The sequence below is a fragment of the Manihot esculenta genome, chromosome 16 (assembly GCF_001659605.2).
Source record: "Manihot esculenta cultivar AM560-2 chromosome 16, M.esculenta_v8, whole genome shotgun sequence".
Lineage (NCBI taxonomy): Eukaryota > Viridiplantae > Streptophyta > Magnoliopsida > Malpighiales > Euphorbiaceae > Manihot > Manihot esculenta.
Window position 1 is genome coordinate 20564704 of NC_035176.2, and position 144179 is coordinate 20708882.

The 144179-nt window shown below is 42.3% G+C and overlaps 2 protein-coding genes across 2 annotated transcripts in view; both read left to right on the top strand.

The window, feature by feature from the left end:
• The window catches only part of LOC110603751 (protein NARROW LEAF 1), a 25011-nt gene extending 1654 nt beyond the window's left edge, over nucleotides 1-23357 (top strand). The window contains exons 2-6 of the mRNA XM_021741642.2: nucleotides 1-474; nucleotides 773-916; nucleotides 11847-12087; nucleotides 21372-21872; nucleotides 22481-23357. The exon at nucleotides 1-474 is cut by the window's left edge and continues 33 nt beyond it. Coding sequence (XP_021597334.1) covers nucleotides 1-474; nucleotides 773-916; nucleotides 11847-12087; nucleotides 21372-21872; nucleotides 22481-22881 — 1761 coding nt within the window. The 3' untranslated portion in view covers nucleotides 22882-23357. The remainder of the gene's footprint in view (nucleotides 475-772; nucleotides 917-11846; nucleotides 12088-21371; nucleotides 21873-22480) is intronic.
• A 6601-nt stretch (nucleotides 23358-29958) lies between these two features.
• LOC110603234 lies at nucleotides 29959-86288 on the top strand. Its single transcript, XM_021740936.2, has 2 exons — nucleotides 29959-29996; nucleotides 85574-86288. Exons 1-2 carry the CDS (start codon nucleotides 29959-29961, stop codon nucleotides 86286-86288), a joined length of 753 nt encoding a protein of 250 aa, XP_021596628.2.
• The last annotated feature ends 57891 nt before the right edge of the window (nucleotides 86289-144179 follow it).

Below are 144179 nucleotides of genomic sequence, written 5' to 3' on the forward strand. Positions count from 1 at the left end.
TTAAGATTGCATCACTCTGGCTCAACACAGTCTGAGGAATCAGCTTTAGATTTGGAAAGAAACTGTTGCAATCATCCTAATCCACGCTGGTCAAGTCCAACTTCACTTCAGCCCTTTGCATCCGGTGGTCAGCACTCTGAAAGTACTGCAGCCTACTTTTCTTGGCCTACTCTGAGTCGATTAAATGATACAGCAGAAGATAGAGCAAACTATTTTGGAAACCTTCAGAAGGGGGTGCTACCAGAAACTCTTGGGAGGTTGCCATCAGGGCAGCGAGCCACCACCTTGCTTGAGTTGATGACCATTAGGGCATTTCATAGCAAGATCTTACGTCGGTTTAGTCTTGGCACTGCAATAGGGTTTAGGATTCGGCGTGGTGCCTTGACAGATATTCCGGCTATTCTTGTCTTTGTTGCTAGGAAAGTTCATAGGCAATGGCTCAACCATGTTCAGTGCCTACCTGCTGCACTTGAGGTTAGAATATTGGTGCTTTCAGATGTAATTGAGTTCTTTTTTTTTCCTTGGATGACCTTTGATATCTTACTTCTTATTTATAAAAAAAAGCTGTGGGGACTACAATCCTATCATATTGATTTTCTGAGCCACTGTTCTGGACTTAGTTCTTTATTGTTGACCTCTCTCTCTCTCATTACTTGGAATTTTGAAGTTTGGGAAAATAGTTATTAACAAATTGAAACACTTCAAATGTAATCTATGGCTGCAATAGTTGTTTATTTGTCAAGTTAAATCGCCTTTTCTCTGTATGAGGCAGGGACCAGGAGGTGTATGGTGTGATGTGGATGTTGTTGAATTCTCATATTATGGAGCACCTGCACCAACTCCAAAGGAACAATTGTACACTGAACTTGTAGATGGGTTAAGGGGAAGTGATCCATGCATTGGTTCTGGTTCCCAGGTATTTTTCTTTGCATGTCTAATATTTCTGTTTTGCCCGCTAGTTAGCTCGTAGGAGTATAACTCATTTATACAGAAAGAATATTTATGTATCATGAATGCATGGGATGGCAGTTAAAATGCTGATCAGGTTGACTTGTTAAAAAAAATGATATGCATCAATGTATGCCTAGTTTTGAAGATTGACTTTCATTTTAAAGCCAACTATTATGTTAGTTATTTTCGTTAATTGAAGACTCAAAGGTACGGATGCTGATTAAGGGTAATGGAAAATGCCTTGGTTAATTTTTCTTAACATATCTCAGTTACAGTTAACCAGGTTTATCGATATAAAAATTTTCTTGCAATGGTGGCAAGTATATTGCATACATCAGAACGAACATTACTAATGGAATATGTGGGACATAGCTGTTCATGTGGTATTTCCATTGATTAACTTATGGAAAAGTTAAGAAGTTCTTCACAAAGTGTGGGATGCACAGACAATAACTGATTATCCTTAAATGAATCTTGTATTTTTATTTGATTTTTATAATTATTTAACTGAATGGAAATGACATGGATCATTTGTGATTTCACTGAGGAAAGCTGGATCCTGCTAGTCTCTACATTTGAAATTGTGCAGTTTTAAATGTTTGTCTGAAACATCTTGTAGCAAAAATAATTTGACACTTATGCAAGTACAAAAAAATAAATTAGGAAGTGCAAAAAGATGAGTGTCACTAATTTTTGGATTGTGTAAGATGACAAGAAACAATTGGGTAATTTCTGTGTGTTTTCTTTGTTCCAGTGTGTCTATATACAGATTACAAGGCAAATAAGGCAACTCCTAAAAATCCTCTATCAATCAATTAGTATCAATTAGCCTATGATTATGTATTCTCCTTTAATTATGTACAGATTATGTTCACACTCTGACACTCCCTCTCAAGTTGTAGCATAGATATTTATCATGCTCAACTTGTTAGAAAGATATTCTATTCGAGGCCTAGATAAAACTTTGGTGAGTAGATCACCCAGTTGCTCTCCTATGTTCACATAACTGGTAGAGATTAAATTTTCTTGAATCTTCTCATGGATGAAATAACAATTAATTTTGATATGCTTATTCTATTCATAGTATATTGAATTAGAAGCAATGTGAAAAGTAGCTTGAGTATCACACCAAAGTTTCGTGAGTGATGCAACATCCATATCAACTTGTTTCAGCAGATGATTTATCCATAGAATCTCACAAGCGGGTTGAGCCATAGCCCTGTATTCTGACTCGGCACTGGATCTGAATATCACATTTTGCTTCTCACTTTTCCAGGATATTAGGTTTCCTCCAACAAACACACAGTAGCCTGTAGTCGACTTTCTATCACTTTTAGATCTCGCTCAATCAGCATCATAAAAACACTCAAGTGCACTATGCCCATGATGACTGTAGAGTATACCGAGTCCAGGGTCCCCTTTAGATAACATAGAATTTGTTCTGGAGTCGCTCAATGTTTCATCGTAGGTGCAGACATGAACTGGCTTACAACGCTTATTGCAAAAACAATATCTGGTCGAGTTATCACCATAAGGTAATTCAACTTTTCAACCAACCTCTTGTACCTCTCTGGATCATCAAAAGAGTCTTCGTCATCCTTTGTGAGATATATATTAGGAATCATTGGTGTGCTACAGGATTTAGCTTCTATCTTTTCAGTTTTTGCAAGTAAGTCAAGGATATACTTTGTTTGAGACAGGTTTCCTTTTTACTCCTCAAGACTTCGACTTCTAAAAAATTCTTAAGTTGACCCAAGTCTTTAGTATGAAAACTCGTATGCAAGTAGTTTTTGAGAGAAGAGATCCTTACACTATCATTCGTAGTAATGACAATATCATCAACATACACAACAAGAAGAATAATACCAGTATATGAATTTCTTTAGAAGACTAAGTGATTACACTTGCTTTTTTTTAATCAAAATTCTTAAACAACTTCACTGAACTTGCCAAATCATGCACGAGGACTCTGTTTCAAACCATACAAAGATTTCTTCAAGCGGAAGACTTTCCCATACTCCCTCTCAGCAACAAACCCTGAGCAACAAACCCTGATGGTTGCTCTATATACACCTTCTCTTGGAGGTCACTATGTAAAAAAAACATTCTTGATATCTAACTGGTGTAAAGGCCAATGCTGAGATGCAGCTAGAGAGATGAACAAGCGAACCTAGGTCATTTTTACCATAGGAGAAACAATGTTAGAATAGTCAACACCATAGGTTTGTGCATAACCTTTGGCGACAAGACGGGCCTTAAACCTCGCTACAGAACCATCTGGATTGACTTTGATGGAAAAAAATCCATTTACAGTCCACAAGCCTCATGGCAGTTTGTGTTGTAACTGTAGAACTTTAACATCCATACTAAATGGAGAACATTGAGTTCTTCATGCACCCACTTAAGATTCATGAAGTAGGCAGTAAGAGGTCTATCCTTTTTTTTTGTTGAATGGTTAAACACTTTGCACACATCATAGATACTAGAAATATTCCCTTTACCAAAGCATAGAAAATCTAGGTAATCTATTAATTGTTTTTACAAATTCAAAATGGTTGAGCAAACTAATAACATTTTATAGAATTCTTGATCTGCATAAATAATTTAGCACCTGTTTCAACATGTTTGCTTTGTGTCATCTTTAGGTGGATCAATATTGAGGTGATCATTTTTATTAATGCTCTGAAGATATAGGAACAATTTTACTCCAGTCTAGGAAATTTGCTCTGCTAAGTTTGTGCTCTGTGGTTTCGTCATCACAAGGATCACATTCACTATTATAGATTTATTTTTTTCATTATAAGATTTCTACTAGCCAACTAACGCCAAAACAAGCCCTGAAAGTACCAGATCAGGCTTAGTAATAGAAAACATAACACTTGATGATTCACTAGCCCACTAAAACATAGGCTAAATACTACAAGTAGAAATCCTAGAACTGCAATAGCCAAAATAATGAGAAAACATACACAACTAGAGATAACAACACCAAAAAGGTTGAAAGCAAGGGTGACTTTACTTGGATTAATATAAAAAAAACCAATAAAGCATTGCCAAATGGGGTTATATCACACCTGGACAAAAGCCCTCTTCAAGTGGACCAAGCAGGAAGAATCTTAATTACAGGGAATGGCTGGTCAATAGTCAGCATGCTGATAGGAGGTGAGATGGACACAACATGCTGATAGGAGGTGAGATGGACAAATCACTCTTTGTGGATGGCCTAGTTTTAATAGAAGCTTGGGCCTTGGGTAGTGGGTACACAATGTTGTCCAAACAACGACTTAGATATTCCCAAAAAAAAACAACACTCCCTTGGTTTTGATATCATGTTGTGAATGTATTTTTTTCATTGGTTCATGTTAGAATGATCACGAATATTTATGTATAACGAATATTTATGTATAAGGAATTCCCAACTAATTAGGAATTCAAATCCAATTCCTAAACATAACTATACATGATTAGGAGTATATGGTTGAATTTCCTTTATTTTTTGTAGAATTTGAGAGGAATTTTTGATTCTATTCTGATTGAATTGATTTTTACAAAGTTTGAGTATTCATACACAAAGAATCAACCTAAATTAGGAATATTTACAATAAGAATAAAATTCCTATGATCAAGCTTAATTAAGATCTCAAAGATCCGAATCCTCCTAATTAGGAACCTTTTATGACTCCCCTTTAAGTTGATGCATAGATATCGCATATGCCCAACTTGCAAACTAAGTTGTGATAGGTCTTGTTGCTGAGCCCTTTGATAAATATATCAGCTAGCTGTTCATTGGAAGTCACATGATCTAATCTCAAGACACCATTTATTAACTCCTCTTTAATAAAGTATCGATCAATCTCTATGTGCTTCGATCAGTCATGTTGAACTGGATTGTGAGCTATATTGATGGTAGCTTTGATGTCACAGTATATGAGGAGTTTGTCCCTCTCTAACAGTTTCAATTCCTCTTACAATCTCTGTAACTATAGGAGTTTACAAACACCTTGTGCCATTGCTTTATATTCCGTCTTAGCACTTGATTGAGCAACAACACTTTGCCTTTTGCTTTTTTAAGTGATAAGGTTCCCTCCCACAAGTGTGCATAACCACTAGTTGATCTCCTATCATCAAGGGATCCAACCCAATCTGCATCTATGAATGCGTGTATGTAGAGGTGTATGTAGAGATGACTGTGTTTAGAGAATAAGAGACCTTTTCCCGGAGCAGACTTCAAGTATCACAAAATGCGAAAAACAGTTTCCATATGGGACTCACGAGGATCATGCATAAACTGATTGACTAAGCTGACTGCATATGTTATGTCTGGTCGAGTATAGAAAAGATAAATCAGTTTGCCTACCAACCTCTGATGTCTGCTAATATCTACGGATTCACTAATTTCTGCTTGTAGCTTGTGATTGCTCTCAATGAGAGTTTTTACTGGTTTGCAATCTAACATACCAGTTTCTTCCAAAAGATCAAAAGTTTATTTTTCTGAGAAATAAAGATTTCCTTTTTTGACCTGACAACCTCGGTTCCCAGTAAATATTGCAGTTTTTCTAGATTTTTAATTTCAAACTCCTGAACTAAAAACTTTTTCAGTTGAGTCATCTCTTCATTATCATCCCAAATCATTACTATGTCATCAACATAGACTATGAGAAGAATAATTTTACTCTTGTGATGTCTGATAAATAGGGTATGGTCAGTATTGCTCTGTTGATAGCCAAAGGGAATCATAGCTTTGCTGAATCAATCAAACCAAGCTCTGGGTGATTGCTTCAACCCATACAAAGCCTTCTGTTGACTTATTTAACTAATCCTAGCTGATTCTAGAGATTTGATTTGATCTGATTAGGATCCTTAATTATCTCTGTAATTATTATTTGATTATTTGCTTCCTGTTTAGATATTATTCTCTGTGTATAAATAGTCATGTAGACCAATTGTAAAGATCAAGAGTGAAATACAAAAATACTCAAAATTTTTCCAAAATTCTTCACCTTCTTTAGCCTGCACACTTTTCCTTGTGTTTTTTCATCAGCAAATCCAGAGGGGATTTTCATATACACTTCCTCTTCTAAGTCTCCATGGAGGAATGCATTTTTCACATCAAATTGCTATAGGTCTCAGTCAAGGTTGACAGTGCAAGATAGCAACACTCTAATTGAGTTCATTTTGGCAACAGGGACAACCGTTTCTTTGTAATCCACTCCATAAGTTTGAGGGTATCCCTTGGCAACTAGTTTGGCCTTAAATCTTTCAATTGATCTATCTGCTTTGTGTTTCACAGTGAGCTCCCATTTGTAGCCAACTGGTTTTTTTCAAGGTGGAAGAGACATAAACTCTCAGGTCTCATTTTTAGCCAAGACTTTCATTTCTTCAATCACTGCCTCCTTCCAATTAGAATTTTTGAGAGCTTCCTTTCAATCCTGTGAGATAGACACAGAGGAAATAGGCAAGGCAAAAGTTCTATAGGATAGAGACAAAGAATCATAAGAGAGAAAGTTAGAAATAGAGTGCTTTGTGCAAGACTTAACTCTTTTTTTTTGAGCAATTGATTTATTTAGATCATCAATGGGTTCAAAGTTTAGGGATGACTCACCATATGGAGAAGAGGAAGATTCATGACACTGAGTAGGTGCATAATGACTTTTTCTGCTTCTGTTTTGTCTCTTCTTGAGTATCTTCTTAAATTTGGTTTATCCAAATGCCCAATTTGATCACCTATAGTCTCTTGATCACCAATAGTCTCCCCTATATAGTAGTCTCCTCTAGAGTAAAATGTTACAGAGTTATAGGACTAGGCATCATTTCTTCTCTCTCATTGTCCTCCCTCTCAAGAGGTGATGGGGTAGTACTGAAATAAGGTTCAGTCTCTCTAAATGTAACATTCATACTAACAAAATATTTTCTAAATAGGGGGTGGTAACATTCTGTGTGGGAGAGTATCCAACAAATACATATTTAAGAGCCCTCGGATCAAGCTTCCCACCTGTCTTAGTATGAACAAAACACGTGCATCCAAACACCTTTGGTGGAACAATATAAGCATTTTTTCCTTGCAGTACCTCTAAAGGGCTTTTAAAGGTGAGAACTTTGAGAGACATTCTATTAATGAGATAAGTTGCGGCTAAAACTGCATTTCCCTAATAAATTTTTGGAAGATTCACGTGAAAAGGAGAGATCTGGCTACTTTCAACAGATGCCTATTTTTCCTTCAGCAACACCATTTTGAGTACTAGTGTAAGGACAACTAGTTTGATGTAGTATTCCCTTAGACTCCAGATAAGCAGAAAAACGTCTATCCATGTACTATGTGCCATTATCAATTCTCAAAACTTTTATTTTAGTATCAAATTGAGTACAAATCATCTTATGAAAAGATTGAAAGCAAAAAAGTTCGTCACTCTTTGCCTTTATCAAATACACCTAAGTCATATGAATGTAACAATCAATAAAAGTAATAAACCAAAGATTAATAAAAGTAATAAACCAAAGATTATCAGATAGTGAGACCGTTTGAGTAGGTCCTTGTAAAAAGATAATATTTGTTGTTGTATTTCATAATAGAGATTACAACATATTTATACATGAGATATGATACCTAAACAGGAAAGAAAATCAAGTCTATGATTATACAATTCTAAGATTAAGTAACTGATCCATCTATCAATATTTACTTTCTATATTAACATATTTACTTCTTATAACTTATAACACTCCCCCTCAAATTGGAGCATAAATGTTAATCATACCCAACTTGTTACATATATAATCAATTTTAGCCATAAGAACGACCAACCCAAAACGATCAAAATAAACAAAGGATCAGAAAAACAGAACCTGTGAACAGTAACTCATGAACAGTAACCGATGAATAGTAGCCGTGAACAATACCCAATGAACAGTGCTCGATGTCTCCAAATGTTACCCTTTATGGGTAATCCAAATGCACAGAACCCTAAGTCTCTAAATATTACCTTTTATAAGTAATCCCGATGAATAGAGTCCTAAGTATCCAAATGTTACTCTTTATGGGTAACCCCGATGAACAAAGTTCTAAGTCTCCAAATGTTACCCTTTATGGGTAACCTCGATGAACAGAGCCCTAAGTCTCCAAATGTTACCCTTTATGGGTAACCCCGATGAACAGAGCCCTAAGTCTTCAAATGTCACCCTTTATGGGTAACTCCGATAAACAGAGCCTTAAATCTCTAAATGTTATTCTTTATGGGTAACCTAAAATGAACAGAGCCCTAAGTCTCCAAATGTTACCCTGGGTAACCTAAAATGAACAGAGCCCTAAGTCTCCAAATGTTACCCTTTATGGATAACCCAAATGAACAGAGTCCTAAGTTTCCAGATGTTACCCTTTATGGGTAACCCGAATGAATAGAGCCTTAAGTCTCCAAATGTTACCCTTTATGGGTAATCCAAAATGAACAGAGCCCTAAGTCTCCAAATGTTACTCTTTATGGGTAACCCAAAATCACGTTTTACCTATCTCAGCCGCTATTGAAAACGTTGGGATAATTTTAATAACATGGGTTTTACTGTCAAAAACCATTTCAACCAAAATTCTATACTCCTTTACCTTCAAACGAATTAAAAGAAGATAACTCAACACTCAAACGGCAAACGAATCACAGATCTGACAAGCGGGTTGCAAGGCAACTAAATGCCTCCACCCAACATCCAAACGGCAAACGAACCATAGATCTGATAAGCGGGTTGCAAGGAAACTTCGGCGTCCTCTCTATGTGGACGATGAGAGACAAATATTATCCTAGATAGATAACACAAAAGTAAAACCCATCTATTGTTATTGTTTTTCACAATAGAGATTACTACATATTTATACATGAGATATGGTATCTAAACAGGAAGGAAAATCAAGTCTATGATTATACAATCTTAAGATTAAGTAACTGATCCATCTATCAATATTTACTTTCTATATTAACATATTTACTTCCTATAACTTATAACAGTCCTCAAACATCAGAATGGATGGTCACAAAAGGGATCATACTCCTATTGTTACCTGAGAGATAAGAGGTTCCTGTATGCTTAGCATACTCATAAGCATCACAAATTAAAGAGTCACACTGAGCCTTAAAAAATAAATCAGGATAAAGTTTCTCTAAAACAAAGAAGGATGGATGTCTTAACCGTCGATGCCACTATATAATTTCGTGGTTGACATCTCGATTTCTTCCAAAGAGAGCCCAAGGTGAATTCAAGTTCAGATTCCCTTCCAACATATATAAGCTATCATGCGGTCTACCATTGCCAATCTTCTTCCCAGTTTGAGAGTCCTACACAATGGTCAGGAAAACATTTCAATTTTACAGTTAAATGCTTTGGTGAGAGTACTAACAGATAAAAGATTAACAGGGAAATGAGGAACATGAAGAATAGAGGTAGCTTGATATTTGGAGTACAAACAATAGAACCGGTTCCAGAGATAGGAGTGGAAAAACCATCTGCGATTCTGACAGTGTTTTTGTGTAGATATGGAAGATAATTTAGGAAGCTTTCAGAGGAGTCCGTCATGTGTCTATTTACATCAGAATCAATAATCCATGAAGCAAAACCAAGGGACGAAACAAAAGCATTATCAGAAGTCCTTACTTTACCAACACAAGTCACTGCCATTTCAAAAAAAAAAAAAAAAAAACACTTTTTTTGTCAAAAACATTAAAAAATTAGGTAGATCGAAGGCGCGACTTGAAGACAAGTCTGCCGGAAAGAATCACTGCTAGAAAAAACCACTGGAACAATTTAAAAGACCAACAAAAATCACCAATGGAATTAGTAGATCAAGAGACAGAATTTCAAAGTGGCAAAATACCCAAACAGTAGCCGCCCAATCCAAATCCAAAGCTACTAAGGCTAATCACCTTAAACGGAGTACCAAACTTCAAAACATTACCCAAGGCTGCAATACCCAAGCTAAATCGACGCCAGAAGAAGAGACGGAGCCGCCGGATCTCATCGGCAAAGGACACACGCGCCGGCGCATGGCGTTGGATCAAAGAGAGGGGAAGGCGCGTGTGGGCTACACACGCTTCGTCAAGTCGCCAGAATTGAACAGGAGGCCGATCTTGGGCTGCGATTTTGATTGGTAGGGGTGGTGACACAAACAACTCACCCTAAACAGGTGATTTAGAGACGACAGATTTGAGACCCAAAAACTGTCAAAAAATTTTAAACCAACAGACTCAAGGATCGAGCGCGTACCACCATGCCAAAAGCTTAAGTTATTAGACAAAGGCGCAACTCCAATTCCTTATAGCGTAGCAAGTTCAAGCGCCATTGGTTCGAAGGAATCTAAGCAGGATGCTGGCCCACCTGGCCAATGATCCCCTCCCTAGCACCTAGTAGAATTCAAACCCATCACCTTGGCTCTGATACTATGTAGAATTTGAGAGGAATTTTTTATTCTATTCTGATTGAATTGATCTTTACTTGGTTTGAGTATTTATACACAAAGAATCAACCTAAATTAGGAATATTTACAATAAAAATAAAATTCCTATAATCAAACCTAATTAAGATTCCAAAGATTCGAATCTTTTTAATTAGGAACTTTTTATGTTGGTCAATAGTTTTTCTGATCCATGAATTGTAAGCTTTTATTTTGTATACGATGATTTTGAAGGGCCTTTGTCTTACAAGATGTTATATATCATGAGAGCAAACACTATGTGAGTTCATTAATTATACAGGAAAGGCCTTGTCATCATTGGGAAATATGTATTTACATTTACCGTGTATTGACTAATCAAGCATGTCTTGGGCACTTCATTTTCATGCTCAATTTCAACCGGCAAAATAAGCCAAGCACTTCATGCTTTTCAAAACGTTGATGACCTAAAGTTGGCTTGGCTATCGATCAACTATGAACTTCACGGGAATAACTAAACAAATGCAAATGAATTATAATTGAATTTGCTATGAACAACCAAGTTAAGTCATTTATTTTCATGTTGGGTTAATCAACTAAGACTTGAATTTTTTCGTTTTATAATTTTCTTTTTATGAATTCATGTGAACTTAGAAAAGCTTTTATTGAACTCGTTTATGAGCTGACTAGCAGATGTAATAATTCTCAAGAGAACTTGTTTAGGAACAACAAAACTTTGCAAGTTTTTTTGAATTTGCTAAAGTTACCTTCGCACTTCACAGGGTATAGAAGGAAAATTGGTGGGTTTAGTTATTTCGTTGTTCTTTTATTCCTATTAGTCAGTACTTGGAATTTCCACTTGCATGTATATGAGTGCATGCACCTAGTAATTGCACCAATACTGAACTCTTGGTGATCATTGTATGCCGTTGGGTTTTCACACTGTTTACTGCAACTGTCGCTCTTGGTTATTCCTGACTAAAGGTTAAGAATTAATAAGTATGTTTGATGGTGTCATTTTATATAGCATTGTTATTCCAAAAGGTTGAGTAGGCTAGTTGACATCATTTTTTCTTTTGGCTTCAGTTTTTGGAGTGCAATTCCTTAATATTTGTAAAGTTGGTTTCTCTGTACTAATTGTAAATGTAGGGTAAAATAATGTCTGGATTGATTCTCTTGCATTCAGTTGGAAACACAAGCTTTTCAGCATGGTCAAGCTTTGATATATTTCTGTTTCTAAAACTGTTTTGTTTACTGCTAAACGATGTCATTTTAACATATGGAAGAGAATTTCTAGTAGTTATAGTGGAAATCTAGATGAACACTTTTGTGGGACCTATAGTTGTAATTTTCTATCTAGTTAGGTCTACATAAATATTGTTATATTTTAGTTTTTTACTTGTCAGATTTATATCCACTTGTATGTGCTTGATTGCTGGTTCCTTTGTTTATTAGGTTTTAGTTACTAAATTGCTACATATTGTAGGTTGCTAACCAGGAGACATATGGAACACTAGGGGCCATTGTGAAAAGCCGAACAGGAAATCGACAGGTTGGTTTCCTTACAAATCGGCATGTCGCAGTTGATCTGGATTACCCAAATCAGAAAATGTTCCATCCGTTGCCACCCTGCCTTGGACCTGGAGTGTATTTGGGTGCTGTGGAGAGAGCAACCTCATTTATCACAGATGAGCTTTGGTATGGTATTTTTGCCGGAATAAACCCAGGTAATGTAGTTCCATATTTTAGCTCATCAGGGTATTAACTATTAACTGCATCAATTTTGGTTTGCCATAAGTACATATATCTACAATCTTCATCCAAAGACCACAAGTACATATATCTACAATCTTCATCTAAAGAGATTATGTTCAAGACAAGCTATTTTCCATGATATTTATGAGAAAATTATTGGAGATGAATGGGGATTTACTCTTCAAGAAAGTAATTTTGGGAACGGGGAAGGGTGAGAGCTTAGAAGGTAAAGGAGCTTGGAGTTTTCACCTCTTCAGGAAATTAGTATTATGCTCCAGCTGGAGGATAATGGCATTCAATATTTTGAAGTACAAGGCTGATCCTTTTCTAATGTCTCGGCAATGATTGGTGGCAATACGATTGTGTTGGAAGTTGATGAATATATAATTGAGAAATCGCTCTGTGCTTTGTGGTTGCACAACCATAGATTACTAAAAGTTTATAGAAATAACCATTTATATTTATATTTGACTTAATACATATCATTCCATTGATCTTATACGGTTTCTGGTGAATTTTAATGCCATATTTTTTACTTAATGCATGTCTTCCAGTGATTTGTATTATGCATTTTAATGCAATATATTTGATGGAAGAAGTGTTTGCAAATTTACTTCCTTGGTTGTAATCAATCTAATTTGGTTTATAGAATTCTAAAGCAAACAACAAACTTATGGATCTTTTAAGGCAGTAGCTCAAACAAGAATTTATCTAGGAAGAGTATATTATGCGATAACCATCTCTTATGTTTCGAGGTTACAGATTGTGTCATGGGACGATGGATAAGGGAGAAGCTTAATATATTATGCGACAACCATCTCTTATGTTCCCAAGTCACAGATTGTGTGATGGGACAATGGGTAAGGGAGAAGCTCACGAGGGGTTTCTCTTTATTCAATAAAACAAGTAGATTAATTACAATCATAGTATTTCTAATTAAATTAGAAGTTTAATACAAGCAATATTATATAAAAAACTCCTAAGATAAGATAATAGAAATCTAATAGGAAATTGCTAGATAAAAAGCATTCTATTTGTTGCTGATGAAATTTAATCTAGCATAGCTAATAGACTTCTTCAATATTTATACTCTTTTAAGAATGGATTTGGCATGTTCGGCACATATAAAATATCTTCCCTCCTTGAGAAAGAGCTTGTCCTCGAGCACAAATTCTAGAAAAGCTTGGCAAAGTGATGCGGTGGGTTACTTTTTGGGGTATCATCTTCTATCATCACCCTTTGATCTTTTTGCTCCTCTACTTCCAACTTAAACAATTTATTGCATTGATAACTGTTGAGATACTTTCTGTAAATAGCTTAGATATGTAGTGATCGTGTACATAATTAGGGATATAATTATGTGATATGATTGGAATATGTGAAGAATTTTGGGAGAAATTTTTTATTCTATTCTAATTGAATTGATCTTTATAAGGTTTGAGTTTTTATACACAAAGAATCAACCTAAATTAGAAATATTTACAATAAGAATAAAATCCCTTAAATCAAGCCTAATTAGAATCTCAAAGATTTGAATCCTCCTAATTAGGAACCTTTTATGTTGGTCAACACTCCTCCTCAAGTTGGTGTATAGATATCACACATGCTCAACTTGCAAACCAAGGTATAATAGGTCTTCTTGCTGAGTCTTTTGGTAAACACATCAGCTAGTTTTTTATCGGAAGTCACATGATCTAATCTCAAGACATCATTCATTAATTTCTCTTTAATGAAGTGTCGATTAATCTCTATGTGCTTCGTTCGGTCATGTTGAACCGGATTGTAAGCTATACTGATGGCAGCTTTGTTGTCACGGTACAAGGGGAGTTTGCCCCTCTCCAATAGTTTTAATTCCTCCAACAATCTCTATAACCATAAGAGTTCACAAACACCTTGTGTCATCACTTTATATTTCGCCTCAGCACTTGATCGAGCAACAACACTTTGCTTTTTGCTTCTCCAAGTGATAAGGTTTTCTTCCACAAGTGTACAGTAACCAGTAGTCGACCTTCTATCATCAAGAGATCCAGCCTAATCTGCATATATGAATAAATGTATGCGGAGATGACCGTATTTAGAGAATAGAAGATCTTTTTCAGGAGCAGACTTCAAGTATCGCAAAATGCAAAAAATGGCTTGCATGTGAGACTCACGAGGATCATGTATAAACTGATTGACTAAGCTGGTTGCATACTATGTCTGGTTGAGTATGCTGCGAAAGATAAATCCATCTGTCTACCAATCTCTGATATTTGTCCATATTCACTGATTCACCAATCCCTGTTTGTAGCTTGTGATTGCTCTCAATGGGAGTTTTTGCTGGTTTACAACCTAACATACCAGTTTCTTTTAAAAGATCCAGAATGTATTTTCTCTGAGAAATAAAAATTTCCTTTTTTGACCTGACAACCTCGATTTTTAGAAAATATTGCAATTCTCTTAGATCTTTAATTTCGAACTCCTGAGTCAAAAATTTTTTCAACCGAGTCATCTCTTCAGTGTCATCCCCTGTCATTACTATGTCATCAACATAGACTCAACATAGACTATAAAAACAGTAATTTTACCCTTGTGATGTCTGATAAATAGGGTATGGTCAGCATTGCTTTGTTGATAGCCAAAGGAAATCATAGCTCTATTGAATTGATCAAACCAAGCTTTGGGTGACTGCTTCAACCCCATACAAAGCCTTCTTTAGCTTACATACCTTTCCTTGTGTTTTTTCATCAGCAAATCTATTAGGGATTTCCATATACACTTCTTCCTTCAAGTCTTTGTGGAGGAATGCATTTTTGACATCAAATTGTTGTAGATCCCGGTCAAGGTTGACAGCGCAAGATAGCAATACTCTGATTGAGTTCATTTTGACAATAGGGACAAATGTCTCCTCCTAATCCACTTTATAGGTTTGAGTATATCCCTTGGCCATTAGTCTAGCCTTGAATCTTTTAATTGATTCATCTGCTTTGTGTTTCACAGTGAATAGCCATTTGCAGCGAACAAGTTTCTTTCCAGGTGGGAGAGTGACAAGCTCCCAGGTCTCATTTTTAGCTAGTGCTTTCATCTACTCAATAATTGCTCCCTTCCATTTAGGATCTGCAAGGGCTTCCTTCCAATTCTGTGGAATAGAAAGAGGCAAAGGTTCTATAGGATGGAGACAAAAAATCATAAGAGAGAAAGTTAGAAATAGAGTGCTTTGTGCAAGGTCTAACTCTTTTTCTATGAGCAATTGGTTTATTTAAATAATCAAAGGGCTCAAGGTTTAGGGATGACATACCAGATGGAGAAGAGGGAGTTTCATGACACTGAGTAGGCTACACAATGACTTTTTTTACTTCTGTTTTGTCTCTTTAAATCTGGTTTATCCAAAGGTCAAATTTGGTCACCAATAGTCTCCCCCTGTATAATAGTCTCCTGATCACCAATAGTCTCTCCTTGTATAGTAGTCTCCTCTATAGTAAAACGTTCTAGATTTATAGGACTAGGAATCATTTCTTCTCTCTCATTGTCCTCCCCCTGAAGAGGTGATGGAGTAGTGCTGAAGTAAGGTTCAGTCTCTCTAAATGTAACATCCATTATGACAAAGTATTTCATAGATGGAGAGTGGTCACACTTGTAACCCTTCTGTGTGGGAGAGTATCCAACAAACACACATTTAATAGCTCTCTGATCAAGCTTTCCCCCTATCTTAGTATGAACAGAACACGTGCATCCAAATACCTTTGGTGGAATAATATAAACATGTTTCCCTTGTAGCACCTCTAAAAGGCTTTTAAAGGCAAAAGTTTTGAGATGCATTCTATTAATGAAATAAGTTGCGGCTAAGACCGCATCTCCTCAATAGGTTTTTGGAAGATTCATAGTGAAAAGGAGAGATCGGGCTACTTCCAACACTATTTTTTCTTTCACCAGCACTATTTTCGGCACTAGTGTAAGGACAACTAGTTTGATACAGTATTCCATTAGACTCCAGATAAGTAGAAAAACGACTATCCATATACTCTGTACCATTATCAGTTCTCAAAACTTTTATCTTAGCATCAAATTGAGTACAAATCATCGTGTCAAAAGATTGAAAGCAAGAAACCACATCACTCTTTGCCTTTATCAAATAAACCCAAGTCATGCGAGTGCAACAATAATCAATAAAAGTAACAAACCAACAATTACTAGATAGTGAGATCGTTTGAGTAGGTTCCCAAACGTTAGAATGGATGGTCGCAAAAGGGATTGTACTCCTATTGTTATTGGAGGGATAAGAGGTTCTTGTATACTTAGCATATTCACAAGCATCACAAACTAAAGAACCACATTGAGCCTTGGAAAATAAATCAGGATAAAGTCTCTAAAACAAAAAAGGATGGGTGTTCTAACTGTCAATGCCATTGTATGATTTCCTAGTTGACATCCTGTTTTCTTTCAAAAAGAGTCCGAGGTAAATTCAAACCCAGATTCCCTTCCAACATATATAAGCCATTGTGCAGTCTACCATTGCCAATCCTCTTCCTAATTTGAAGGTTAATGGTCAGGAAAAATTTCAATTCTACAGTTGGGTGCTTTGGTGAGAGTAGTAACAGATAAAGATTAGCAGGGAGACAAGGAACATAAAGAACAGGTGATAGCTTGATATTTAGAGTACAAATAATAGAACCGGTTCCAGATATAGGAGTGGAAGAACAATCTGTGATTTTGACAGTGTCTTTTTGTAAACATGGAAGATAATTAAGGAAGTCTTCAGAGGAGCCCGTTATATGTCTATTTGCACCAAAATCAATAATTTATGGAGCGGAATCAAGAGACGAAACAAAAGCATTATCAGAATTGATAACTTTTGAATTCACAGAATTTGATGAAAATGGCTTACCTGCTTCAGCCATGATTCCATTGAATAAATAGATGAATTTACAACAATTAAATGGCTAATTTCTAACAAGATCTAAGGCTAATTTCTAGCGATTGCTGATTTCTAGCAATTGTAACGGTACAAAGTATTTATAGAAAGATACAGATACGATAGCTGTATAAATCTATACAAATCAAATAAATCTATTTATGGCAACATCCCCCCTCAAATTGATGCTGATTGATCAAGAAGCATCAATTTGCCAACAAGAAATTGATGACGTTGTCGAGTAAGTGTTTTGGTAAACACATCAACAATTTGTAAAGCTGTTGAAACATGTGGAAGAGAAATGATACCAGTATTGACAGCATCTTTGATATAATGACAGTCCACTTCAATGTGTTTGGAGTGCTCGTGGTAGACTAGATTAGTTGCAATTTGAATAGCACTTGTATTATCGGCATGTTAAAGTTGAACCACATTGAGGAAAGCCAAGCTCATGTAACAACCCTCTAAACCATATAATCTCCCAACATGCAGCAGACATTGCATGATATTCAAATTCAGTGAAAGCCTTGGAGACCCGATCTTGTTTCTTACTTTTCCAAAATAGCATAGAAGGGCCAAAAAACTTGCACCATCCTGTGATGGAGTGGCAAGTATTTGGGCATCTTGCCCAATCAGCATTTCTATAGGCACTAAGTTGGAGAGAGGACCACGATGGGAAGAATAAACCTTGAGATGGAGTACCTAACAGATATCTGATAATGCGACGAACAGTAGCTAAATGAAGATGATGTGGGGAGTGATGGAACTGACTTACTTGCTGAACAGCAAAAGAGATGTCAGGTCTAGTGATCGTCAAGTAGTTTAAGCTTCTTACTATTTGTTGATACAAAGATGGATCAGAAAGTAGTTATCCCTCCTCTATGTGATACTTAACATTCATTTTTAGTGGAGTATCAACCAAAGAAGAGTCTTGAAGACCAGCCAACCAAATTAAGTCTTGGGTATATTCATGTTTATGTAAAAAATACTAGAAGTGGTGGAGTGAACCTCCAACCCCAAGAAGTATGTGAGTTGGCCAATATGAAATGAATCATGAAGCTGTTGCTGCAGGTGAGAAATCAATAATGAATCTGTCCTCGTGATTACAATATCATCAACATAGATCAAAAGAATAACAATCTTCTGAGATGTTTTATGGAGAAATAGAGAAGAATCATATTGACTTTGTACAGACTGAAATTGAAGCGAGGTAGTTCGAAGCTTCTCAAACCATGCATGGGGAGCCTGATTTAACCCATACAGTGAGCGATTCAGTTTACAAACTTCAGTTGTAGAAGAAGAGAACAAACCAGGAAGAGCTGTCATATAAATATCTTCTTTTAAGATCACCATGAAGAAATGCATTTTTGACATCCATTTGCTTAAGTGCCCAGCCTTGCGAAGCAGCAATAGCAAGAAGTGTGTGTACAGTAGTCATCTTAGTAACCGGAGCATATATCTCATAATTCACTCCATACTCTTGCCGATTACCAAGCACAACCAACCGAGCCTTATAACGTTCAAGAGTCCCATAAGAGCGATGTTTGAGAGAGTTAACCCACTTACATCCAATAGGTTTGATAGTAGGTGGACATGGAACAATATCCCACGTATGATTCTCTTGAAGAGCCCAAAGCTCCTCTTGCATTGCTTGCTGCCAACACTCATGTTTAACTGCCTGTGAGTATGAAGATGGAACCATAATAGAAGATAAAGCAGTACTGAATGAGGTTTGATAAGCACCATATCAATCTGGAGGACGTGAGACTCTGCTAGAACGTCTCAAGGCAAGAGGTTCAGGATCATATGGCAGATCTGGATTCGGAAGAGGCGGTGCTGTCGATTGATGTGCATATACAAGTGTAGGCTTAGAATGATTAGGTGAGGAAGACGGGCAATCAAAACTCAGAAGAACAATGGCATCAGAAGATGGCTGATCACAAGTGGGAAAGAAATACTTTTAAGAAAAACAACATTTCGAGAGACTCGTAACCTTTTTGAAGAAGAACCATAGCAAACAAACCCTTTGTGATTGGTACTATATCCCATGAATGCACATTTAATTGATTGAGCAGACAATTTATGAGGCTCATGAGATGGCAAATGAACAAAACAAATATATCCAAATGTATGTAGATGCCCATAATGAGGTGTTTGTTGATAAAGACGAAAATAAGGAGACTCAAGATTAAGTGTTTGAGATGACAATCTATTAATAAGATAAACTGCAGTAGATAAGGCTTCTACCCAAAATCGAGACAGAACTGAAGACTCAAGTAATAAGGTACGAGTAACCTCAAGAAGATGACGATTTTTCCACTCTGCCACACCATTTTGCTGAGGTGTGTGTGGACAAGAGTGTTGTGAGAGAATCCCTTTGTCTTTCAAAAAATCATGAAATACAGTGGACATATATTCCCCACCAGAATCAGAGGGAAGAACCTTAATAACACTGGAAAATTGAGTTTCAATATAAGCAATATTACTTGAAGACGGAAAAGACCTCAAATTTAGAACGAAGGAAATAAATCCAAGTGAATCGACTATAGTTGTCAATAAATGTCACAAAATACTTATAATGTGCATGAAAAATAACAGGTAAAATGCTCCACACATCACTATGAATTATATCAAAACATTTATTTGAATGATGGCTAGCAAGAGAAAAAGGAAGAATGGTACTTTTTCCTAATTTACAAGTTTCACAAGTAAAAGAAAGACTTGAGAAATTATCTTTATTGCCCAATAAACCAGAATTCAACAAACAAGACAATATTGTCGAGTTGGGATGTCCCAAACGTTTGTGCCACACCTCACTTTTATTGACAACAGCAGAACAAGCTAATGAAACATTACTAAGAATGGAAAGATGTAAAGGAAACAATCGACCGACATTAGGCTCCTTCGCGATCACCTTCCCCGATACCTGATCCTGCACAGCACAACCATCACGAGAGAAATGTACATCAAAGTTATTATCCATTAATTGACCAACTGAAAGAAAATTATTAGAAAGTCTAGGTGCTAAATAAGCATTATTGAAAGGAGGAATATCACCACCAGCAGTAATGGACAAATGATTCCCATTAGCAACCCAAATACGATCTGAACCATGATAGTGATGCACATTTTTCAGCAAATCAGCTGAACCAGTCATGTGATTTGACGCAGCAGAATCAATAAGCCAAGATTGAGATAGAGATTGGCTAGTACCTTGAAGACCCAAGGCTGAAAAAGCAGAAACTATCATTTGTTGGACCATTTCAAGAGTCAGAATAGTTGAGGTGCTGGGTTGAGGCAGAGCTCAGGTGCCAAGGTGAGACTGATCGGTGGATGAACTGTCGGTAATGGCTTGAAAAGCAATGGTTTGGCGATTTTGAGGACGAATAGTACATTCTTTAATGATATGCCCAGGCCTTTTGCAATAACTGCAAAATTTCTTTGTACGATTTGCAGCTATATGACCATAATTCTTGGAGCTGAAACATTGGGTCTTGCTCATATCTCGACCCTTGCCTTTGCCTTGTGCCGAATATGCCAAGTACGTATTTCCCATGTTCCTTTGTTCAAGAGTACGGCCTGATCGTAAGTACGGACGTATTGTGTCATTTCCCATCGTAAGTACGGACGTATTGTGTCATTTCCCATCGTCAAGCAGCCATTTATATCCCTCCGGCGCTATGTTCATACAATCCCGGATGTTTAGGGGTCTGTTGCTCCGCGAATCGATCAAGTCGATTGGGCTAGACCTCCTTCAATTAGGCCTGATCCCTGCCCTGTCCGGCCTGTCCAAGCAAGGCCTGGGCTGCATATTGGTGGACAGACCTGTGTATTAAGTTTTGTTGGGGTTACGGCCCACCCTTCCAACGTGGGTTCAATCATAGCCTGGTATCCAAGGACCAGTAATCATCAAACGTATATAGGCTAGTGAGTGAAACACTGAACTAGGTTTATTACTGGCTTGGATTTAAGGTTGTTCAAGTCAAACTCGGGGATGTAAGGATGTAAAAATGAATATTTCTAGTTAGTTTGTAACAGGGAAAGAAGAACAAATAAGAGAAGAAGGTAAAAGGATAAATGCAATGAATCCTCCTTCACTTGGGAAATTGAGGTCCATGCACATTTTTACATATGTAGCTACATATGTTCAGATGCTCCTAACTTTTTAAATGCTTACATACTTTTGCCCTCTTACCACTGCACTATACGTGCTTGGTTTAAATATTATTATCTATTAGTTGGATTTGCACTATTCTGTGTTTGGATGCGGTGAACTGCATTTATCCATGAAACAAGCTTGTGCTAATTGTATTACATGGTTTCCTGATTCTCACACATGCCCATTATGATCTTGTCCTCTTGCAGAAACATTTGTGCGAGCAGATGGGGCTTTCATTCCCTTTGCAGAAGATTTTAACATGAACAATGTAACTACATCTGTCAAAGGTGTAGGTGAGATCGGTGATGTTCATATTATCGACTTGCAGTCTCCAATTAACAGTCTTATTGGAAGACAGGTGGTCAAAGTTGGAAGAAGCTCTGGCTTGACTACTGGAACTATAATGGCATATGCTCTAGAATATAATGATGAAAAAGGAATTTGTTTCTTTACTGATTTTCTTGTTGTTGGAGAGAACCAGCAGCCATTTGATCTTGAAGGTGATAGTGGAAGCCTCATTCTCTTGACAGGTCAGGATGGTGATAGACCGCAGCCAGTTGGGATCATTTGGGGTGGGACAGCTAATCGAGGTAGGTTGAAGCTTAAAGTTGGCCAACCACCAGAAAATTGGACTAGTGGAGTTGATCTCGGCCGCCTTCTTGATCTCCTTGAACTTGATCTCATCACAACAAAAGAAGGGCTTCAAGGTTTGTGTACTAGAACTAGTTGCTTTTTCTTGTTATACAGAAAGCATTGGGAAAGTAGCTTTGCTTTATGAGTATACAAGAAAACTGAGGAAAAGCAATTTATAAGACAAATTTTTCTTTTCCTTTTTTATTTTTATTATTATATTTGTGCTGAAAAATTAACTAAAAAAAAAATAAGAATAAAAAGGCAATCTACAAAGTTTTGTTGCCTTGAAAATAAACAAATTTATATTTTCTGTTACTCGGGCACTTTGTTCTGAAAAGAGGTTATTTTAGCCAGATCCTTAAGAGTTTTCTTTGCAAAAGATAATAAGTGAAAAGGCAGAAGTAAGTTTGTTATTGATAGATGCCTGCTCTATTCATTTTATGCAAAGGAAAACTAAACCAAATGGAGTTGGTCTATTTGATCAATGTCGGTTGATATTATATTCATCAAAATAACATGTTATTTCTACTCTGAGAGATGACATTCTGTGAAATTTTAGAAAAATGTAATGGGAATGAGTAGCAACTTAATAATATATATATATGCATACATTTTCTGTAATAACTCAAGTGTGTTTCTCTTACTTGCATCGATTTCTCATTGCTTTTGTTATTTAATATAGCTGCAGTGCGAGATCAAAAATATGCATCTGTAGCAGGATTAGATTCTACAGTGGGGGAGTCGTCACCTGATCGGGTGCCATCAAAAGATAGAGTTGAAGAAAACTTTGAGCCTCTAAATTTAAATATTCGACAAGTTTTAGTTGAAGGAGAATCCCAACAAGGACTGACTGGACCTTCTTTTCACACCGAGTTTCACATAGAAGATGGGGTAGAAGCAGTTCCTAATGTAGAACACCAGTTCATTCCAAGTTTTGCAGGGAGGTCTCCGGTTCATGATAAGAGCCAACAGGAAAATGTTGAATTCAAAAACCTCTTAACATTAAAGAATGGGTCGGATGAGGATCTATATGTATCATTGCAGCTGGGTGAACCTGAACCAAAGAGAAGAAAATCAGATTAGTATTTTAGTCATTGAAGAATCCAAATCAAGAAACAAGGGGATATTCCTATGTGGCTTGGAGAAACTCCTTTCAAAGATGAGCTTGCAAGGCTATCCCTTGTTCTGGCTTGGACTTTAAAATTCTAATTTGTAAGTATCCTGAAGTGTTAAATTGCAGAAAAGAAATTTTAAGGTTCATGCCTTAAAGGCTTAAGCTAGGTTCAGTATGTGGAAAAAAAACTAGGTTCAGTATCATTCTTTTTTTCTTTACTTTTCTTGTTTTGTTCAAGGTTACAACCTTAGGTTACATATGTGGGTCATACAGCATCTAGCAGAAACCAAAAAAGAAAAAAAAAGAAAAAAAAAATGTTAGGCAGTACCTTTTATTTAAATGTCTTCCATTTACCTTTTTGTATCATAGGCACTCCTAAAGGGGGGTGTAAACAGCAGGTTAAACATATATATTATTTCTGCAAGCAACCTGGTTTGAACTTTTATCGGCAGCATCAGAAGAGTGCTTTTTTTTTTTTTTTTTTTTTTTCCTTTTATTTTTTTTCTTTTTAAATACCAAGTGTTGGGTGTATTTTGATCCATGTCAGAGTAAACAATTTAAGTATTAAATTATGGTTTAAAAATTTTCCTCAGTTTTAACCTGTGTCAGTTTCGTGTTTGTTTGTATATTTTGTTGTTTAAATTTTACTTGATAATTTTGAAATTCATAACATGGTATCTTGAATTTATTTACTTGGCATTGATAATTTGAAATAAATTAATTAAAATAATTAATTATTTATTAAATTAGTAATTCAATCCTTTTTTTATATTTGTTGGTAATGGCCCTAGAGCATACTTATGTGTTTTGTGAACCACAATAATTTCCATTTAATTTAACCAAATTAGATGAAAATGACATAGTCCATTAGTTGTTTGGTGGATGATTCATTTTCAAGGAGTAATGAAACTATCCAATACAAATGTGATAAAACTGTTCACAGTTGAGTATATTTCCTTGGGCCTAATTTGGACCTAATCCCCTACATTGAACTCCCTTTTACTCCTCTTATCTACTTGTTATTTCATCTTATGTTGAGCCAGTTGCGTGTTGAATGCAAGTAGATTGCTTAACCATTGCCTTTCTTGTGAAATGTCCTTTTATTCCCAACTATTGGTTCATTTAATGAAGCCAAGGGCTAGAGAGGAAGAGAGTACCCATAGAGCCTAGAAGGGAGTCAGAGAAAGCATCTACAACTTTGTCTCCAACATCTTTCCTACATAAATTTTTTTAATCTGGACCTAAATAGCTTGCTTATACCTGTCTGTGCAAATTAGTTTGCATTATTTGCTCTAGCAAATACTTATGGTCAGTTTTGATTAAAAAAAAAAGCATTTGCTCTAAGTAATGGCCTACTAATGATGCAATAATTCCTAATAGATTTTCTATAATTTCTTGCAAGTCCTTGAAAGCGCTTGAGTTTCATGATAGAACTTGGGGTTGGTCATGACAGCATCATTCCCATTTTCTTAAGGTCAGTAAACACTCCTACCCCTAATAGAATGTGCCCCAGGAATATATTTCACTTCTGCTTGGGCAAAAGAACACTTGGATAATTGGCATATAAATGTTTTCCGTTGGATTTTAATACCTACTCTAGGAGTTTCAATTATTAGTCATAATAAAAACTATAAATTAAGATATCATCAAAGAAGAGCAAAATAAATTTCTTCAAATAGGACTTAAAAACATGATTCATTAATGTTTGAAAAGTGGCATAAGAATAAGTAAGCTCAAAGGGCATCATTATAAATTCAAGAATGTCCATGATGAGTCTTGAAGGCAGCTTTAAGAATGTCATGAGTTTTCATTCTAATTTGACGGTATCGGCCCTAACATCCAATTTAGAGAAGACTTTAGCCTCATGTAATTCATCCAAAAGATCGATAATTGAAATACAAAATTTGTCCCTCATACTTTGATAGTTTAGCTCTGTAATCAACACAAAATCTCCAAAATCCTTTTCTTTTTTCTTGACCAATAAATCAATGGAAGAGTAGGGAATGGTGTTGTGAATGATTGAAGACTAACATTTTAGAAATAAACTTTTCTATCTCAGCTTTTTAATGTAAGGGTATCTACAGAGCTTATATTTATGGGGTTAACTGAAGGCAGTAGATAACATGATTGTGACTTCTAAAAGGAGGCAAACCTTGGGGTTCCTAAAAATATTGTGGTATTTCTCTAACAAGAGGTTCAATCTCTTAGTTTTTCTCCACAGACACAATATTAATTGTCCCTTAACTCTAATTAGTCATCTAACATACATAGAATAATGGAGTTTGAAAGTCCATGGGCAAGCTCTCAAAGTTGGTCCTTTGGATGACTCTCCCAATCCTTTTAATAGCAACTGCTTTTGCTTCCTAGTGAGAGACCCGTGATGCTGTGAAGTCAATAGGACTAGATTGATGGTCTTAAGCCAATCTACTCCCAAGATTATATCAAATCCACCCAATTCTAAGATCCTTATATCAAAATTGAAGGTTTAAAATTACATTACTCATGTAAACTTTTGACATTTATGCCCACAGTTAATTTTCCTTCCATCACCGACAATCATGATAGATTTGAGCATGTTTTCTAATGCCAACTTTAATTGTTCAGCCACTCTTTTATCCAGGAAGCTATTAGTGCTTCCTGTGTTAATCAATAGCATTAATTGCCTATCCTTGTGTCTCCCAATGAACTTGATTGTTTCAGCTTCTTGTCTACCTTCCACTGCATGGATTGATAGTAACAATTTCTCAGAAACTCCACCTATTTTAGGTGATCAAGATATTGCATACAAGTCTTCCTCCATTGGCCTATCCTCTTGCACATTTTGCTCATCCAATTGTATTGCCAATAGTGTTTTAGGCGTCCATTGGTAAACAAGCATAAACCTCTCCCCACACTTAAAATATAGTTTGTGGTTACTTATGATAATGGATTGGGTTGAATTGGTTCATGTTGCAAGTTTATTAGTGAAGGCATTAGATGTGTGGGTTACAGTAGAGTTGTTGCTAACTTTGCTGATGGGGTTATATTTGGTGGAGCTATTTGTATTTAGTGGTTTAGGAGGATAGGAGTATGTTTGGAAAGGTTTATAATATAGAAGAGTTTTTGTTAGGCTTTAAATTAGAGGTATTTGAGTAAACTCTGGTAGAAGGTTGGATTCTTTTGGTTTGACCAATCAACTTTTCTTATAACTTAGCAATCAAAACCAACTTTTTCTTATAATTAGCTTTTCATCATCCTCACTATTAACCTTATCTCGTCTTTTAAATCCCTGTGAAAGTTGAGAGAAAGTAAGATTCTCATAGATCTATCATGATTCTTTCCATTCTGATCCTCAATTCTTCAAATTCATCCTAATATTCATCCACCCTTGCTTCTTGTCTCATTTTCATAATTCTTCCACAGTACCTTTTAACCTATCATCCCCAAATCTACTACATAATTTATTCTCAAATTCATCCCATTTATGTATCTTACACTTGTTTCAATTGTGGAACCAAATCAAGAATAGTCTAGCAATGGCAACTCTTTGATCCATTGGCACTTTGTAAACATGAAAGTATTTCATGTATTTCCTAATCCAAGATCTTGGTTCCTTTCCATCACAAGTAATCAACTGAATCTATGGTAACATGTCAGTATTGTAGAAAGTCAAGAGCAAGATGAGGCAAAGCTCTTTGTTGCAACTTGTTGTGCAGCTGGAACCAGCAGTGATTCTTGGCTCATTGATAGTGGCTGCACTCATCATATGACATCTGAGATTGTGATGTTCAAGAAGCTTGACAAGTCCTACAATTCTAGAGTAAAGATAGGAAGTGGAGAATTTCTAGAAGTCAAGGGCAAAGGTGAAATCTTAGTTGAAACTCCAACAGGTACAAAACTAATTTCTAAAGTCTTGTATGTACCTAATATAGACCAAAATTTATTGAGTGTTGGTCATATGCTTGAGAAACAATATTCCTTATTGTTCAAAAATAAGACATGCACAATCATGGATCCTACTGGAAATCAATTGATGCGAGTTAAAATGAAAGATAGAAACTTTTGCTTAAGGTGGAATAAGTTAAATGTACATGCATTCTCTCGTTCTATTGATGAGTCTGCACTTTGGCATAGAAGATTTGGACACTTCAACTTTCATACACTTAAACACATGTATGACAAGTGTTTAGTTCAAAACATGCCTGTTGTGCTTTCCACAATTGAAGTGTGTGATGTGTGTCAATTTGAAAAGCAAACCAGAATTCCTTTTCCTATTAATGAATCATGGAGGGCAATAGAGAAGTTGCAGCTTGTTCATAGTGATATTTGTGGTCCCATGAGTTCTCCTTCACTCAATGGGAGCAAGTACTTTGTCCTTTTCATTGATGATTTTTCCAAGTTCTGTTGGGTGTATTTCTTGCAACAAAAATCAGAAATGCTACGAATGTTTCAAAAGTTCAAAGCTGTAGCTAAGAATCAATGGAACTCAAAAATCAAAATACTCAGAATTGATAATGGAACTGAGTATGCTAACAAGAATTTCAGTAAGTGATAGAGTATATTTTAGACTATTTTATCATGATATTATTGATATTTATTTACATCTTTTCTGCCTAATTTTGTGGTTTGATCTTATTTTACAGATATTAGGTGTAAAGAGAAAATCTGGTGAAAATGCTCTTAAAACTACCAAAAAGTGCTAAATATGGAAAGTGCCAAATAAGGAAAGTTTTCAAATAAGGAAAGTTTTCAGACAAGGAAAGTTTTCAAATAAGGAAAGTGCAGAAGCAAAAGCAAATAAGGAAAGCTCAGTCAGAAGATTATTTGAAATTCAAATCGCAGATCTTTCTTTCCTTGTTCAAAGATGTGCACACACTGTAGCAGTCAGATCTTCCTATTTAGGCAGCAAGATTTCAAGAAGACGCACTTGCCTCTTCTGCATTCAGCATTCAAAATTCAAACGAAGGCTCCACCTAAAAAGGAAAGACTGGATAGAATTTCTTTCCCTTCTGCACATCCATCCGCGCGCACAACTTCCCTCTAAAGAGCATGCCGCACGCTACCTTCCTTCTGAAGAGCTTGCAATGCGATTCTTTTCTTTTCAGACACAACTTGGACAGAAAGCACCTCTTGGGCAGCAAGGTCAGCATCTAATCCTATTTAAGAAGCACATAAGGCCAGCCGAATAGCTTCTTCTCTCCTTCTCTTCGGATTCAAGGCTGCCGCACCACATCTTCTCCAAGCAAGCTTCGACTCTTCTCTTCTTCTACCTTTCTCCTTTATTTTTGGTTTTGTTTCAGCCATGAGTGGCTGAAACCTTTTAATCTAGTTGAAGATTGGTTGAAACTTAAGTTGTTTAATGGATTGTGAGATCTAAACATAAACTGTTTGTCTTTGATTTGTTCAATATTCATACAATTTCATGTTTGAATATATTATTGCTTTGTGTTTTGATCAAATTAGCCACTTGATTATTGATTGCAAGGTAATATATTGTTAGTTTGAATAATTTTACATCCGTAATTGCTTGGATTATTCAAACATAAGGACACTTGGTGTAAAAACTAAGGAAATTGTATGATCTAGCAACATCTCATGCGTTTGAGTAGCTAGGATTGGATCTCTCTATCTCTTCATGCAATTAACAATTGTTTTGATGCCTAAAGCCCAAGGACATTCCTTGGCAATTTGTTAATTAGTAATTAATTAGAGAACGTTCTCTAATTGGTTTAATTTTAAGGAGAGACATGGTGGTGAGAAGCATTTTCCATCTCCATAACTAATCTATTGAATCAATCAAAAGAACATAAGTTTCAATGATCAATCTAAACAACTGAAGTGGATCCAACTCTTCGACTAGACCTTTCTCATATTTGATTTCCATTTTATTTTTATTATTCGCTTATTTAATTACTTTCAGTAGTTGCTTAATCAAATCAATTTAAAAACCCCCCCATTTTAATTTTATTGCACTTTATTTTTATTCTGCTTTCAGTTACTTGCTTTCAGTTTCTCATTCGGTCAATTCCCTTGGTCTTGTTGAGAAAAATAGAGAAGTTTTCGATTCTCTGTGGATACGATCCTTTGCCACTATCTAGAGTAGTAATATTGTTGATAACCGGAAAGGTTATTTTTGACCGGCTTCGACAACCGCGTATCAAAAATTGGCGCCGTTGCCGGGGAATTGATTTAACCAATCTTTTTTTTCTTTCATGACCAGATCTCCATTAGGAGACTAGATAAGCAAGCATCTCGGTTGTGGGAGACAACACAAGCCGAGACCACTCCTGAAGAAGCTCCAATCGCAGACCACACATCTGAAACCACCGAACTTCACCAACAAGCCACACAAATGGCCGAACATCATGCACAACCTGCTGCCCATAATGGACATGCTGTCCAAGACCAAATAATTCAAGAAAATCCAGCCATGAGAGCCCCAGTGCAAAGAGAAAGGACCATGAGAGAGTTGGTAGCACCCATAGGTGATCAAGCACCTCTTTGCATCACCTATCCACCTCTGACAGTTCCCTTTGAACTGAAAACAGGTTTGATTCATCTTCTGCCTAAATTTAGAGGTCTCGAGAATGAAAATCCACACAAGCACTTAAAGGAATTTAACATTGTCTATTCAACCATGAGGCCGCAAGGCATAACTGAAGATTATGTTAAGTTAAGAGCTTTTCCTTTTTCACTTGATGATTATGCTAAGGATTGGTTATTTTATTTGCCACCTGGATCTTTTACTTCTTGGGATGACATGGTAGTAGCTTTTTTGAATAAATACTTCCCAACTTCTAAAGCCATTGGCATAAGAAGAGAGATAAGTAGCATAAGACAAAAGCCATCTGAGGATTTATATGACTATTGGGAAAGGTTTAAAAGATTGTGTACAGGATGTCCTCAACATGATATTTCAGATAAGACACTCATAGAATTATTCTATGGAGGATTGCTTTCATCAGAAAGGAGATTTATTGATGTAGCCTGTGGAGGATCCATTACAGACAAGACACCTAGGGAGATGAGAGAACTGATCTCCACCCTTGCAGCCTCATCAAGGCAATATGGAGAAGAAAAGCAACTACAGAGAGAAGCCCATGAGGTAAGTACATCTAATCTTTCCTCTCAGATTTCTACACTAACCTCTGCCATGATAAATTTCTTCACAGGCCAGCCTCAATAAGCCCAGCCAACTAGGCCATGTGGGATTTGTGCATATGTAGGATACCCAACTGATCAATGTCCTACACTGCAAGAGGATAGCCAGTAAGTGAATGCCATTGGAGGATACAACAACCAGCCTAGACATGATCCATACTCCAACACATACAACCCAGGCTGGAGAGACCATCCCAATTTCAGCTATGGAAGGGCTAACAATTATCAGAACTACCAAAGGAATCAAGCCCAACCAGCACCTTCAAGTTCCAACCAGCACCTTGAAAAGATGATGGAGACACTTGCAAACAGTGTGCAGACTCTCCAACAACAGGTGGGACAGATAGCCACATCAACAAGCAAGTTTGAATCATAAGGTAAGCTCTCTTCTCAAACTGAAACTAACCCTAGACAGAATGTTAGTGCCATTTCATTGAGAAGTGGGAAAGAGCTTCAAGATGCCAAATATGAGGAAGAAAAGCAAGTTGCGCAAGAGCCAGGGGTTTCAACTGAAACCATTCTTGCGCAAGCTGAAACCATTCCTGCGCACCACCTCCCTGAGCCAGCCGACTGAACTCCATCTGACACCACTCCTGCGCAAAAGGCTGATCACCAGGTACATTTTCAGATTCCAGCTCCTTTTCTAAAGAGATTCGAAAGAACGCAAAAAGAAAAAGAAGAAAAGGAGATCCTTGAGACTTTCAGAAAGGTGAAAATCAACATACCTCTGCTAGATGCTGTTAAGCAGATTTCCAGGTACGCAAAATTTTTGAAAGAACTTTGCACTAATAGGAGGGAGCTTGCTGAAAGAGAAAAAGTTAGTGTAGGTGAGGTTGTTACTGCTGTGATAAAAAGAGAACTCCCCACCAAGTGCAAAGACAAAGGCATGTTTACTATAGCTTGCAAAATAGGGAATGTTGGGATTAAGAAAGCAATGTGTGATCTTGGTGCATCTATTAATGTTATGCCCCTTGCCATTTATAATTCTTTGAATGCAGGTGCACTAAAAGACACAAGAGTAGTCATTCAGTTGGCTGACAGATCTGTGGTACACCCCATAGGTGTTTTAGAAGATGTTCTAGTTCAAGTAGATGAACTTGTCTTTCCTGCAGACTTTTATGTAATTGATACCAAGGAAGACAGTTGCAACACTACTTCTGACATCCTTCTTGGACGTCCTTTGTTGAGTACTGTTAGGACTAAGATTGATGTGCATGATGGCACATTAACTATGGAGTTTGAAAGGGAAGTCATTAAATTTAATGTTTATGATGCTATGAAATATCCACATGATATGTCCCCTGTTTATGGTCTTGATATTATTGATTGCTTGAGCCAGAAAATTTTTTATAAGAATCAAGATGACATTCTGAACATTAATCTTTGCAGGGAAACTGACCAGGTAAAGGTAGAGAGCCAGAAAGAGCCAAAACTGAAGGAAACAGTCTACAATATCCAACAAGTGAACTGCAGACAACCGCAGGAAGAATAGAAACCATAAGAAGAGAGATCAGTAGCATTAGGCAAAAATAATCTGAGGATTTATATGACTATTGGGAAAGGTTCAAAAAATTGTGTACAGGTTGTCCTCAACATGATATCTCAGACAAGTCACTCATAGAATTCTTCTATGGAGGTTTGTTACCATCTGAAAGGAGATTTATTGATGTGGCATGTGGAGGTTCCATTGCAGATAAGACACTTAGGGAGATGAGAGAGTTGATCTCAACACTTGCAGCCTCATCTAGGCAATATGGAAAAGAAAAGCAACTGCAGAGAGAAGCAAATGAGGTAAGTACATCTACTCTTTCCTCTCAGATTTCTGAACTAACCTCTATTATGAAAAATTTTGTCATAGGTCAAGCTCAGCAGGCTAAAACACTTTAGCCACCTAAGCCATATGGGATTTGTGCATATGTAGGACACCCAACTGATCAATGTCCTACTCTCTAAGAAGATAGCCAGCAAGTGAATGCCATTGGAGGATACAATAGCCAGGTGAGACATGATCCCTATTCTAACACCTACAATCCAGGTTGGAGAGATCACCCTAATTTCAGCTATGGAAGGGCTAACAACAACTAGAGCTATCAGAATTATCAAAGAAATCAAGCCCAACCAGCACCTCCATGTTCCAACCAGCACCTTAAGAAGATGATAGAGACTTTGGCAAACTCTGTGCAAACTCTCCAACAACAGGTGGGACAGATGGCCAAATCTATGAGCAAGTCTGAATCCCAAGGTAAGCTACCTTCCCAAACTGAAACTAATCCTAGACAGAATGTGAGTGCTATCACATTAAGAAGTGGGAAAGAGCTCCAAGATTCCAAATCTAATGAAGAAGAGCCAAGGGCGCAAGAACAAAGTGTTCCAGAAGACCAACCGGCGCACCACCTCTCGAAGCCAAAAGAGTAGTCCAAACCGGTTCAACAGCCAAATGCAAATCAATAGGTAAGTTTCAAAATTCCACCTCTTTTCCCAAAAAGATTTGAAAGGACACAAAAAGAAAAAGAAGAAAAGGAGATCCTTGAGACCTTCAAAAGTGGAAATCAATATACCTCTATTAGATGCTGTAATACCCGGCTAGATTCAGACATCGGAATTCCTACCATCCGGGGGAGTTCGAGGATGTCAGAGGTCTCTGGAAGGGTAAGAGAAAGTTTTCTAAAATATGTGCAAGTGTTTTAAAGGTTTAGCGTAGAAAAGGATTGAGTTTTGAAGAGATATGGCCAAGGAGGCATTTTGCCATGTTCGGCCCCCTAAGGTTAAGTTCGGCCGCCTAAAGTGCCCAATGTTCGGCCCCCGAAGGTTATGTTCGGCCCCCGAAAGTTGCATAATTTTGCATGCGATTCGGCAGCCGAACCTGAGGCGGTTGCTCATCTATAAGGGCACCGAGTGGCAGAAAAAGGAGGAGGTTTCTTCTCTCCTTCTGACCTAGGTGAGGTCTTGATCTCCTTAAAGTATTTTCATGGTTTTTCTTCACATCTTTCACGGTTTTAATGAGTTTTACCCTTGTTTTGAAGAGTTGTGAGCTTGAAACAAGGTTTTGGAGTTTGAAGCTTTTGAAGCTTGGTTTCTCCATATCTTTGAGTTTGGATCATCTCAGCCTTTGTTCTTCAAGAGGTAAGTGTTGATCCATGGTTCTTATGATGTTTTTATGAGTTTTGTAAAGGGAAAAGGGAGCTAGGCATGAGTTTGCATGAGATGTGCATAATAGGGTTATGAATCCTTTATGTTTGATGTGTGTCTTGTGAGCTTGTTTGTTGGAGTTTAAAGTTATTTGAAGCTCCCTTAGGCTTGTTGAAGTGTTTATGCATGTTTTAGAAGGGTTAAATGCATGTGTTGAGGTCTGAACAGGTGATGGAGGGACTGGCAGGCGTCCTTGTGCACGAAACTGAGTTTTGGCTAAACTCAGGTTCGGCCCCCGAAAGTCCAAGTTAGGCCGCCGAACATGCCTGACTTTCGTCTCTGGAGGAGACATTCGGCCGCCGAAGGTGCTGCCGAAGGTGGCCTGTCCAGCCTTCCTTTGCTTGTTTTGCATGCATGTTTTGTGATGTTTTAGAGGGTTTTTAGAGAGATGTTCATAGTTATGTTAGAGTATATTTGGTACCTCATTTAAGTCCATCTGTGTAGGATTGGACCGAGGAACCGAGGAGGCTCCAGAGTTAGAGTTGGCCCAGAGTTAGCCAGCATTGGCTAGAGGTGAGTGGAATTAACCTTCATATTTTGCTTGAGAAATGACACGATTCTAGCATGATCCATGCATCATAAACTACCATGTTATGTATTAGGTTGTATTGCATTAGACTTCACGACGATGATACATTGCATATACGTTGTTGGTTATGTGGATGAATGTTGGATGATCCTTAGCCCTTGACAGAGAGCAGATACAGATTTGTGGCATGAGATAGCCATACCAGGTCGCCCCTGGATAGTCCAGGTCGCTCCTGGTACTATGAGTGAGACAGCTGGGCTGTCAAAGCAGAGATAAGAGTAGACCAGGTGATGACATCGTCTCCCTGGCACAGTTGGTCATGTTATGATATCAGAGCAGAGATAAGAGTAGACCAGGTGATGACATCGTCTCCCTGGCACAGTTGGTCAGATTATCACATGTAGTTGAGGGCTATTGGTGACAAGTTCATCCTTGAGATGATATGTTTGTGATGTGATGCATTTCATGACAGCATGTAATGAATGAACTGTTTTTCTTGTTCCTCCTCACTGGGCTGTAGTAGCTCATCCCACTCCCTTAACCCCAGTTTTGCAGGTTCTGAGATAGCTATGGGAAGTTAAAGTCAGCAAGAGTACAGAGGGAAGATATGCATGAATGTATGGTTGTAATACAGTAGTGGACATGATGTAACTCAAAGATTAGTGGTAATGTAATGTGTATAGATATGTACTGTCGTATACTGGATAAACTTGTGCTTTTCCTAGTATCATTGCTATAGTGTGATGTATGATTAATCCCTTGTACATGAATCCTGTTTTACGTTTCTTGATGAGAAATGTGTGAGTTAGGCTTAATGTATGGCTTTGATGTGATACCAGTGGATTGTGTTACAGAGAAAAAAAAGGGTTTAAACCCCTTGATCCACAGCAGATAGTAGTCCCTGGTATAGGCCCTGAGGGCCATTTCAGATTGATATATCTGAGTAGCAGTAGTTAAGCCTACAGAGTTTACAGGATTGGTGAGTATCTTTGTATCATGTATGGGATTTATCAGGTACACAGAGAGTATAGTCGGCTTGCTACGGGTCCCGGCGGCCTTAAGCCGATCTGGATCCTAGTGCCAGTGATGGTTCGGACCGTTACTGAGTGGTACCGGTTTCCGGGTCGTTACAGATTGGTATCAGAGCATAGGGCCTCAAGAGTACGGTGTGTTGGGATATCCCACATCGGAAAGAGGTGTTGTCTTGTATAGGAAGGAAAGCACAATAAGTTAAAATTATGTCCACTAGGATAGGATATGGAGTCCTGTCTTGCATGCTGATGTGAAATGCCATGATGAGTTGCATGTGCATTATTAATATGTTTGATATGTGTTAAGGATTCATGTGTTTTCACATGGATCAGTTGATGATATTGTGTGTGCTGTTGTGCTTTTTCAGAGGCAGGATGAGAGGAACTCGTCGATCTGCTAGATTGACAGGAGCTCCGCCGGAGGATGAGGACATGGATGCTCATCTCCCCGTTCTGCAAAGGGCAACATCAGATAGTTTAAGCAGAGAAGGTACTTCAAGGGACCCTAGACGGTCTGTTGATGAGAGTAGAAGGGGAGTTGTTCAGAGTAGTATGTCAGGGTATCGGAGAGAAGGAGAGGAGGATGAGCAGAGTAGAGATGATAGCTTTAGTAGAGGTAGGTTGGGAGGAGATATGGGTGAGTCCCAAGGAGGCACTCAGGCCTCGAGGTTTGTTCCACCTCAGTATCCACCCTATCAGTGGGAGGCAGAGTACCCGATGAGAGGTACATCAGAGTTTCCTAGATATAACCCATATCCCACCTTTATGCCTTATCCTTCCTTTTACCCGTCATATCCACAGTATACCATGTTTCCACCCTTCTTTTGTTACCCAGGGTCAGTAAACCCTAACCTAGGGCATGTTGCATCTCCTCCACCACCAGGAGAACCAGTAGCCCCAATTGTCCAAACACCCAAGCCTAGTTCACCTGGGGAAAGTATGGTGCAGATGACAGCTTATTTGAGGTTGGATGTTCCCAAATTTGAGACTGGTGATGACCCTGTTGAGTATCTTAGAATGGTTAAGCTGATACCCGATGAGTTGGGAGCTAATGAGAGTAGAGCCATACAGATGGCAGGGGTTACATTGAAATGTGAGAAGGCAAGGGAATGGTTCACCCAGCATGTGGACCCGAGGGTAGAACGCTTATCCTGGGAGCAGTTTGCTTCAGAGTTTACAGGATGGGTTTGTCCAGAGAGCCCAAGGGAGTGTCAGAAGAGTGACTTTGCGCAGCTAGAGCAGACAGAAAACATGAGTGTAGAAACTTACCCAGAGAACATTGATCGTTTCCCTTTGGGTGAGGCTGCTGCAAAGAATAAAAAGAAAGTGAGAGGCCTGAAAGGGTCAAAGAAAAGAGAGTTCTGGAATAGGGTACAGTTTGGCATGGGTTTTCGCGAGGGTTCGAGTTCTGGTTGGGATAGTTCTAGCTGTGTGAAGTGCGGTAGGAGGCACAAAGGCGTATGTCGGGCTGGGACAACAACATGTTTCAGGTGCGGACAGGAGGGGCACATGGCACGAGAGTGTCCCATTACGGTCATGTCAGCACAGTTCCCACAGACATCCGCAGACAATAGAATTCCACCAGAAGCTCCAGCCTCGGTGCAGGGCAGAGGTAGAGAAAGAGGGGTAGTCCCTTCTTCAGGAGGTTCCTTCAGTGGACGTCCGTTAGTTCCGGCTCGGATTTTCACCCAGGATCAGCCAGAGACAGACACACGGAACACAGTGGTGCCAGGTAAACTCACTTTTGAGTGTTCTGATGTGTATAGACTATTAGTTGATGTGAATATAGTAAAGTGTAATAGAGTTAGATGGTCAGAGATGAGTGAGTCGTTAAAGGTTAGTGCGCCGGGAAAAAGCTCGAGAGCTATAGCCGTGGCTTTGAAATCCAGGTAGAGAGAGAGTGATCTCTCATCTCTGAGTGTAGACCTCAAGTAAAGAAATAAGGCAGAGAATAGCGTAAGAAAGTGTAGAGTAAGAAAAAGAATAAAAGTAAGTAAGAGAAAAGTAAGCAAAGAAAAGAGTAAATGAGATAAGATAGAGCAGAGAAAGAACAGAATAGAATAAAGGTAAAGTACGAAAGTGTAGAAGGAGATTTCAGTTTAGTCTGGGATTAGATGGCAATGAGCTCTGGTTCAGATAGTTCTGGATGCGTGAGGTGTGGGGTTTACACGAAAGTGGTCTGTTAGTATGGGACTACGGCATGTATAGATGCGAGCAGGAAGGACTCATGTTATGTGAGTGTCCTACTGCGGCCCTGATTGGCACAGTCCCAGCAGATGACTTCTAGTAGTGTAACTCAGCCTGTAGCTCTAGCCATGTTTTCGGACAGGGGTTGAGGCAAGAGAAGAGAGTTCTCCTTTTCTTTGGTCGGTTCCCGAAGGAAGATTCATTAGCTTTAGCTTGGATCTTCATCCTGACTCAGTAGGCGGTTAACACATTGAACACGGTGACGTCAAATACGTTCACTTGCGGGTGTTCAGATGTGTAGATTATAGTGGACCCTGATGTTTCTTTCCCTGTTGTTTTGAGAGCCATAACTAGAGGAGGGGTTGATAACTTCTGGCGTAGAGTGTTCTCTTTGGGTCAGAGGGCCCAAGAGTGTGATCCATCTATGGCAGAGTCAGTCTGTCGGTTCAGTTCAGAGTTTGTTGAGAGTAGTAGATGCCGTCCAGCTGACCTGATGGTTCTAGGGGTGACTGATGATGTCAACCTAGGGCGGATTGGCTAGCTACTTGAGGTACTACCTAAGTCTGCAAAGACAAGGTAGGACAGTTCAGAGTTCAGAGGCTCGGATGGGTCAGAGTTAGTCCTTAGAGGGGGACAGTTTAGCATACCCAGCAGTTTGATATCAACCCTACAGGCTCGTACATTCGTTAGGGAAGTTAGTCAGGAGTTTTCTTGCTCTTGTTTGAGCGCATAGCCAGGTCAGGGAACCAGCCTCAGTAGTCATAGACAGGAAAAGAGAAAGAGTGTTAGATGTTATCCCAGACGAGTTAGCAGGTTTACCAGTAGTAAACCCAGTGGAGTTGCAAGTAAGTGAGAATGGAGACTAAATGCATCTTCACCTTTTCCTTTGAAAGGATACCTGTAGCATGTAAGAGTTGAAACCTATAAGAGCTAGTAAAGCAGTTACAGACTGACGAGCGATAGTAGAACTTGGTAGTAAAGGCTTCTATCCGACTTAGTACCACACACCCTGGAATGTTCCAGTATCGTTGTGAGAAACGGAGGATGAAACCTTGAGATTTTATCACAACTGTGAAGAGTTGCACAAACTCACTACCAAGGATAGGTGTTCCATAGGAACAGCTAGTAGAAGCCGGTTGTTTTCTATAATCGACGATCTGTCGAAAGATAGAGAAAAGCCAGTTAACAGTTGCGTAGAGATGAGAGTTTGATTATAATGAAGAGTGTAAACCAGAGGGAAGGGGTAAAACTGCTCAGCGACTCTGAGTATACAAGACAGGATTTACTGGGTAAGGCTTAGCTGCCCTCAGTCAGATGTCGCTTATCAGTTTATCCTATAGAAACAGATAGCTAGAGAGCTAGAGAGCTAGAGCGCTAGAGATAGTCCAGTGTAGTTAAAAAGGGATCAAAAGAGTAAAGAAGAAGAAAAGCGGGCAAGGATCAGAGTGCGCAGCAAAATCGTAGAATAGTTTAGAGAAACAGAGAAGCATGCCCGTTATCTACGAAATGTTGTAGATTTTCAGAGAACATGGCATAGAGGTCAGGTTCTGTAAGCTGAGTGCAATTGCAGGGCATGTCTGTTTCATTGTGATGTGTCACAATATAACATTGAAAGTAAGTAGAGAGAGAGAACGTGATAGCCAAGTCATCTAGCATTTCCGTAGAGTTATAAAGCCGAGAAGCAGCAAAGAGAAAGGAAGCTCCGTAGTCAGATGAAAGATTCAAGTCAGTTGTTGTGTACTGCCAGACGTGATAAGTAAAGAGAAGTAAAGGTTAGTATAACCAGAGGAGTGTGAATAAGCTGAGAAAAGGCAAAGAAAAGAAAAGTTAGTAGTCATATGAAAGAGTCAGGTCGATTGTGTACAAGCAAGAGTGGTAAATAATTAGTGTAAACACAGCTTAAGCAGTGAAGGGTCAGCAAAGTCAGACAGTATAGCTAACCCGGGAGTTTTACTTCAGGGGTATCTGTGTCTCTTCGTAGAGACCGATGGTAGGCTTTCTTCTTGTTTCCCTGTATGTTTATTGTTGTTGTTTTAACATTCGAGGACGAATGTTTTTAAAGGAGGGAAGAATGTAATACCCGGCTAGATTCAGACATCGGAATTCCTACCATCCGGGGGAGTTCGAGGATGTCAGAGGTCTCTGGAAGGGTAAGAGAAAGTTTTCTAAAATATGTGCAAGTGTTTTAAAGGTTTAGCGTAGAAAAGGATTGAGTTTTGAAGAGATATGGCCAAGGAGGCATTTTGCCATGTTCGGCCCCCTAAGGTTAAGTTCGGCCGCCTAAAGTGCCCAATGTTCGGCCCCCGAAGGTTATGTTCGGCCCCCGAAAGTTGCATAATTTTGCATGCGATTCGGCAGCCGAACCTGAGGCGGTTGCTCATCTATAAGGGCACCGAGTGGCAGAAAAAGGAGGAGGTTTCTTCTCTCCTTCTGACCTAGGTGAGGTCTTGATCTCCTTAAAGTATTTTCATGGTTTTTCTTCACATCTTTCACGGTTTTAATGAGTTTTACCCTTGTTTTGAAGAGTTGTGAGCTTGAAACAAGGTTTTGGAGTTTGAAGCTTTTGAAGCTTGGTTTCTCCATATCTTTGAGTTTGGATCATCTCAGCCTTTGTTCTTCAAGAGGTAAGTGTTGATCCATGGTTCTTATGATGTTTTTATGAGTTTTGTAAAGGGAAAAGGGAGCTAGGCATGAGTTTGCATGAGATGTGCATAATAGGGTTATGAATCCTTTATGTTTGATGTGTGTCTTGTGAGCTTGTTTGTTGGAGTTTAAAGTTATTTGAAGCTCCCTTAGGCTTGTTGAAGTGTTTATGCATGTTTTAGAAGGGTTAAATGCATGTGTTGAGGTCTGAACAGGTGATGGAGGGACTGGCAGGCGTCCTTGTGCACGAAACTGAGTTTTGGCTAAACTCAGGTTCGGCCCCCGAAAGTCCAAGTTAGGCCGCCGAACATGCCTGACTTTCGTCTCTGGAGGAGACATTCGGCCGCCGAAGGTGCTGCCGAAGGTGGCCTGTCCAGCCTTCCTTTGCTTGTTTTGCATGCATGTTTTGTGATGTTTTAGAGGGTTTAGGATTGGACCGAGGAACCGAGGAGGCTCCAGAGTTAGAGTTGGCCCAGAGTTAGCCAGCATTGGCTAGAGGTGAGTGGAACTAAACTTCATATTTTGCTTGAGAAATGACACGATTCTAGCATGATCCATGCATCATAAACTACCATGTTATGTATTAGGTTGTATTGCATTAGACTTCACGACGATGATACATTGCATATACGTTGTTGGTTATGTGGATGAATGTTGGATGATCCTTAGCCCTTGACAGAGAGCAGATACAGATTTGTGGCATGAGATAGCCATACCAGGTCGCCCCTGGATAGTCCAGGTCGCTCCTGGTACTATGAGTGAGACAGCTGGGCTGTCAAAGCAGAGATAAGAGTAGACCAGGTGATGACATCGTCTCCCTGGCACAGTTGGTCATGTTATGATATCAGAGCAGAGATAAGAGTAGACCAGGTGATGACATCGTCTCCCTGGCACAGTTGGTCAGATTATCACATGTAGTTGAGGGCTATTGGTGACAAGTTCATCCTTGAGATGATATGTTTGTGATGTGATGCATTTCATGACAGCATGTAATGAATGAACTGTTTTTCTTGTTCCTCCTCACTGGGCTGTAGTAGCTCATCCCACTCCCTTAACCCCAGTTTTGCAGGTTCTGAGATAGCTATGGGAAGTTAAAGTCAGCAAGAGTACAGAGGGAAGATATGCATGAATGTATGGTTGTAATACAGTAGTGGACATGATGTAACTCAAAGATTAGTGGTAATGTAATGTGTATAGATATGTACTGTCGTATACTGGATAAACTTGTGCTTTTCCTAGTATCATTGCTATAGTGTGATGTATGATTAATCCCTTGTACATGAATCCTGTTTTACGTTTCTTGATGAGAAATGTGTGAGTTAGGCTTAATGTATGGCTTTGATGTGATACCAGTGGATTGTGTTACAGAGAAAAAAAAGGGTTTAAATCCCTTGATCCACAGCAGATAGTAGTCCCTGGTATAGGCCCTGAGGGCCATTTCAGATTGATATATCTGAGTAGCAGTAGTTAAGCCTACAGAGTTTACAGGATTGGTGAGTATCTTTGTATCATGTATGGGATTTATCAGGTACACAGAGAGTATAGTCGGCTTGCTACGGGTCCCGGCGGCCTTAAGCCGATCTGGATCCTAGTGCCAGTGATGGTTCGGACCGTTACTGAGTGGTACCGGTTTCCGGGTCGTTACAGATGCTGTGAAACAGATTCTCAGGTACGCAAAATTTCTAAAAGAACTGTGTACAAACAGAAGGAAGCTTGCTGAGAGAGAAAAAGTAAGTGTAGGTGAGGTTGTTATTGTTGTGATAAAAAGAGAACTTCCAACCAAATGCAAAGATAAAGGAATGTTTGCTATTTCTTGCAAAATTGGCAATGTTGGGATAAAGAAAGCTATGTGTGATCTAGGTGCATCCATTAATGTTATGCCTCTTGCTATTTATAATTCTTTGAATGCAGGTGCACTAAAAGACATAGGAGTAATGATTCAATTGGCTAACAAATCTGTGGTGTATCCAAAAGGAGTTCTAGAAGATGTTCTAGTGCAAGTAGATGAACTTGTCTTTCCAGCAGACTTTTATATGATTGATACAAAGGAAGACAATGGTAACACTACTTCAGACGTCCTACTTGGACGTCCTTTCTTAAGCATAGCCAGGACTAAGATAGATGTGCATGATGGAACTCTCACCATGGAATTTGAAGGGGAAGTGATTAAGTTTAATGTTTATGATGCTATGAAATATCCCCATGACATGTCCCCTGTTTATGGTTTAGATATCATTGATTGTTTGAGCCAGGAAATTTTTGATATGAATCAAGATAATATACTAAACAATGACCTTTGCAGAAATGAGAGCTAGAAAGAGCCAGAACTAAAAGAAACAGTCTGCAGCATCCAGCAGATGAGCTGCAGACAACCGCAGGAAGAACAGAAACCAATTGCACCTCTTCAGATCAGTTCGCAAAAGAACCTTACGCAGACAGAGGGCATTCCAAGCGTGCCTCTTTAGTTTGAACCGTAGTATAGTCATGCGATACACTCCTTTCAGATAGGTCCTACGCAAATGGAAAAGGGAGAATCCAGTTCAGCCAGACAGCCAACGCAAACAGCCTATGCGCACAAGGAATAAATGGAATTCCAATCGCCCAAAGCAAAGGAGTATGAGAAACACTTTCTGCCTAAGCCACTAGATAAAGCAGAATCTCGTTTGCCCAAACAGAAGCTCTCAATGTGGCAACCTCCTGAATGTGTAGAAAGCAACTTTCCCTTTGATAGACCTAAGCGCACAAAAGATAAAATCAAGAAGAATGCAAAACATGATGTTTGGGAGGAACCATATCTGAAACCATACTATGAAGGGTTCACAACGCAAGTGGTGGAAGAAATTCCACTACACCATCTCTCTCAGTCAGTCTAGATGATCGCACCACACAAACCACACCAGGGGAGTACTCAGTTTCCTTTGAACTTTTATATTTCCTATACATTGAGGACAATGCATGATTTAGGTATAGGGGTGCATATCTCTGAGTTTATTTTTAGTCATTTTTCTGCTTTCAGTTTTAGTTTGAATAGCCATAGTTTGACTTTTTTCATTTTTGTTATTTTTGCTTTCATTGCACACACATTTAGCCACAGTTTTTTTTTTCTTTTTTGTGTTTTGATTTGCTTTACTTGAACTGATAGACTATGTTGGATGAGCTTTCTTTCCATGACCCCATTGATGTGATTACTCTTTAAACTTAAGTTGAATCAATTGCAGTGAGTTGTATTCATGTTTGGAAATTGCCTTTTAAATTGAATCTTTGAACTTGCTATGGTGAAAAATATATATTACTCATTAGAGAGAATGAATTGAAAGATGTGTGAATGAATTTAACATGACTTGTTTTAGCAATTGGTGTTGATTTGCCCAATACATTGATTAAAGAAATTCGGCAAAGGCTTAGACTTCATGAGCACAAATTTAAAACTGTTCCAATAGTTGAAAGACTATGAACAGAGCTAGTAGCCACTTGGACAGGTGACCAACTGAAAATATATACTTTCACATCAAAAGGTTGGTGACTTTTTCAAGCAAAATTTAAGTGCGAAAGGCTGAACATAGTACTTCAAGGTAAGGGCAAATCACTCTGAAAGCTAGAAAGAGTCTTAATTGAACAAATAATATGTGCATGTGTAATCTCTCTCTTGAGAAAAATAAATACTAGCCATGGTAGGTTAAGGGAGACAAGGAAAGAAGGTGAATATCCTTGATGCATACATTCTTCACGGCAATGATTCAAAGTAAGTATCTAGAGTAAGAGCTTAAGTGGAAATAAATGATCAAGTAGCAAAGAGAGCTTGTTTGACTATGTTTATTTGCTTGAGGATAAGCAAAAGGCTAGGTGTGGGGATATTTAATAGAGCATAATTTAGACCATATGATCATGATATTATTGATGTTAATTTACACTTTCTCTGCCTAATTTTGTGAATTTAATCTTATTCTGCAGAAAATGGTGTAAAGAGACAATTTGGTGAAAATGCCCCTAAAACTGCCTAAAATGGAGCAAAGGAGAGCAAGCATGCCAAATGCAACTTGAAAGGAGCCAAATAAGGAAAGTAATTTGAAATTCAAATTTCAAATCCTTAAGAGAATTCAAAATTCAAATTCAAGATTCAGCTCATTAAGGAAAGTGCTAAATAAGGAAAATGCCAAATAAGGAAAGTGCAGTCCGCAGAGCAATTTGAAATTCAAGATCTTCAAGAATTGTAACGACCCGAAAATCGAACCGCTACCGGCGCTAGGATCCAGATCGACTTAAGGCCGCCGGGACCCGTAGCAAGCCTAACATACATCTTATCACCTGATCAAATCCCATATATGAACAAAACATAACATGGTGTCCGGCCCCCGAAGGAGCTCACACAGGACTTTCTACATAGTGCCCGGCCCCCGAAGGAGCTCACATAGGACTTTCAATCATGACAGACTTATGGGCTATTGAGGTCGCCTTGGTCCATCCACATCAACAGTAAAGAATGCAATGCGTCATATTTGTGAAACTAGTGCAATCAACCTATTACATATACATGGCATTCATGATGCTTGAAACATGCTTAAAACATTTTAGTAGTTAGTTCTACTCACCTCTGGCAGACGCTGGACTGACTTTGTAACTGCTAACACTGATGGCCTCCTTGGTCCTTCGGGTCCGATCCTACACAGGTGGACTCGAGTGAGGTGCCAAACACACTCTAAACAACTCATAAATAACTCCCCAAAAACCCCCTCAAACATCACCAAAGCATGCATAGAAAACAACCATCAAAGGGCTGGACAGGGCACTTTCGGCGGCACTTTCGGTGGCCGAATGTCCCTTCCAGAACCGAAAGTCATGCAGGTTCGGCAGCAGGTTCGGCGGCCGAAGCCTCTCTCCAGATCCGAAAGTCAAGCACCTTCGGCGGCCGAACATCACCTTCGGAGGCCGAAAGTCTGCTCCAGATCCGAAACACAACTTTCGGAGGCAAGGTTAGGCGGCCAAACCATGCATCCACAGGCAGGTTCGGCGGCCGAAACTACCTTCGGCGGCCAAACCTGAGTTCATCAAGAACTCAGCCTCTTATGCATACAAGCCTCCCAAGCCTTCCAAACACCCAAAACAAGCACCCAACCTCACAAAAACATGCTTAAACCCTTAACCATGCACAAAGGAGCTTAAACAAGCTTAAACTCCAACAAAGAACATCATAAAGCATACATAAATAGCTTATGACCCACATAAGCCAAAACCATCAAAACTACTCAAAACCTCACTTGCTCTCTCCCAATCATGCATACACTCTCCCACATGCATAAAGGAGCATAAACTAACATAAACTCCTAACACAACCATCACATAAACATACATTGGGCATAAAATCCACATAAACCTAAACATGCATATCTACCCATACTCAACCATCAAAACATCTTTAAACTTACTTAAAACTTTATTAAAACACAAGGAAAGCAAGGATCTACACTTACCTCTTGAAGATCGAGGGGTGGTGCGATCCCTAACTCGGAGGTGTGGAGGGTCCAAGCTCCAAAAGCCTCCAAGCTCCCAAAACTTGAACTTTAAGCTCAAAACTTCAAAACCCAAACTAAAACTCATAAAAACCTGAAGGATTTGAAGAAATAACTTAAAATGAACCAAATGAGGACATGAACTCACCTGAGCTCGAGAATGGGGAGAAAACTTGCCCATTTTCAGTCTGAGGGCACTTTATAGGTGGCCTGGTCAACCACCTTCGGCAGCCTAACGTGCCCGCTAAACTCATGCATGTTCGGCGGCCGAACTTGAGGTTTGGCGGCCGAACCTTGGTTCGTACAAACAAAGCTTTCGGAGGCCAAAAGCACTCCCGAAACCTTCCCATGTTCGGCGGCCGAACTTCACTTTCGGCGGCCGAACTTCACTTTCGGCGGCCGAACCTGGCAAATGCCTCATTGGTCTTTTCTTTTCAAAACTCAATTCTTTTCCATTTAAAACCATAAAATCATGTGAAAACATTTTAGAAACACATTTTACCCCTCTAGAAGACTGGCATCATCAAAATTCTAGATTCCAATGGAGATTCTGCCGGAAGGTAGGGATTCCGATGCCGGAATCTAGCCGGGTATTACAAGAATCTTTTTCCTTATTAAAGAAGCCAAATCTTTAGAAGATGCACATTCAAATTTAAAATTCAAATTCAGCTTGTCAAAGAAGCCAAAGAAGTCACACATGCCACCTCAAGTCTTGCACATTCAAAATTTAAAATTCAAAAGAGAGGCTCCACCTCATCAATGCAAGATATAGGCGGCAAGGGTAGCCTCTTGGGCAGCAAATTAACTGTAATACCCGGCTAGACCCCGGCATTGAAATTCCTATATTCCGGTGGAATCTCGGATGTCGAAAACCTCTAGAAGGGTAAAATATGTTTTTCTAAAATGTTTTCATGTGTTTTAAGGTTTTAAGTAAGAAAGAAATTGAGTTTTTGAAAGAAAAGCACCAAAGAAGAAAAGTCAGGTTCGGCCGCCGAACCTCATGTTCGGCCGCCGAACATGGTGGAGTTTTGGGAGCACCTTTGGCCCCCGAAGGTGGTCTGGCCAGCCACCTATAAAAGGCCCCATGTCCAAAAATGGGCGAGTTTTCTTCTCTATTTTTGGGCAAAGGTGAGTCCATACCCTTCCATGGTTAGTTTTGATATTTTCCTTCAAATCGTTCATTTTTTTGATGAGTTTTAACTTGGTTTTTGAAGATTTTGAGCAAAGAACGAAGTTTTGAAGCTTGGAGACCCCGGAGCTCGATTTCTCCCATCTCCGAGTTTGAATCGCCTCTCCTCTCGATTTTCAAGAGGTAAGAGTAGATCCTCACCTCCTTTTATGTTTTGAGTAAGTTTTGAGAAGTTTTAAGGGGGTTTTATGCATGATTTGAGTGGTTGTAAATGTTAGGGTTTATGTGAGTTAAATGATGTAATGTGTGTTTAATGTATGTTGCTATGTTGATTTTGTTGGGGTATAGGATAGTTTGAGACCCTTTTATGCTTGAGAATGTGTTTATGCATGCTTTAGCATGAGTTGATTTGAGTTTGAAGGGTTTGGGAGGCAAAATATGCATGAGAGGCTTGAGTTCTCCCATTCTGGAAGAACTCAGGTTCGGCTGCCGAACCTGCCTGGGGAGGCAGTTCTGGCTGCCGAACCCTGCCCCTGAAAGTTTGAACTTTTGGCTCTGGAGGGGAGTTTCGGCCGCCGAACCTGCCCCCCAAGGTTGGTGAGTTTCGGCTCTTGAACCATTTTTGGCCGCCGAACCTGCTGCCGAAAGTGGTTGAGTTTCGGCTTTGGAGGGACTTTCGGTCGCCGAACCTGCCGCCGAAAGTGCCCTGTTCAGTCTTCCTTTGCATGTTTTCTATGATTGTTTTAAGGTGTTTTAGGGGGTTTTTGGGGAAATGTTTAGAGTTATGATGGTATATGTTGGTCCCTCATTTGAGTCCACCTGTGTAGGTTCGGACCCGAGGAACCAAGTACCCCAGCAGTGATCTGCTGCTTCAGAGTCTGTTCAGAGTCAGCCTGAGGTGAGTAGAATGGATCTTTATGTTTCAAAGTAAATAAATTTTGAGCATGATCATGCATCATGAAATGCCATGATATATACTAGGTTGTTTGCATTAGAAATCACGAATATGTTGCATTGCATATTATGATGTTGATGTGGATGGATGTTGGATGACCCATTAGTCCTTGATATGATATGATGACGATGATATGGTACGGAAGTCCAGTGAGGCCCATTCTATGCCCCTGGCACAAAGTAAGAGAAAGACCAGTGAGGCCCATTCTACGCCCCTGGCACCATTGGAATATGTAGAGGGCTATTGGTGACAAGTCCATCCTTGATGTGATTTGTTTGTGCTGTGATGCATTTCATGAAAGCATAGATTTTAATATATTATTTTACTATTCTGCTCAGTGGGCTCTAGTAGCTCACCCCTTTCCCTTAACCCCCAGGTTTGCAGGTTCGGGATAGACCAGGAAGTCAGCAAGAGTAAAAGTTTATGTATGTAATAGTTAGTTATGGACATGAGAAATAATGTAATGTAAGGTTGCGTACATAATTGTATTGAGGATTAGTATTGTGCTTGGCCCTAGAGTGTTTGATTAATCCCTTTGGATACATGATCTTCATGTAATGTTTTTTTTATGTGTTGTAAATGTTGAGATATGTAAACCAAGCTTGATTTATGTAATGTTGACCCAACTAGAGCATTTGATGAGGGCTCTAGTGTGGGGTTTTTATGTATTCAGTTTCAGTGCATGCACAGTTCAAGCTTGATAGATGAAAAGTTTAAAATTTTTATGTAAATGTTTGATCATGTATGGAATTTATCAGGTATGTCAGGTTGTATGTTAGGCTTGCTACGGGTCCCGGATACCTTAAGTCGATTTAGATCCTAGCGCCGGTAGCGGTTCGATTTCGGGTCGTTACAGATTGGTATTAGAGCCCTAGGTTCATATGGTCGGACCTAGAGAGTGTCGGGCTCATTGAGGTTCTAGAAGGGCAAGTACAATAGGAAAAATCATGTCCACTAGGATAGGATGTGGAGTCCTGTCTTGAATGATGATATGAAATGCCATGATTTTATGCATGTGCATTAATGATATGTGATCTATGTAATGCGGGTTCATGTGTTTCCACATGAACCATTTGATGCTGATGTTTTGTGCATGTGTTGTTTTCCAGTAAGCAGGATGAGAGGCACTCGTCGATCTGCACGATTGACTGGAGTCCCACCAGAGAATAAGGGCATGGATGCCCGTCCTCCTGCATTGCCAAGGGCAATGTCCTGTAGATCTAGTAGGGAGAGAGTGTCAAGGGACCCTAGAAGGTCTTTTGATTCAAGTAGAAGGGGAGCAGTTCAGGGAGGAGTGTCAGCTTAGGGGGATGAAATGGATGTTGATTAGAGAAGGGATGGAAGTCTGGGTGTAAGCATGTCTGAAGAGGGCATGGGAGAATCTCAAGGAGGCACTCAGGCCTCGGGGTTTGCTCAACCACCCCAATATCAACCCTTTCCACAGGGCCCCGGGTATTCGATGGGAGATACATCGGATTACCCCAGCTTTAACCCTTATCCCTCTTTCATGCCTTACCCTCCTTTCTATCCACCATACCCCTAATACCCAATGTATCCACCCTCACCTTTCTATCCAAATGTAACAAACCCTAATCAAGGGAATGTTGCACCTCCTCCACCACCCCCTGAATCTGTAGCTCCTGAAGTCCATGTACCTAAGCCTAGCTCATCTGGAGGGAGCAGAGTTAAGATGACTGATTACTTGAAGCTGGATGCTCCCAAGTTCAAAATGGGAGATGATCCATTTGAGTACCTGAAGACAGTAAAAATGATTACAGATGAGTTAGGGGCAGATGATTGTAGAGCCATTCAGATGGTGGGGTTCACACTTAAGTGCAAAAAGGCCCTTGAGTGGTTCAAAAACTATGTGGACCCAAGATTGGACAGTTTAACCTGGGAGGAGTTTGCTAATAAATTTGCAGGATGGGCTTTCCCTGATAGCTCAAGGGAATTGAAGATAATTGAGTTTGAGCAGTTAAGGTAGACTGAGGAGATGAGTGTGGATGAGTTCACAGATAGGTTCTTGGAGCTGTTGCTGTTTGTGGAGTAAACTTATGATACAGATCAGAAGAAGGCCAAGAGGTATACCATGAGGCTCCACTCTAGGTATTCCTCCTTGATTCTTGCAGCGAAGAGGGAGAGCTTCCACACTATAGTGGATGCAGCACGGAAGATGGAGGCTAGTGCCATCATTCAGGGAACAGTTAAGCAGTCTGTGGCACAGCCTTCGGGTTCCAAGACCCTAGGTGGGGAAAAGTTGGGTCCCTCTTCTCTGAGTGCAGCAGCTTCAGGCAGTAAGAGGTGGAGTAGCACCACCAAAAAGCCAAAGAAGAATAAGTTCTGGAATCGCTTGAAGTCAGGTCTGGGACTCGGTGGTGGCTCGAGCTCGGGTTCAGATGGTGCAGAGTGTGTGAGGTGTGGCAAGCTACACAAAGGAGTATGTCGGTATGGGACTACAGCCTGCTTCAGATGTGGGCAGGAGGGACACATGGCACGGGAGTGTCCTAGGGCACATTTTATGGCTTAGTCCCAGCAGACGGCTTCTGGTAGTGTGGCTCAGCCAGTAGCTCCAGCCGCGACCCAGGGCAGTGGCAGAGGTAGAGGGAGAGGGGTAGCCTCTTCTTCAGCAGGTTCCTGAGGTGAAGGTCCATCAGCTCCAGCTCGGATCTTCACTATGACACAGCAGGAGGCGAACACATCTAACACCGTGGTGTCAGGTAATCTCATCATTGGTTGTACAGATGTGTATGCTTTAATGGACCCTGGTGCATCTCATTCTTTTATTGCTCCGAGAGCCGTTGAGAGGTTGGGTTTGATAGTCTCTGGGTTAGAGTGTCCCCTCTGGGTCAGTGGACCCAAGTGTGATCCATTAGTGGCAGAGTCAGTCTGTCGGTATAGTCCAGTGTTTGTGGAGAGTAGATGCCTTCCAGCAGACCTTGTGGTTCTAGACTTGACGGATTTTGATGTCATTCTAGGGATGGATTGGCTATCTGCTCATGGTGCTACCTTAGACTGCAGAGACAAGGTAGTCAGGTTCAGAGATCAGGATGGGTCAGAGGTTGTCTTCAGAGGAGACAGGAGGGGTACGCCTAGAGGTCTGATATCAGCCCTACAGGCTCGTAGGTTGCTCAGGAGAGGTTGTCAGGGGTTTCTAGCTCATGTGAGAGAGCTTGATAGTCAGGTTAGGGAGCCCGCCTCAGTGCCCGTGGTCAGAGAGTTTCCAGATGTCTTCCCAGATGAGCTTCCAAGACTACCACCTGCTAGGGAGATAGAGTTTGAAATAGAATTGATGCCTAGAACCAGACCAATCTCTATCCCTCCCTACAGGATGGCACCAGCAGAGTTGAAGGAGCGAAAGGAGCAGTTGCAAGAGTTGGTAGAAAAGGGTTTCATCCGACCAAGTACCTCACCTTGGGGTGGTCCAGTGCTGTTTATAAGGAAGAAGGATGGATCCTTGAGACTTTATATCGACTATAGGCAGTTGAACAAAGTCACTACCAAGAATAAGTATCCGTTACCTAGGATTGACGATCTATTTGACCAGCTAGCAGGAGCAGGTTGTTTCTCCAAGATAGATCTGAGATCCGGGTACCATCAGCTAAGAATCAGAGAAGAGGATGTGCCGAAGACGGCTTTCAGAACCAGATATGGGCATTATGAGTTCCTAGTAATGCCGTTTGGGCTAACCAATTCCCCTGTAGCATTCATGAACCTCATGAACAGAGTGTTTAGCCAGTATCTGGATCACTTTGTTATTGTCTTCATAGATGATATCTTAGTATATTCCAGAAATGCAGAGGAGCATGCCCATCATCTGAGGTTAGTTTTGCAGACCCTGAGGGAGCATGGCTTGTATGCCAAGTTTTCCAAGTGTGAATTCTCGTTGAGGAGCATCTCATTCTTGGGGCATGTTATGTTAGAAAATGGAATTGAAGTGGACCCCAAGAAGGTAGAAGCTGTAGCTAACTGGCCCAGACCCACTACAGTAACAGAGATCAAGAGCTTTTTGGGTTTGGCAGGTTACTACAGGAGATTTGTTCAGGACTTCTCTAAAATTGCCGCCCCTATGACCAGATTAACCAAGAAGAATCAGAGGTTTGTGTGGTCTGATCAGTGCGAAGAAAGCTTTGAAGAGCTGAAGAGAAGGTTGATGTCAGCACCGGTGTTAGCTCTGCCTACCAGTAATGAAGACTTCACAGTGTTTTGTGATGCGTCCCGTGTGGGACTGGGTTGTGTTTTAATGCAAAATGAGAGGGTAATTGCTTATGCTTCTAGGCAGTTGAAGAAGCACGAGTTGAATTACCCTACACATGACCTTTAAATGGCAGCTGTGATCTTTGCATTCAAGATATGGAGGCATTACCTTTATGGGGTAAAATGTGAGATCTTCATAGATCATAAAAGCTTGCAGTACATCTTGAGTCAGAGAGAGTTGAACCTGAGGCAGAGAAGATGGGTAGAACTGCTCAGTGACTATGATTGTAAGATTCAGTACCATCCGGGTAAGGCAAATGTTGTGGCAGATGCCCTAAGCCGGAAGTCACTTGGCAGTCTATCCCATATTGCAGCAGAGAGGAGACCGGTGGTGAGGGAGTTCTAAAAGCTCATCGACGAAGGGCTGCAGTTGGAGTTATCTGGTACAGGTGCTTTGATAGCTCAGATGAGAGTGCCACCCGTGTTTCTGGAGCAGGTGGCTCAGAAATAGCATGAGGACCCAGAGTTAGTGAAGATTGCCAGGACTGTTTAGTCAGGCAAGAGTGAAGAGTTTAGATTTGACAGCAAGGGGATCCTCCACTATGGGAGTAGACTATGTGTACCAGATGATGTGAGTCTGAAAGGTGACATTATGAGGGAAGCTCATAATGCCAGATACAGTGTTCACCCTGGAGCCACCAAGATGTATCATGATCTGAAGAGAGTTTATTGGTGGCCCGCTATGAAGAGAGAAGTGGCAGAGTTCGTGTCTGCCTGCGAAGTATGTCAGAGGGTGAAGCTGGAACATCACAAGCCGGCTGGAATGCTTAACCCACTGCCGATTCCAGAGTGGAAATGGGAGAATATAGCTATGGATTTTGTGGTGGGGTTACCGGCAACGTCCAACAGATTGGACTCCATATGGGTGATTGTAGAAAGACTGATCAAATCTGCTCACTTCATCCCTATTAGGAGTGGCTATTATGTGGACAAATTGGCACAGGTGTTTGTTGATGAAGTGGTCAGGCTGCATGGGGCTCCTGTTTCAATTGTGTCTGATAGGGGACCCCAGTTCACCTCCTGGTTTTGGCGGAGTCTGCAGAATGCTATGGGTACCAGGCTGGATTTTAGTACTGCTTTCCATCCACAGACTGATGGACAGTCAGAAAGGACCATCCAGACAATTGAAGATATGCTCAGAATGTGTGCTAGATTTTGGCGGTTCTTGGAGGCAGCATCTACCCTTGGTGGAGTTTTCCTACAATAACAGCTATCATGCTAGCATAGGGATGGCTCCATATGAAGCTTTGTATGGAAGGAAGTGCAGGTCACCTGTCTGCTGGGAAGAAATGGGAGAACGGTCCTTAGCAGGACCTGAGCTAGTAGAGATCACCAGCAGAGTAGTACCAATTATCAGAGAAAGGATCAGAACTGCTGTGAGCAGGTAAAAGAGTTATGCAGATGTCCGCAGGAAGCATGTAGAGTTTCAGGAGGGAGATTTGGTGTTGCTCAAGGTGTCTCCTATGAAAGGGGTGATTCGTTTTGAGAAGAAAGGTAAGCTAGCTCCACGGTACATCGGACCCTTTGAAATCTTGCAGAAGATTGGGAATGTATCGTACAAGCTGGATTTACCTGCTTTAATAGAAAAAATCCATCCGGTTTACCATGTTTCCATGTTACGAAAGTTCATGTCAGATCCGGGCAAGGTTCTTAGTGAGCTTGATATGGAGATCCTAGGAGATCTCACCTATGTTGAGAAGCCAGTTCGGATTCTAGACATGCAGATTAGAAAGTTGAGGAACAAGGAAATCCCGATGGTGAAAGTCCTTTGGAATCACTATAATTTAACGACCCGAAAACCGGACCGCTACCGGTGCTAGGATCCAAATCGACTTAAGGTCGCCGGGACCCGTAGCAAGCCTATCATACATCCTGTACCTGTGAAATCCCATACATGATCATACATATACATAAAACTTTAAACTTTTTCTTTCATTCACCAAGCTTAATCTGTGCATGCACAAAACTCATAATCATAAAACCCCACACTGGAGCCCTCATCAAATGCTCCAATGGGGTAACATATCTTACATTAAGCTTGGTTTACATAAATATCATTAAAACATTACATAGATCATGTACAAAAGGGATTAACTATAACTCTAGGGTCAAGCACAATACTAATCCTCATAAACATAACTGTACAACATCTTACATCACAATATTAAAATACATTGTCTTTCATGTCCACTTCTAACTATTACATACAAAAATTCCTTTACTGTTGCTAACCTTCTAGTCTATTCCGAACCTGCAAACCTGGGGGGTTAAGGGAAATGGGGTGAGCTACAAGAGCCCAGTGAGCAGAATAGTAAAATATTATATTAAAATTCATGCTTTCATGAAATACATCACATCACAAACAAATCACGTTAAGGATGAACTTGTCACCAATAGCCCTCTACATATCCAATAGTGCCAGAACGTAGAATGGGTCCTGGTCTTTCCCTTACATAACATATCATAACATTCCAATGTGCCAGGGACGTAGAATGGGACTTCCTGGACTTTCTCTTACATAGTGCCAGGTACGTAGAATGGGTCTTCCTGGACTTCCATACCGTATCATCATCATATCATATCATACCATAAGAGGGCTAATGGATCATCCAATGTTCATCCACATCAACATCATATTATGCAATGCAACATATTCATGAATTCTAATGCAAACAACCTAATATATCTCATAGCATTCGTGATGCATGAACATGCTCAAAATTTATTTATTTACTTTGCAATATAAAGAGTCATTCTACTCACCTCAGGTTGGCTCTAAAAAGACTCTGAAGCAGCTATCTCACTGCTGGGGTCCTTGGTTCCTCGGGTCCGAACCTATACAGGTGGACTCAAATGAGGGACCAACATACACTAACATGACTCTAAACAACTCCCCAAAAACCCCCCAAAACATCATAAAACAATCATAAAAATCATGCAAAGGAAGGCTGAACAGGGCACTTTCGGCGGCAGGTTCGGCGGCCGAAAGTCCTTCCAGAGCCGAAACTCAGCCACTTTCGGCGGCACCTTCGGTGGCTGAAAGTGGTTCCAGAGCCGAAACTCATACATGTTCGGCGGTATTTTCATCGGCCGAAACTCCCCTCCAGAGCCGAAAGTCCAACTTTCAGGGGCAGGGTTCGGCAGCCAAAGCATGCTACCACAGGCAGGTTCGGCGGCCGAAAGTGCCTTCGGATGCCGAACCTGAGTTCTTCCAAAGTGGCAGAACTCAGCCTCCTCATGCACATTTTGCCTCCCAAACCTTTTAAACATGCATTTAGCTATTCTACAACATGCAACCAAGCATATAGGGGTCTCAAACTATCCTAAACCCCAACAACAACACAAAGTATATACACATTACACATATTTTCAACAAAACTCACATTAACCCTAACATTATGCATTTACTCTAAAACATGCATCAACCCTCTTAAAACCCCTCAAAACTTTTATAAAACATACAAGGAGGGTAGGATCTAAGCTTACCTCTTGAAGATCGAGAGGAGATGCAATCCTTAACTTGGAGATGGGAGAAATCTAGCTCCTTGGGTCTCCAAGCTCCAAAACTTGATCTTTAGCTCAAAAACTTCAAAAACCAAGTTAAAACTTGTTAAAACTTGAAAGATTTGAAGAAAATCATCAAAACTAACTATGGGAGGGCATGGACTCATCTTTGACTGAAAATGGGGAAGAAAACTCGCCCATTTTCGGACATGAGGCCTTTTATAGGTGGCTGGCCAGACCACCTTCGGAGGCCAAAGGTGACTCCAAAACTCTAGCATGTTCGGCGGCCGAACCTGGATTTCTTCCCTTGGTCTTTTTCATTCAAAACTCATTTTCCTTCTTACTTAAACCATAAAATACATGAAAACATTTTATAAAAACATGGTTTTACCCTTCTAGAGGTTTCCAACATCTGAGATTCCATCGGACGGTAGGAATTCCGATACTGGGGTCTATCTGGGTATTACATTCTCCCCCCTTAAGAACATTCGTCCCCGAATGTTCACCAAACAAGCATAACATAGCATAAAACATAAACATACATACAAAACACATAACACTCACCTTAGAAGAGATGAGGATATTGCTGGAGCATAGACTCCCGTGTCTCCCAAGTACATTCCTCGATGTTGTGGTGATTCCAAAGGACTTTCACCATCGGGATTTTCTTGTTCCTCAATTTTCTGATCTGCGTGTCTAGGATCCGCACTGGCTGCTCAACATAGGTGAGATCTTCTAGGATCTCCACATCAGGCTCACTAAGAACCTTGCCTGGATCTGACACGAATTTCCTTAACATGGAAACATAGAAAACCGGATGGATTCTCTCCATTGAAGCAGGTAAGTCCAACTTGTACGATACATTCCCAATTTTCTGCAAGATTTCAAAGGGTCCAATGTATCGTGGAGCTAACTTACCTTTCTTTCCAAACCGAATCACCCCTTTCATAGGAGACACCTTGAGGAACACCAAATCCCCCTCCTGAAACTCTACTTGCTTCCTGCGGACATCTGCATAACTCTTCTGCTGACTCACAGCAGTTCTGATTCTTTCTCTGATAATGGGCACTACTCTGCTGGTAACCTCTACTAACTCAGGCCCTGCTAAGGACCTCTTTCCAACTTTTTCCCAACAGACATGTAACGACCCCAAAATGGACCATCACCGGCGCTAGGAGTCAGGTCGGCTTAAGGCCGCCAGAACCCGTAGCAAGCCTGCTATACTCTCTGTGTACCTGTAAAACTCATACATGATCATACATTTTCTGTGAAAATAAAAACTCTTTTCTGAACCAAGGCTTAACCTGTGCATGCACTATCTCTGTACTCTGTACTTTGTACTCTGTACTCTGTATCCCTGACTAGAGCTTACTCTAGATGGGTTAACTCATACCTGTTAAGCCTGGTTTTCACATACAGGAAAATATATATACATATACAGATCATGTACAAAACATACATCACTAAGTCAAGCACATTTCTAACTTTATACACAACTATTACATCTCTTTAATCTTACATGTCCACTCTAAGCTATTACAGATCTCTTTACTCTTTCTGTACTCTGCTGGACTGTCCCTGTACACTGTACACTAAACCTGCAAAACTGGGATTAAGGGAGTGGGATGAGCTCTATAGCCCAGTGAGTAGAATAGTAAAACATTTCAGTAAAAGATGATCTCATGGAATGCACCATATCACAGACAAGCCACATCAAGAGTAAACCTGTCACCACATAGTCCCAGTAACTCTGTGCCAGGGCGTAGAATCGAGCACCTGGTCTTCCTGTCATATATGTATATGTGTATATAACACCTCTGTACTTACCATTGCCAGGGCGTAGTCAAAGGCTCCTGGACTTTGCTATACCTGCCAGGGCGTAGTCAAAGGCTCCTGGACTTCTCTATACCTGCCAGGGCGTAGTCAAAGGCTCCTGGACTTCTTGTCTGAGACTATTGGATCATTCAGCATTCACTCACATCACCAAATAACAATGCAATGCAACATATTCGTGGGTACTAATGCACTCAACCTATGGCATAATCATGATGCATGAGACATGCTAAAACATTCCATTGTGCAAGTAAAAGCATTAAGTTTAGTTCCACTCACCTCTGGCTAACTGGACTGACGCTGCAGGCTCTGAAACCTCTGGAGCAGAACTCACTGCTGCTCTCTCTGGTTCCTCTGGTCTGTACCTATACAGATAGACTGAAATGAGGGACCAAACTAGCTTATGACCAACTTTAGTAAACTCCCCAAGAATCCCCTTAAACTCACTCTACCATCCATGCAAAACATGCAAAGGAAAGCTGGACAGAACACTTTCGGCGGCAGGTTCGGCGGCCGAAAGTCCTCTCCAGAGACGAAACTGAAGCACCTTCGGCGGCCAAACTTCCACTTTCGGCTGCCGAACCCTTTCGGGGGCAAATTTCGGAGGCCACAAGGCACTCTAGAGATGAAAGTCTCTAACCTTCGGCGGCCGAATCCCCCAAACAAAGCCGAACATCAAAACTCTCGGGGGCAAGCTGTGGCAGCCAAAGCCACTATGCAAGAGGTTCGGCGGCCGAATGCACCTTCGGCTGCCGAACCTGAGTTCATCCAGAACTCAGCCCCGATGGCAAACAAGCTCCTCCATCCCTTCACCCTCTCAAAACATGCATACTTCAACTCCTCTACACACATATACTCACGTATATGGCCAAAGGGGTCCCAAAACTACCTAAAACCCCAAAAACACATCAAACAGAACACACAATCATGCTGTCATGCATAAAACCATCAAAACATCCCCTTTTTCCCCTAAGCATGCATCATCTCTAACCAAACCTCTCTAAAGCTTCCATAAACCAGTAAAACAAAGTCAAGATCTTCACTTACCTCCTGTAAACCAGAAGATGAACGATCTGAACACAGAAAATAGATCAACTCTTCTTCAAACTCACTAAACTCAAACACTTAACTTTTTACCTTCCCAACCGTCAAAACCTTCAACCCTCTGCATGAGCTACTAAAAAGCTTGCAGATGAGTCATAGGGAACATGGCCAAACTTCTGGCAACAAGTTTGAGCTAACACCTGTCCAAAATGCTGACTCAGGATGACACAATAGCTGGCTGAGCAACTCAGCTTCGGCTGCCGAATCGCATGCAAAACCATGCAACATTCGGGGGCCGAACCTGAACTGCGGAAGCCGAACATTGGGCACTTTCGGCGGCCGAACTTACCTTCAGCGGTCGAACGTGGCAAAAGTCCCCATAGACTTTTCTCTTCAAAACTCAACTCAATTTAACTTAAAAACCTTAAAACATATCACATACTATAGCATTCCAACACCCCGGATTCCACCGAACGATAGGAATTCCGGTGTCGGATTCTAACCGGGTATTACATTCTCCCCCCCTTAAGAACATTCGTCCTCGGATGTTCCTATACCATAAACATACGAAAAGGAGGAAACTAACCTCAAAACAGATATGGATACTGCTGGAGCATAGACTCCCACGTCTCCCAGGTGCACTCTTCTAGATTATGGTGGTTCCACAGGACTTTCACCATCGGAATCTCCTTGTTCCTTAGCTGTCTGATCTGTGTGTCCAGAATCCGCACTGGCTGCTCTATATAGGTGAGATCTGTATGAATCTCCACCTCAGGCTCACTCAGAACCTGATTCGGATCTGACACAAACTGCCGTAGCATAGAAACATGAAATACCGGGTGAATTCTCTCCATAGAAGCAGGTAAATCCAGCTTATACGACACATTTCCGATCCTCTGCAACACCTCAAAGGGTCCAATGTATCGTGGGGCTAATTTACCCTTCTTTCCAAACCGAACCACTCCTTTCATTGGAGACACTTTTAGCAATACCCAATTACCCTCCTGGAACTCTAACTGCTTTCTGCGAACGTCTGCATAACTTTTCTGTCTGCTCTGAGCTGTTCTGATTCTATCTCTGATCACGGGCACCACTCGACTAGTGATCTCTACTAACTCTGGCCCTGCAAGAGCCTTCTCTCCTATCTCTTCCCAGCAAACAGGGGATCTGCACTTCCTCCCATACAAAGCTTCATAAGGAGCCATCCCTATACTAGCATGATGGCTGTTATTGTAGGCAAACTCCACCAAAGGTAGATGCTGCTTCCAAGAACCGCCAAAGTCTAACACACATAGTCGAAGCATATCCTCTATGGTCTGGATGGTCCTCTCTGACTGTCCGTCAGTTTGTGGGTGGAAAGCAGTACTAAAATCCAATCGCGTGCCCATCACACTCTGCATACTCCGCCAAAAGCGGGAGGTAAACTGAGGTCCTCTGTCTGAAACTATAGACACTGGAACTCCATGTAATCTCACGATCTCATCCAGATAATCCTGTGCCAACTTATCCACAGAATAGTTACTCTGTACTGGAAGAAAATGAGCAGATTTCGTGAGTCTGTCCACAATCACCCATATAGAGTCTATCCTGTTGGACGTAGCTGGTAAACCCACTACAAAATCCATGGCTATGTTCTCCCATTTCCACTCTGGAATCGGTAATGGGTTAAGCATTCCTGCTGGTTTCTGATGCTCTAGTTTCACCCGTTGACACACCTCACAGGCTGTCACAAACTGCGCCACTTCTTTCTTCATGGCTGGCCACCAATAAACCTTTTTTAGATCCTGATACATCTTGGTGGCTCCTGGGTGAACACTATACCTCGCATTATGAGCTTCCCTCATAATGTCTTCCTTCACACTGCCCCTATCTGGTACACAAAGTCGACTCCCATAGCGGAGGATCCCTTTGCTATCAAATCTGAATTCTGCACTGTTGCCTGACTGAACAGTCCTGGCAATTTTCATCAACTCAGGGTCCTCATGCTGTCTCTGTGCGATCTGCTCCAGAAACACAGGTGTCACTCTCATCTGTGCGATCAACGCACCTGTACCAGATAACTCTAACTGTAACCCCTCATCTACGAGCTTGTAAAGCTCCATCACGACTGGTCTCCGCTCTGCTGCGATATGGGATAAACTGCCTAGTGACTTCCGGCTTAGGGCGTCTGCCACAACATTCGCCTTACCCGGATGATACTGGATCTTACAATCATAATCACTGATCAATTCGACCCATCTTCTCTGCCTCAAATTGAGCTCTCTCTGACTCAAGATGTACTGTAAACTCTTGTGATCGGTGAAGATCTCGCATTTAACCCCGTAGAGGTAATGCCGCCACATCTTAAGTGCAAAGATAACTGCTGCCATCTCTAGGTCATGGGTGGGTTAATTCAACTCGTGCTTCTTCAACTGTCTAGAAGCCTAAGCTATCACCCTATCACTCTGCATCAAAACACAACCCAATCCCACTCGAGATGCATCACAGAACACTGTGAAGTCCTCATGACTCACAGGCAGAGCTAACACTGGTGCTGTGGTCAATCTCCTCTTGAGCTCCTCAAAGCTCTCTTCACACTGGTCTGACCAGACAAACTTCTGGTTCTTCTGAGTCAGTTTGGTCATAGGAGCCGCTATCTTTGAGAAGTTCTGAACGAATCTCCTGTAATAACCTGCCAGTCCCAGAAAGCTTTTAATCTCAGTCACTGTAGTGGGTCTGGGCCAGTTAGCTACAGCCTCTATCTTCTTGGGATCTACCTCAATACCCTCTGCTGATACCACATGTCCCAAGAAGGCAATGCTCCGCAACCAAAACTCGCACTTCGAGAACTTGGCATACAAACCATGTTCTCTCAGTGTCTGCAAAACTATCCTCAGATGCTGGGCATGCTCCTCTGCATCTCTGGAATACACTAAAATATCATCGATGAAAACAATGACAAAGTGATCCAGAAACTCACTGAATACCCTGTTCATGAGATCCATGAATGCTGCAGGGGCGTTAGTCAACCCGAACGGCATCACTAAGAACTCATAATGCCCATATCTGGTCCTGAAGCTGTCTTTGATACATCTGCCTCTCTAACTCTCAACTGATGATACCCAGATCTCAGATTTATTTTAGAAAAACAACCTGCTCCAGCTAGCTGGTCAAATAGATCATCAATCCGAGGTAAAGGATACCTATTCTTGGTAGTGACCTTGTTCAACTGTCTATAGTCGATACAAAGTCTGAGGGATCCATCCTTCTTTCTGACAAAGAGCACTGGAGCACCCCAAGGTGAGGTATTGGGGCGGATGAAACCCTTATCTACCAAGTCCTGCAACTGCTCTTTTAACTCTTTTAACTTTGCTGGCGCCATCCTGTAGGGAGGAATAGAGATAGGTCTGGTATCAGGCAGCAATTCGGTTTCAAACTCTATCTCCCTACCAGGTGGTAGTCCTGGAAGTTCGTCTGGAAAAACATCGAGAAACTCTCGGACCACTGGTACTGTAGCTGGTTCCCTCACCTGACTATCTAGCTCTCTCACATGAGCTAGAAACCCCTGACAACCCCTCTTAAGCAAACGACGAGCCTGAAGGGCTGAAATCAAACCTCTGGGTGTACCTCTCCTGTCTCCTCTAAAGACACACTCTGACCCATCCTGGTCTCTGAGACTCACTATCTTCTCTCTACAGTCCAAAGTAGCACTATATGCAGATAACCAATCCATCCCTAGAATGACATCAAAATCTGTCAAGTCTAGAACCACAAGGTCAGCTGGAAGGCATCTACCCTCTATGAACACTAGACTGAAACGACAGACTGACACTGCCACTGATGGGTCACATCTAGGTCCACTGACCCAGAGAGGATACTCTAACTCAGAACTGATCAAACCCAATCTCTCTATGGCTCTCGAAGCAATAAAGGAATGAGAAGCACCGGGGTCCATCAAAGCATACACATCTGAACACCCAATGATGAGATTACCTGACACCACTGTGTTCGACGTGTTAGCCTCCTCCTGTGTCACAGTGAAAATCCGTGCTGGGGCTACCGGATTTCCACCTCGGGAACCTGCTACTGAAGTAGAGGCTGCCCCTCTCCCTCTACCTCTGCCACTACTCTGAGGCATGACTGGAGCTACTGGCTGACCAACTGGCTGTACCACACTGCCTGAACTCATCTGCTGGGATGGTGCAAAAGTCATCTGCGGACAATCCCGAGCAATATGCCCTTCCTGTCCACATCGAAAACAAGCTGTAGATCCCAACCGACAAACTCCTCCATGTGGTTTTCCGCATCGTCTGCATACTGGAGCTGTGCCAGAGCTTGCGCCACTACCTATTCCCAGACCTGACTTGACTTTACTCCAGAACTTACTCTTTGTTCCTTTTGCTCTATCCCATCTCTTACCGCCTGAAGTGGGGGCTTTAGACCCCGAAGCCTGTGCCTTTGACTGTTTCTGAATATTGGCACTAGCTTCCATTTTCCTGGCTGCGTCTACTATCGTGTGGAAACTCTCCCTTTCTGCTGGAAGAATCAAGGAAGAATACCTGGGATGCAGTCTCATAGTATATCTCCTTGCCTTCTTCTGATCAGTATCATAGGCTTGACCCACATACTGAAGCAAATCTAAGAACTTATCTGTAAATTCATCAATACTCATCTCATCTGTTTGTCGCAACTGTTCAAACTCTATAACTTTCATCTCCCTGGAACTATCAGGAAAAGCCCACCCTGCAAACTCATTGGCGAACTCTCCCCAAGACATACTGGTCATCCTGGGTTCCATATAATTCTTGAACCATTCTCTGGCCTTTTTGCATTTAAGTGTAAACCCTGCCATCTCAATGGCTCTACTATCATCAGCTCCCAATTCACTGGTTATCATCCTAACTGATCTGAGGTAGTCAAATGGATCATCTCCCGTGTTATATTTCGGAGCATCCAATTTCAAGTACTCCGTCATTTGGACTTTACCTCCAGATGAGCTAGGTTGATGTCTGTCAACAACAGGGGCTACTGGTTCTGGTGGTGGTACTGGTTCATTTGGCTCTGGGTGTGCTGCACTTAGATGGGTAGGGGAAGATGGATACATAGGATATGGGGGATAGTAAGGAGGATAAGGCATATATGGCATGTAAGGGGGATATGGGACAAAACTAGAGTACTCCGACATACCTCCCATCGGATACTCTGGGTCCTACGGAAAGGCTGGATAGCCAAAACCTGAGGCCTGAGCGCCTCCCTGCGACTCTCCCATACCTTCCTCAAATCTGCCTATACCCATGCTATCATCTCTAGACTGATCAATCTCCATAGCCTCCCTCTTTTCCTCTGGTCTTCCTCCCCTAGCTGTACCTCTTCTGCTCTCGTCTACAGACCTTCTAGGGTCTATGGACGTACCTTCCCTGCTAGATCTCTGAGACCTTGCTCTGGGCAATGCAGGAGGACGAGCAGCTGGTCTCTCACTCTCTGGTGGGACTCCAGTCAATCGAACTTATCGACGAGTTCCTCTCATCTTTCCTCTGGAAAAAAAACATATAATACAGCACTTTAGCACATAAACATCACATATCAATAAGGCACATGCATAATGGCATATCATAGCAGATAGGACTCAATACCCTATCATAGTGGACATGATTTCCTATTGTGCTTGACCACTTGTAACCTGTATGAGCCCAACACTGTCTCTATAGGTCCGATCATGTGAACCTAGGGCTCTGATACCAATCTATAACGACCCCAAAATGGACCGTCACCGGCGCTAGGAGTCAGGTCGGCTTAAGGCCGCCAGAACCCGTAGCAAGCCTGCCATACTCTCTGTGTACCTGTAAAACTCATACATGATCATACATTTTCTGTGAAAATAAAAACTCTTTTCTGAACCAAGGCTTAACCTGTGCATGCACTATCTCTGTACTCTGTACTTTGTACTCTGTACTCTGTATCCCTGACTAGAGCTTACTCTAGATGGGTTAACTCATACCTGTTAAGCCTGGTTTTCACATACAGGAAAACATATATACATATACAGATCATGTACAAAACATACATCACTAAGTCAAGCACATTTCTAACTTTATACACAACTATTACATCTCTTTAATCTTACATGTCCACTCTAAGCTATTACAGATCTCTTTACTCTTTCTGTACTCTGCTGGACTGTCCCTGTACACTGTACACTGAACCTGCAAAACTGGGATTAAGGAAGTGGGATGAGCTCTATAGCCCAGTGAGTAGAACAGTAAAACATTTCAGTAAAAGATGATCTCATGGAATGCACCATATCACAGACAAGCCACATCAAGAGTAAACCTGTCACCACATAGTCCCAGTAACTCTGTGCCAGGGCGTAGAATCGAGCACCTGGTCTTCCTGTCATATATGTATATGTGTATATAACACCTCTGTACTTACCATTGCCAGGGCGTAGTCAAAGGCTCCTGGACTTTGCTATACCTGCCAGGGCGTAGTCAAAGGCTCCTGGACTTCCTGTCTGAGACTATTGGATCATTCAGCATTCACTCACATCACCAAATAACGATGCAATGCAACATATTCGTGGGTACTAATGCACTCAACCTATGGCATAATCATGATGCATGAGACATGCTAAGACATTCCATTGTGCAAGTAAAAGCATTAAGTTTAGTTTCACTCACCTCTGGCTAACTGGACTGATGCTGCAGGCTCTGAAACCTCTGGAGCAGAACTCACTGCTGCTCTCTATGGTTCCTCTGGTCTGTACCTATATAGATAGACTGAAATGAGGGACCAAACTAGCTTATGACCAACTCTAGTAAACTCCCCAAGAATCCCCTTAAACTCACTCTACCATCCATGCAAAACATGCAAAGGAAAGCTGGACAGAACACTTTCGGCGGCAGGTTCGGCGGCCGAAAGTCCTCTCCAGAGACGAAACTCAAGCACCTTCAGCGGCCGAACTTCCACTTTCGGCTGCCGAACCCTTTCGAGGGCAAATTTCGGAGGCGACAAGGCACTCCAGAGACGAAAGTCTCTAACCTTCGGCAGCCGAATCCCCCAAACAAAGCCGAACATCAAAACTCTCGGGGGCAAGCTGTGGCAGCCAAAGCCACCATGCAAGAGGTTCGGCGGCCGAATGCACCTTCGGCGGCCGAACCTGAGTTCATCTAGAACTCAGCCCCGATGGCAAACAAGCTCCTCCATCCCTTCACCCTCTCAAAACATGCATACTTCAACTCCTCTACACACATATACTCACGTATATGGCCAAAGGGGTCCCAAAACTACCTAAAACCCCAAAAACACATCAAACAGAACACACAATCATGCTGTCATGCATAAAACCATCAAAACATCCCCTTTTTCACCTAAGCATGCATCATCTCTAACCAAACCTCTCTAAACCTTCCATAAACCAGTAAAACAAAGTCAAGATCTTCACTTACCTCCTGTAAACCAGAAGATGAACGATCTGAACACAGAAAATAGATCAACTCTTCTTCAAACTCACTAAACTCAAACACTTAACTTTTTACCTTCCCAACCGTCAAAACCTTCAACCCTCTGCATGAGCTACTAAAAAGCTTGCAGATGAGTCATGGGAAACATGGCCAAACTTCTGGCAACAAGTTGGAGCTAACACCTGTCCAAAATGCTGACTCAGGATGACACAATAGCTGGCTGAGCAACTCAGCTTCGGCTGCCGAATCGCATGCAAAACCATGCAACATTCGGGGGCCAAACCTGAACTGCGGAAGCCGAACATTGGGCACTTTCGGCGGTCGAACTTACCTTCGGCGGCCGAACGTGGCAAAAGTCCCCATAGACTTTTCTCTTCAAAACTCAACTCAATTTAACTTAAAAACCTGAAAACATATCACATAGTATAGCATTCCAACACCCCGGATTCCACCGAACGATAGGAATTCCGGTGTCGGATTCTAGCCGGGTATTACAAGACAGGTGACCTGCACTTCCTCCCATATAAAGCTTCATATGGAGCCATCCCTATGCTAGCATGATAGCTGTTATTGTAGGCAAACTCCACCAAGGGTAGATGCTGCCTCCAAGAACCGCCAAAATCTAGCACACACATTCTGAGCATATCTTCTATAGTCTAGATGGTCCTCTCCGACTGTCCATCAGTCTGAGGATGGAAAGCAGTGCTGAAGTCTAGCCTGGTGCCCATAGCATTTTGCAGACTCCGCCAAAACCTGGAGGTGAACTGGGGTCCTCTATCTGACACTATTGAAACAGGAGCCCCATGCAACCTGACCACTTCATCAACAAACACTTGTGCCAATTTGTCCACAGAGTAGCTACTCTTGACAGGGATGAAGTGAGCAGATTTGATCAGTCTGTCCACAATATCCCATATGGAGTCTAATCTGTTGGACGTCGCCGTAACCCCACCACGAAGTCCATAGCGATATTCTCCCATTTCCACTTTGGAATCGGTAGTGGGTTAAGCATTCCAGCCGGCTTCTGATGTTCCAACTTCACCCTCTGACATACTTCACAGGCTGACACAAACTGTGCCACTTCTCTTTTCATAGTTGGCCACCAATAGACTCTCTTCAGATCTTGGTACATTTTGGTGGCTCCAAGGTGAACACTATACCTGGCATTATGAGCTTCCCTCATAATGTCTCCCTTCAGACTCACGTCATCTGGTACACACAATCTATTCCCATAGCGGAGGATCCCCTTGCTGTCAAATCTGAACTCTTCGTTCTTGCCTGACTGAACAGTCCTGGCAATCTTCATTAACTCTAGGTCCTCATGCTATTTTTGAGCCACCTGCTTCAGAAGCACAAGTGTTACTCTCATCTGAGCTACCAAAGCACCTGTACCAGACAACTCTAACTGTAGACCTTCATTAATGAGCTTATAAAACTCTTTCACCACCGGTCTCCTTTCTGCTGTGATATGGGATAGACTGCCAAGTGATTTCCAGCTTAAGGCGTCTGCCACAACATTCGCCTTACCCGGATGGTACTAAATCTTGCAATCATAGTCACTAAGCAGTTCTACCCATCTCCTTTGCCTCAGATTGAACTCTCTCTGACTCAAAATGTACTGCAGGCTCTTATGATTTGTGAAGATCTCACATTTTACCCCATAAAGGTAGTGCCTCCACATCTTGAGTGCAAAAATCACAGCTGCCATCTCTAGGTCATGTGTAGGATAATTCAACTCATGCTTCTTCAACTGCCTAGAAGCATAAGCAATCACCCTTTCATTCTGCATCAACACACTACCCAGTCCCACACGGGACGTGTGACAATATACTATGAAATCCTCATTACTATTAGGCAGAGCTAACACTGGTGCCGACGTCAACCTTTTCTTCAGCTCTTCGAAGCTCTCTTCACACTGATCAGACCACATAAACCTCTGATTCTTCTTGGTTAATCTGGTCATAGGAGCGGCAATTTTAGAGAAGTCTTATACGAACCTCCTGTAGTAACCTGCCAAACCCAAGAAGCTTTTGATCTCTGACACTGTAGTGGGTCTAGGCCAGTTAGCTACCGCTTCCACCTTCTTCGGGTCTACTTCAATCCCTTGTTCTGACACTACATGCCCCAAGAATGAAATGCTCCTCAACCAGAATTCACATTTGGAGAACTTGGCATACAAGCCATGTTCTCTCAAGGTCTGCAAAACTGTCCTCAGATGATGGGCATGCTCTTCTGTGTTTCTGGAATACATTAGGATATCATCTATGAAGACAATAACTGTAACGACCCCAAAATGGACCGTCACCGGCGCTAGGATTCAGGTCGGCTTAAGGCCGCCAGAACCCGTAGCAAGCCTGCTATACTCTCTGTGTACCTGTAAATCTCATACATGATCATACATTTTCTGTGAAAATAAAAACTCTTTTCTGACCCAAGGCTTAACATGTGCATACACTATCTCTGTACTCTGTACTCTGTACTCTGTACTCTGTACCCCTGACTAGAGCTTGCTCTAGATGGGTTAACTCATACCTGTTAAGCCTGGTTTTTCACATACTCTGTATAACATATATATATATACAGATCATGTACATAACAAAAGATTTACAATACAAACATCACTAAGTCAAGCACATTTCTAACTTTATACACAACTATTACATCTCTTGAATATTACATGTCCACTATATCTATTACAAAACTCTTTTCTCTTCCTGTACTTTGCTGGACTTTCCCTGTACACTGTACACTAAACTTGCAAAACTGGGGTTAAGGGAGTGGGATGAGCTCTATAGCCCAGTGAGTAGAACAGTAAAACAAGTCATTAACACATGCTCTGATGGAATGCATCAAACCACAGACAAGCCACATCAAGGGTAAACCTGTCACCACATAATCTGGTAACTCTGCCGTGCCAGGGTGTAGAATCGAGCACCTGGTCTTCCTGTCATATATGTATATGTGTATATGACACCTCTGTACTTACTATTGCCAGGGCGTAGTCAAAGGCTCCTGGACTTTACTATACCTGCCAGGGCGTAGTCAAAGGCTCCTGGACTTCTCTATACCTGCCAGGGCGTAGTCAAAGGCTCATGGACTTCTCTCAGAGACTATTGGATCATTCAGCATTCACCCACATCAATAAATAACGATGCAATGCAACATATTCGTGGAGTCTAATGCAAACAACCTACTGTATACTTATGATGCGTGAACTATGCTAAAAGCATTTCATTTCTCAATTAAAAAAATTCAGTTTAGTTCCACTCACCTCTGGCTATCTGACTTTGCAGGCTCTGAACACTCTGGCGCAGTACTCACTGCTGCTCTCTCTGGTTCCTCTGGTCTGTACCTATACAGATGGACTCAAATGAGGGACCAAACTAGCTTATGAACAACTCTAAGAAACTCCCCAAGAATCCCCTTAAACTCACTCTAACATCCATGCAAAGCATGCAAAGGAAAGCTCGACAGGACACTTTCGGCGGTAGGTTCGGCGGCCGAAAGTCCTCTCCAGAGACGAAACTCATGCACCTTCGGCGGCCGAATCACTACTTTCGGCAGCCGAACCCCTACTTTCGGCAGCCGAACCCTTTCGGGGGCAAGTTTCGGAGGCTGAAAGGCACTCCAGAGACGAAAGTCTCTAACCTTCGGCGGCACCTTCAGCGGCCGAACTCCCCTCCAGAGCCGAAAGTCCAAAAGCTCGGGGGCAAGCTTGGGCAGCCGAAGCCACCTCCTCATGGGTTCGGCGGCCGAATGTACCTTCGGCGGCCGAACCTGAGTTCATCCGCAAGGCAGAAACTTGCTCTGCTTCTCGCCAAAAGCACAAAACATCTCCCAATCTCAAACACCTCAATCCCTCAACTTGCATATACCCAAGTATATGCTCAAAGGGGTCATAAACTACCTAAAAACCCCAACAACACAATCACATAATACATAAACAAGCTTTTCTCACAAAAATATCAAAAAACTCTCCTTTAACCCTATTCATGCAACTCTCCCCCAAAACCTCAAAAATCTGTCATAAATTATGAAAACAAGCTCAGGATCTTCACTTACCTCTTGAAACCAAGAAGATGAACGATCCTAACGTGGAATTTTGGAGCAACTCTCTTTCAAACTCTCCAAACTTCAAAATTCAAGTTTCTAACTCAAAACCTTCAAATAAACACAAAAATCAATCAAATCTTTGCATGATTTACTGAAAACATGAAGAAAACTCTCAAAAGGACAGGGTCTCACCTCAGCAGGTCAAGGAAACGGTGATCTTATCGTTTCAACCGACTGAGGGCCTTTTATAGGTGGCTGGCCAGACCACCTTCGGCGGCCACACGTGAAACCGAAAGCCATGCATGTTCGGCGGCCGAACCTCAACTTCGGCGGCCGAACCTGGCTTTTCTGTCTTGGTTTATTTCACTCAAAAACTCATTTACTTATGCTTTACAACTATGAAACATACCAAAACATGTTAGAAAAACATAAATCTAACCCTTCTAGAGACTTCCGGCATCCGAAACTCCATCGGAAAGTAGAATTTCGATGCCGGACTCTAGCCGGGTATTACATTCTCCCCCCCTTAAGACCATTCGTCCTCGAATGTTCCTAAAACAAACAACTAACACATAAAAAGGAGGAAACTAACCTCAAAACAAATATGGATATTGCTGAAGCATAGACTCCCGCGTCTCCCAGGTGCATTCTTCTAGATTATGGTGGTTCCACAGAACTTTCACCATCGAAATTTCCTTGTTCCTTAGCTGCCTGATATGCGTGTCGAGAATCCGTACTGGCTGCTCTATATAGGTGAGATCTCTAAGAATCTCCACATCAGGCTCACTCAGAACCTGACTCGGATCTGACACAAACTGCCGTAGCATAGAAACATGAAATACCGGGTGAATTCTCTCCATAGAAGCAGGTAAATCCAGCTTATACGACACATTCCCGATCCTCTGCAAGATCTCAAAGGGTCCAATGTATCGTGGAGCTAACTTACCTTTTCTTCCAAAACAAACCACTCCTTTCATTGGAGACACCTTCAGCAATACCATATTACCCTCCTGAAACTCTAACTGCTTTCTGCGAACGTCTGCATAACTTTTCTGTCTGCTCTGAGCTATTCTGATTCTCTCTCTGATCATGGGCACCACTCTACTGGTAATCTCTACTAACTCTGGCCCTGCAAGAGCCTTCTCTTCTATTTCTTCCCAGCAAACAGGGGATCTGCACTTCCTCCCATACAAAGCTTCATAAGGAGCCATTCCTATGCTAGCATGATGGCTGTTATTATAGGCACACTCCACCAAAGGTAGATGCTGCCTCCAAGAACCGCCAAAGTCTAACACACACAAGTGAAGCATATCCTTTATGGTCTGGATGGTCCTCTCTGACTGTCCATCAGTCTATGGATGGAAAGCAGTGCTAAAATCCAACCTCGTGCCCATCGTACTCTGCAGACTTCGCCAAAATCTGGAGGTAAACTGAGGTCCTCTGTCTGAGACTATAGACACTGGAACTCCATGTAATCTCACGATCTCATCCAGATAAACCTGTGCCAACTTATCCACAGAATAGTTACTCCGAACTGGAAGAAAATGAGCAGATTTTGTGAGTCTGTCCACAATCACCCATATAGAGTCTATCCTGTTGGACGCTGCTGGTAAACCCACTACAAAATCCATAGCTATGTTCTCCCATTTCCACTCTGGAATCGGCAGTGGGTTAAGCATTCCAGCTGGTTTCTGATGCTCTAGTTTCACCCTCTGGCAAACCTCACAGGCTATCACAAACTGCGCCACTTCTTTCTTCATGGCTGGCCACCAATAGACCCTTTTAAGATCCTAGTACATCTTGGTGGCTCCTGGGTGAACACTATACCTCGCATTATGAGCTTTCCTCATAATGTCTTCCTTCACACTGCTCCTATCTGGTACACAAAGTCGACTCCCATAACGGAGGATCCCTTTGCTGTCAAATCTGAACTTTGCACTGTTGCCTGACTGAACAGTCCTGGCAATTTTCATCAATTCAGGGTCCTCATGCTGTTTCTGCGCTATCTGCCCCAGAAACACATGTGTCACTCTCATCTGTGCTATCAACGCACCTGTACCAGACAACTCTAGCTGTAACCCCTCTTCTAAGAGCTTATACAGCTCCATCATGATTGGTCTCCGCTCTGCTGCTATATGGGCTAAACTGCCTAGTGACTTCCGGCTTAGGGCGTCTGCCACAACATTCGCCTTACCCGGATGATACTGGATTTTACAATCATAATCACTGAGCAATTCTACCCATCTTCTCTGCCTCAAATTCAGCTCTCTCTGACTCAAGATGTACTGTAAACTCTTATGATCGGTGAAGATCTCGCATTGAACCCCATAGAGGTAATGCCGCCACATCTTGAGTGCAAAAATAACTGCTGCCATCTCTAGGTCATGGGTGGGGTAATTCAACTCATGCTTCTTCAACTGTCTAGAAGCATAAGCAATCACCCTATCCTGCTGCATCAAAACACAACCCAATCCCACTTGAGACGCATCACAGAACACTGTGAAATCCTCATTACTGACAGGCAGAGCTAACACTGGTGCTGTTGTCAATCTCCTCTTGAGCTCCTCAAAGCTCTCTTCACACTGGTCTGACCAGACAAACTTCTGATTCTTCTGCGTCAGTTTGGTCATAGGAGCCGCTATCTTGGAGAAGTCCTGAACGAACCTCCTGTAGTAACCTGCCAGTCCCAGAAAGCTTTTAATCTCAGTCACTGTCGTGGGTCTGGGCCAGTTAGCTACAGCCTCTATCTTCTTGGGATCTACCTCAATACCCTCTGCTGACACTACATGTCCTAAGAAGGAAATGCTCCTTAACCAAAACTCACACTTAGAGAACTTGGCATACAAACCATGCTCTCTCAGTGTCTGCAGAACTATCCTCAAATGCTGGGCATGCTCCTCTGCATCTCTGGAATACACTAAGATATCATCAATGAAAACAATGACAAAGTGATCCAGAAACTCACTGAAAACTCTGTTCATGAGATCCATGAATGCTGCAGGGGCGTTAGTCAACCCGAACGGCATCACTAAGAACTCATAATGCCCATATCTGGTCCTGAAAGCTGCCTTTGGCACATCTGCCTCTCTGAGTCTCAACTGATGATACCCGGATCTCAGATCTATTTTAGAGAAACAACCTGCTCCAGCTAGCTGGTCGAATAGATCATCAATCCTAGGTAAAGGATACCTATTCTTGGTAGTGACCTTGTTCAACTGTCGATAGTCAATACAAAGTCTGAGGGATCCATCCTTCTTTCTGACGAAAAGCACTGGAGCACCCCAAGGTGAGGTACTGGGACGGATGAAACCCTTATCTACCAAATCCTGCAACTGCTCTTTCAACTCCTTTAACTCTGCTGGCGCCATCCTGTAGGGAGGAATAGAGATAGGTCTGGTATCAGGCAGCAATTCTATTTCAAATTCTATCTCCCTACCAGGTGGTAGTCCTGGAAGTTTGTCTGGAAAAACATCTGAAAACTCTCGGACTACTGGTAGCGAAGCTGGTTCCCTAACCTGTCTGTCTAGCTCTCTCACATGAGCTAGAAACCCCTGACAACCCCTCCTAAGCAAACGACGAGCCTGAAGGGCTGAAATCAAACCTCTGGTTGTACCTCTCCTGTCTCCTCTGAAGACACACTCTGACCCATCCTGGTCTCTGAGGCTAACTATCTTCTCTCTACAGTCCAAAGTAGCACTATATGCAGATAGCCAATCCATCCCTAGAATGACATCAAAATCTGTCAAGTCTAGAACCACAAGGTCAGCTGGAAGGCATCTACCCTCTATGAACACTGGATTGAAACGACAGACTGACACTGCCACTGATGGGTCACATTGGGTCCACTGACCCAGAGAGGATACTCTAACTCAGAACTGATCAAACCCAATCTCTCTATGGCTCTCGAAGCAATAAAGGAATGAGAAGCACCGGGGTCCATCAAAGCATACACATCTGAACACCCAATGATGAGATTACCTGACACCACTGTGTTCGACATGTTAGCCTCCTCCTGTGTCACAGTGAAAATCCATGCTGGGGCTACCGGATTTTCACCTCGGGAACCTGCAGCTGAAGTAGAGGCTGCCCCTCTCCCTCTACCTCTGCCACTACTCTGAGGCACGGCTGGAGCTGCTGGCTGTACTACACTGCCTGAACTCATCTGCTGGGATGGTGCAAAAGTCACCTGAGGACAATCCCGAGCAAAATGCCCTTCCTGTCCACACCTAAAACAGGCTGAAGATCCCAACTGACAAGCTCCCTTGTGTGGTCTCCCACATCGTCTACATATTGGACTGCTTGCGCCAGAGCTTGAGCCACTACCCATTCCCAGACTAGACTTGACTTTACTCCAGAACTTACTCTTTGTTCCTTTTGCTCTATCCCATCTCTTGCTGCCTGAAGTTCCTGAACTGGGGGCCTTAGCACCCGAAGCCTGTGCTTTTGACTGTCTCTGAATATTGGCACTTGCTTCCATTTTCCTGGCTGCGTCCACTATAGTGTGGAAACTCTCCTTCTCTGCTGGAAGAATCAAGGAAGAATACTTGGGATGCAGTCTCATAGTATATCTCCTTGCCTTCTTCTGATCAGTATCATAGGCTTGACCCACATACTGAAGCAAATCCAGGAACTTATCTGTAAACTCATCAACACTCATTTCGTCTGTCTGTCTCAACTGTTCAAACTCTATTACTTTCATCTCCCTGGAACTATCAGGAAAAGCCCACCGTGCAAATTCATTGGCGAACTCTCCCCATGACATACTGTTCATCCTGGGTTCCATATAATTCTTGAACCATTCTCTCGCTTTCTTGCATTTGAGTGTAAACCCTGCCATCTCAATGGCTCTACTATCATCAGCTCCCAATTCACTGGTTATCATCCTAACTGATCTGAGGTATTCAAATGGATCATCACTCGTGTTGTATTTAGGAGCATCCAATTTTAAGTACTCTGTCATTTGCACCTTACCTCCAGATGAGCTAGGTTGATGTCTGTCAACAACAGGGGCTACTGGTTCTGGTGGTGGTACTGGGTCATTTAGCTCTGAGTGTGCTGCACTTGGATGGGTAGGGGAAGGTGGATACATAGGATATGGTGGGTAATAAGGAGGATAAGGCATATATAGCATGTAAGTAGGATATGGGACAAAACTAGAGTACTCCGACATACCTCCCATCGGATACTCTCGGTCCTGCGGAAAGGCTGGATAGTCAAAACCTGAGGCCTGAGCACCTCCCTGCGACTCTCCCATACCTTCCTCAAAACTGCCTACACCCATGCTGTCATCTCTAGACTGGTCAATCTCCATAGCCTCCCTCCTTTCCTCTGATCTTCCTCCCCTAGCTGTTCCCCTTCTGCTCTCGTCGACAGACCTTCTAGGGTCTATTGACGTACCTTCCCTGCTAGATCTCTGAGACCTTGCCCTCGGCAATGCAGGAGGACGAGCAGCTGTTCTCTCACTATCTGGTGGGACTCCAGTCAATCGAGCTGATCGACGAGTTCCTCTCATCTTAACTCTGGAAAACAACACATAACATAGCACTTTAGCACATAAACATCACATATCACTAATGCACATGCAAATCATGGCATTTCATAGCATTAAATAGATAGGACTCAACACCCTATCCTAGTGGACATGAGTTCCTATTGTGCTTGACTTCCTCTAACCTCTATGAGCCCGACACTCTCTCTATAGGTCCGATCATGTGAACCTAGGGCTCTGATACCAATCTGTAACGACCCCAAAATGGACCGTCACCGGCGCTAGGATTCAGGTCGGCTTAAGGCCGCCAGAACCCGTAGCAAGCCTGCTATACTCTCTGTGTACCTGTAAATCTCATATATGATCATACATATTCTGTGAAAATAAAAACTCTTTTCTGACCCAAGGCTTAACCTGTGCATGCACTATCTCTGTACTCTGTACCCCTGACTAGAGCTTGCTCTAGATGGGTTAACTCATACCTGTTAAGCCTGGTTTTTCACATACTCTGTATAACATATATATATACAGATCATGTACATAACAAAAGATTTACAATACAAACATCACTAAGTCAAGCACATTTCTAACTTTATACACAACTATTACATCTCTTGAATATTACATGTCCACTATATTCTATTACAAAACTCTTCTCTCTTCCTGTACTTTGCTGGACTTTCCCTGTACACTGTACACTGAACCTGCAAAACTGGGGTTAAGGGAGTGGGATGAGCTCTATAGCCCAGTGAGTAGAACAGTAAAACAAGTCATTAACACATGCTCTGATGGAATTCATCAAACCACAGACAAGCCACATCAAGGGTAAACCTGTCACCATATAGTCCCGGTAACTCTGCCGTGCCAGGGCATAGAATCGAGCACCTGGTCTTCCTGTCATATATGTATATGTGTATATAACACCTCTGTACTTACCATTGCCAGGGCGTAGTCAAAGGCTCCTGGACTTTACTATACCTGCCAGGGCGTAGTCAAAGGCTCCTGGACTTCTCTATACCTGCCAGGGCGTAGTCAAAGGCTCCTGGACTTCTCTCAGAGACTATTGGATCATTCAGCATTCACCCACATCAATAAATAACGATGCAATGCAACATATTCGTGGAGTCTAATGCAAACAACCTACTGTATACTTATGATGCATGAACTATGCTAAAAGCATTTCATTTCTCAATTAAAAACATTCAGTTTAGTTCCACTCACCTCTGGCTATCTGACTTTGCAGGCTCTGAACACTATGGCGCAGTACTCACTGCTGCTCTCTCTGGTTCCTCTGGTCTGTACCTATACAGATGGACTCAAATGAGGGACCAAACTAGCTTACGAACAACTCTAACAAACTCCCCAAGAATCCCCTTAAACTCACTCTAACATCCATGCAAAGCATGCAAAGGAAAGCTGGACAGGACACTTTCGGTGGCAGGTTCGGCGGCCGAAAGTCCTCTCCAGAGACGAAACTCATGTACCTTCGGCGGCCGAATCTCTACTTTCGGCAGCCGAACCCTTTCGGGGGCAAGTTTCGGAGGCTGAAAGGCACTCCAGAGATGAAAGTCTCTAACCTTCGGCGGCACCTTCGGCGGCCGAACTCCGCTCCAGAGCCGAAAGTCCAAAAGATCGGGGGCAAGCTTGGGCAGCCGAAGCCACGTCCTCATGGGTTCGGCAGCCGAATGTACCTTTGGCGGCCGAACCTGAGTTTATCCGCAAGGCAGAAACTTGCTCTGCTTCTTGCCAAAAGCACAAAACATCTCCCAATCTCAAACACCTCAATCCCTCAACTTGCATATACCCAAGTATATGCTCAAAGGGGTCATAAACTACCTAAAAACCCCAACAACACAATCACATAATACATAAACAAGCTTTTCTCACAAAAATATCAAAAAACTCTCCTTTAACCCTATTCATGCAACTCTCCCCCAAAACCTCAAAAATCTGTCATAAATCATGAAAACAAGCTCAGGATCTTCACTTACCTCTTGAAACCAAGAAGATGAACGATCCTAACGTGGAGTTTTGGAGCAACTCTCCTTCAAACTCTCCAAACTTCAAAATTCAAGTTTCTAACTCAAAACCTTTAAATAAACACAAAAATCAATCAAATCTTTGCATGATTTACTGAAAACATGAAGAAAACTCTCAAAAGGACAGGGTCTCACCTCAGCAGGTCAAGGAAACGGTGACCTTATCGTTTCAACCGACTGAGGGCCTTTTATAGGTGGCTGGCCAGACCACCTTCGGCGGCCACACGTTAAACCGAAAGCCATTCATGTTCGGCGGCCGAACCTCAACTTCGGCGGCCGAACCTGGCTTTTCTGCCTTGGTTCATTTCACTCAAAAACTCATTTCGTTATGCTTTACAACTATGAAACATACCAAAACATGTTAGAAAAACATAAATCTAACCCTTCTAGAGACTTTCGGCATCGGAAACTCCATCGGAAAGTAGAATTCCGATGCCGAACTCTAGCCGGGTATTACAATAACAAAGTGATCCAGATACTGACTGAAAACTCTATTCATGAGGTCCATGAATGCTGCAGGGGCATTAGTTAGCCCGAACGGCATTACTAGGAATTCATAATGTCCATATCTGGTCCTGAACGCCGTCTTCGGCACATCTTCTTCTCTTATCCTCAACTGGTGATACTCGGATCTCAGATCTATTTTGGAGAAACAACCCACTCCTGCTAGCTGGTCGAATAGATCGACGATTCTAGGTAATGGATACTTGTTCTTGGTAGTGACTTTGTTCAACTGCCTGTAGTCGATACAAAGTCTAAGGGATCCATCCTTCTTTTTCACAAACAGGACTCGAGCAACCCCAAGGTGAGGTACTCGGTCGGATGAAGCCCTTATCTACCAGCTCTTACAACTGTTCCTTCAGTTCTTTCAACTCTGCTGGCGCCATCCTGTAGGGAGGGATATAGATTGGTCTAGTTCCAAGCATCAACTCTATTTCGAACTCTATGTCCCTAGCAGGTGGTAAACCTGACAGCTCGTCTGGAAAAACATCTAAAAACTCCTTGACCACGGGCACTGAGACGGGTTCTCTAACATGACTATCCAGCTCTCTCACATGAGCTAGAAAACCCTGACAACCCCTCCTGAGAAACCTACGAGCCTGAAGGGCTGATATCAAACCTCTAGGTGTACCCCTCCTGTCTCCTCTAAAGACAACCTCTGACCCATCCTGACCTCTGAACCTGACTACCTTGTCTCTGCAGTCCAAGGTAGCACTATGGGTAGATAGCCAATCCATCCCTAGAATGACATCAAAATCCATTAAATCTAGAACCACATGGTCGGCTGGAAGGTATCTACTCTCCACAAATACTGGACTAAACCGGCAGACTAACTCTGCCACTGACGGGTCACACTTGGGTCCACTGACCCATAGGGGACACTCTAACCCAGAGACCATAAAACCCAACCTCTCAACGGCTCTCGGAGCAACAAAAGAATGAGATGCACCAGGGTCCATTAAGGCATACACATCTGAACAACCAATGATGAGATTACCTGACACCACGGTGTTTGATGCATTAGCCTCCTGCTGTGTCATAGTGAAGATCCGCGCTGGAGCTGATGGATCTTCACCCCTGAAACCCGCTGAAGAAGAGGCTGCCCCTCTCCCTCTGCCTCTGCCACTGGCCTGAGTCGCGGCTGGAGCTACTGGCTGAGCCATACTACCAGAAGCTGTCTGCTGGGACTGCGCCATATAAGCTGCTCTAGGACATTCTCGTGCCATGTGTCCCTCCTGCCACATCTGAAGCAGGCTGTCGTCCCAAATCGACATACTCCCTTGTGCGGCTTCCCATACTTCATACATATTGCACTGTCTGCACCTGAGCTCGAGCCACCTCCTAATCCCAGACCTGACTTGATCTTGTTCCAGAACTTATTCTTCTTTGGCTTCTTAGTGGTATTAGCCCACCTTTTACTACCTGAAGCTGCTGTACTCAAAGAAGAAGGGTCTAACTTCCCCCACTTGGGGTCTTGGAACCCGAAGACTGTGCCACAGACTGCTTAACCTTCCCTTCGATTATCGCACTAGCCTCCATCCTCCGGCCCATATCCACTATGGCATGGAAGCTCTCCCTTTTTGCTGATTGGATCAAGGAGGAATACCTGGAATGAAGCTTCATAATATACCTCCTAGCCTTCTTCTGGTCTGTGTCAAGAGTTTGCCCTGCAAACGGCAACAGCTCCAAGAACTTATCAGTGTATTCATCTACACTCATCTTGTAACGACCCGAAAATCGAACCGCTACCGGCGCTAGGATCCAGGTCGGCTTAAGGCCGCCGGGACCCGTAGCAAGCCTGACATGCAACCTGAAAACCTGTTTAATCCCATACATGATCAACAACATACACAAAAAAAAAATTAAAACTTTTCTTTCATACATTCTATCATACACCAAACTCAACCTGAGCATGCACTGTACATAATCATAATCATGACCCCCTCTGAGGGATCTCATCAATGCCCCAATGGGCGATACAACATATGTTGAGTTGGTTTACATAAACATCATAAAACATCTAAGATCATGTATTAAAGGGATAACAACATTCTATGGTCAAGCACACCTCTATCATCCATAAGCCTCATTACATTACAGGTCTAAACTGTACTTTTACATAACATCAAATACATTTATCATGTCCACACTATCTATTACATAAACAAGACTTCAATACTCTTGCTGACCTTCTGGTCTACCCTGTGCCTGCAAACCTGGGGGATTAGGGAGAGGGGTGAGCTACTAGAGCCCAGTGAGCAGAATAATAAAAATATTATATTAACCTTTCATGCTTTCATGGAATGCATCACATCACAACTAATCACATCAAGGATGAAGTTGTCACCAATAGTCCTCTACATAGTCCAACTGTGCCAGAACGTAGAATGGGTCCTGGTCTTTCTCTTACATAGCATAACATAACATTCCAATGTGCCAGAATGTAGAATGGGTCCTGGTCTTTCTCTTACATAGTGCCAACGAACGTAGAATGGGTCCCACTGGTCTTACATTTCGTACCGTACATATCACATCATCACATCATAGATCGAGGGCTATGGATCATCCAACATTCATCCACAACAACAATAGTAGAGTATGCAATGCAACATATTTGTGAATTCTAATGCAACAACCTAGTATATCTCATGGCATTAATGATGTGTGAATCATGCTAAAATGTCCATTGATTTGCTTTAAAAACGTAATGAGTTATTCCACTCACCTCTGGATAGCTCTGACCAGACACTGGAGTAGCTGACTCACTGCTGGGGTCCTCGGTTCCTCTGGTCCGAACCTACACAAGTGGACTCAAATGAGGGACCAAACATCTAGAACATAACTCTAAAAACATCCCCCAAAAACCCCCCTAAAACATCATGAAATAATCATAGAAAAACATGCAAAGGAAGGCTGGACAGGGTACTTTCGGCGGCAGGTTCGGCGGCCGAAAGTCCCTCTAGAGCCGAAAGTCAGGCAGGTTCGGCGGCACCTTCGGCGGCCGAAACTCCCAGACAGAGACGAAACTCATGCATGTTCGGCGGCACTTTCGGCGGCCGAAACTGCCCTCCAGAGATGAAAGTCCTCTTTCAGGGGCAGGCTTCGACAGCCGAAGGCTGCCTCCACAAGCGGGTTCGGCGGCCGAACCTGAGTTTCTCCAAAGAGGCAGAAACTCAGCTCCAACATGCACAAACGCCTCCCAAACTTTTCAAACATGCATAAACCTATTCTACAACACTCCCAATTATACACAAACAAGCATACAAACTCCTAGGGGCTTCAAACCATCAAAAACCCCAACTACAACACATCAAACAACTCACATTGTTCATAAACATACATAAACCCATAAACCTAACAATAACCTAAACATGCATTTCTACCCCATAGATCAACTTAAAACTTGTTTAAAACATATAGTGAGCTCAAGATCGGCCCTTACCTCTTAAAGATCGAGAGGAAAACGACCCTAGCTCGGAGATGGGAGAGATTGAGCTTATTGAACCTCAAAGCTCCAAAACTTGCTTTATACTCGAAAATCTTCAAAACAAAGATGAAAACTTGTGAAAATCGTGAAAGATTTGAAGGAAAGAACTCAAGATCGGTGAGGGGCGGCGGAGAGCTCACCTTGGCCGAAAATGGGGAAAAAGCTCGCCCGTTTTCGACTAAGGGACCCCTTTATAGGTGGCTGGCCAGGCCACGTTCGGGAACCGAAAGTGCCTCCGCATGCATGCCATGTTCGGCGGCCGAACCTGTATTTCTCTCACATATGCTTTCGGGGGCCTAAAGCACTCCCCGAAGTGCATGCATGTTCGGCGGCCGAACCTGAGTTTTCCTCCAAGGTTGTTTTCATGCAAAAACTCATTTCCTTTTTAATTAAAACCATGAAATACATTAAAACATTTTATGAAAACATGTTTCTACCCTACTAGAGGCTCCGACATCCGAGATTCCACCGGACGGTGGGAATTCCGATACCGGAGTCTAGCCGGGTATTACATTCTCTCCCCCTTAAGAACATTCATCCCCGAATGTTCACCAACTAACACATAGCATGGCATAAACAAAACATACATACAAGCACAAGGACTCACAAGGAATTAACCTTAGAAAAGATAAGGGTATTGCTGGAGCATGGACTCCCGTGTCTCCCAAGTGCATTCATCCAAGTTGTGGTGGCTCCACAGGACTTTCACCATTGGGATTTCCTTGTTTCTCAGCTTCCTGATCTGGGTGTCTATGATCCGTACTGGCTGCTCAACATAAGTGAGATCCTCTTGGATCTCCATATCAGGCTCACTAAGAACCTTGCCCGGATCTGACACAAACTTCCTTAACATGGAAACATGGAAAACCAGATGGATTCTCTCCATTGAAGCAGGTAAATCCAGCTTGTACGACACATTCCCAATCTTTTGTAAGATTTCAAAGGGTCCGATGTATCGTGGGGCTAGTTTACCTTTCTTCCCAAAGCGAACCACTCCTTTCATAGGAGACACCTTGAGCAATACCAGATCCCCCTCCTGAAACTCTACTTGCCTCCTGCGGATATCTGCATAACTTTTCTGCCTGCTTGTAGCAGTCTTGATCCTTTCTCTGATGATGGGTACCACCCTGCTGGTGATCTCTACTAGCTCAGGCCCTGCCAAGGCCTTTTCTCCAACCTCTTCCCAGCAAACAGGTGATCTGCACTTCCTCCCATACAAAGCTTCATATGGAGCCATCTCGATGCTAGCATGATGGCTGTTATTGTAGGCAAACTCCACCAAAGGTAGATGTTGCCTCCAAGAACCGCCAAAGTCCAGCACACACATTCTAAGCATATCCTCTATCATCTGGATGGTCCTCTTTGATTGTCCGTCCGTCTGTGGATGGAAAGCAGTGCTGAAATTCAACCTGGTACCCATGGCATTCTGCAGACTCCGCCAAAATCTGGAGGTGAACTGAGGTCCTCTATCGGACACTATTGAAACAGGAACCCCATGCAGCCTGACGATCTCATCAACATACACCTGCGCCAACTTGTCCACAGAATAGCCACTCCTGACAGGGATGAAGTGAGCAGATTTGGTGAGTCTGTCCACAATCACCCATATGGAGTCCAATCTATTGGACGCCGCCTGTAACCCCACTACGAAGTCCATAGCTATATTTTCCCATTTTCACTCTGGAATAGGTAGCGGGTTAAGCATTCCAGTCGGCTTTTGATGTTCCAGCTTCACCCTCTGACACACTTCGCAGGTTGACACAAAACTGTGCCACTTCTTTCTTCATAGCTGGCCACCAATAAACCTTCTTCAGATCTTGGTACATCTTGGTGGCTCCGGGGTGAATGCTGTATCTTGCATTATGAGCCTCTCTCATAATGTCTCCTTTTAGCCCTATGTCATCTGGTACACATAGTCTGCTCCCATAGCAGAGGATCCCTTTGCTGTCGAATCTGAACTCACTATCTTTGCCTGACTGAACAGTCCTGGCAATCTTCACTAACTCTGGGTCCTCATGCTGTTTCTGAGCCACCTGCTCCAGAAACACGGGTGCCACTCTCATCTGGGCTACCAAAGTACCTGTACCAGACAACTCCAACTGTAGACCTTCCTCAATGAGCTTGTAAAACTCCTTCACCACTGGCCTCCTCTCTGCTGATATATGGGATAAACTGCCGAGTGATTTCCGGCTTAAGGCGTCTGCCACAACATTCGCCTTACCCGGATGGTACTGAATCTTGCAATCATAGTCACTCAGCAGCTCCACCCATCTTCTCTGTCTCAAGTTCAAATCTCTTTGACTCAGGATGTACTGCAGGCTCTTATGATCTATAAAGATCTCACATTTAACCCCATAGAGGTAGTGCCTCCACATCTTGAGTGCAAAGATTACTGCTGCCATCTCTAGGTCATGTGTGGGGTAATTCAACTCATGCTTCTTCAGCTGCCTAGAAGCATAAGCAATCACCTTTTCATTCTGCATTAACACACAACCCAAACCCACTTGGGATGCATCACAGAAAACTGTGAAATCCTCACTGCTAGCTGGCAAAGCTAACACTGGTGCCGATGTTAATCTCTTTTTAAGCTCTTCAAAACTCTCTTCGCACTGGTCGGTCCACACAAACTTTTGATTCTTCCTGGTTAACCTGGTTAGAGGAGCTGCAATCTTTGAGAAGTCCTGTACAAACCTCCTGTAGTAACCCACCAAACCCAAGAAACTCCTGATTTCTGTCACTGAAGTGGGTCTAGGCCAGTTAGCCACAGCTTCTACCTTCTTGGGGTCCACCTCTATTCCATTTTCTGACACTACATGCCTCAAGAATGAAATGCTCCTCAGCCAGAACTCTCACTTAGAGAACTTGGCATACAAGTCATGTTCCCTTAAGGTCTGCAGAACCAACCTCAGATGATGGGCATGCTCCTCTGCGTCCCTGGAATACACTAAGATATCATCTATGAAGATAATAACAAAGTGATCCAGGTATTGGCTAAACACTCTGCTCATGAGATCCATGAATGCTGCAGGGGCGTTTGTCAACCTGTAATACCCGGCTCGTTCAGGCATCGGAATTCCTACCGTCCGGTGGAATCTCGGATGTCGGATTCGTTTTGGAGGGGTATTGCAAGGGTAAACTGAAGGTTTCTACAAGGTTTTCTAGCATGTTTTTACGTGTTTTATGGTTTTGAAAGGAAGGAAATGACTTTTGAAGAGAAAAGACTAAGGAGGCAAAATGCAGGTTCGGCCGCCGAAGGTAATGCTCGGCCGCCGAAAGTGCTATAGGTTTGGCTTCCGAAACTTCACGTTAGGCCGCCGAATGTTGCATGGTTTTGCATGCAGTTTCGGCAGCCGAAGGAAAGGCGGTTGGCCACCTATTTAAGCCCCTTTGACCGGCCATGGAGGGTGTTGGAAGCTCTCTTGGTAGTCAAAGGTGAGGTTATGCTCTCCTTGGATGTTTGCATGGTGTTTTCCTCAAATCTTGTAAGGTTTTCATGAGTTTTCACTTGGTGTTGAAGGTTTTGAGTAAAAAGAGGAAGTTGTGGAGCTTGAAGTTCTTGAAGCTTGTTTTGAAGCTAGGATCACACCAGCCTTTGTTCTAGAAGAGGTAAGTGTTGATCCTTGTGTTTTCTAGTGTTTTAAGCAAGTTTTATGGAGGGAAAGGGTAGAGTTGCATGGTGAGGTGTAAAAGGATGTTTTTGAGGGTTTTTATGCATGAGTATGTTTATGTGTTATGGGTGTTGTTTGTTGGGGTGTTTAGGTAGTTTTGGACCCCTTTGTGCATATATTTGAGTATATGTTTGCTATGTGTGTTGGGATGCATGTTGAGTGAGGTTTGGGGGAAGTTGTGCATGAGGTGAGCTAGGTTCTGCCTAACTGGAGAACCCAGCTTCGGCCGCCGAAGAAGGGTTCGGCCGCCGAAGAAGGGTTCGGCCGCCGAACGTGTTGAGGAGGTGGTTTCGGCTGCCTCAACCTGCCCCCGAAGGATTGGACTTTCGTCTCTGGAGGGGAGGTTCGGCCGCCGAAGGTGCCGCCGAAGGTTAGAGACTTTCGTCTCTTGAGTGTGTTTTGGCCCCCGAACCTTGCCCCCGAAGGCTTCGGCCGCCGAAAGAGGAGATTCGGCCGCCGAAAGTAGGCGAGTTTCGTCTCTGGAGAGGACATTCGGCCGCCGAACTGTTACAGATGGTATCGGTTTCCGGGCTGTTACAGATGGTATCAGAGCATAGGGCCTCTTGAGTACGGTGTTGAGTACGGTGTCATGAGCAAAGATTCTCAGGGATTAGAGGTATCTCACATCGGAAGGAGGTTTTTGTCTTTAGGAGGGCAAGCACAATAAGAAAGATTGAGAGAAAGATCATGTCCACTAGGATAGGCTGAGGAGTCATGTCTTGCTTGATGATGTGTAATTCCATGTTTGATGCATTTGCATTTCTGTTGGTATGATGGATGTTGACTGATCCCTTAGTCCTCGATATGCTATGTTATGATATAAGATGAGTTGAGAGACCAGGTATGGCCTTTGGCACAGTTGGTCATGGCATGTTATGCTAGATTGAGGGCTTTTGGTGACAGGATCATCCATGATATCTATGTGTTTTAGAGTTCATGTGTTTGCTACATGGACCCTATGTTAGGCTGCTTTTCATGTGTTTTGTGTTTTGTTCACATGATGTGAAGCTGATGTGTGCCTGTGTGCCTGTTGTGTTTCAGAAGAGTGATGATGCAAGGTGCGAGTCAGTTTGTGGAGTCAGATCCATCTGAGTGGGAAGGTACGGACACCTTTTCTCCCGTTCTGCCAAGAGTGCAGTCAGGAGGAGTTGGCAGTAAGGAATCATCAAGGAACCCTGAGATGTCGCGAGAGGGAAACAAAGAAGGAATGGAGCAAGGAAGAGTGTCCGGAGACAGCATGCGAGAAGAGAGGATGGATGTGCGAAGGAGGGATGTAGGTGTGCAAGTGAATATGGATGAAGAAAGGATGGGCAACTCGGAAGATGATGTGCAGACGAAGGATTCTCAGACCTCAAGTTCAGGAGAAGTTGAGCCCTCCCTTCTGAGCACAGCTGCTAAAAGAGAGCAAAAGAGGGTTAGAGGCCTTAAGGGGTCAAAGAAGCGAGAGTTGTGGAATAGGAAAAAGGCTAGTCTGGGGTATGGTGTTGGTTCAAGTTCTGGTAGAGGGAGAGTAAAATGTGTGAGCTGTGGAAGGCTGCATAAGGGAGTGTGTCTTGCACGGACAACGGCATGTTTCAAGTGTGGACAAGAAGGGCACTTTGCGCGTGACTGTCCTACTTCGCCCAGGGTGGTACAAGCCCAGCGGTTAGCTACTAGGAATGTAGGTCAGACCCGTCACCAAGGACGGAGAGGAGCAGACACATCGGACACAGTGATGCCAGGTATGCTCACTTGTTCCTGTTCTGTTGTTTTGTGAGCCCTGGTGTTTCTTTTTCGTTAGTTGCTCTAGGAGCTTTGAGCGGTTGAGTTGATAGCTTCTAGGCTTAGCATGTCCTCTTTGGGTTAGTTAGACCCGGGTAGGATTCATCTCTGGCAAAGGTTCAGTCCAGTGTCCTTGAGAGTAGATGCCTTCCACTTGACTTGACGGTCTGAGACTTGAGTGTCTGGATGTCATTCGGGGGATGGCTTGGTTTTCTCTTTATGATGCTGGGGTTACCTGCGTCTGCAGCGCACGGTAGTCAGGAGCGGAGTTCAGGATGGATCTGAGGTAGGTGTCAGAGGGGACCCAGTAGAATGCCTAGAAGTTTGATGTCAGCTATCAGGCTCGTAGGGTGTGTAGGAGGGGTTGTTAAAGTGAGTTCTTGTTCAGGTTTGAGCGGTTAGCAGGCAGGTCTGGGAACCAGCCTTAATATCGTAGTGTGAGAGTGGTTAGACGTGTTTGTAGGCTAGTGTCAGGTTTCCCATCAGGCAGGGAGGTCGAGTTGGTATCGAAGTGGTACGCCGTACCAGTACCATTTCTATCTTTCCTCACAAGATGGCACCTGCAGAGTTGTGAGAGTGCGTAAGGGAGCGTAGGGAGACAAGGATGAATGGTCCAGTGTGCTGTGAGAAAGAAGGATGAATCCGTGAGTCTAGTAGAGTACAGAGGCAGAAGAAAGCAACGAAGAGTAAGAGCAGAGAAGGAGGAAGAGAAGGATCAGAGTAGCGCAGCAGAAGCCTGTTGCGAGTGACAGACGAAGCCAGTGTAGGACAGATGAAGAGAGAAGGGCAAGGATCAGAGTGCGCAGTGGAAGCTTGGGCAGTTCGAGAGCGACGTTAAGTTTCGTTTGCTAGTTTGCTTGTTTTGTTTGTTGTGTTAACATTCGGGGATGAATGTTTTTATAAGGGGGGTAGATTGTAATACCCGGCTCATTCAGGCATCGGAATTCCTACCGTCCGGTGGAATCTCGGATGTCAGATTCGTTTTGGAGGGGTATTGCAAGGGTAAACTGAAGGTTTCTACAAGGTTTTCTAGCATGTTTTTACGTGTTTTACGGTTTAGAAAGGAAGGAAATGACTTTTGAAGAGAAAAGACTAAGGAGGCAAAATGCAGGTTCGGCCGCCGAAGGTAATGTTCGGCCGCCGAAAGTGCTATAGGTTCGGCTTCCAAAACTTCACGTTAGGCCGCCGAATGTTGCATGGTTTTGCATGCAGTTTCGGCAGCATAAGGAAAGGCGGTTGGCCACCTATTTAAGCCCCTTTGACCGGCCATGGAGGGTGTTGGAAGCTCTCTTGGTAGTCAAAGGTGAGGTTATGCTCTCCTTGGATGTTTTCATGGTGTTTTCCTCAAATCTTGTAAGGTTTTCATGAGTTTTCACTTGGTGTTGAAGGTTTTGAGTAAAACGAGGAAGTTGTGGAGCTTGAAGTTCTTGAAGCTTGTTTTGAAGCTAGGATCACACCAGCCTTTGTTCTAGAAGAGGTAAGTGTTGATCCTTGTGTTTTCTAGTGTTTTAAGCAAGTTTTATGGAGGGAAAGGGTAGAGTTGCATGGTGAGGTGTAAAAGGATGTTTTTGAGGGTTTTTATGCATGAGTATGTTTATGTGTTATGGGTGTTGTTTGTTGGGGTTTTTAGGTAGTTTTGGACCCCTTTGTGCATATATTTGAGTATATGTTTGCTATGTGTGTTGGGATGCATGTTGAGTGAGGTTTGGGGGAAGTTGTGCATGAGGTGAGCTAGGTTCTGCCTAACTGGAGAACCCAGCTTTGGCCGCCGAAGAAGGGTTCGGCCGCCGAACGTGTTGAGGAGGTGGTTTCGGCTGCCTCAACCTGCCCCCGAAGGATTGGACTTTCGTCTCTGGAGGGGAGGTTCGGCCGCCGAAGGTGCCGCCGAAGTTTAGAGACTTTCGTCTCTGGAGTGTGTTTTGGCCCCCGAACCTTGCCCCCGAAGGCTTCGGCCGCCGAAAGAGGAGATTCGGCCGCCGAAAGTAGGCGAGTTTCGTCTCTGGAGAGGACATTCGGCCGCCGAACCTGCCGACGAACGTGTCCTGCCCAGCCTTCTTTTGCATGCTTTGCATGATTGTTCTAGGATCTTTTAGGGGGTTTTTGGGAAGGTGTTTAAGCGTTGTTTTAGAGTTATGTTCGAGTTGTTTGGCACCTCATGTGAGTCCACTTGTGTAGGATCGAACCTGAGGCGAGTTGGTTAGCTCCAGTGTGAGAGTTGGCCCAGAGTTAGCCACAGCTTGGCTTCAGGTGAGTAGAACTAACTATGCATGTGTTAAAGCTAATGGGTAAAGATAGTTACAGTATGAGCATGAGACACGCATCATGGATGCCATGTGATAATAGGTTGTATTGCATTAGAGATCACGAATATGTTGCATTGCATTATTATTGTTGATGGGATGGACTAAGGCGATCTCAGTAGCCCGCTACCTGTTATGGCTAGATAAGACCTTTAGGAGCTCCGTAGTTAGGGGCCGGGCTCTAGTACATGTAGTGACCTGGGAGTCCGTAGGGACCGGGCACCGACAGAGGGAGTTCTGGGATCATGTCTAATCCGAGATGTGAGATGTTTGTGTTGTGACACATTCCATGAAAGCATGTAATGAATGAACTGTTTTATGGTTTCTACTCACTGGGCTCTTGTAGCTCACCCCATTCCCTTAACCCCAGTTTTGCAGGGCCAGAGTTCAGCAGAGTGAGCTATGGGAAAAGCAGAGGTTAAGCATGGGTTGCCGTGTTTGGCTGTATAGCATAGCTAGGTTGTGATAGAGTAGCATGTATATGTATGCAAGAAACTTAATGTATTTGTTGCTGCAAGATATGTAAATATTAAAGGATGTTATGTTATGTTATGTATGTTTGTATAGTATAGTTGGGGACATGATGTACAGACATGATGTGTATACAGGTTATGCATGGAAAGAGCTTGTGGTAAAGAGATAGAGTAGAATGAGATAATGTCTAGAGTTGTGCTTTGCCCAGTGTGTGCTGAATCCCTAGTGTATGCATGTGTCCTGTTTTCCGTTTCTTGATGAGAAATGTGTCAAGCTAGGCTTAACATATGATGTGTTTCGAAAACTCCAGTGATCAGGGAAGAAAGGGTATAAAATCCCTTGACCCATCTGAGAGGGAAGAAAGGGTATAAAATCCCTTGACCCATAAAGGGAAGTCAGGCTAGCCTGTTATATGTTGACCCTAAGAGAGTGGGGTCTATGTTTTCAGTTTAGTAGTAGATCACCGGTGTAGGCCTTGACGGCTGTGATTTAAGGTTAAGCCTGGGAGTTTTACAGAAAAGGTTTTCAAAGCTAGTGTTTAGTTGGCTCATGTATGGGATTGAGCAGGTACCCAGAGTTCAGTAGCAGGCTTGCTACGAGTCTAGGCAGCCTTAAGCCGATCTGGATCCTAGCGCCGAGCAGTTTGGAGCCGTGACAGAGGGGTATCTGTTTCCGGGCTGTTACACAACCCGAACGGCATTACAAGGAATTCAAAATGCCCATATCTGGTCCTGAAAGCTGTCTTTGGCACGTCTTCCTCCTTTATCCTTAGCTGATGGTACCCCGATCTCATATCTATTTTGGAGAAACAACCGGCTCCTGCTAGCTGGTCGAATAGATCGTCGATCCTTGGCAGAGGGTACCTGTTCTTGGTAGTGACTTTATTCAACTGCCTGTAGTCGATACAAAGTCTGAGGGATCCATCCTTCTTCTTCACAAACAAGACTGGAGCACTCCAAGGTGAGGTACTCGGTCGGATGAAGCCCTTTTCTACCAGCTCTTGTAACTGCTCTTTCAACTCCTTCAACTCGGCTGGAGCCATCCTGTAGGGAGGGATAGAGATCGGTCTAGTTCCAGGCATCAACTCTATCTCGAACTCTATCTCCCTAGCAGGTGGTAAACCTGGAAGCTCGTCTGAAAAAACATCCTGAAATTCTCTGACAACTGGCACCGAGGGTGGCTCCCTAACCTGACTGTAATACCCGGCTAGAGTCCGGCGTCGGCATTCCTGTTTACCGGCGGAATCCAGGATGTCGAAGTGTGTTATGTGTTCCTAAGTGTTATTCTGTGTTTTATGTGTGTTGTTAGTTGAATTGAGTTGAGTTGGGTTAAGATTGGAAGAGAAAAGTCTATGGAGATGTTTGCCAAGTTCGGCCGCCGAAGGTAAGTTCGGCCGCCGAAAGTGCCCAATGTTTGGCTTCCGAAGTTCAGGTTCGGCCCCCGAATGTTGCATGGTTTTGCATGCGATGCGGCAGCCGAAGCTGAGTTGGCCAGCCAGCTTTTGGGCATCCTTAGTCAGCATTGTGGACAGGTGTCATGTCCAACTTGTTGCCAGAAGCTTGGCCACGTCTCCTATGCTTTATTTGCTAAGTTGGAGCAGCTCATGCAGGAGTTTGCTAGAGTTCAGAGCTTTTGAGAATTTTAGCAAAAAGTGAGTTTTGGAGAGTTAGTGAGGGTGAAGACGAGTTGATCCGTTTTCCCTTTGTTCCGGTCACTCATCTTCTTGTTCCAGGAGGTAAGTGATGTTCTTGAATATGTTGTTAAGTGTTCTGAAGTTTTGAGGGGATTTGTGGAAGGAGATGTATGCTTCGGTTGTTAATGAGAGGTGTAGTAGTTTATGCATGTATACATGTTTCTGTGTTATGTTTGATTTGTTGTTTGGGGTTATTAGATAGTTTTGGACCCCTGTGATCATATACGTGAGTATATGTGTGTTGAGGAGTTGGAGTATATATGGTTTGAGTGGTTGAAGGGAAGGAGAAGATGGTTTGCCGTTGAAGCTGAGTTCTGGATGAACTCAGGTTCGGCAGCCGAAGGTTCATTCGGCCGCCGAACCTCTTGCATGGTGGCTTAGGCTGCCACAGCTTGCCCCCGCGAGTTTTGCATGTTCGGCTCTGATTGGGGGATTCGGCCGCCGAAGGTGCTTGAGTTTCGTCTCTGGAGAGGACTTTCGGCCGCCGAACCTGCCGCCGAAAGTGTCCTGTCCAGCTTTCTTTTGCCTGCTTTGCATGGATATTTGAGTGAGTTTAGGGGGATTCTTGGGGACGTTTAAGAGAGTTATTTCTACGTTTGTTTGGTCCCTCATTTGAGTCCATCTGTATAGGTACAGACCAGAGGAACCAGAGAGAGCAGCAGTGAGTACTGCTCCAGAGGTTCAGAGCCTGCAGAGTCAGTCAGTCCAGATAGCCAGAGGTGAGTGGTTTACTGTTCTATTCACTGGGCTATAGAGCTCATCCCACTCCCTTAACCCCAGTTTTGCAGGTTCAGTGTACAGTGTACAGGGACAGTCCAGCAGAGTACAGGAAAAGTAAAGAGATCTGTAATAGCTTAGAGTGGACATGTAATAGTAAAGAGATGTAATAGTTGTTGCTTGACCTAGTAATGTATGTTTTGTACATGATCTGTATATGTATATATGTTTTCCTGTATGTGAAAACCAGGCTTAACAGGTATGAGTTAACCCATCTAGAGCAAGCTCTAGTCAGGGATACAGAGTACAGAGTACATGAGTACAGAGTACAGAGATAGTGCATGCACAGGTTAAGCCTTGGTTCAGAAAAGAGTTTTATTTTCACAGAAAATGTATGATCATGTATGAGGTTTACAGGTACACAGAGAGTATAGCAGGCTTGCTATGGGTTCTGGCGGCCTTAAGCCGACCTGAATTCTAGCGCCGGTGACGGTCCATTTTGGGGTCGTTACACTGACTATCTAGCTCTCTCACATGAGCTGACTCGCGGTTGTCGAGACCGGTCAAAAATAACCTTCTTGGTTACCTACAATTTACAACTGCAGATAGTGGTGAAGGATCGAATCCACAGAGAATCGATTACCTATTTATTTATCTCAATCAAGACCAAGAAAACTAATTGGAAACACAATAGAAAGCAAGTAATTGCAAATAGAACAAAAGTAAAATGCAAGGAAAGTAAAAAGGGGGATTTTGAGATGATTTGATTAACAACTATTGAAAGCAATTAAAACAGCAAATAATCAAAATAAAACAAGAAATCAATATGAGAAAAGTCTAGTTGAAGATATGAATCCACTTTGGTTGTTTGGGTTGATCATTGAAACATGGTTATCTTGATTGATTCAATAGGTTGGTTATGGGGGTGGAAGACGCTTCTCACCACCATGTCTTTCCTTATGAACAAACTGATTAGGGAACGTCCTCTAACCAATTACTAATCAACAAATTGCCAAGGAACATCCTTGGGCCAAAGGCATCAAAACAATTGCCAATTGCATGAAGAACAAGAAAGATCCAAACCCTAACTACTCAAACGCATGAGATGATGTTAGATCATACAATTCCTTGGGTTTTTACTCCAAGTGTTCTTAGATCAGAATATTTCCAGCAATTACGGACTAACAAATATCCTAATCAACAATCAATTAACTTTGCAATCAAGAATCAAGTGGCCAATTTGATCAAAACAACAAAGCAATCTTAGAATTAAGCATCAATTGCATGATTATTGAATAAAATCAAAGACAATAGTTTCTGTTCAGATCTCACAACCCATTAAACAACCTTAGTTTCAACCAATCCTCAACTAGAAAAAGGGTTTCATCCACTCATGGCTGAACCAAAACAGAAAATAGAAGAGAAGAAAGCAAAAGATGAACAAAAGTGTGGAGAGAGCCTTGGAGAGGCCTTGCCGATTTTGGGAGGATGAAAAGCTGTCTTCTTGTCTTCTTGAAGCCTTTAAATAGATCTTGAGAGGCTGCCTAGGGTTTCATGGAAGTCCAGGAGACTTTTAGAGGCTGTCCAAAGTGTCCTTGGTGTTGCATGTGCCTTGTTTGTGCATGTATGAAGGCAAAAACGAGTTGCATGTGATGGAAGGCAAGTGGGGGCACTTTGGCCTTTTTACTTGCTGCCCTAGGTCTTCAAGATGTTACCTTAAGAGTTAAGAGGCTGCCCATGCACTAATAAGGAAGGGGGAGACTCCTTTTGAATTTTGAATGTGCATGGCAGTAAGTAGGAAGCATGTGATCTTTGGATCTTCTTTCCTTAATAAGGGGGATCTTGAAATCCAATAATTGAATGTGAATATTGAAGATTTGGATCTCAAGATATTTTCCTTATTTGGCTCCTCAAATATGGCAACTTGGGATATGGCTTCTTGAACAAGGAAATAGTGCAATAGAGTGCATTTTCGGTTGCCTAAGTTGAGTTTCGGAGGTTGGACTTGCGTCTGTGTTCTAAAGGTTCGGCGGCCGAAGGTAGAGATTCGGCGGCCGAAGGTAGTGGACTTTCGTCTCTGCCTGCATGGTTTGGCGGCCGAAGGTGCCGCCGAAGGTGGTCCACTTTCGTCTCTGGAGTCCTCTTTCGGCCGCCGAAGGTTGCCGCCGAAGGTTGCTTCTCTAATTTTGGCTTCTTTTGGCATTTTTAAGAGCATTTTCTCCAAATTGTTTCTTCACACCTAATACTTGCAAAACATGATTAAAACCACAAAATTAGGTAGAATAGGTGCAAATAAACATCAATAAGATCATGAAAATATGGGCTAAAATATGCTCTACCAAATACCCCCACACTTAAGCTTTTGCTTGTCCTCAAGCAAATAAACGTAGTCAAATAAGCTTCCCTTGCTTTAGATCCTTATTTCCACTTAAGCTCATACTCAAGACACCTATTTTGAATCATTGTAGTGAAGAATATATGCATGAAGATTACTTACCTTCTTTCCTTGTTTCCCTTGGCTTACCATGGCTAGGATTTGTTTTCCTCAAGAGAGACATGCACATTATGTTAAGACCTTTTCTAGCTTTTGGATTGACTTGCCCTCACCTTGAAGTACTTTATTCAGGCTTCTTGCACTTTGATTTTGCTTGAAAAGATCACCAACCTTTTGACGTGAAGGTACATATTTGTGATACCCACCCCCAGTTACTCAGTTGATCACCTTTCCAAGTGGCTACTAGCTCTTTTCATAGTCTTTTTGACCATTGGAATATTTTCTTGTTTTGTGCTTTTGAGGGCTTTGCCTTTGCTGAATTTTCTTTCTCTCAATGATTTGGGCAAATCAACACCAATTGCTAAATCAAGTCATATTAAGTTCATTCACACAATTTTAATTTATTCTCAATCAATTGAGGGTCATCAATACATTTTTCACCATGGCAAACTCAAAGATTCAATTCAAAAGGCAATTCTCAAACATGAATACAACTCACTGCAATTGATTCAACATAAGTTTAAAGAGTTTTTACATCAATGGGGTCATGGAAAGGAAGACTCATCTAACATAGTTCATCAGTTTGAGTAGAGCAAAACAAAAAAGAAGAAGAAGAAGGTTGTGTGTGTTTTATTGAAAGCATAAACAAATTAAAATTTAACTGTGGCTAATTAACTTAAGACTGAAAGGAAAAAGAAAAAAAATTTTGCAATCTGAAAGCATGGAAAATCGCAGAAGAGAAGAAAGAAGAAGAAGGAAAAGGGAGAAGAAGAAGAAAAGAGAAGAGATATGCCCCCCCACACTTAAATCATGCATTGTCCTCAATGTAAAAGAAGAGAGAAGAGAGAGGAGAAGAAGAGAAGAAGAGAACAAAAGAAACTGAGTACTTCCCTGGGGTGTGGTGTGCATGACATGATCCTCTAGGCAGAATGAGTGACGAACAGATGTTCGTCTGGGAACTCTTCTTTGACTGGGCATGGTGCAGAGTTGGAGGGAAGTCGGCTGAGGGGGTCTGCCACAAGGTTTTCTTTGCCTTCCTTGTCTCTTATCTCAAGATCAAATTCTTGTAGAAGTAGAATCCACCTAATGAGCCTTGGTTTTGCTTCTTTTTTCTTGATCAAATATCGTAAGGCTGCATGGTCAGAATAGACAATGACTTTGGTTCCCAAAAGATATGGTCTGAATTTTTCCAAAGCAAATACAACTGCCAAGAGTTCTTTTTCAGTTGTTGTGTAGTTGCTTTGTGCAGAATCCAATGTGCGAGAGGCATAGTGAATGACATGGGGGGAGTTTCCCACACGTTGCCCCAAGACTGCTCCTACTGCATAGTTGCTTGCATCACACATGATTTCAAATGGCAGGTTCCAATCAGGCCCTTGAATTATTGGGGCAGTCACAAGCAACTCTTTAATCAAATCAAACGCCTTTTTGCAATCTGCATCAAAATCAAATGTTACATCTTGTTGGAGTAATATGTATAATGGCAAAGTAATTTTTGAGAAGTCTTTGATGAATCTTCTATAGAATCCTGCGTGGCCAAGGAATGATCGAATGTCTTTAACGTTTGTGGGGTAAGGTAGATTTTTGATGGTATCCACCTTAGCTTTGTCCACTTCAATGCCCTTAACTGAAACAACATGTCCTAAGACCATACCTTGATTAACCATAAAATGACATTTTTCATAATTAAGCACAAAGTTAGTCTCAATGCATCTTTATAAGATCTTTTCTAAATTGGTAAGGCATTCATCAAAAGAATTTCCATGAACAGTGAAGTCATCCATAAATACCTCAATTGTCTTACCCACATAGTTAGAAAATATGCTCATCATGCATCGTTGAAAAGTGGCAGGTGCATTGCATAGTCCAAATGGCATTCTTCTAAAGGCAAAAGTGCCAAAAGGACAAGTGAAGGTAGTCTTCTCTTGGTCCTCTGGGGCAACTGGGATTTGGTAAAAACCTGAATAACCATCAAGACAACAATAGTGAGATTTACCTGCAAGCCTTTCTAGCATCTGATCAATGAAAGGTAGTGGGAAGTGGTCCTTCCTTGTTGTAGCATTAAGCTTCCTATAGTCCATGCATACCCTCCATCCATTCTGGACTCTAGTGGGGACAAGTTCCCCTTCAGCATTTGGAACAATGGTAATTCCAGTTTTCTTTGAAACTACATGTACAGGGCTCACCCATTTGCTATCAAAGATTGGGTATATGATGCCTGCATCAAGGAGCTTGACTATCTCTTTTTTCACTACCTCCATCATAGGTGGGTTTAGTCTTCTTTGAGCATCTCTGACTGGCTTGCACTCATCCTCCATGTGAATTCTATGCATGCAGGTGGAGGGAGAAATACCCTTGATGTCATCAATAGTCCATCCTATGGCTCCTTTGTGTTTCTGTAGTACTTTCAAGAGGCTTGCTTCTTCTTGTTGGCTTAATTCATTGGACACTATTACTGGTAGTGTCTTATTTACTCCCAAGTACATGTATTTCAGATGGTCTGGGAGAGGCTTCAGTTCAGAAGGTTGTTACAGAGGAGTTTCAGAGGAGCTTGCTTGTGATGAAGGCTGCTGGGAGAGGTTCGACGGCCGAAAAGTGTTTGAGTTCGGCGGCTGAATTTCTTCAGTTTACGGAATGAGCTTTGGCGATGGATTCGGCTTCCGCAAGTCAGTCAGGTTCAGCGGCCGAAGAATGTCTTCTTTCCGCGCAATGTCTTGCTCAAGTGGTGCGACAGAAGGTGGTGTCTGAATGGCAGTGGTGTTCGGCGGCCGAAAGTGGGCTAAGTTCGGCGGCCGAAGATCTTCTGTCTGCTTGATCTCAACTTGCTGAATGCTGCAGATTGTTTCTTTTAGTTTCAGGTTTTCAATCCTGCAAAGATCATCATCTAAAACAGAATCTTGATTTTCATTAAACACATCTTGGCTCAAACAATCAATAATATCAAGACCATAAACAGGGGACATATCATGAGGATATTTCATGGCATCATAAACATTGTACTTGATTACCTCTCCCTCAAATTCCATGGTAAGAGTACCATCATGCACATCAATTTTAGTTCTAGTAGTACTCAAGAAGGGACGTCCAAGAAGAATGTCAGAACTAGTGTTGCAACTATCTTCCTTAGTATCAATCACATAAAAATCAGCAGGAAAGACAAGTTCATCTACTTGGACTAAAACATCTTCAAGAACACCTATGGGATATACCACAGATCTATCAGCCAATTGTATCACAACTCTTGTTTCTTTTAGTTCACATGCATTGAGAGATTTATAGATGGAGAGAGGCATGACATTAATAGATGCACCAAGGTCACACATGGCTTTCTTGATACCAACATTCCCAATTTTGCAAGAGATAGCAAACATACCTTTGTCCTTGCATTTGGTGGGGAGTTCCCTTTTAATAACAGCAGTCACTACCTCACCTACACTTACTTTTTCTCTTTCTGCAAGCTTCCTTCTATTAGTGCAAAGTTCTTTCAGAAATTTAGCGTACCTGAGAATCTGCTTAACAGCATCTAGCAGAGGTATATTGATTTGCACTTTTCTGAAGGTGTTAAGAATCTCCTTTTCTTCTTTTTCTTTTTGTGTTCTTTCAAATCTCTTGGGAAAAGGAGGTGGAATGTGGAAACTTACTTTCGGATCAGCTCTTTGCGCAGGGGGGACTTCAGTTTGCGCAGGAGTGGCTTCCGGGATGGGTCTTCGCGCAATGTGCTCTTCTGCAGTTGGTTTTTGCGTATAGATCTCCCTTTCAGATTGTGTAGGAGGTGTTTTTTCATCAATCATGGCCTCTTGAAGCTCTTTTCCACTTCTCAAAGTAATGGCACTGATATTTTGTCTGGGATTAGTTTCAGTTTGAGAAGGGAGCTTACCTTGAGATTCAGATCTGCCGATGGATGCAGCCAGTTGGCCTATCTCTTGTCGCACGTCTTGCATGGTATTGACCATTGTCTCCATGATTGTTTGCATGATCTTCTCAAGGTTCTGATTTGGATTTGAAGGTGCTGGTTGAGCTTGATTTCTTTGGAGAATTTGGTAATTCTGACTATTGTTGGCCCTTCCATAGCTGAAATTGGGATGGTCTCTCCAACCTGGATTGTATGTATTGGAGTATGGATCATGCCTAGGCTGGTTGTGGTACCCTCCAATAGCGTTGACTTGGTAGTGATCTTCTTGGAGTGTGGGACATTGATCAGTTGGGTGTCCTACATGAGCACAGATCTCACATGGCCTAGGTGGTGGAATTGCTTGCATTTGTTGGACCTGGCTAAGGGCGATCTTTTCCACAAGAGAAGTTAGTTTTGAAATTTGAGATTCAATAGAGGATGTACTTACCTCATAGATTCCTCTTTGCGTTTGCTCTTCTTCTTCATATTGCTTGGATGAAGCCGCAGGATTGGATATTAATTCCTTCATCTCCCTAGGTGTCTTGTCTAGGATAGATCCTCCACAGGCTACATTTATGAGTTTCCTTTCTGATGGAATCAATCCTCCATAGAAGAACTGAATGAGGGTTTTGTCTGACATATCATGTTGTGGACAACCTGTACATAGTCTTTCAAACCTTTCCCAATAATCATATAAGTCCTCAGTTGGTCTTTGCCTTATGCTAGTGATTTCTCTTATTATGCCAATTGATTTAGATGGTGGGAAGTATTTGTCCAAAAAGGCTTGGACCACATCATCCCAAGAAGTTATAGATCCAGGTGGCAAATAAAATAACCAATCCTTAGCATGGTCATTTAATGAAAAAGGGAAAGCTCTTAGTTTAACATGATCTTCAGAGATTCCTTGAGGTCTCATGGATGAGCAAATAATTTTAAATTCTTTTAAGTGCTTATGTGGATTTTCATTTTTCAAACCTCTAAATTTAGGGAGATGATGAATCAAACCTGATTTCAGTTCAAAGGGAACTGTAAGAGGTGGATAGGTGATGCAAAGTGGAGCATAATCACCTATAGGAGTTGCTAACTCCCTCATGGTTCTTTCCCTTTGTGCTTGTGGCCTATTTACTGGATTTTCTTGAATTATCTAGCCTTGGACAACATGTCCATCATGGGCAGCGGCTGGTGCTTGAGGTTCTGCCATTGGTCGCAACTTGATTGCTGGAGTGCAGGACTTTCGGCGGCCGAATGTTGATGTGGTTCGGCGGCCGAAGGTTGGGCAGGATGTTCTTCAGGTGCAGAAACTTGCTTTCCAAGCCTTCTGAGAGTGCGTTCAATTTCTGGATCAAAGGGCAGAGTGTCCCTACTTTCAGATCTGGTCATGAAAGAAAAATAAACAAACAAGTGAAATCGATTCCCCGGCAACGGCGCCAATTTTTGACTCGCGGTTGTCAAGACCGGTCAAAAATAACCTTCTTGGTTACCTACAATTTACAACTGCAGATAGTGGTGAAGGATCGAATCCACAGAGAATCGATTACCTATTTATTTATCTCAATCAAGACCAAGAAAACTAATTGGAAACACAATAGAAAGCAAGTAATTGCAAATAGAACAAAAGTAAAATGCAAGGAAAGTAAAAAGGGGGGTTTTGAGATGATTTGATTAACAACTATTGAAAGCAATTAAAACAGCAAATAATCAAAATAAAACAAGAAATCAATATGAGAAAAGTCTAGTTGAAGATATGGATCCACTTTGGTTGTTTGGGTTGATCATTGAAACATGGTTATCTTGATTGATTCAATAGGTTGGTTATGGGGGTGGAAGATGCTTCTCACCACCATGTCTTTCCTTATGAACAAACTGATTAGGGAACGTCCTCTAACCAATTACTAATCAACAAATTGCCAAGGAACGTCCTTGGACCAAAGGCATCAAAACAATTGCCAATTGCATGAAGAACAAGAAAGATCCAAACCCTAACTACTCAAACGCATGAGATGATGTTAGATCATACAATTCCTTGGGTTTTTACTCCAAGTGTTCTTAGATCAGAATATTTCCAACAATTACGGACTAACAAATATCCTAATCAACAATCAATTAACTTTGCAATCAAGAATCAAGCGGCCAATTTGATCAAAACAACAAAGCAATCTTAGAATTAAGCATCAATTGCATGATTATTGAATAAAATCAAAGACAATAGTTTCTGTTCAGATCTCACAACCCATTAAACAACCTTAGTTTCAACCAATCCTCAACTAGAAAAAGGGTTTCAGCCACTCATGGCTGAACCAAAACAGAAAATAGAAGAGAAGAAAGCAAAAGATGAACAAAAGTGTGGAGAGAGCCTTGGAGAGGCCTTGCCGATTTTGGGGGGATGAAAAGCTGTCTTCTTGTCTTCTTGAAGCCTTTAAATAGATCTTGAGAGGCTGCCTAGGGTTTCATGGAAGTCCAGGAGACTTTTAGAGGCTGTCCAAAGTGTCCTTGGTGTTGCATGTTGTAACGACCCGGAAATCCGACCCGTTACCGGCGCTAGGATCCAGATCGGCTTAAGGCCGCCGGGACCCGTAGCAAGCCTACATACCTCCTGTAAACCTGTGGAATCCCATACATAACAACATATACATGATCTGTAAAAATTTTTCTTTTCTCTTATCCAAGCAAAACCTGTGCATGCACAAAATCATACATAAACCCCACACTGGAGTCCTCATCAAATACTCCAATGGGGTATCATCATCATACATATCAGCTTGGATAATCATGGTCATTAACATCATTACTCATTAAACACTCTGTACATAATGGGGATTCACACACCTCTAGGTCAAGCACTACTATAATCCTCAATACATCATCAAGTCATTCATTACATTACATGGTCATAAATACTCATTACATCATGTTCATGTCCACTACTATCTATTACAACATACATGACTTAACTTCACTCTAGCCGTCTTCTTGATCTACCCTGTACCTGCAACTCTGGGGATAAAGGGAGTGGGGTGAGCTACTAGAGCCCAGTGAGCAGAAACTAAAAACATTTATTTTAATTCCTCCATTTTTAAGTATATTATTATTCATTTAACTTTTTCTTTCTTTCTCTTGTTCATGCTTTCATGTATGCGCCATAACACAAACATTTCACAACAAGGATGAACTTGTCACCATTTAGCCCCTAACTTTCTTACTTATACATGCCGGGGGCGTAGAGCCGTAGCAGGCACACCCGGACTTCCATAATCTGTCATAGTGCCAGGGGCGTAGAGCCGTAGCAGGCACACCTGGACTCACATAGGCTATCATGACATACAATGGCTAATGGATCATTCAACATTCATCCACATCAACAACAAAGTATGCAATGCAACATATTCGTGAATTCTAATGTAAACAACCTAATATATCTCATGGCATAATGATGCATGGGCAATGCTTTATGATTCAATCATTTATTCATTTACTTTAAAGCTTAAGGGGTTGTTCCACTCACCAGGTAACTGAAGCTTTAACAACGAACTCAGAACGACTATCTCACAACCGGGGGTCTCGGTCCCTCGGGTCCGAACCTACACAGGTGGACTCAAATGAGGCACCAAACATACATGAACATGACTCACAGATACTCCCCAAAAACCCCCTAAAACATCATGAAAACATCACATGAAAACATGCAAGAAATGGCTGAACAGGGCACTTTCGGCGGCAGGTTCGGCGGCCGAAAGTCCCTCTGCAGCCGAAAGTCATGCAGGTTCGGCGGCACTTTCGGCGGCCGAACCTCCCAGACAGAGACGAAACTTGAGTTTCGGGGGCAGGCTTCGGCAGCCGAAACTGCCTCCACAAGGGGGTTCGGCGGCCGAAAGTCACTTCGGCGGCCGAACCTGAGTTTCTGCCGAAGGGCAGAAACTTGGTTCCCTTGTGTCCACAGCCTCCAAAACGCCTCAAAACATGCATAAACTTGTTTATACACATGCATACACATCATACTACACACCTAGGGGTCTCAAACTATAATATACCCCAACTACAACACTTCAAACAACACATTTCCAACATACATTGATCAAATTACAACATAAACCCATAAACCTAACAACAAGCCTAAACATGCATTCTACCCCATCAACTTGCATAAAACTTTCATAAAACATAAAAGAAGCATAGATCGGAGCTTACCTCTTGAAGATCTAGAGGAAGAACGATCCTAGCTCGGAAAATGGAGGGATTTAGCTCCAAGACTTCCAAGCTCCCAACTTGCTTGAAAACACTCAAAAACTTCTGTGGAACCTTAAAACTCAAAGAAAATGGTGGGGATTGAAGGAAAAACACAAGATTTGGGAGAGGGAGGTCGGAAGCTTGCTAAGGTCGAAAATGGGAGAAAACTCTCCCATTTCGGCTAAGTGCCCCTTTTATAGGTGGCTGGCCAGGCCACGTTCGGGGGCCGAAGGTGCCTCCGCATGCATGCAAGGTTCGGCGGCCGAACTTGGAGTTCGGCGGCCGAACCTGCATTTCCCTCACTCAAAACTTTCGGGCGCCTAAAGTCCCTCCGAAAGCATGCATGTTCGGCGGCCGAACTTCGGAGTTCGGCGGCCGAACCTGGGTTTTCCTCCAAAGATTTTTCATGTAAAAACTCATTAAATTTCTTACTTAAAAACATGAAATACATGAAAACATTTCATAAAATCATAGTTTTACCCTTCTAGAGGTTTCCGACATCCGAGGTCCCACCGGACGGTAGGGATTCCGATACCGGAGTCTAGCCGGGTATTACACATGTGCCTTCTTTGTGCATGTATGAAGGCAAAAACGAGTTGCATGTGATGGAAGGCAAGTGGGGGCACTTTGGTCTTTTTACTTGCTGCCCTAGGTCTTCAAGATGTTACCTTAAGAGTTAAGAGGCTGCCCATGCACTAATAAGGAAGGGGGAGACTCCTTTTGAATTTTGAATGTGCATGGCATTAAGTAGGAAGCATGTGATCTTTGGATCTTCTTTTCTTAATAAGGGGGATCTTGAAATCCAATAATTGAATGTGAATATTGAAGATTTGAATCTCAAGATATTTCCCTTATTTGGCTCCTCAAATATGGCAACTTGAGATATGGCTTCTTGAACAAGGAAATAGTGCAATAGAGCGCATTTTCGGCTGCCTAAGTTGAGTTTCGGAGGCTGGACTTGCGTCTGTGTTCTGAAGGTTCGGCGGCCGAAGGTAGAGATTCGGCGGCCGAAGGTAGTGGACTTTCGTCTCTGCCTGCATGGTTCGGCGGCCGAAGGTGCCGCCGAAGGTGGTCCACTTTTGTCTCTGGAGTCCTCTTTCGGACGCCGAAGGTTGCTTCTCTAATTTTAGCTTCTTTTGGCATTTTTAAGAGCATTTTCTCCAAATTGTTTCTTCACACCTAATACTTGCAAAACATGATTAAAACCACAAAATTAGGTAGAATAGGTGCAAATAAACATCAATAAGATCATGAAAATATGGGCTAAAATATGCTTTATCATGAGCCAAATACCCCTGACATCCCTTCCTAAGCAACCTACGAGCCTGAAGGGCTGATATCAGACCTCTAGGTGTACCCCTCTTGTCTCCTCTGAAGACGACCTCTGACCCGTTCTGATCTCTGAACCTGACTACCTTGTCTCTGCAGTCCAAGGTAGCACCATGGGTAGATAGCCAATCCATCCCTAGAATGACGTCAAAGTCTGTCAAATCTAGAACCACAAGGTCGGCAGAGAGGCATCTTCCCTCAACAAAAACCGGACTGTACTGGCAGACTGACTCTGCCACTGACGGGTCACATTTGGGTCCACTGACCCATAGGGGACACTCTAACCCAGAGACTATCAGACCCAACCTCTCAACGGCTCTCGGAGCAATAAAAGAATGAGATGCACCCGGGTCCATTAATGCATACACATCAGAACACCCAATGATGAGATTACCTGACACCACGGTGTTGGATGTGTTAGCCTCCTGCTGTGTCATGGTGAAGATCCTGGTTGGAGTTGATGGACCTTCACCTCGGGAACCAGAAGAAGAGGCTGCCCCTCTCCCTCTACCTCTGCCACTGCCCTGAGTTGTGGCTGGAGCTGCTGGCTGTGCCACACTACCAGAAGCTGTCTGCTGGGGCTGGCCCATAAAAGGTGCTCTAAGACACTCCCGAGCCATGTGTCCCTCCTGTCCACGTCTGAAACATGCATTAGTCCCAGCTCGACACACTCCCTTGTGTGGCCTCCCACACCTTAGGTATTCTGTACCGTCTGAGCCTGAGCTCGAGCCACCGCCTAATCCCAGACCGGATTTCAACTTACTCCAAAACTTGTTCTTCTTCGGCTTCTTGGTGGTGTTATTCCACCTCTTGCTACCTGAGCTCTGAGAAGAGGAACCTGGCCCTCCTCTGTCTGGGGTCTTAACCCCTGAAGACTGGGTCACTGACTGCTTCACTGACCCCTCAACTATAGCACTCGCCTCCATCCTTCAAGCCATATCCACCACAGTGTGGAAACTTTCCCTCTCAACTGACTGAATCAAAGAGGAGTACCTAGAATGCAGTTTCATAACATATCTCTTGGATTTCTTCGAATCTGTATCTAGAGCTTGCCCTGAAAAAGGCAATAGCTCCAAGAATTTATCCGTGTACTCCTCTATACTCATGTGCTCTGTCTGCCTCAGCTGCTCAAACTCAATCATATTCAGTTCTCTGGAACTGTCTGGAAAAGCCCATCCAGCGAACTCATTCGCAAATTCCTCCCATGTCATGCCGTCTAGTCTCGGGTCCACATAACACTTGAACCATTCCCGTGCCTTTTTGCACTTTAAAGTGAACCCTGCCATCTGAATGGCCCTGCTGTCATCTGCCCCTAGTTCATCAGTTATTGTCTTCACTACTCTCAGGTACTCAAAGGGATCATCCCCTGACTTGTATTTGGGAGCATCCAGCTTAAGGTAATCTGTCATCTTTACTTTGCTCCCACCGGCTGAGCTAGGCCTAGAAGGTTGAGTAACTGGGGCTGTTGGTTCTGTAGGTGGTGGAGGTGGGGGTGCAGCATTCCCCGAGGTGGGGTTTGCCGGGTTAGGATAGAAGGGTGAGGGTGGATAAGCTGGGTACTGTGTGTAAGGTGGATAGAAAGGTGGATAAGGCATGTAGGTAGGGTAGGGGTTAAAGCTGGAGTAATCCGATGTGCCTCCCATCGGATACCCTGAACCCTATGGAAAGGGTGGATAATGGGGTGGAAAACCATACCCCGAGGCCTGAGCGCCACCTTGTGACTCCCCTGTCCCTTCTTCCGCCATGCTGACATCCATATTCCCATCCCTCCTCTGATCCTCTTCCATAACCTCCCTCACATCTGAAGAACTTCCTCCTCTATCAGTCCCCCTTCTGGTAGCATCAAAAGACCTTCTAGGGTCCCTTGACACTCATTCTCTGTTTGATCTACATGACATTGCCCTAGGCAATGCAGGAGGACGGGCGCTCGTGCCCTCATCCTCAGGTGGTACTCCAGTCAATCTTGTAGATCGACGGGTTCCTCTCATCCTGTTTTATGAAAAACAGTACACATCACACAAACATTAGCATCATATGGTTCATGTGGAAACACATGAACCCGCATCACATACATATCATTCATATCATAGCATCAATGCACATGTATATAATCATGGCATTTCACATCATCATACAAGACAGGACTCAACATCCTATCCTAGTGGACATGATCTTCCTATTGTGCTTGACCCTCTAGAACATCTATGAGCCCGACACTCTAGGTCCGATCCTATGAACTTAGGGCTCTGATACCATTCTGTAACGACCCAAAAATCGAACCGCTACCGGCGCTAGGATCCAGGTCGGCTTAAGGCCGCCGGGACCTGTAGCAAGCCTGACATGCAACCTGAAAACCTGTTTAATCCCATACATGATCAACAACATACACAAAAAAAAAAATTAAAACTTTTCTTTCATACATTCTATCATACACCAAACTCAACCTGAGCATGCACTGTACATAATCATAATCATGAACCCCTCTGAGGGATCTCATCAATGCCCCAATGGGCGATACAACATATGTTGAGTTAGTTTACATAAACTTCATAAAACATCTAAGATCATGTATTAAAGGGATAATAACATTCTATGGTCAAGCACACCTCTATCATCCATAAGCCTCATTACATTACATGTCTAAACTGTACTTTTACATAACATCAAATACATTTATCATGTCCACACTATCTATTACATAAACAAGACTTCAATACTCTTGCTGACCTTCTGGTCTACCCTGTGCCTGCAAACCTGGGGGATTAGGGAGAGGGGTGAGCTACTAGAGCCCAGTGAGCAGAATAATAAAAATATTATATTAACCTTTCATGCTTTCATGGAATGCATCACATCACAACTAATTACATCAAGGATGAAGTTGTCACCAATAGTCCTCTACATAGTCCAACTGTGCCAGAACGTAGAATGGGTCCTGGTCTTTCTCTTACATAGCATAACATAACATTCCAATGTGCCAGAACGTAGAATGGGTCCTGGTCTTTCTCTTACATAGTGCCAGTGAACGTAGAATGGGTCCCACTGGTCTTACATTCCATACCGTACATATCACATCGTCACATCATAGATCGAGGGCTATGGATCATCCAACATTCATCCACAACAACAACAGTAGAGTATGCAATGCAACATATTCGTGAATTCTAATGCAACAACCTAGTATATCTCATGGCATTAATGATGCGTGAATCATGCTAAAATGTCCATTGATTTGCTTTAAAAACGTAATGAGTTATTCCACTCACCTCTGGATAGCTCTGACCAGACACTGGAGCAGCTGACTCACTGCTGGGGTCATCGGTTCCTCGGGTCCGAACCTACACAGGTGGACTCAAATGAGGGACCAAACATCTAGAACATAACTCTAAAAACATCCCCCAAAAACCCCCTAAAACATCATGAAACAATCATAGAAAAACATGCAAAGGAAGGCTGGACAGGGCACTTTCGGTGGCAGGTTCGGCGGCCGAAAGTCCCTCCAGAGCCGAAAGTCAGGCAGGTTCAGCGGCACCTTCGGCGGCCGAAACTCCCAGACAGAGACAAAACTTACGCATGTTCGGCGGCACTTTCGGCGGTCGAAACTGCCCTCCAGAGACGAAAGTCCTCTTTCGAGGGCAGGCTTCGGCAGCCGAAGGCTGCCTCCACAAGCGGGTTCGGCGGCCGAAAGTCCCTTCGGCGGCCGAACCTGAGTTTCTCCAAAGAGGCAGAAACTCAGCTCCAACATGCACAAATGCCTCCCAAACTTTTCAAACATGCATAAACCTATTCTACAATACTCCCAATCATACACAAACAAGCATACAAGCTCCTAGGGGCTTCAAAACATCAAAAACCCCAACTACAACACATCAAACAACTCACATTGTTCATAAACATACATAAACCCATAAACCTAACAATAACCTAAACATGCATTTCTACCCCATAGATCAACTTAAAAATTGTTTAAAACATATAGTGAGCTCAAGATCGGCCCTTACCTCTTGAAGATCGAGAGGAAAACGACCCTAGCTTGGAGATAGGAGAGATTGAGCTTCTTGAACCTCAAAGCTCCAAAACTTGCTTTATACTCGAAAATCTTCAAAACAAAGATGAAAACTTGTGAAAATCGTGAAAGATTTGAAGGAAAGAACTCAAGATCGGTGAGGGGCTACAGATTCAAAGGGTTTCAATCCCTTGACCCACAGCAGATAGTAGTCACTGGTATAGGCCCTGAGGGCCATTTCAGAGTAGCATATCTGAGTAGCAGTCGTTAAGCCTGGAGAGTTTTACAGGGTTATTGAGTAGTTTTGTATCACGTATAGGATTTATCAGGTACACAGAGAGTATAGTCGGCTTGCTACAGGTCCTGGCGGCCTTAAGCCGATTTGGATCCTAGTCCCAGTGATGGTTCGGACCGTTACAGAGGGGTACCGATTTTCGGGCTGTTACAGATTGGTATCAGAGCATAGGGCCTCAAGAGTACGGTGTGTTGAGCATCTTTATTCAAGGATTAGAGATATCCCACATCGGAAAGAGGTGTTGTTTGGTATAGGAAGGGAAGCACAATAGGCAAAATCATGTCCACTAGGATAGGATGTGGAGTCCTGTCTTGCATGCTACTGTGAAATGCCATGATGAGTTGCATATGCATTATTGATATGTTTGATATGTGTTGAGGATTCATGTGTTCTCACATGGATCATTTGTTGATTTTTGTGTGATGTTGTGATTTTCAGAGGCAGGATGAGAGGAACTCGTCGATCTGCTAGATTGACTGGAGCTCCGCCGAAGGATGAGGACATGGATGCTCATCTCCCCGTTCTGCAAAGGGCAACATCAGATAGCATACGCAGAGAAGGTACATTAAGGGACCCTAGAAGGTCTGTTGATGAGCGTAGAAGGGGAGTGGTTCAGAGTGGTGTGTCAGGGTTTATGAGAGAACTAGAGGAGGATGAGCAGAGCAGAGATGGTAGCTTTGGCAGGTGTAGGTTAGGAGGAGATATGGGTGAGTCCCACGGAGGCACTCAGGCCTCGAGATTTGTTCCATCTCAGTATCCACCCTACCCGTGGGGGGCAGAGTACGTGAGGAGGGGTACATCGGATTTTTCTAGGTATCACCCATAACCCACCTTTATGCTCTATCCTTCCTTTTACCCGCCATATTCACAATATACCATGTTCCCACCCTTCTTTGGTTATCCAAGTTCAGCAAACCCTAACCTAGGGCAAGTTGCACCTCCTCCACCATCAGTAGAACCAGTAGCCCCAGTTGTCCAAACACCCAAGCCTAGTTCACCTGGAGGAAGTAAGGGAAAGATGACAGACTATTTGAGGTTGGATGTTTCCACATTTGAGACAGGTGATGACCCTGTTGAGTATCTTAGAACGGTCAAGATGATAACTGACGAGTTGGGAGCCAGTGAGAGTAGCGCCATTCAGATGGCAGGGGTCACATTAAAATGTGAGAAGGCAAGGGAATGGTTCAACCAGTATGTGAATCCGAGGGTAGAAAGCTTATCCTGGGAGCAGTTTGCTACAGAGTTTACAGGATGGGCTTGTTCAGAGCTCAAGGGAGCGTAACGAGACTGAATGTGCGCAGCTAGAGCAGACAGAAATCATGAGTGTAGAAACTTACCCAGAGAACAGTGATCGTTTCCCTTTGGGTGAGGTTGTTGCAAAGAATAAAAAGAAAGTGAGAGGCCTGAAAGGGTCAAAGAAAAGAGAGTTCTGGAACAGGGTTGTAATACCCGGCTAGAATCCGGCACCGGAATTCCTGTTGTCTGGTGGAATCCGGGGTGTTGGGATCTATATAAGGGTAGGAGTTATGTTTTCTACGTGTTATGATGTGTTTTATGGTTTTACAGGTCTATAGTTTTGAGTTTTGAAGAGAAAATGGGTCATGGAGACTTTAGCCAAGTTCGGCCGCCGAAGATAAGTTCGGCCGCCGAAAGTGCCCAATGTTCGGCTTCCGAAGGTAAGTTCGACCCCCGAATGTTGCATGGTTTTGCATGCGATTCGGCAGCCGAAGCTGAGTTGCTTAGCCAGCAGTTTTGTCTCCCTTAGTCAGCATTTTTGGACAGGTGTTATCACCAGATCATGTCCAGAAGTTGGCCACGTCTCCCCTGGTTTATTTGCTGAGTTTAAGCAGCTCATGCAGAGTGTTTTGATCGGTCACAAGGGTTTGAATGTTTTGACGCAAACAGCTAAGTTTGTGAGAGTTGGAGAGTTTGAGGAGAGTTGGTCCGTTTTCCTTAGGACAGAGTGTTCAGCTTCTTGTTCCAGGAGGTAAGTAATGCTCTTGAACCTGTTTATGTGTTGTCTGAAGGTTGTATGGAGAGAGAGAGGCATGTTTAAGTGAGAAGTAGTGGTTTTGATGAGTTATGCATGTATACCTGTTTCTGTGTTATGTTTGATTTGTTGTTTGGGGTTATTAGATAGTTTTGGACCCCTGTGATCATATACGTGAGTATATGTGTGTTGAGGGAAGGAGAAGATGGTTTGCCGTTGAAGCTGAGTTCTGGATGAACTCAGGTTCGGCAGCCGAAGGTTCATTCGGCCGCCGAACCTCTTGCATGGTGGCTTAGGCTGCCACAGCTTGCCCCCGCGAGTTTTGCATGTTCGGCTCTGTTTGGGGGATTCGGCCGCCGAAGGTGCTGCCGAAGGTGTTTGAGTTTCGTCTCTGGAGTGGACTTTCGGCCGCCGAACCTGCCGCCGAAAGTGTCCTGTCCAGCTTTCTTTTGCATGCTTTGCATGGATAGTTGAGTGAGTTTAGGCGTTTAAGAGAGTTATTTCTACGCTTGTTTGGTCCCTCATTTGAGTCCATCTGTATAGGTACAGACCAGAGGAACCAGAGAGAGCAGCAGTGAGTACTGCTCCAGAGGTTCAGAGCCTGCAGAGTCAGTCAGTCCAGATAGCCAGAGGTGAGTGGAACTAAACTTATGACGTTTAATTAAACCACAAACTGCTTTTAGCATATCTCATGCATCATGTTTATGCCATAGGTTGATTGCATTAGTATTCACGAATCTGTTGCATTGCATCGTTATTTGGTGATGTGAGTGAATGCTGAATGATCCAATAGTCTCAGACAGGAAGTCCAGGAGCCTTTGACTATGCCCTGGCAGGTATAGCAAAGTCCAGGAGCCTTTGACTACGCCCTGGCAGGTATAGCAAAGTCCAGGAGCCTTTGACTACGCCCTGGCAATGGTAAGTACAGAGGTGTTATATACACATATACATATATGACAGGAAGACCAGGTGCTCGATTCTACGCCCTGGCACAGAGTTACTGGGACTATGTGGTGACAGGTTTACTCTTGATGTGGCTTGTCTGTGATATGATGCATTCCATGAGATCATATTTTACTGCGATGTTTTACTGTTCTACTCACTGGGCTATAGAGCTCATCCCACTCCCTTAACCCCAGTTTTGCAGGTTCAGTGTACAGTGTACAGGGACAGTCCAGCAGAGTACAGGAAAAGTAAAGAGATTTGTAATAGCTTAGAGTGGACATGTAATATTAAAGAGATGTAATAGTTGTTGCTTGACCTAGTGATGTATGTTTTGTACATGATCTGTATATGTATATATGTTTTCCTGTATGTGAAAACCAGGCTTAACAGGTATGAGTTAACCCATCTAGAGCAAGCTCTAGTCAGGGATACAGAGTACAGAGTACATGAGGACAGAGTACAGAGATAGTGCATGCACAGGTTAAGCCTTGGTTCAGAAAAGAGTTTTATTTTCACAGCAAATGTATGATCATGTATGAGGTTTACTGTGTACACAGAGAGTATAGCAGGCTTGCTACGGGTTCTGGCGGCCTTAAGCCGACCTGAATCCTAGCGCCGGTGACGGTCCATTTTGGGGTCGTTACAGATTGGTATCAGAGCCCTAGGTTCACATGATCGGACCGATAGAGACAGTGTTGGGCTCAGACAGGTTAGAAGTGGTCAGCACAATAGGAAATCATGTCCACTAGGATAGGGTCTTGAGTCCTATCTGCTATGAGATGCCATGAGTGTTGTATGTGTATGATTGATATGTGATGTTTATGTGCTAAAGTGGTATGCTATCTGTTGTGTTCCAGAGTAAAGATGCGAGGAACTCGTCGATCAGCTCGATTGACTGGAGTCCCACCAGAGAATGAGAGACCAGCTGTTCGTCCTTCTGCATTGCCAAGGGCAAGGTCTCAGAGATCTAGCAGGGAAGGTACGTCAATCGACCCTAGAAGGTCTGTCGACGAGAGCAGAAGAGGAACAGCTAGGGGAGGAAGATCAGAGGAAAGGAGGGAAGCTATGGAGATTGATCAGTCTAGAGATGACAGCATGGGTATAGGCAGTTTTGAAGAAGGTATGGGAAAGTCGCAGGGAGGTGCTCAGACCGCAGGTTTTGGCTATCCAGAGTATCCGATGGGAGGTATGTCGGAGTACTCGAGTTTTGTGCCATATCCTCCTTATATGCCTTATATGCCTTATCCTTATTATCCACCATATCCTATGTATCCCTCTTCCCCTACCCATCCAAGTGCAGCACACCTAGAGCCAAATGAACCAGTACTACCACCAGAACCAGTAGCCCCTATTGTTGACAGACATGAACCTAGCTCATCTGGAGGTAAAGTCCAAATGACGGAGTACTTGAAATTGGATGCTCCTAAATACAACACGGGAGATGATCCATTTGATTACCTCAGAGCAGTAAGGATGATAACCAGTGAATTGGGAGCAGATGATAGGAGAGCCATTGAGATGGCAGGTTTCACATTCAAATGCAAGAAAGCCAGAGAATGGTTTAAGAATTATGTGGAGCCTCGAATGGATAGCATGTCATGGGGAGAGTTCGCCAATGAGTTTGCAGGGTGGGCTTTTCCTGACAGTTCGAGGGAGATGAAAGTAATTGAATTTGAACAGTTGAGACAGACAGATGAGATGAGTGTTGATGAATTCACAGATAAGTTCCTGGATCTGCTTCAGTACGTGGGTCAAGCCTATGATACTGATCAGAAGAAAGCAAGGAGATATACTATGAGACTGCATCCCAGGTATGCTTCCTTGATTCTTCCAGCAGAAAAGGAAAGTTTCCATACCATAGTAGATGCAGCCAGGAAAATGGAAGCTAGTGCCAATATTCAGAAACAGTCAAAGGCACAGGCTTCGGGTTCTAAAGCCCCCACACCAAGCAGTAAAAGATGGGATAGAGCAAAAGGAACAAAGAGTAAGTTCTGGAGTAAAGTCAAGTCAGGTCTGGGAATAGGTAGTGGCTCAAGCTCTGGCACAGCTCCAGTCTGCAGACGATGCGGAAAACCACATGGAGGAGTTTGTCGGTTGGGATCTACAGCTTGTTTTCGATGTGGACAGGAAGGGCATATTGCTAGGGATTGTCCGCAGATGACTTTTGCACCATCCCAGCAGATGAGTTCAGGCAGTGTGGTACAGCCAGTTGTACGGCCAGTAGCTCCAGTCATGCCTCAGACTAGTGGCAGAGGTAGAGGGAGAGGGGTAGCCTCTACTTCAGCAGCAGGTTCCCGAGGTGGAAATCCGGTAGCCCCAGCACGGATTTTCACAGTGACACAGGAGGAGGCTAACACGTCGAACACAGTGGTGTCAGGTAATCTCATCATTGGGTGTTCAGATGTGTATGCTTTGATGGACCCCGGTGCTTCTCATTCCTTTATTGCTTCGAGAGCCGTAGAGCGATTGGGTTTGATCAGTTCTGAGTTAGAGTATCCTCTCTAGGTCAGTGGACCTAGATGTGACCCATCAGTGGCAGTGTCAGTCTGTCGTTTCAGTCCAGTATTCATAGAGGGTAGATGCCTTCCAGCTGACCTTGTGGTTCTAGACTTGACAGATTTTGATGTCATTCTAGGGATGGATTGGCTATCTGCATATAGTGCTACGTTGGACTGTCGAGAGAAGCTAGTGAGTCTTAGAGACCAGGATGGGTCAGAGTGTGTCTTCAGAGGAGACAGGAGAGGTACACCCAGAGGTATGATTTCAGCCCTTCAGGCTCGTCGTTTGCTTAGGAGGGGTTGTCAGGGGTTTCTAGCTCATGTGAGAGAGCTAGACAGTCAGGTGAGGGAACCAGCCACAGTACCAGTAGTCCGAGAGTTTCTCGATGTGTTCCCAGACGATTTGCCAAGACTACCACCTGATAGGGAGATCGGGTTTGAAATTGAATTACTGCCAGGTACCAGACCTATCTCGATTCCTCCCTACAGGATGGCGCCAGCTGAGTTAACAGAGTTGAAAGAACAGTTGCAGGACTTGGTAGATAAGGGTTTCATCCGCCCTAGTACCTCACCTTGGGGTGCTCCAGTGCTCTTTGTCAGAAAGAAGGATGGATCCCTCAGACTTTGTATCGACTACAGACAGTTGAACAAGGTCACTATCAAGAATAGGTATCCCTTACCTCGGATTGATGATCTATTTGACCAGCTAGCTGGAGCAGGTTGTTTCTCGAAAATAGATATGAGATCTGGGTATCATCAGTTGAGAGTCAGAGAGGCAGATGTGCCTAAGACAGCTTTCCGGACTAGATATGGGCATTATGAGTTCTTAGTGATGCCGTTCGGGTTGACTAACGCCCCTGCAGCATTTATGGATCTCATGAACAGGGTATTCAGTGAGTTTCTGGATCACTTTGTCATTGTGTTTATCGATGACATCTTAGTGTATTCCAGAAATGTAGAAGAGCATGCCCATCATCTGCGGATAGTTTTGCAGACACTGAGAGAGCATGGGTTATATGCCAAGTTCTCGAAGTGTGAGTTTTGGTTACGGAGCATTGCCTTCTTGGGACATGTGGTATTAGCAGAGGGTATTGAGGTAGACCCCAAGAAGATAGAGGCTGTAGCTAACTGGCCCAGACCCACGACAGTGACTGAGATTAAAAGCTTTCTGGGACTGGCAGGTTACTACAGGAGGTTCGTTCAGAACTTCTCAAAGATAGCAGCTCCTATGACCAAATTGACGCAGAAGAACCAGAAGTTTATCTGGTCAGACCAGTGTGAAGAGAGCTTTGAGGAGCTCAAGAGGAGATTGACAACAGCACCAGTGTTAGCTCTGCCTGTCAGTAATGAAGAGTTCACAGTGTTCTGTGATGCATCTCGAGTGGGATTGGGTTGTGTATTGATGCAGAGTGATAGAGTAATAGCTTATGCTTCTAGACAGTTGAAGAAGCACGAGTTGAATTACCCTACCCATGACCTAGAGATGGCAGCAGTTATCTTTGCCCTTAAGATGTGGCGGCATTACCTCTACGGGGTTAAATGCGAGATCTTCACCGATCACAAGAGTTTACAGTACATCTTAAGTCAGAGAGAGCTGAATTTGCGGCAGAGAAGGTGGGTCGAATTGCTCAGTGATTATGATTGTAAAATCCAGTATCATCCGGGTAAGGCGAATGTTGTCGCAGACGCCCTAAGCCGGAAGTCACTAGGCAGTTTATCCCATATAGCAGCAGAGCGGAGACCAGTTGTGATGGAGCTTTATAAGCTCTTTGATGAGGGATTACAGCTAGAGTTGTCTGGTACAGGTGCATTGATAGCACAGATGAGAGTGACACCTGTGTTTCTGGAGCAGATAGCTCAGAGACAGCATGAGGACCCTGAGTTGATGAAAATTGCCAGGACTGTTCAGTCAGGCAATAGTGCAGAGTTCAGATTTGACAGCAAAGGGATCCTTCGCTATGGGAGTCGCCTTTGTGTACCAGATAGGGGCAGTGTGAAGGAAGACATTATGAGGGAAGCTCATAATGCGAGGTATAGTGTTCACCCAGGAGCCACCAAGATGTATCAGGATCTGAAAAGGGTCTATTGGTGGCCAGCCATGAAGAAAGAAGTGGCGCAGTTCGTGACAGCCTGTGAGGTTTGTCAGAGGGTGAAATTAGAGCACCAGAAACCAGCCGGAATGCTTAACCCATTACCGATTCCAAAATGGAAATGGGAGAACATAACCATGGATTTTGTAGTGGGTTTACCAGCAGCGTCCAACAGGATAGACTCGATATGGGTGATTGTGGACAGACTCACGAAATCTGCTCATTTTCTTCCAGTACGGAGTAACTATTCTGTGGATAAGTTGGCACAGGTCTATCTGGATGAGATAGTGAGATTACATGGAGTTCCAGTGTCTATAGTTTCCGACAGAGGACCTCAGTTTACATCCCGCTTTTGGCGGAGTCTGCAAAGTGCAATGGGCACGAGATTGGATTTTAGTACTGCTTTCCACCCACAGACTGATGGACAGTCAGAAAGGACCATCCAGACCATAGAGGATATGCTTCGACTATGTGTGTTAGACTTTGGCGGTTCTTGGAGGCAGCATCTACCTTTGGTGGAGTTTGCCTACAATAACAGCCATCATGCGAGCATCGGGATGGCTCCTTATGAAGCTTTGTATGGGAGGAAGTGCAGATCCCCTGTTTGCTGGGAAGAGGTAGGAGAGAAGGCCTTGCAGGGCCAGAGTTAGTAGACATTACCACTAGAATGGTGCCCATGATCAGAGAGAGAATCAGAACAGCTCAGAGTAGACAGAAAAGTTATGCAGACGTTCGCAGAAAGCAGTTAGAGTTTCATGAGGGTAATTGGGTATTGCTGAAAGTGTCTCCAATGAAAGGAGTGGTTCGTTTTGGAAAGAAAGGTAAATTGGCTCCACGGTACATTGGACCCTTTGAGGTGTTGCAGAGGATCGGAAATGTGTCGTATAAGCTGGATTTACCTGCTTCTATGGAGAGAATTCACCCGATATTTCATGTTTCTATGCTACGACAGTTTGTGTCAGATCCGAATCAGGTTCTGAGTGAGCCTGAGGTGGAGATTCATACGGATCTCACCTATATAGAGCAGCCAGTGCGAATTCTGGACACGCAGATCAGACAGCTAAGGAACAAGGAGATTCCGATGGTGAAAGTTCTATGGAACCACCATAATCTAGAAGAGTGCACCTGGGAGACGCGGGAGTCTATGCTCCAGCAGTATCCATATTTGTTTTGAGGTTAGTTTTCTCCGTTTCATGTGTTAGTGTTTTAGGAACATCCGAGGACGAATGTTCTTAAGGAGGGGAGAATGTAATACCCGGCTAGAATCCGGCACCGGAATTCCTGTTGTCTGGTGGAATCCGGGGTGTTGGGATCTATATAAGGGTAGGAGTTATGTTTTCTACGTGTTATGATGTGTTTTATGGTTTTACAGGTCTATAGTTTTGAGTTTTGAAGAGAAAATGGGTCATGGAGACTTTAGCCAAGTTCGGCCGCCGAAGATAAGTTCGGCCGCCGAAAGTGCCCAATGTTCGGCTTCCGAAGGTAAGTTCGGCCCCCGAATGTTGCATGGTTTTGCATGCGATTCGGCAGCCGAAGCTGAGTTGCTTAGCCAGCAGTTTTGTCTCCCTTAGTCAGCATTTTTGGACAGGTGTTATCACCAGATCATGTCCAGAAGTTGGCCACGTCTCCCCTGGTTTATTTGCTGAGTTTAAGCAGCTCATGCAGAGTGTTTTGATCGGTCACAAGGGTTTGAATGTTTTGACGCAAACAGCTAAGTTTGTGAGAGTTGGAGAGTTTGAGGAGAGTTGGTCCGTTTTCCTTAGGACAGAGTGTTCAGCTTCTTGTTCCAGGAGGTAAGTAATGCTCTTGAACCTGTTTATGTGTTGTCTGAAGGTTGTATGGAGAGAGAGAGGCATGTTTAAGTGAGAAGTAGTGGTTTTGATGAGTTATGCATGCATACCTGTTTCTGTGTTATGTTTGATTTGTTGTTTGGGGTTATTAGATAGTTTTGGACCCCTGTGATCATATACGTGAGTATATGTGTGTTGAGGGAAGGAGAAGATGGTTTGCCGTTGAAGCTGAGTTCTGGATGAACTCAGGTTCGGCAGCCGAAGGTTCATTCGGCTGCCGAACCTCTTGCATGGTGGCTTAGGCTGCCACAGCTTGCCCCCGCGAGTTTTGCATGTTCGGCTCTGTTTGGGGGATTCGGCCGCCGAAGGTGCTGCCGAAGGTGTTTGAGTTTCGTCTCTGGAGTGGACTTTCGGCCGCCGAACCTGCCGCCGAAAGTGTCCTGTCCAGCTTTCTTTTGCATGCTTTGCATGGATAGTTGAGTGAGTTTAGGCGTTTAAGAGAGTTATTTCTACGCTTGTTTGGTCCCTCATTTGAGTCCATCTGTATAGGTACAGACCAGAGGAACCAGAGAGAGCAGCAGTGAGTACTGCTCCAGAGGTTCAGAGCCTGCAGAGTCAGTCAGTCCAGATAGCCAGAGGTGAGTGGAACTAAACTTATGACGTTTAATTAAACCACAAACTGCTTTTAGCATATCTCATGCATCATGTTTATGCCATAGGTTGATTGTATTAGTATTCACGAATCTGTTGCATTGCATCGTTATTTGGTGATGTGAGTGAATGCTGAATGATCCAATAGTCTCAGACAGGAAGTCCAGGAGCCTTTGACTACGCCCTGACAGGTATAGCAAAGTCCAGGAGCCTTTGACTACGCCCTGGCAATGGTAAGTACAGAGGTGTTATATACACATATACATATATGACAGGAAGACCAGGTGCTCGATTCTACGCCCTGGCACAGAGTTACTGGGACTATGTGGTGACAGGTTTACTCTTGATGTGGCTTGTCTGTGATATGATGCATTCCATGAGATCATATTTTACTGCGATGTTTTACTGTTCTACTCACTGGGCTATAGAGCTCATCCCACTCCCTTAACCCCAGTTTTGCAGGTTCAGTGTACAGTGTACAGGGACAGTCCAGCAGAGTACAGGAAAAGTAAAGAGATTTGTAATAGCTTAGAGTGGACATGTAATATTAAAGAGATGTAATAGTTGTTGCTTGACCTAGTGATGTATGTTTTGTACATGATCTGTATATGTATATATGTTTTCCTGTATGTGAAAACCAGGCTTAACAGGTATGAGTTAACCCATCTAGAGCAAGCTCTAGTCAGGGATACAGAGTACAGAGTACATGAGGACAGAGTACAGAGATAGTGCATGCACAGGTTAAGCCTTGGTTCAGAAAAGAGTTTTATTTTCACAGCAAATGTATGATCATGTATGAGGTTTACTGTGTACACAGAGAGTATAGCAGGCTTGCTACGGGTTCTGGCGGCCTTAAGCCGACCTGAATCCTAGCGCCGGTGACGGTCCATTTTGGGGTCGTTACAAGGGTAAAGTTTGGAATGGGTTTTCGCGAGGGTTCGAGTTCTGGTTGGGATAGTTCTAGCTGTGCGAGGTGCGGTAGGAGGCACAAAGGAGTCTGTCAACAGCATGTTTCAGGTGCGGACAGGAGGGGCACATGGCACGAGAGTGTCCCACTACAGTCATGTCAGCACAGTTCCCCCAGACATCCTCAGACAATATAATTCCACCAGAAGCTCCAGCCTCGATACAGGGCAGAGGTAGAGAAAGAGGGGTAGTCCCTTCATCAGGAGGTTCCTTAAGTGGAAGTCCTTTAGTTTGAGCTCGGATTTTCACCCAGGTTCAGCCAGAGACAGACACACCGAATACAGCAGTGCCAGGTACGCTCACTTTTGAGTGTTCTGATGTGTATGGTTTTCTGGACGCTAGTAGACTATCAGTTGATGCAAGAATAGTAAAGTGTGGTAGAGTTAGATGCTCAGAGATAAAGGTTCAGCGACGAATGAGTCATTAAAGGTGAGCGAGCCAGGAAAGAGCTCGAGAGCTATAGCCGTGGATTTGATAAATCCAGGTAGAGAGAGAGTGAGCTCTCATCTCTGAGTATAGACCTTAAGTTTAAGAAATAAAGAGTAAGACATAGAAGAGTAAGAAACAGAATAAACGTAAGTAAGAGAAAAGTAAGCGAAGAGAAGAGTAAATGAGGTAGAATAGAGCAGAGAAAGAATAGAAGAGAATACATGTAAAGTAAGTATAAGTTCAGAATTAGAAAGAGATTTCAGGTTAGTTTGGGATTAGATGGCGATTGAGCTCTGATTCAGATAGTTCTGGATACATGAGGCGTAGAGTGTACACAAAAGTAGTCTGTTAGTATGGGACTACGGCATGTATAGATGCGAGCGAGAAGAACTTATGTTGTGTGCGTGTCCTACTGCGGCCCTGATTGGCACAGTCCCAGCAGATGACTTCTAGTAGTGTGGCTCAGCCCATAGCTCTAGTTATGTTGTAGGACAGTGGTTGAGGCAAGAGGAGAGAGTTATCCTTTTCTTTGGTCGGTTCCCGAGGGAAGATTCGTTAGCTTTAGCCTGGATCTTCATCCTGACTCAGTCAGAGGCTAACACATCGAACACGGTGACGTCAGATACGTTTACTTGAGGGTGTTCAGATGTGTAGGTTATAATGGACCCTGATATTTCTTTCCCTATTGTTTTGAGAGCCGTAGATAGAGGGGGATTTGATAACTTCTGGGCTTAGAATGTTCTCTTTGGGTCAGTGGGCCCAAAAGTGATCCATCTAAGGCAGAGTCAGTAAGTCAGTACAGGTCAGAGTTCGTTGTGAGTAGATGCGATCCAGCTGACCTTATGGTTCTAGAGTTGACTATATGATGTCATTCTAGGGCGGATTGGCTAGCTACTCATAGTATTACCTGTGTCTGCAGAGACAAGGTAAGAGAGTATAGTATGTAAGATGGATCAGAGGCAGTCCTTAGGGGGGACAGTATAGTATTCCCAGAAGTTTGAAATCAGCCCTGCAGGCTCGTGAATGCGTTAGGAAAGGTAGTCAGGGATTTTCTTGCTCTTGTTCGAGCGCATAATAGCCAGGTCAGGGAACCAGCCTCAGTACTCATAGATAGAAAAAGAGAAAGAGTGTTATATGTTATCCCAGACAAGCTAGCAGGTTTACCAATAAAGTGTGGAATTCCTTTGAAATGGTACCTGTAACATGTAAGAGTTGAAAAAGCTATCAAAGGTAGAAAAGTAGTTGTAAGATTGAGAGAGATATTAGAGCAGTTGTGAACTTGGTAGTTAAGGCTTCTATCCGACTTAGTACTACACCCTGGAATGTTCCAGTGTTGGTGTGAGAAACGAAGGATGAAACCTTGAGAGTTTGTAACGACTGTGAACAGTTGAACACAATCACTACTAAGGACAGGTGGTCCCATGCAGAATGGATGATCTATAGGAACAGCTAGTAGAAGCTGGTTGTTTTCCATAATCGATCTGAGAGTTGGGAACTATATGTCGAAAGTTAGAGAAAAGGCAGTGTAGCAGTTGCGTAGAGATGAGATCGTTATTATAGTGAAGAGTCTAAACCAGAGGTAAGGGGTAAAACTGCTCAGCGACTCTGAGTATACAAGACAGTATTTACTGGGTAAGGCTTAGCTGCCCTCAGTCAGAAGTCGCTTATCCGTTTATCCTCCAGAAACAGATAGCTAGAGAGCTAGAGAGCGAGAGAGCTAGAGATAGTCCACTGTAGTTAGAAGGGATCAAAAGAGAAGAAGCCAGTATAGTAAAGAAGAAGAAAGGCGGGCAAGGATCAGAGTGCGCAGCAAAAGCGTATGATAGTGCAGAAAAATAGAGAAGCATGCCCATTATCTACTAAGTGTTGTAGATTGTAAGAGAACACGGCATAGAGGCCAAGTTCTGTAATCTGAGTTCGAGTTCAGGGCATGTTTGTGTGACTCGTGATGTGTCACCATACACGGTCTGACGGAAGTGGCGAGAGAGAAAGCTATAGCCAAGTCATCTAGCATTTCCTTAGAGTTATTGCTCCTCTGACCGGGTTGAGTAAAGAGAAGCAAAGGGTAGTGTAACCAGAGTAGTGTGAACAACGCTGAAGAGCCAAAGAGAAAGGAAAGTCAGTAGTCAGATGAAAGAGTCAAGTCGGTTATGTACAGGCAGGAGTGGTAAGCAATCAGTGTAGAGTATGGACACAGATTAAGCAGTTAAGAGTCAGCAGAGTCAGAAAGTATAGATAACCCGGGAGTGTTTACTCCAGTGGTATCTGTTTCTCTTCTCAGAGGAAGGTGTTAGGCTTTCCTTACTTGCTTGTTTACATGTATATTTATTGTTGTGTTAAACATTCGAGGACGAATGTTCTTAAAGGGGGGAAGAATGTAATACCCGGCTAGATCAGGCATCGGAATTCCTACCGTCCGGTGGAAGTCGAGGATGGCAGAGGTCTCTGAAAGGGTAAGAGAAAGTTTTTCGAAAATGCTTTCAAGTGTTTTACAGATTTCGAATGGAAAGGGATTGAGTTGTGAAGAGAAAAGTCCAAGGAGGCATTTTGCCATGTTCGGCTGCTGAAAGTAAAGTTCGGCCTCCAAAAGTGCCCAATGTTCGGCCCCCGACGTTCAAGTTCGGCCCCCGAATGTTGCATGGTTTTGCATGCGATTCGGCAGCCGAAGTTGAGTTGGTCCGCCAGCTATTGTGCACTCCTCCATCGGTGCACTGGCCAGGTGTTGATTTGGCATCACAGACAGAGGATTAGGCCACGTCTCTCATGACTCATCTGCAGGGTTTATCACCGCATGCACAGGTTTGGTGTTTTTCAAGTGATTTTGACGGTTTTGGGTCAAAAGGAGAGGTTTGGTGGTTTGGAGCTTTTGGAGAGGTGTTAGTCCCTAGATCAGCTTTCCGGTTGTTCCTCTTCTGGTTTCAGAAGGTAAGGGAAGGTTTTGAACTTCTTTTACTGATTTACAACGCCTTTTAAAGAGGTGAAGGGTAGAGTTGCATATATAGGTTTTAAAGCTTAGTTGTTGATGTTTTAATGGTGTAAGCATGAGTATATGTATGTTTGTTGTTTGTGTTGGGGTTGTTAGGTAGTTTTAGACCCCTTTGAGCATATACTTAAGTATATGTGAGTTGAGGGAGGAGTTATGCATGTTTTGAGAGTTAGAAGTGGATGAAGGAGGGAGGTTGCCGTCGGGGCTGAGTTTTGGATGAACTCAGGTTCGGCAGCCGAAGGAGGATTCGGCCGCCGAACATGCCAGACTTTCGTCTCTGGAGGAGACATTCGGCCGCCGAAGGTGCTGCCGAAGGTGTCCTGTCCAGCCTTCCTTTTCTTGTTTTGCATGCATGTTTTGAGGTGTTCTAGAGGGGTTTTGGGGAGTTGTTTATCAGTTGTATAGAGTATGTTATGGTGCCTCATTTGCGTCCTCCATTGTAGGATTGGACCCGAGGAACCGAGGTGTTTCACAGTAGTAGCTGCGGCAAAGTTAGAGAGAGCCCAGAGTTAACCAAGCAGTGGCTACAGGTGAGTGGAACTAAATTTAATAGTTTATCTTGAGAAATGACACGATTCTAGCATGATCCATGCATCATAAACTGCCATGTTATGTCTTAGGTTGTGTTGCATTAGACTTCACGAATATGACGCATTGCATGAGATGTTGTTCCTGTGGATGAATGTTGGATGATCCTTAGCCCTTGATAGAGAGCAGATACAGAGTTATGGCATGAGATAGCCATACCAGGTCGCCCCTGGATAGGCCAGGTCGCTCCTGGTACTATAGTCAGAGCAGAGTTAAGTGTAGACCAGGTGATGACATAGTCTCCTTGGCACAGTTGGTCATGTTATGATATCAGAGAGATAAGTGTAGACCAGGTGATGACATAGTCTCCTTGGCACAGTTGGTATTATTATAACATGTAGTTGAGGGCTATTGGTGACAAATTCATCCTTGAGATGACATGTTTGTGATGTGATGCATTTCATGAGAGCATGTAATGAATGAACTGTTTTTATTGTTCCTCCTCACTGGGCTCTAGAGCTCATCCCACTCCCGTAACCCCAGTTTTGCAGGTCCTGAGATAGCTATGGGAAGTCAAAGTCAGCAAGAGTACAGAGGAAAGTTATGCATGAATGTATGTTGTAATAGCATAGTGGACATGATGTAATTAAAAGAATAGTTGCGATGTAATATATAGATATGTACTGGCATATACTGGATAGACTTGTGCTTTCCCTAGTGTCTTTGTTGTCGTGTGGTGTATGATTAATCCCTTGTACATGAATCCTGTTTTACGTTTCTTGATGAGAAATGTGTGTATCAGGCTTAATGTATGGCTTTGATGAGATACCAGTGGATTGTGTTACAGATTCAAAGGGTTTCAATCCCTTGACCCACAATAGATAGTAGTCACTGGTATAGGCCCTGAGGGCCATTTCAGAGTAGCATATCTGAGTAGCAGTCGTTAAGCCTGTAGAGTTTTACAGGGTTATTGAGTAGTTTTGTATCATGTATAGGATTTATCAGGTACACAGAGAGTATAGTCGGCTTGCTACAGGTCCCGGCGGCGTTAAGCCGATCTGGATCCTAGTGCCAGTGATGGTTCAGACCGTTACAGAGGGGTACCAGTTTCTGGGCTGTTACAGATTGGTATCAGAGCATATTGCCTCAAGAGTACGGTGTGTTGAGCATCTTTGTTCAAGGACTAGAGATATCCCACATCGAAAAGAGGTGTTGTCTTGTATAGGAGGGTAAGCACAATAGGTAAAATCATGTCCACTAGGATAGGATGTGGAGTCCTGTCTTGCATGATGATGTGAAATGCCATGATGAGCTGCATGTGCATTGTTGATATGTTTGATATGTGCTGAGGATTCATGTGTTCTCACATGGATCATTTGATGATATTTTTGTGTGATGTTGTGCTTGTCAGACGCAGGATGAGAGGAACTCGTCGATCTGCTAGATTGACTGGAGCTCCACCGGAGAATGAGGACATGGATGCCCATCTCCCCATTCTGCAAAGGGCAACATCAGATAGAGTAAGCAGAGAAGGTACATCAAGGGACCCTAGAAGGTCTGTTGATGAGAGTAGAAGGGGAGTCGTTCAGAATGGTATGTCAGGGGATATGAGGGAAGTAGAGGAGGATGAGCAGAGCAGAGATGGTAGCTTTGGCATGAGTAGGTTAGGAGGAGATATGGGTGAGTCCCAAGGAGGCACTCAGGCCTCGAGATTTGTTCCACCTCAGTATCCACCCTACCCGTGGGGGGCAGAGTACCTGGTGGGTGGTACATCGGAGTTTCCAAGGTATAACCCATATCCCACCTTTATGCCCTATCCTTCCTTTTACCCGCCATATCCACCGCCACATCTACAGTATACCATGTTTCCACCCTTCTTTGGTTATCCAAGTTCAGCAAACCTTAACCCAGGGCATGTTGCATCTCCTCCACCACCAGTAGAAACAGTAGTCCCAGTAGTCCCAGTTGTCCAAACACCCAAGCCTAGTTCACCTGGAGGAAGTATGGTACAAATGACAGATTATTTGAGGTTGGATGTTCCCAAATTTGAGGCAGGTGATGACCCTTTTGAGTATCTCAGAATGGTCAAGATGATAACTGATGAGTTGGGAGCTAGTGAGAGTAAAGCCATTCAGATGGCAGGGGTCACATTGAAATGTGAGAAGGCAAGGGAATGGTTCAACCAGTATGTGGACTCGAGGGTAGAAAGCTTATCCTGGGAGCAGTTTGCTACAGAGTTTGCAGGATGTGCTTTTCCAGATGGCTCAAGGGAGCGTAAGGAGAGTGAATTTGAGTAGTTAAGGCAGACAGAAAACATGAGTATAGAAAATTACCCAGCGATTAGTGATCGTTTCCTTTTGGACGAGGCTGCTGCAAAGAATAAAAAGAAAGTTAGAGGCTTGAAAGGGTCAAAGAAAAAAGAGTTCTGGAAGAGGTTCAAGTCTAGTATGGGTTTTAGTGATGGCTCGAGTTCTGGTTGGGATAGTGCTAGATGTACGAAGTGCGGTAGAAGGCACAAAGGAGTCTGTCGGGCTGGGACAACAGCATGTTTCAGGTGCGGACAGGAGGGGCACATGGCACGAGAGTGTCCCACTACGACCGTGTCAGCACAGTTCCCGCAGACATCCTCAGATAATATAATTCCACCAGAAGCTCCACCCTCGGTACAGGGCAGAGGCAGAGAAAGAGGGGTAGTCCCTTCTTCAGTATGTTCTTTAAGTGAAGGTCCGTCAGTTCCGGCTCGGATTTGCACTCAGGATTAGCCAGAGACAGACACACCGAAGACAGTGGTACCAGGTAAGCTCACTTTTGAGTGTTCTGATGTGTATGTTTTTATGGACACTAGTAGAATATCAGTTGATGTGAGAATAGTAAAGTGTAGTAAAGTACATATACGAGCCGAGTATAAGAAAGAGAGCCGAGTAAAGTAAAGTAAACATATAAAAAGTTCAGAGATACAGGTTCAGAGACGAGTGAGTAGTTAGAGGTTAGTGAGCCGAAAGAGCTCGAGAGTGTTGCTATGAGACACTATAGCCGTGGATTTTATAAATCCAGGTATAGGGAGAGTGATCTCTCATCTCCGAGTGTAGCCCTCAAGTATAAGAAATAATGCAGAAAATAAAGTAAGAAATAGAAGAGTAAAAAAAAAAAAAGTAAAGTAAAAGTCAAGGTAAAGTAAGTAAAATAAAAGTAAGTGAAATAGATCGAAGAGAAGAGTATATGAGGTAGAATAGAGCAGAGAAAGAACAGAATAGAATAAATGTAAAGTAAATATAAGTGCAGAAAGAGATTTCAGTTTAGTCTGGGATTAGGTGGTGAATGAGCTCTGGTTCAGATAGTTCTGGATGCGTGAGGCGTGGAGTTTACACGAAAGTAGTCTGTTGGTATGGGACTACGGCATGTATAGATGCGAGCAGGAAGGACTCATGTTGTGTGAGTGTCCTACTGCGGCCCTGATTGGCACAGTCCCAGCAGATGACTTCTAGTAGTGTAACACAGCCCGTAGCTCTAGCCATGTTGCAGGACAATGGTTGAGACAGAAGGAGAGAGTTATCCTTTTCTTTGGTCGGTTCCCAAGGGAAGATTTGTTCGCTTTAGCTTGGATCTTCATCCTGACTCAGTAGGAGGCTAACACATCGAACACGGTGACGTCAGATATGTTCACTTGAGGGTGTTTAGATGTGTAGGTTTTAGTGGACCCTGATGTTTCTTTCCCTGTTGTTTTGAGAGCCGTAGATAGAGGGGGGTTTGATAACTTCTGGGCTTAGAGTGTTCTCTTTGGGTCAGTGGGCCCAAGAGTGATCCATCTAGGGCAGAGTCAGTCAGTCAGTACAGTTCAGAGTTCGTTATGAGTAGATGCCTTCCAGTTGTTTTAGTGATTCTAGATTTGATCGAGTGATGTCATTCTAGTAGTGGATTGGCTAGCTACTCATAGTACTACTTGTGTCTACAGCGACAAGGTAGGAGAGTTTAGAGATCAGGATAGATCAGAGGTAGTCCTTAGAGGGGACAGTATAGCATACCCAGAAGTTTGATATCAGCCCTACAGGCTCGTAAAGGTTTTTAGGAAAGGTAGTCAGGGGTTTCTTGCTCTTGTTCGATAGCATAATGATCAGGTCAGGGAACCAGCCTCAGTACCTATAATCAGAAAGAGAGAAAGAGTTTTATATGTTATCCTAGACAAGCTAGCAGGTGTACCATTGGTAAAACAATATAGAGTCTAGAAGTCAAGTGAGGATAGAGACTAGGCTCATCTTCACCTCTTCCTTCGAAATGGTACCTGTAGTATGTAAGAGTTGAAAAAGTTGTAAGAGCTAGAAAAGCAGTTGCAAGATTGAGAGAGCTATTAGAGCAGTTGTGAACTTGGTAGATAAGGATTCTATCCGACTTAGTACTACACCCTGGAATGTTCCAGTGTCAGTGTGAGAAACGAAGGATGAAACCTTGAGATTTTGTAACGACTGTGAGCAGTTGAACAAAATCACTACCAAGGACAGGTGTTCCCATGCAGAATGGATGATCTCTAGGAACAGCGAGTAGAAGCTGGTTGTTTTCCATAAGAGATCTGAGAGTCGGGAACTATATGTCGAAAGTTAGAGACAAGTCAGTTTAGCAGTTGAGTAGAGATGAGATCTTTAGCGATCAAAGGAGTTTATAGTGAAGAGTCTGAAACAGAGGTAAGGGGTAAAATTGCTCAGCGACTCTGAGTATACAAAACAGTAACTACTGGGTGAGGCAGATGAGATGTTAGCTGCCCTCAGTCAGCAGTCGCTTTTCAGTTTATCCTATAGAAACAGGTATTACTTCAGACTGATGATCGGTTGGATCAGCTGGCAGGAGCCAGTTGTTTTCCAAGCTAGATCTGAAATCTGAGTGCTAGCTGTTGAGAGCTAGAGTTAATCCAGTGTAGTAGGAAGAGATCAACAGAAGAAGCCAGTATAGTAAAGAAGAAGAAAGGCGGGCAAGGATCAGAGTGCGCAGCAAAAGCGTAGAATAGTTCAGAAAACTAGAGAAGCATGCCCATTATCTACTGCGTGTTGGAGATGTTAAGAGAACACGGCATAGAGGCCACGTTTTGTAATATGAGTTCGATTTCGGGGCATGTCTGTGTGAATCGTGATGTGACACAATACGATTTCTAAAGTAAGTAGAGAGTTGAAGCTCTAGGCAACTCATCTAGCATTTCCTTAGAGTTATTGCTCCTCTGACCGAGTCGAGTAAAGAAAAGCAAAGATTAGTGTAACCAGAGTAGTGTAAATAAAGCTGAGAAGAGCCAAAGAGAAAGGAAAGTCAGTAGTCAGATGAAAGAATCAAGTAAGTTGTGTACTGGCAGAAGTGATAAACAGTCAGTGTAGAGTGTGGACGCAGATTAAGCAGGTAAGAGTCAGGTAATGATTGTATACAACCCGGCAGTGTTTACTCCAGTAATATCTGTGTCTCTTCTCCGAGGAAGGTGTTAGGCTTTCCTTAATTGCTTGTTTGCATGTGTGTTTGTTGTGTGACCATTCAAGGACGAATGTTCTTAAAGGGGGGAAGAATGTAATACCCGGCTAGATTCAAACATCGCAATTCCTACCGTCCGGTGGAATGCGAGGATGTCAGAGGTTTCTAGAAGGGTAAGAGAAAGGTTTTCTAAAATGTTTTCGAGTGTTTGAAAAGTTTAGAATGGAAATGGATTGAGTTTTGAAGAGAAAAGGCCAAGGAGGCATTTTGCCATATTCGGCCGCCGAAGGTAAAGTTCGGCCGTCGAAAGTGCCCGAGATTCGACCCCCGAAAGTCTGAGTTCGGCCGCCGAACGTTGCATGGTTTTGCATGCGATTCGGCTGCCGAAGCTGAGGCGGTTGTTCATCTATAAAGGGCACCGAGTCTAGAAAAAAGGAGGAGGATTCTTCTCTCTTTCTCCTAGGTGAGTTCTTGATCTCCTTGGATTGTTTTCATGGTTTTTCTTCAAATCTTTCAAAGTTAAACAAGTTTTAAGTAAGTTTTATGTGTTTTTGAAGAGTTTGAAAGTTTGGAGAAGTTTGGAGCTTGGATCTCCATATCTTCGAGTTTGGATCCTACTAGCCTTTGTTCTTCAAGAGGTAAGTGTTGATCCATGGTTTTTATGATGTTTTAGATGCGTTTTATGAAGGGGAAAGGGAGTTTGCATGATTGTGCATCTTAGGGTTTATGTACCCATTGTGCATGTGTGATGTGTATGTGGTTAGTTTTGGGGGTTTGAGCTTATTTCCAGCTCCTATGAGCTAGTAGAAGTGTTTATGCATGATTTGGAGAGGTTAGATGCAGAGCGTAGCATGGGTTGGAGGGTCTGGAAGGCGTCCTTGTGCACGAAGCTGAGTTCTGGATGAACTCAGGTTCGGCAGACGAAGGAGGATTCGGCCGCCGAACATGCCCGACTTTCATCTCTGGAGGAGACATTCGGCCGCCGAAGGTGTAACGACCCGAAAATCGGACCGCTACCGGCGCTAGGATCCGGGTCGACTTAAGGCCGCCGGGACCCGTAGCAAGCCTGACATAAAACCTGTAAACCTGTATAATCCCATACATGATCAACAACATGCATAAAAATTAAAACTTTTCTTCCCATGAACATCAACCAAACTCAACCTGTGCATAATCGTTAACATAACATTGATCCCTCTGTGGGATCTCATCTGTGCCCTCAAAGGGTAACATAACCTGTGTTGAGCTGGTTTACATAAACATCATCAAAATCTCTAAGATCATGTATATAAAAAAAAAAAGGGGATACAACATTCTATGGTCAAGCACACACTAACATCCATAAAACTCATTACATAACTATACTGTACTTTTGCATTACAATTTGATCATGTCCATGCTAACTATTACATAAGCACGACTTCTTTACTCTATCCGGACTCTCGCACTATACTGTACCTGCAACCCTGGGGGTAAAGGGAGAGGGGTGAGCTAAAAGCCCAGTGAGTAGAGCTATTAAAACACATTAACACTATGCTCTATGAAATGCATCATAACACAAACAATTCACATAAGGGTTGGGTGAACTTGTCACCAAATAGTCCAAGTAAACTCTGTGCCAGGCCGTAGCATGGGGTCCTGGTCTTCCTGTTATACATACATTACTTACCATTTTTCCAGGGCCTCCTCTGGGCTCCTGGTCTTCGAGTCCCATAACCGTGCTTTACTCTGTGCCAGGCCTGTAGACTGGGGCCTGGTCTTTCTTACTCTGTGCCAGGCCGTAGAATGGGGTCCTGGTCTTCCTGTCTTGGACTAAATGGGTCATCCAACATTCACCCACATCAACAACAACAGATGCAATGCGACATATTCGTGAAACTAATGCAATCATCCTATTGCATAATCATGATGCATGAAACATGATAAAACATTTAATTTTAAAAGATTAAGTTTAGTCCTACTCACCTCTGGCTGACTCTGACAACACCGAAGCAGCTGAACTCACTGCTGGGGTCCTCGGTTCCTCGGGTCCGAACCTACACAGGTGGACTCAAATGAGGGACCAAACATACCTGAACATAACTCTAAAATATTCCCCAAAAACCCCCTAAAACATCATGAAATAATCACATAGAGATATGCATGAAATGGCTGAACAGGGCACTTTCGGCGGCACCTTCGGCGGCCGAAAGTCCTGGACAGATCCGAAAATCAGGCACTTTCGGCGGCACCTTCGGCGGCCGAAAGTCCCAGACAGAGACGAAAGTCTCTTTTCGGGGGCAACTTCGGCAACCGAATGCTGCCTCCACAAAGGGGGTTCGGCGGCCGAAACTCCCTTCGGCGGCCGAACCTGGTTTCTGCCAGAAGGGCAGAAACTTGGTTCACATGAACCCCTTGCCTCCTAAAACCTCAAATCAAGCATATATCTCAACCAAATCATGCATACAAGTTCCTAGGGGTCTCAAAACATCAAATACCCCAACTACAACACTTCAAACATACTCAAGCAAGCCACATTGTTCAAAACCTCAATAAAAACCCATAAACTCAACATATACCCTAACATGCATTTCTACTCATAGAACTCATAAAATCTCACTTAAAACACATAAGGAGCTTAAGATCGGCCTTTACCTCTTGAAGATCGAGAGGGAGACGACCTAAACTTGGAGATCCACGAAAATGAGCTCCTGAGTTCCCAAAGCTCCAAAACTTGTTTCAAAAGCTTAAATCTTCAAAACCAAGTGAAAACAAGTGAAAATATTGAAAGATTTAGAGGAAGAACATTGAAAATGGGTGAGGGACGGCGGAAAGCTCACCTTGGCCGAAAATGGGGAAAAAGCTCGCCCGTTTTCGGCTAAGGGACCCTTTTATAGTGGCTGGCCAGACCACGTTCGGGGGCCGAATGTGCCTCCGCATCCATGCAAATGTTCGGCGGCCGAACATGAGGTTCGGCTGCCGAACCTGGACTTCCCTCACTCATGCTTTCGGGGGCCTAACGTGCCTCCAAAACGCATGCATGTTCGGCGGCCGAACTTGACCTTCGGCGGCCGAACCTGGGTTTTCCTCCAAAGACTTTTTCATGCAAAACTCATTCAATTTCGTACTCAAAACCATTAAAACATGAAGACATTTCATAAAAACATGATTCTACCCTTCTAGAGATCTCCGACATCCGAGATTCCACCGGACGGTAGGAATTCCGATACCGGAGTCTAGCCGGGTATTACAGAAGGTGCTGCCGAAGGTGCCCTGTCCAGCCTTCCTTTGTTTGTTTTGCATGCATATTTTGAGGTGTTCTAGAGGGGTTTTGGGGAGTTGTTTATTAGTTGTATAGAGTATGTTTGGTGCCTCATTTGCGTCCTCCATTGTAGGATTGGACCCGAGGAACCGAGGTGTTTAGCGGTAGTAGCTGCTTCAGAGTGAGAGGTAGCCCAGAGTTAGCCAAGCAGTGGCTACAGGTGAGTGGAACTAAACTTAATATTTACCTTGAGAACTGACACGTTTCTAGCATGATCCATGCATCATCAAATGCCATGTTATGTCTTAGGTTGTGTTGCATTAGAATTCACGAATATGATGCATTGCATAAGATGTTGTTCCTGTCGATGAATGTTGAATGATCCGTAGCCCTTGAGAGAGATCAGATACAGAGTTATGGCATGAGGTAGCCATACCAGGTCGCTCCTGGTACTATGAGTTCGATAGACAGCTTGTCAGATTAGAGATCAGAGAAGTCCAGGTGATGACCTAGTCTCCTTGGCATAGTGGGACATGTTATGATCTGAGACAGATAAGAGAAGTCCAGGTGATGACCTAGTCTCCTTGGCTCAGTAGGACATATTATGACATGTAGTAGAGGGCTATTGGTGACAAGTTCATCCGTGAGATGCTCTATTTGTGATGTGATGCATTTCATGAAAATATGTAATGAATGAATTGTTTTATTGTTCCTACTCACTGGGCTATAGAGCTCATCCCACTCCCTTAACCCTAGTTTTGCAGGTTCTGAGATAGCTATAGGAAGTCGGAGTCAGCAAGAGTAAAGAAAGATATGCATGAATGTATGTTTGTAATAGTATAGTGGACATGATGTAATTAACAGATTAGTTGTAATGTACTGTATAGATATGTACTATCATATACTGGATAGACTTGTGCTTTCCCTAGTGTCTTTGCTGTAGTGTGGTGTATGATTAATCCCTTTGTACATGAATCCTATTTTACGTTTCTTGATGAGAAATGTGTGTATCAGGCTTAATGTATGGCTTTGATGAAATACCAGTGGATTGTGTCACAGATTAAAAGGGTTTCAATCCCTTGACCCACAGCAGATAGTAGTCACTGGTATAGGCCCTGAGGGTCATTGCAGATTTGCATATTTGAGTAGCAGTAGTTAAGCCTGGAGAGTTTTACAGGATTGTTGAGTATATTTGATCATGTATGGGATTTATCAGGTACACAGAGAGTATAGTCGACTTGCTACGGGTCCTGGCGGCCTTAAGCCGATCTGGATCCTAGTGCCAGTGATGGTTCGGACCGTTACAAAGGGGTACCGGTTTCCGGGCTGTTACATGGCCAGACCACCTTCGGAAGCCAAAGGTGACTCCAAAACTCTACCATGTTCGGCGGCCGAACATGAGGTTCGACGGCTGAACCTGGATTTCTTCCCTTGGTCTTTTTCATTCAAAACTCATTTTCCTTCTTACTTAAACCATAAAATACATGAAAACATTTTATAAAAACATGGTTTTACCCTTCTAGAGGTTTCCGACATCCGAGATTCCACTGGACGGTAGGAATTCCGATACCAGGGTCTAGCCGGGTATTACACATAATGTAGAAGAATGTACCTAGGAGACACAGGAGTCTATGCTCCAGCAATACCCTCATCTCTTTTAAGGTTAGTATCTATGTGTTGTTATGTGTTTTTGTGTGTGTGTTATGCTATGTAATGCTTGTTTGGTGAACATTCGGGGATGAATGTTCTTAAGGGGGGGAGAATGTAATACCCGGCTAGACCCCGGCATCAGAATTCCTATTTTCCGGTGGAATCTCGGATGTTGAAAACCTCTAGAAGGGTAAAATATGTTTTTCTAAAATGTTTTCATGTGTTTTAAGGTTTTAAGTAAGATAGAAATTGAGTTTTTGAAAGAAAAGCACCTTTGGCCCCCGAAGGTGGTCTGGCCAGCCACCTATAAAAGGCCCCATGTCCGAAAATGGGCGAGTTTTCTTCTCCATTTTTGGGCAAAGGTGAGTCCATACCCTTCCATGGTTAGTTTTGATGTTTTCCTTCAAATCGTTCATGTTTTTGATAAGTTTTAACTTGGTTTTTGAAGATTTTGAGCAAAGAACGAAGTTTTGAAGCTTGGAGACCTCGGAGCTCGATTTTTCCCATCTCCGAGTTTGGATCGCCTCTCCTCTCGATTTTCAAGAGGTAAGAGTAGATTCTCACCTCCTTTTATGTTTTGAGTAATTTTTGAGAGGTTTTAAGGGGGTTTTATGCATGATTTGAGTGGTTGTAAATGTTAGGGTTTATGTGAGTTAAATGATGTAATGTGTGTTTAATGTATATTGCTATGTTGATGTTTGTTGGGGTATAGGATAGTTTGAGACCCTTTTATGCTTGAGAATGTGTTTATGCATGCTTTAGCATGAGTTGAATTGAGTTTGAAGGGTTTGGGAGGCAAAATGTGCATGAGAGGCTTGAGTTTTCCCATTCTGGAAGAACTCAGGTTTGGCTGCCGAAGCCATGTTCGGCCGCCAAACCTGCCTGGGGAGGCAGTTCTGGCTGCCGAACCCTGCCCCGAAAGTTTGAACTTTCGGCTCTGGAGGGGAGTTTCGGCCGCCGAACCTGCCCCCGAAGGTTGGTGAGTTTTGGCTCTGGAACCACTTTCGGCCGCCGAACCTGCCGCCGAAAGTGGCTGAGTTTCGGCTTTGGAGGGACTTTCGGCCGCCGAACTTGCCGCCGAAAGTGCCCTGTTCAGCCTTCCTTTGTATGTTTTCTATAATTGTTTTAAGGTGTTTTAGGGGGTTTTTAGGGAAATGTTTAGAGTTATGATGGTGTATGTTTGTCCCTCATTTGAGTCCACCTGTGTAGGTTCAGACTCGAGGAACCGAGGACCCCAGCAGTGAGATAGCTGCTTCAGAGTCTGTTCAGAGTCAGCCTGAGGTGAGTAAAATGGATCTTTATGTTTCAAAGTAAATAAATTTTGAGCATGTTCATGCATCATGAAATGCCATGATATATACTAGGTTGTTTGTATTAGAAATCATGAATATGTTGCATTGCATATTATGATGTTGATGTGGATGGATGTTGGATGACCCATTAGTCCTCGATATGATATGATGACGATGATACGGTACGGAAGTCCAGTGAGGCCCATTCTATGCCCCTGGCATAGAGTAAGAGAAAGACCAGTGAGGCCTATTCTACGCCCCTGGCACATTGGAATGTTATGTTATGTTATTTTAAGAGAAAGACCAGTGAGGCCCATTCTACGCCCCTGGCACCATTGGAATGTGTAAAGGGCTATTGGTGACAAGTCCATCCTTGATGTGATTTGTTTGTGCTGTGATGCATTTCATGAAAGCATAGATTTTAATATATTGTTTTACTATTCTGCTCACTGGGCTCTAGTAGCTCACCCCTTTCCCTTAACCCCCAGGTTTGCAGGTTCGGGATAGACCAGGAAGTCAGCAAGAGTAAAAGTTTATGTATGTAATAGTTAGTTGTGGACATGAGAAATAATGTAATGTAATGTAAGATTGCGTACAGAATTGTATTGAGGATTAGTATTGTGCTTGGCCCTAGAGTGTTTGATTAATGCCTTTGGATACATGATCTTCATATAATGTTTTTTTTATGTGTTGTAAATGTTGAGATATGTAAACGAAGCTTGATTTATGTAATGTTGACCCAACTAGAGCATTTAATGAGGGCTCTAGTGTGGGGTTTTTATGTATTCAGTTTCAGTGTATGCACAGTTCAAGCTTGATAGATGAAAAGTTTAAAATTTTTATGTAAATATTTGATCATGTATGGGATTTATCAGGTATGTCAGGTTGTATGTTAGGCTTGCTATGGGTCCCGGCGACCTTAAATTGATTTGGATCCTAGCGCCGGTAGCGGTCCGATTTCGGGTCGTTACATTAACAACTTGGACATCAAGTAAGGACCTAAGACAACACTTTCAACTATAAAAGACATATGAGGAGCCTCCCCATGCTTTTTCTACTCTCCCTTGGACACATATACGGGATTGCAAGTGGCACTATCTCCTCTTCTTCCTTTCTTTATTTTCTTGTTTTGTTTCAGCCATGAGTGGCTTAAACCTTTTATGCTAGTTGAATATTAGGTGATACTTTGGTTGTTTTATGGATTGTGAGATCTAAACATAAGTTGTTTATCTTTTGGTTATTCAATATTTGTGCAATTTCATGCTTGATTCCATTATTGCTTTGTTATTATGATCAATATGGCCACTTGATTCTTGATTGCAAGGTAATATATTGTTAGTTTGAATAATTTTGAGTCCGTAATTGCTTGAATTGTTCAAACATAAGAACACTTGGTGTAAGAACTAAGGAAGTTGCATAATCTAGCAATATCACCATGCGTTTGGGTAGCTAGGATTAGATCTCTCTATTTCTTAATGCAATTGACAGTTGTTTTGATGCCTAAGGCCCAAGGATGTTCGTTGGCAACTTGTTGATTAGTGATTAATTAGAGGACGTTCCCTAATTGGTTTATGATTAAGGAGAGACATGGTGGTGAGAAGCGTCTTCCATCTCCATAACTGATCTATTGAATCTATCAAGGGAAACTAAGTGTCAATGATTAATCCCAACAACTAAAGTGGATCCAATTCTTTAACTAAATCTTTCTCATTATTGAAATCTTTTTACTTTTATTATTCGCTTTCTTTTATTGCTTTCAAGTTTAGATCAATTCAATCAATCTCAAAATCCCCCTTTTTACTTTGCTTGCACTTTATTTTTATTTTGCTTTCAGTTTCTTTACTTTCAGTTAATTCTCTTGGTCTTGACAAGGAAGATAGGTAAGTTTTCAATTCCCTGTGGATTCGATCCTTTCACCACTATCTACAGTTGTAAGATTATTGATAACCAGAAAGGTTATTTTTGACCGGCTTTGACAACCGCGAGTCAAATACATATTTACATGTTAAAATATTTATTTGTACTAAAATCATCTATTGAGATACTTATCATATTGAAACAAGCAAGCATGTCGAATTATACATTCATAAGCAAGCATGTCGATAAAATGAGCTATTAAAAGCATACATGTGTATGTAATAGACCATATTCAGTGATGGACATATTACTATTTCATTAAGAACATGTGTGTAAAGTTTTAGTTTATTAAGCTAGCACGTGCGTAAAGCAGGCACGTCAAGCTAGCATGTGTGTAATTTGACCGCAAAACTAGCATGTCAATCCCTTTTAGGTCAATATTCATATTTATGTTTGTTTTGCCTGAGATTGGATCACATTTCTTAGTATTTTATGGACAGAATTAAACTAACCTTTCTTCATAAACTTTGTGTAATTATGTCTTTGCTTTCTAACAAGATATATTACATTTAATTCTGACCTTTCTAACTTAGGTTATGAATTTTTATTTGCAAGTTGCCCAATCAGGTTCTAACCAGTACAATTTTGGTACTTGTTTTTAGTCTAACAAAACATATCATATGTATACATTTGCATACAGATTCAAGATTACGTCTCTTCTACAATGGTTTAGGTATAATTCTCAAGATTCAGTTGGCACTAGTCTTAACTCATTTCAATGAGTAAAGAATTCCTTATAGTATAACCAATATAGACTGTTCCGGATGCACTAACACATTGATCAGTTTAGGTTCACTAGCAATTTTCATACACTTAGCTACAGATTTGACTGTGCGGTTGTCGAGGCCGGTCAAAAATAACCTTTCTGGTTATCAACAATATTACAACTGCAGATAGTGGTGAAACGATCGAATCCACAGGGAATTGATACTCATCTATCTTTCTTATCAAGACCAAGAGAACAAATTGAAAATAAAATAAAATAAACTACAAGTAAAGTAAAAAAGGGGGGTTTGAGATTGATTCAGTTAATCTAATGATGAAAACAATAGAATAAAGCGAATAATTAAAGTAAAGTAAATCAAATATGAGAAAGGTCTAATTGAAGAATGGGATCCACTTCAGTTGTTGGGACTGATCATTGATACTTAAGTTCTTTTGTTTGATTCAATAAATTAGTTATGGAGATGGAAGACGCTTCTCACCACCATGTCTCTCCTTAAGCATAAATTAATTAGGGAACTTCTTCTAACCAATCACTAATCAATAAGTTGCCAAGGAACGTCCTTGGGCCTTAGGCATCTAACAACTGTCAATTGCATAAAGAAATAGAGAGATCTAATTCTAGCTACCCAAACGCATGGAGATGTCGCTAGATCATGCAATTTCCTTAGTTTTTACACTAAGTGTTCTTGTGTTTGAACAATCCAAGCAATTACAGACTTAAAATTATTCAAACTAATAATATATCACCTTGCAATCAAGAATCAATTGGCCACATTGATCAAAATAACAAAGCAATAATGGAATCAAGCATGAAATTGCATAAATATTGAATAAATAAAAGTTAAACAATATATGTTCAAATCTCTCAATCCATAAAATAACTAAAGTTTCAACCAATCTTCAACTAAAAAAAAGGGTTTCAGCCACTCATGGCTGAAACAAAATAGAAAATAAAAGAAAGGTAGAAGAGGAGAGGTGGCCGAAGCCCTTGGAGAAGATGGAGTGGTGCGGCCGAATGGTGTGTGAAGAGAGAAAAGTGTGCGGCTCCTTAAGGTGGCTTTTATAGAGTTTAGGTGCTGCCCTAGGTCTTCCTTACTGCCCAAGTGTGATTAGCTTGCTGCCCAAGTTCTTCCCTTGCCGCCCATGTGAGCATTGATGAGGTGGAACTTCTCTTTGAATTTTAAATTTTGAATGTGCAAGACTTGGGGGGCAAGTATATCTTCTTTGGCTTCCTCAACAAGCTGAATTTTGAATTTCAAATTTTTAATGTGCATCTTCTTGAGATTCAGCTTCCTCAATAAGGAAAGGTATTCTTGAAGATTTGAAATTTGAATTTCAAATTGCTTTGGTGACTGCACTTTCCTTATTTGCCACTTTCCTTAGTTGCCACTTTCCTTATTTAGCACTTTCCTTAATAAGCTGAATCTTGAATTTTGAATTTTGAATGCTCTTGGAGATTTGAAATTTGAATTTCAAATTGCTTTCCTTGTTTATCTCCTATTCAGTTGCAACTTGGCATGTTTGCTCTCCTTTGTTCCATTTTAGGCAGTTTTAAGGGCATTTTCTCCAAATTACCTCTTTACACCATTTTCTGCAGAATAAAATCAAAATCACAAAATTAGGCAGAAAAAGTATAAATTAAAATCAATAACATCATGATAAAATGGTCTAAATTTGGTCTGATCAAGATTCAAAATTTGGTCACTTCATAAAATTTTTAGCTCTTTATCTCATATTTCTTTTGGTATATATTAGGCTTAATTTAAACAATTACACAGTAAGTTATGAAGCCACTAACATAGGTTACCCTATTAAAACTTATTCTACTAGTTTTGCATTTTTAGCTCCCATTTTGTATTTTTTTGTTTAAACCTTCCAAACATCATTTCACATTTCATATTACACATCCATACAATTAAAGAAACATTTGTAGCAATCAAAACCAATCTCTAATTTTACATATTCATGAGAAAATCAAAGGAAAATAGAAATTCATATAAACACCAAAACTTTTGCACAATTCCTTTTGCTTTGAAATTTCTTGTTCTAATAATAGGCTTTAGTTGAAGAGAGGAGTGGATGTGGTGGTGAAAATGGCTTGGATTTGGTGGAAGAAAGAAAAAAAATTTTGGTTTTCAATGGCATAAGGCTCATCCATACGGAGGGTGGAAGAAGACAACCTTTTTTTATGCTTAGTTATTTCTTTCATGTGTAGCTAGGTGACACTTAGAGGGTTTAGGTGAAGAAGTGGAAAAATGGAGGACCAAACCTAAAATTTACTTTTAAACTTTCCATATTCACACTTTAACCTACTAAAATTTTCTCCATATTTCAATTTAGTTTTTAAACTTTTAATATTTATAGATTGACCTACTGAAATTACACTTCTAACCTTTAGAAGTCCAATTCATATAGGTAAGCACGTCGTTTTTAATAAGCACCTCAAGCTAACATGTCGAAAAATCCTTAAATATCTCCCAAAAGTGACTTGATTCCGACTTGCTTATCATATTATCTGTTTTATTTTAAGATATGTCTGTTTTCTTATTTGGCCTTCCTATGATTAAGATATTACAGCTTAAAAATATTAAAATAACTGGTCATTCTTATTTTAATTCTATCATTCAATGTATAACTCTATATGAAATGCAAGTTGGACTTCTAAACACAACTTTTAGAACTCTACCTATAGGCGAATTGTGTGTCAAGTGGCTATGGGTAAGCTAGCACCTCCCCTAATTAGCTCAGGTTTAAGCTAGCACCTCCCGTGAAGCTAATTACCCTAACTTAAGAATAGTACAATTTAAATCTAATAGTTCCTCTATTTCTATTCTTAGGTTTTGGAATGTGATATTGTTAATCAATGCCAAGGACAATTTAAAGTTTGAGAGCCTAACCTTGTTAAATACGAAGAAAAGGTCCGCTTTTTAATGGCCAGGATCAAAGATAAGCAGGGAAATTATGAACTTCACCAGATGAACAGAAGTGATAATGAGGAAGCTGACCATATCGCAAAAATGGCAGCGGCAAGTGAACGACACTTGACTCACCCATTCCAGGTTGAAGAGCTATATACTCTGGGAACAGACGAGGAGGAGATTTTCCTATCGAGGAAGGTGAAACATGGATGACATCGGTGTACAAATTTTTTATGGAGGATGAACTGCCAGCCGATGAGCTATCGGCTAAATAGGTAATAAGAAGGTCCTCTAAATATACTCTAATTTATGATTGGTTGTACAGGAGATCATCAACTCACCATGGATATGATGCGTAGCGAAGGATGAAGGTTGGGAAATCCTTAGAGATATTCATGAAGGTGCTAAAACGATTGCTCATAAAACATTTAGGCAAGGATATTACTGGCCAATGATAATGCGAGATGCAAAAGATCTCGTCCAAAAGTGTCATCGATGTTAAGCGCATGCAAGCATTCCAAGGACCCTGAGAGATGCAAGCAGCGATTGGAAGCCCTTGGCCTTTCTTTCATTGGGGGCTAGACATCCTTGGCTCTTTTCCAAAAGCAACCGGGCCAAGGAAGTTCGTGATAGTGACGGTAGATCATTTCAGCAAATGGGCTGAGATTGAGGCAGTTCAGTCCATTACCACCCAATATACGATCTCTTTCGTCAGCAAGAACATCTTCACCTGATTTGAAATCCCAAAGGAAGTAATCACTAACAATGGAACTTAGTTCGTAAGTTATAAATTTAAAAATTCCTGCAGGAAATGAAAGATTGACTTAAGATTCAGCTCAGCTTACCATCCTCAAACCAATAGAATGACTGAGGTGACAAATAGGAAGATCCTACAAGGTTTAAAGAAAAGACTTCATAAAGCCAAGGGCAAATGGCCCAAGGAATTTCCCCACATACTCTAGGCAAATAGAACAAACCAAAAACAGCCACAAGGTAAACCCTGTTCTGCCTTGTGTATGGGGATGAGGCAGTAATCCCTGTGAAAGTCCAAGCAAGCAGCTTTAGGACACAATACCCTGAGATTTCAAGAGAGTCCAATGAAATGAAATTCAACCTAAATCAAGATTAATTCTTGTGTGAACAGGCTGCAATCAGAATAGCGGTCTATAGGAACAAGATGCTCAGGATGTTCAACAGTAAAGTCAAACCACATACCTTTAATGTAGGGGATTTAGTCCTCAAGAGAATTGATGTAACAAGCGTAGTGTCGGGTCTGGTAAGGTGGGCAAAAACTGGAAGGGTGGTATTTAGAATCTCGAAGGTTATCCACCCAATGTCTTATAAGTTGGCCAAGTTAGATAATCGGGTCTTTCTCTATTCTTGGAACATTTGTAATTTGAGAAAATTTTATCAATAATATTTAATGAGGTATTTTTTTCATATGTTGTGTTATCAAGTTATGAGGAACAGTGGGTTGCCTTATTCAAAAGATAAAGATTGTTGATCTAAGGCATTTTTATGCCAAGGCCACAAGGCGAGTATTTGCCAGGCCCATAACCGAGTGTTAGTCTCATATAATAAAAATTTGGAAAAATTACTTTTTAGTCCTTGAGATTTAATGTAATTAACACTTCTGTCCCTCTATTTTGATGATCCAACACTTAAGTCCCTCATTTTCTCTTCCATCCGAATTCATAGTCCTTCCCTCCAAAATAGCCATTTGGGACACGTGAATTGACAAAATTGACCCTCACCAAAAGTCCCTCTATTTCAAAATCATGAAAGCCTATCCCTCTTTCTTCTCCCTCTCTCTCGCGCTCTCTTTGTCTTTGTCTAAACTTCTCTCTCAGCTTTGTTCCTTTCTCTCGCGCTCTCTCTATCTCTCTCTCTATCGAAACTAAACCCCCCTGTCATTATTGAAACTTGTCCCTCTCTCTCGAGCTCTCTCTGTCTCTGTCGAAGCCTTGTCCCTCTTTCTCGCGCTCTCTGTCTCTATCGAAACTTCTCTTTCTCTATGGTCCTATTGTCCCTCATTTCCTTAATCTTCTCGAAAAACACTAAATCCACCATATTCCGAAGGTGGAGTCAGTGTTCATACATGTAGAAGAAAACGAAACCGTGGTCCACTTTGAAGGTACAAAAATCCCTTTTGTTTTACGATGAAGACAAATTCTTTGCTTTAGTATTTAGATTTTTTGAGTTACAATAAATAATTTTTTATTTACTGATTTTTCTAGGGTTTACTTTTAAGATTAGGGGTTTAATGATTTAAAATTAATTTTGTAATTTCCTTTTTATTTTTGCAGATAGCAAGGGATAAATCTGATCGATACAATTTGTTAATCAAATATGAAGGGCGTGAGGAGAGAATGAACAATTTCCTTACTGACAGGTACTCCTACATCAGACTGTTGACTGATATATAAGAGTTGTTGAATTTAAAAAGTGATTTTATTGAGGTTAAAGCTGGTAATGGTTTCACAATAGAGAATGATGTTGATTTAATGCTTATATTTGAGCTTTGCAAGGAAAATCGAGAAATACCCTTAGCTGTTACAACTAAGGTAGTAGCATTAAATGTAGAAATACCTAAATGAAATAGGAAAGGAAAAAATGTATGTTATATTGATATTGAGCAAGAAATTGATGTTGTTGAAACCGTACCAGTTAGGAATTATGAGAGGGGAAGTGGTAGTTGCAATAATGCAGATTCTGTTAGGGGCAGTGAAGATGTATTTCATGAAGTTAATATTGAGGGTTCTAGTATTGAGGATAGTGAAGATAAGGAAAACTTAGAAGGTGAAGAAAATGTAGAAGGTGAGGAAAGTATAGAAGTAGAGGAGGAAAACATAGAAGGAGAGGAGGAAAATATAGAAGGTGGAGAAAATGTAGAAAGTGAGGAAAATATAGAAGTAGAGAAGAAAGACATAGAAGGAGAGGAGAAAAATGTAGAAGGTTGGGAAAATGTAGAGAGTGAGGAAAACATAGAAGTAGAGGAGGAAAACATAGAAGGAGAGGAGAAAAATGTTGAAGAAGCTCAGGATAATGCAGATTATGTGGGTGCACAATCTGTGGATGTTGATTCTGTTGGTGCTGATAGTGAAGACAGTAATAATGATGAATTGTGTAAAGAGGATGAAATGATGAGTGAAAGTGATTCTATCCCTTTTTCTGATTTTCATAGTGGGGATGAAAACAATGTTGATGAAGAAGCTGAAACTGTAGATGATTAGGATTATCAGAGAAAATGGAAAGATCCTTTAAAAGGATTATACTCAGATCCATTTTCTTGTCAAGAAGGGGAAGAAATACAATTTAAAATTAGTCAAGTTTTTGATAATGTCCAAGCAGTTAGAGATGCACTTAGAGACTATGCAGTCAAAGAGGGTTTTACAATAATTAGAGAGAAAAATGGTAATAAAAGAGTGACTGCAGTATGTGACAATGGTACTTGTCCTTGGAGATTTCATGCTTCTGTTTTACCTGACAAGATTAAATTTATGATTAAAACATTGCAAGATGAACATACATGCATAAGACCAATTGACAACCAAAATCATAACCATACTTGCATTTGGATTGCTGAAAAGCTTAAGAGTAGTTTGAGAGCTAATCCTAAAATGAGTTATGAATTGATGCAAAATGAATTGAAACAAAAGTGGGGTGTTGAGCCCTCTATATGGCAGTTGTATAGAGCCAAATGTAGGGCAAAAGAAAAAAAATATTGGTTTGCATGAAGACTTTTACAAACAATTGCACAAGTATGTACACTACTTGAAGATGTTCAATCCTGGTACTAAGGTGAAAATTTAAAGTACCAACTTGTTAATGTTAATGAACCTAGGGTCTTCAAGAGAGTGTTTATCATGTTTGATGCTGTTAGAGCAGGATTCATAGATGGATGTAGACCCTTTCTTGGTTGGATGGATGTCATCTTAAGGGACTTTATGGTGGGATATTCTTATGTGCTATTGTATTGGATGGCAATAGGGGAATGTTGCCCTTAGCTTTTGCAGTAGTTGAATCTGAATGTGGAGATAGCTAGAGGTGATTTCTACAATGCATAGAATCACGTATTAGGCAAGGTACAGATGACAGACCATGGACAATAATCTCTAAAAGACAAAAGATATATGTTCATTATCTGCATTATATTCCTTTCACAAGTATTTCAATAGACTTTATATAATGAAAACTTTTTTTTTTTTTGCAGGGATTAAAGGAAGTTGTGAAGGATATATTTCCTTCAGCTGCTCACAGGTTTTGCTGTAGAAACTTATACAGTAATTTCAATTAGTTTCTTGGGTTGACATTAAAGAAGGACTTCTGGAATGCAGCCAAAGCTATTCATGGATATGAGTTTTGGCTACATATGAAAATATGAAACCTAAGAAGGAGTAGAAGCC

Excerpts from the sequence above, each read along its gene's own strand:
- LOC110603234 (XM_021740936.2), top strand. The coding sequence starts at position 29,959 with ATGGAGAAGAAAAGCAACTACAGAGAGAAGCCCATGAG. Across the intron at positions 29,997-85,573 it reads TACAGAGAGAAGCCCATGAG|AAGAGTGATGATGCAAGGTG; the intron begins GTAAGTACATCT and ends GTTGTGTTTCAG.